The sequence below is a fragment of the Somniosus microcephalus genome, chromosome 5 (genome assembly GCF_052327205.1).
Source record: "Somniosus microcephalus isolate GS21.2 chromosome 5, FLI_Smic_1.0, whole genome shotgun sequence".
NCBI classification, from domain to species: Eukaryota; Metazoa; Chordata; class Chondrichthyes; order Squaliformes; family Somniosidae; genus Somniosus; species Somniosus microcephalus.
In genome coordinates, this window is record NC_140991.1 from 222,134,206 (window position 1) to 222,278,384 (window position 144,179).

Below are 144,179 nucleotides of genomic sequence, written 5' to 3' on the forward strand. Positions count from 1 at the left end.
ACACAGCTTATATCGTCAGAGAATAATGTCAGATGTTTACAGGTAATCTTGCCAACTGCCATTTATCACACCTCGGCAGAGAGATAATCACAGCAATCAAAGGTGTGAATGGTGTCCAAACAGGTCAGTCAAGAAAACATTACATCAAAGAACAATGAGGTGGGGTCACAAGGGGTCAAATATTGCAGATGCTGGGGCCTGTATGAAAAACAAAAAAACAGACAAAAAACTTTTTTTTTGCTGGAAATCACAGCAGGTCCGGCCGCATCTGTGTAGAGAGAACAAGCCAATGTTGACTCGAGTCTGGATGACCTTGCATCAGGTGGGGTTACATGTAGCGTGACATGAACCCAAGATCTCGGTTGAGGCCGTCCTCATGGGTGCGGAACTTGGCTATCAGTTTCTGCTCGACAATTTTGCGTTGTCGTGTGTCTCGAAGGCCGCCTTGGAGAATGCTTACCCGAAGATCGGAGGCTGAATGTCCTTGACTGCTGAAGTGTTCCCTGACTGGGAGGGAACACTCCTGCCTGGTGATTGTTGCGCGGTGTCCGTTCATCCATTGTCGCAGTGTCTGCATGGTCTCGCCGATGTACCATGCTCCGGGGCATCCTTTCCTGCAACGTATGAGGTAGACAACGTTGGCCGAGTCACATGAGTATGTACCATGTACCTGGTGGGTGGTGTCCTCACGTGTGATGATGGTATCTGTGTTGATGATCTGGCATGTCTTGCAGAGGTTGCTGTGGCAGGGTTGTGTGGTGTCGTGGTCGCTGTTCTCCTGAAAGCTGGGTAATTTGCTGCAAACGATGGTCTGTTTGAGGTTAGGCGGCTGTTTGAAAGCGAGTAGTGGAGGCGTGGGGATGGCCTTAGCGAGGTGTTCGTCGTCATCGATGACATGTTGAAGGCTGCGAAGAACATGGCGTAGTTTCTCCGCTCCGGGGAAGTACTGGATGACGAAGGGTACTCTGTTGGTTGTGTCCCGTGTTTGTCTTCTGAGGAGGTCGGTGTGATTTTTCGCTGTGGCCCGTCGGAACTGTCGATCGACGAGTCGAGCGTCATATCCCGTTCTTACAAGGGCGTCTTTCAGTGTCTGTAGGTGTCCATCGTGTTCCTCCTCGTCTGAGCAGATCCTGTGTATTCGCAGGGCATGTCCATAGGGGATGGCTTCTTTAACGTGGTTAGGGTGGAAGCTGGAGAAGTGAAGCATCGTGAGGTTGTCCGTGGGCTTGCGGTAGAGTGAAGTGCTGAGGTGTCCGTCTTTGATGGAGATTCGTGTGTCCAAGAATGAAACTGATTCTGAGGAGAAGTCCATGGTGAGTTTGATGGTGGGATGGAACTCGTTGATGTTATCGTGTAGTCTTTTCAGTGATTCTTCGCCGTGGGTCCATAGGAAGAAAATGTCGTCGATGTATCTGGTGTATAGCGTTGGTTGGAGATCCTGTGCAGCGAAGAAGTCTTGCTCGAACTTGTGCATGAAGATGTTTGCGTATTGGGGTGCGAATTTGGTCCCCATGGCTGTTCCGTGTGTTTGGGTAAAGAACTGGTTGTCGAAGGTGAAGACATTGTGGTCAAGGATGAAGCGGATGAGTTGTGGGATGGCGTCTGGAGATTGGCTGTTGTTGGTGTTGAGTACTGTACCAGTATCCCCCACAATGACGGCATCGCTGCGACAGCCTCAGTACTCAACACCAACAACAGCCAATCTCCAGACGCCATCGTACAACTCATCTGCTTCATCCTTGACCATAATGTCTTCACCTTCGACAATCAGTTCTTTACCCAAACACACGGAACAGCCATGGGGACCAAATTCGCACCCCAATATGCAAACATCTTCATGCACAAGTTCGAGCAAGACTTCTTCGCTGCACAGGATCTCCAACCAACGCTATACACCAGATACATAGATACATAGATACATAGAAGATAGGAGCAGGAGTAGGCCATTCGGCCCTTCGTGCCTGCTCCGCCATTTAATGAGATCATGGCTGATCCTTTAATTCAGTATCCCGTCCCCGCCTTCTCTCCGTAACCCTTAACCCCTTTTGCCCGTAGAAATATATCTAATTCCCTCTTAAATATATTTAATGAGCTGGCGTACACTGCCCTCTGTGGCAATGAGTTCCACAGGTTCACCACTCTCTGAGTGAAGAAATTCCCCCTCATCTCTGCCCTAAATGGTTTAGCCCTTATCCTTAAATTATGTCCTCTAGTTCTGTTTTCACCCGCCAAGGGAAACATTCCTTCTGCATCCAGTCTGTCTAGACCTGTCAGAATTTTATACACTTCTATGAGGTCCCCTCTCAATCTTCTAAACTCCAGTGTGTACATCCCTAAACTACATAGTCTCTCCTCATAGGTCATTCCCGCCATTCCTGGTATCAGCCTGGTGAATCGCCGCTGCACCCCCTCCATGGCAAGAACATCCTTCCTCAGATGAGGCGACCAAAACTGTACACAGTACTCGAGGTGTGGTCTCACCAGTGCCCTGTACAGCTGCAGCAAGGTATCCCTGTTCCTGTATTCTAACCCTTTTGCTATGAAGGCCAGCATACCGTTTGCCTTCTTGACCGCCTGTTGCACCTGCATGCTCGCCTTCAGTGACTGGTGTACAAGAACACCCAGGTCTCTCTGTACTTCCCCCTCTCCCAATCTATTGCCATTTAAATAATAATTTGCCCTCCCGTTCCTGCACCCAAGGTGGATAACTTCGCACTTGTCCACATTATAGTGCATCTGCCATTTATCCGCCCAATCGCCCAGTCTGTCCAAATCGCTCTGGAGCTTCCTGGTCTCTTCCTCTGAGCCCACCCCACCTCCTAGTTTAGTGTCGTCTGCAAATTTGGAAATGCTGCATCCGACTCCCTGATCCAGGTCATTAATGTAAATTGTGAACAGCTGGGGGCCCAGGACAGATCCCTGTGGTACCCCACTTGTTACTGCCTGCCATTCAGAAAATGAGCCGTTTATTCCAACTCTCTGTTTTCTATCTGACAGCCAGTTCCCTATCCACGCCAAAACTTTCCCCTTTATCCCATGAGCCTCAATTTTCCATGCTAATCTTTTATGTGGGACCTTATCGAAGGCCTTTTGGAAGTCCAGGTACACCACATCTACTGGCTCTCCCCCATCTATTCTACCAGTTACTCCCTCAAAAAATTCCAATAGATTAGTCAAGCACGATTTACCCTTTGTAAATCCATGTTGACTCTGTCCTATCCTGTCCCCATTTGCTAAGTGCTCCGCTATTTCATCCTTAATGATGGACTCCAGCATTTTGCCCACAACTGATGTAAGGCTTACAGGTCTGTAATTACCTGCTTTTTCCCTACCCCCCTTTTTGAATAGTGGGGTAACGTTAGCTACCCTCCAATCCATCGGCACTGTTCCCGAGTCTAATGAATTCTGAAAAATCATCCTTAGTGCATCCGCTATCTCTAGGGCCACCTCCTTCAGTACCCTAGGATGCATGTTATCAGGCCCTGGGGATTTGTCCACCTTCAATCCCTTTAGCTTCCTTAACATACATTGATGACTTTTTCTTCCTATGGACCCACGGCGAAGAATCACTGAAAAGACTACACGATAACATCAACAAGTTCCATCCCACCATCAAACTCACCATGGACTACTCCTCAGAATCGGTTTCATTCTTGGACACATGAATCTCCATCAAAGACGGACACCTCAGCACTTCACTCTACCGCAAGCCCACGGACAACCTCACGATGCTTCACTTCTCCAGCTTCCACACTAACCACGTTAAAGAAGTCATCCCCTATGGACAAGCCCTGCGAATACACAGGATCTGCTCCGACGAGGAGGAACGCGATGGACACCTACAGACACTGAAAGACGCCCTTGTAAGAACGGGATGTGACGCTCGGCTCATCGATCGACAGTTCCGACGGGCCACAGCGAAAAATCACACCGACCTCCTCAGAAGACAAACACGGGACACAACCAACAGAGTACCCTTCGTCATCCAGTACTTCCCCGGAGCGGAGAAACTACGCCATGTTCTTCGCAGCCTTCAACATGTCATCGATGACGACGAACACCTCGCTAAGGCCATCCCCACGCCTCCACTACTCACTTTCAAACAGCCGCCTAACCTCAAACAGACCATCGTTTGCAGCAAATTACCCAGCTTTCAGGAGAACAGCGACCACGACACCACACAACCCTGCCACAGCAACCTCTGCAAGACATGCCAGATCATCAACACAGATACCATCATCACACGTGAGGACACCACCCACCAGGTACATGGTACATACTCATGCGACTCGACCAACATTGTCTACCTCATACGTTGCAGGAAAGGATGCCCCGGAGCATGGTACATCGGCGAGACCATGCAGACACTGCGACAATGGATGAACGGACACCACGCAACAATCACCAGGCAGGAGTGTTCCCTCCCAGTCGGGGAACACTTCAGCAGTCAAGGACATTCAGCCTCCGATCTTCGGGAAGCATTCTCCAAGGCGGCCTTCGAGACACACGACAATGCAAAATCGTCGAGCAGAAACTGATAGCCAAGTTCCGCACCCATGAGGACGGCCTCAACCGAAATCTTGGGTTCATGTCACGCTAGATGTAACCCCACCTGACGCAGGGTCATCCAGACTCGAGTTGACATTGGCTTGTTCTCTCTACACAGATGCGGCCGGACCTGCTGTGATTTCCAGCAAAAAAAAAAATGTTTTTTGTCTGTTTTTTTGTTTTTCATACAATATTTGACCCCTTGTGACCCCACCTCATTGTTCTTTGATGTAATGTTTTCCTGACTGACCTGTTTGGACACCATTCACACCATTGATTGCTGTGATTATCTCTCTGCCGAGGTGTGATAAATGGCAGTTGGCAAGATTACCTGTAAACATCTGACATTATTCTCTGACTATATAAACATGTGTCTTTATGCATTTCTCCACTTCACCTGGCGAAGGAGCAGCGCTCCGAAAGCTTGTGATTTCAAATAAAGCTGTTGGACTAAAACCTGGTGTTGTGTGACTTCTTACATTTGTCCACCCCAGTCCAACTCCGGCATCTCCACACTAAGGATAAGGGGTAAGCCATTTAGGACTGAAATGAGGAGGAATTTCTTCACCCAGAGAGTGATGAACCTGTGGAATTCTCTGCCACAGAGGGCGGTGGAGGCCAGTTCATTAAGTATATTCAAGAAAGAGTTAGATATATTTCTTAAGGCTAAAGTGATCAAGGGATATGGGGAGAAGGCAGGGACAGGGTACTGAGTTTGGATGACCAGCCATGATCTCATTGAATGGCAAAGCAGGCTCGAAGGGCCGAATGGCCTACTCTTGCTCCTATCTTCTATGTTTCTATGTTTCTATGTACACAATCGCTTAACTATTCAACTATGCTGCCCTCACTGTTATGCAATGACAACAACTTACAACACACAGGGAGGGCCCTTAGTATTAGGACCTCACTCCATCTTTGTGTCCTTCTAAGCATCTATGCTATGGATTATCTACACTCACTCCATCATTCTCACTCAAACTCCACTTGTGTCCCTCAATGCAGGAAAAGAGAGCCCACAATAAGAGGAAAAGGGCGAAGCCCGGAGGAGGGCCACCCTCAATAGCCCATCTCACCAATGCTGAGGTGGCGGCCCTAGAGATCCTTGGCACCGAGGAGGATGTGGAAATGGGGGACGGACAGACGGGCACATCAGAGCAAGCTGGTGACAGAATAGTTTTGCATCTCTCTCATTGACATTGCATGAGTGACTGATATGGCTTCAGATGCTCAAAAAGATTGACTTATGGTCATCTGCACTATTCCATATGCACGCTACGTTTATATCACATGTCTAACTCATGCCTTTACTCCCCCACAGGACCATCGACAGCCCCCCTCCCCACTGTCCAGGAGGAAGAGGCTGAGCCAGAAGACTCCTCAGAGGAAACTGCAACCTCTGAGGGCGCAGCGTCAGCAGAAGTAAGCGCACCCAGCACCAGCGCAGACACTCACACCTCGGTGGGACCTTCGCAAGATAGAGCAGTGTTGTCACCTGGTGTATCACAGCTCACAAGTGAGCATCAGCAGATGGTGGAGACAGGGACAGCAGTGGAGAGTCATTGTCAGAGACCGCAGGGCACTCCCAGCTCTGCTCAGCTGCATGTCAACCTTGTGCCTCCGGGTCCATCCAGAAGGAGATGAATCTCCAGGAACAGGTGCAGGAGTCTCTGGCAAGTTTTGTCTCCAGGGTCGCTGCGAGTGTGGAGCAGATGGAGGAGTCCAACGCTAATATGAGCAAAGCCTTTGTGGAGGCATTGGCGCATGAACACATCACCGCGGAAAGGATGGCAACCTCCATGGAAAGGATGGCTACAGTAGAGGAGAGGATGGCTACGGCCATGGAGGAGCTAAGTCGCCAGAGTGTGGAAAACATGGTTGTAATGAAACCTGTTTGTCTTGCCTGTATTCGTTTTGCACTCATGTATATTACCCTCCCCCACACGGTGTATAGTTTCACTTCCTCTTTCCTGACTAACCTGGAAGGTTCCAGGTCTTGGCTCTTGGCTCTGCCCCTGACTTCTCTTACTTAAAGATCCCAGGATCTGTATGACTCATTCCTGCGAGCCAGTCGGTGTGTTGCGATGTTAGCTCTGATCTTAGTGATTAAAAGCCAACTTGTTAAAGTCTATAACTTCTAGTTTTGTGGTTATTGAAGGCACATCAATGGTGAATGTTCAGAATAGACTGACATCTCTGGAGGAGCAATGGGCAGCTATTGATCAGAGAAACCAGACCTTCATGGAAGTCCACTGGAGTAGGACTGCTAGTGCAGAAACAAGTCCTCATGGCCCCCCTGATGTGCAGCAAGGTGTTGTCCAGCCACTTGCTAGCACTGAAGTGGGGCCGACCCATGAGAGAGATGTTGGTGGCAGATAACAAGGAAGTGAGGGCTCCTCTCCAAGCACTCACATTCCCATGCCATGGCAGATCCCTCGGTCAGAGCCGCACCAGAGCCCTCACCCAACTGAGATGGGCATCTCAGCCCCTGCACAGCCGCAGGAGGAGCAGACTGTTGGCGAACCCTCACAGCCTCGCAACCCCAGAGGACGCCCGCCAAAGGTGTCAAGGCAGGAGCAGCATGAGAGTGAGCAAGGGGCCTCCACATCTGCTGAACCAACAGGGGAAGCACCACGTAGGAGCATGCGTAAGAGGAAGATAAAGCACAAGTAGTCACAAGGGTAGTCACTTGGGTGTTCTGTTGTGTTTAATTGTTAAATGCCATCCTTTAGTCAATGTATTAAAATGAAGTGATGGCAAACTGTTGAAGTTCTGGACTCTGTCATTTCGGAAATGGAAGTTCCACATTGAGGGCTCAGGGTGAATTGGATTTGTCATGATGGTGGTCAGAGTGATAGGAAGCCAGAGGTTCTTGTCCATTGTCTATGGTGTGGTAAGAAGGTGCCAGGCACATGTGTTTGAATGGGCAATTTAAGCAAATCTGGCCAAGATGAGTGCATCCCTTGCATCCCAGGCAGCAATGTGCTCGCGTGCTGCTGCAGCTGGTTGATGTGCATCCGCAAGGTCTTCTTTCTTGTTCTCCTCCTCCTCTTCATCCTCCTCCTCATCTAAGGAGGCTATGCGTTGAGTCACTTGTTCCTCAGGCAGCGGCAAGCCATGATGCTATGCGATGTAGTGCAGTGCACAGCAGACCACGGCGATTCTGGAGACCCTGGCTGGTGAGTACTGCAGGGCTCCACCTGATCTGTCAAGGCTTCTGAATCGCATCTTCAGCAAGCTGATGGTTTGCTCGATGATGGATCTGGTTGGAATGTGGCTGGAGTTGTGGCGCTCCCTAGCTTCGTTCGATGGCCTCCTGAATGGTGTCATTAGCCACATCTTCAGGGGATAGCCCTTGTCTCCAAGTAGCCATCCCGAAAGTTGGCTTGGCGGATTGATGAGCAGAGGCACACTAGACTGCCGCAGGATGAACAAGTCATGGCAACTGCCAGGGTACTTGGCGCAAACATACAAAATGTCCTTCCTGTGGTTACACACCAGCTGTACGTTGAGGGAGTGGAAGCCCTTGAGGTTGACAAAAAGAGCTGGGTTGTGATGGGATGTCTTAAGGGCCACGTGTGTGCAGTCTACGACGCCCGGCACCCTTGGCAAGCCTGCCATATTTGCAAAGCCAACCGCATGCGCGGTTACACTTGCTTGATCCGTGGAGAAGTGGATGTAATTGTGCGATTTGCAAAGAGAGCATTGGTTACCTGCGTGATGCAAGTGTGGTGGAACGACTGGGAGATGCTGCGGATGTCTGCTGGCGATCCCTGGAAGGAGCCTGAAGCAAAAAATGTTGAGTGCGGTGGTGACTTTGACAGCCACTGGTAAGGGGTGTCCACCCGCTCCTCTGGGCTCCAGGTATTGGTGCAGCATTGTGCAGATGTCACCGACTACCTCTTGCAAAAGTCTCAGCCTCCTTTGGCACCGCTGCTCACTCATGTTGAGGAAGCTCAACCTGTTTTGGGGGTATCCCCTGCGGCGATGTGCTTCCCTTCACTGGCACCTTCTGCCCTTTGCACCATCAGGTGGGTGAGCAGCAGGTTGGCGCTCCTGTTGTTGCTGTTGCTGTTGTTGTTCCTGGTTCTGCTGCTGCCGCGGCTGCTCTTTGTCCGAATATGAGGTCCAGGATGAAAGGAAATAAATGATTCCCACGCTGCTGGTAGATACCTCTGTTGAGGAAGCGCTCAGTCAATGTGGGGAGAGGGTTTTCCCAGGAGGTCACAGTGGAGATGGATCTCAGCTTCACCACTTCCAAAATCAGTGGACCTGCAAAAAGTTCTCCAAGACCCGACAAAACAAAGTTATGCCACCTGAAACTGATCCTTGTTGAGAACTCCGTTTTTATGGTGGAGCTGCAGCTGTTAGGAAGCCAGCCACTTGTGAACCCAACAGGATTAGCTGGCGTGTTTCAGGAGAGACGTGCAGCACGCTGGAAATGTGGGAAAATGTGAAGGCCTCTCAAAATGGCATTATAGAGCTAGATAAGTGGTAGTTAAGTGCCTGAAGGGCCTATCCCGCCGCCTGGAGGTATGACCGAAACTGACTCTGCAAGCCTGCCTCTGGCAAAGTTGTGCGGAGGTGGGTTGACAGCGGGATTGGAACCCGCCGTCATTTTTTCAAATTTTCTCAACAGTCCCGCCTCCAAACCCACCTCCTCAGGGCTGGTAAAATCCAGCCCTATGTGACTGCTATCAGTAAAATAATATAACAGCAATAAAGTTATGCTTTAAAAATATCAAGACTATTAGAAGGTAAAATAAATTGGAACCACGCTTATAGAACATTGCATCTTGATGTATAAAAGGGGAATCCTAACTCCGGGCGGGAGGCCAGTGTGGGCTGCCACCTTGGGAGTCTCTGTGGGAGGCCCAGCTAATAGTAACTTCCAAGCCTCATTTACATTCTGCTGGCCAGCTGCCTATCTGAAATAGGCATAAAGAGGCAGTTGGCCAGTTGCCGGCTGGCAAAGGATGCCTAGCCCATATGGTGCCCATCAGCGCTCAAGCAAATCACAGGGTGGGGGGGAGTTATGGGATTCAGCGGGGGCTCGCAGGTTAGAAGATGGGGAGCCCCGATCTGCAAAGATTCAGACTTTCCTTGTGGGGCCCGGAGCAGCATTCTTGCTCTTTCTGACCCCAGATAGATAAGTTTAAAACTTATCCTTTAGGGCCTCTGCTTCTTCCCCGATATGTTTTACTGAGTAGAGTATTCATGGCTCAGTATGTCATTAAAATGCAATTGTCATCCTGTGTAGGTCACTGGAGCATGATTAACATATATTAATGCAGCTCCCGCCTGAGACAGACCTCAGCTGCTGCCAAAGCAGGGTTAAACCTGCTGTGGGTTGGGAAAAGATTGACAAATAATACCGTTTGATTTTAACTCCCATTGAATTTGGTTTCTGCAAAGCAGAGGGAATTAAAATTCCCCCTGAAGAATCAAGCTGGTACAATGGGTGGATTTTAATGCAGAAATGCGCTGAGATCGGGGCGTCTGATAGCGCATTGGAAACCCGGAAGTAAGTGCAGCACATCTGTCAGTGGCTTTTTAACTCAGCCACCTCAATACCATTTTACTTCCAGGTTTCCCATTGTGCTGTTGTGGGCTTTAAGGGCCCGGAGGGAGATATGCTTCCCCAGTGACGAGAGGAAGAAGTCTGCAGCTGAGACAAAGAAGGCGTGGTTGGAGGTTGCTGAGGTGGTCAGCAGCAGGACCACGGTGCTATGCCCCTGGATGCAATGCAGAAAGCAATTCAGTGACCTCAGCAGGACAGGAAAGGTGAGAGCAATGGCACATTGACCTACATCATGATGTGCGTATCACACTAACCCCCTCACTCTGCCTTCTCAAGCATACTCCAGCACATCACTCCTCACACCAACTTACCTTGCAGGTACACCCATCCCTCTCTGTCTATGCATTTGCTTACATCCCCATCTATCCATCCACTACTGATACTCTCACTCATCCTTATGCTATGTCATGCCTCTCCCTCACAGTCATCCTCAACAAACGCTCTCCATCCATCGGTTGAACACATCCCATTACTCTCACTCAGGTCCCTTCTTTCCGTCCTTGCAGGATAAGAGAGCACAGAACAGCTGGGAGAGGTAAAGAACCGGAAGTGGTCCTCCAGCCATCTCTCAATTAACAATAAAATAAAATGCTGGAAATACTCAGCAGGTCAGGCAGCATCTGTGGAGAGAGAAAAACAGGGTTAACAGCCAGAATCTTTACCTGAGCATCGGGGCGGGTGCGTGTGGGCCGTGTAGCGGGTTGCCATCCCGAACGTTTTAACAGCGCATTTAACTCAATTACATCAATTGGAACAGTCATGTGGGTTTCCTGGCCCAATTAAATGGAGCGAGTCTGATGATGTCATCGATGACTCGTTTTCAACCGGGTTATTTAAAGGAGCCATGGCCACATTGCATTTGAAGGTTCATCTAGGAGTGTGCAGTCACTGCACTGGAGGCTTTGATTGCTCCAAACACTTGGAGACATGACTCTCTTAGGCAATCCCTCGGAACCGAGGATGACTTGCTTCCACATTAAACATGAGTTCGCAGGTGACTGATTAGTCCAATGCGGGACCTACAGTCTCTGTCACAGGTGGGGCAGACGGTGGTTGAAGGGGCGGGTGGGTGGGGTGCTTGGGTTGACGTGCGCTCCTTGCGCTGCCTGCGCTTGGCTTCCGCTTGCTCCCGGCGAAGAGACTCGAGGTGTTCGGCGCCTTCCTGGATGCTTCTCCTTCACTTTGTGTGGTCTTGGTCCAGGGATTCCCAGGTGTCGGTGGGGATGTTACACTTTTTCAAGGAGGCTTTGAGGGTGTCCTTGAAGCGTTTCCTCTGCCCACCTGGGGCTCTCTTGCCATGCCGGAGCTCCGAGTAGAGCGCTTGTTTTGGGAGTCTCGTATCGGGCATGTGGACAATGTGACCCATCCATCGGAGCTGATTGAGCGTGGTCAGAGCTTCGATGCTGGGGATGTTAGCCTGAGCAAGAACACTGACGTTGGTGCACCTATCCTGCCAATGGATTTGCAGGATCTTGCGGAGGCAGCGTTGGTGGTACCTCTCCAGTGCTTTGAGGTGCCTGCTGTACATGGTCCATGTCTCTGAGGTATACAGCAGCACAGGTGTCACTGCTGCCCTGTACACCATGAGCTTAGTGCAGGGTTTGAGGTCCTGGTCTTCAAACACTCTCTTCCTCAGGCGACCGAAGGCTGCACTGGCACACTGAAGGCGGTGTTGGACTTCGTCGTCGACGTCTGCCCTTGTTGACAGTAGACTCCCAAGGTATGGAAAGTGGTCCACGTTGTCCAAGGCCTTGTCGTGGATTTTGATAATCGGGGGGCAGCACTGTATGGCGGGGGCAGGTTGGTAGAGGACCTTTGTCTTACGGATGTTTAGTGTAAGGCCCATGCTCTCGTATACTTCGGTGAAGGTTTTTTCGATGGTTTGGGGTTCAACCTCCGAGTGAGCGCAGACGCAAGCATCGTCTGCATACTGTAATTCGATGACAGAGAATGGGACGACCTTGGATCTGGGCTGGAGGCGACGGAGGTTGAACAGTTTCCCGTTTGTTCTGTAAATTAGCTCCACTCCAGTGGGGAGCTTACTGAGGGTGAGATGGAGCATTGCAGCAAGGAAGATTGAGAAGAGCGTTGGTGCGATGACACAGCCTTGCTTGACCCCGGTTCGTATGTGAATTGGGTCTGTGGTGGAACCATTGGTCAGGATCACGGCTTGCATGTCGTCGTGAAGCAGGCGGAGGATAGTGACAAACGTTTGAGGGCAGCCGAATTTGAGGAAGACACTCCATAATCCCTCACGGTTGACCATGTCGAAGGCCTTTGTGAGATCAAAGAAGGTCATGTACAGTGGTTGGTGCTGTTCCCTGCATTTCTCTTGTAATTGACGTGCGGTGAAGATCATGTCCATTGTGCCTCTTAGTGGGCGGAATCCGCATTGCGACTCTGGGAGGAGCTCTTCGGTCACTGGGAGAAGACGATTGAGGAGGATTCTTGCAATGACTTTCCCTGTGGCAGATAGCAGGGAAACTCCTCTGTAATTACCGCAATCGGACTTATCACCTTTCTTGAAGATGGTGACAATTACGGCATCTCTGAGATCTCCTGGCATGCTCTCCTCCTTCCAGATAAGAGAAATGAGTTCTTAAATTTGCGCCAGTAGTGCTTCTCCACCATGCTTTAGTGCCTCGGTGGGGATTCCATCCGCTCCTGAGGCCTTGTTGTTCTTCAGTTGTCGGATGGCCTTTTCAACCTCATGCCGGGCTGGGGTTGTGCTGAGATGGTGGTGGGTAGCATGCTGTGGGATGGAGTTGAGGACACTCGTGTCGAAGACAGAGTCGTGGTTAAGGAGATCTTCGAAGTGCTCCTTCCAGCGGGCACTGACTGCTTCCCTGTCCTTGATGAGCACCTCTCCGTTCTTGGCCCGCAGTGGGGAAGGACCTTGAGTACTTGGGCCGTAGATGGTCTTGACTGCGCTAAAGAATCCACGCACGTCATAGTTGTCAGCTAGCTGCTGGATCTCCCGTGCTTTCTCCACCCACCATCTGTTCTTTAGGTCGCGAGTTTTTTGTTGGACCTCGGCCTTCAGGCTTCTGTAGAGCTGCTTTCTTGCTCTCGAGTTCTGTTGCTGTTTCCAGATCAGAAATGCCCTGCGCTTGCGGCTTATTAGCTCCTGGATCTCCTGGTCATTCTTGTCGAACCAGTCTTCGTGTTTCCTGGTTGAGTGACCGAGCACCTCTTCACAGGTGCTGATTATGGAGGCCTTGAGTGCAGACCAGACGCTGTGGGCACTCTGTGTCTCTGCATCACTGGGAGTCGCCAGGTTGTTTGTGAGGCGCAGGCTGAATAGGGATTTCTTAGCGGGGTCTTTGAGTGCTCCAGCATTAATTTTCCTGCGGCATTGTTTCTGTTGCCGCCGCTGTTTTGGGGCTACATTGATGGAGATGACAGAGTGGATTAGGCGGTGGTCTGTCCAGCAGTCATCAGCTCCTGTCATGGCGCGGGTGATGCGGACGTCCTTGCAGTCCCTCACTCGGACGATGACGTAGTCCAGCAGATGCCAGTGCTTGGAGCGAGGGTGCTGCCATGAAGCCTTGCACTTGTCTCTCTGATGGAACAAGGTGTTGGTTGTGACTGCACAGAGGCAAAGGGCTGCACCCAGGTTCTCCGATGACATCCTCTAGCTTGTGGAGGGAGTCAGAGCACGCAGGGAGGTCCTCTTTCCTTTGAATGGGCGGAAGAGCCCTCCCCAGGAGACAAAACGAGCCTGGCCCGAAATTGCAGAGGAGGTGAACAGCAGGGATATCTTCAGGAGGACCTGGGTGCAGTGCCGGAAAAGTTTCAATTATCTCATTAGATCAGGAAAGGTGAGTGCAAAGCCACATTCAACTTCATCCTGCTGTGCCTCTCATCAGATCCCTGTTGAATCCGTGATTCTTAAAGTATGATGTTTTCCAATAACTACACGGAGGCTGTAACTTAACAATCAACAGGTGTTTACTGGAGGAGGGTAGTATAAAGACTGACAGTACAGAGGCATGCTCAAGGCTTATATACAGGTGTGGTCACTGCCGGTACTACAGTGTACAGGAGCTGTAAAAGTAGTTCTCTCTTAAAGGTACATACACTACAATTCCTCCCCTTTTAGATTAGCAGTATCCATAATGTTCAAATAACAATTAACACTTTAATATGCACATTAAACTGAAATAGTCCATTTATACATTCAGTCTTTGGGGCGGCTTCCTGATCCTTTCTGGATAGCGCCTTTCCTGATGTTCTTGTTCTTGGTGCGGAGTAGATTCTGGCCCCTTTTCGTCGGTTATTTCATCAGTTTCCACTGCTACTGTTTCTGAGGTAGATGCTACAGGTATGTCGGGTTCATCCCCAGGGATGCGAGACATGGGGTTGACTCGTTCCTGTGACGCTAAGATCTGGTCGACGTTGCGTCTCACAATGTTCTCCCCGACATCCACTGTGTACATTAAGGACCCCTGCTGTGTGCATATCGTTCCGGGTTGCCATTTCTCTGTTCGGTAGTCACGGGCCAAGACTGGTTGTCCTACATTGAAGCTCCTTGTCGGCTTCTCATTGATATGCTGGAATTGTTTATCCTCAACATTTCTTCGCACATTTGGTCTGAGCAAATCCAGACGAGATCTCAACCTTCGGTTAAAGAACATCATGGCCGGGGTCTGGTTGGTAACTGCATGTGTCGCATTTCTGTAGGCTAACAGGAAATTGTCCACCTTATGCTGTAGTGGAATTTCATCATCGCACATGGCCTTTATCGCCTTTTTAAAGGTTTGTACGAACCTCTCAGCTAACCCATTTGTGGCTGGATGATACGGGGCGGATGTGTAATGCCTTACCGCATTCCTTCTCATAAATTTCTGAAACTCTTCGGACAGAAACTGTGGTCCATTATCAGAGCAAATCTGCTCTGGCAAGCCGTTCCTGGCAAATATGGTCCGGAGGACTGCAATCATTTTCTCTGTAGTGGTTGAGGACATTTTTATCACCTCAGGCCATTTCGAGTGAGCATCCACTGCTATTAAGAACATTGAGTCCATGAATGGACCAGCAAAATCAATATGCACCCGTTGCCATGGAGAGGAGGGCCACTCCCATGGGTGTAGAGGGGCATGTGGTGGTGCATTTTGGACCTTCTGGCATCCTGAGCAGCTCTTGGTTAGGTCCTCGATTTGTTGATCGATCCCCGGCCACCACACATAAGCCCTAGCAAGGCTTTTCATTTTTACCCCTCCCAGATGACCTTCATGAAGCTCATTGAGCACTCTCTCCCTTAACTTGGGTGGAATTACCACTCGGGATCCACACATCACTGTCCCCTGGCATACTGACAGCTGTTCTCTTCTGGATGAGAATGCTGGCAACAGTGAGTCGCCATGTGTTGGCCATCCCCTCACCGTCAAATCATATACCCGAGACAGTGTCGGACCATTGCGGGTCTCCTTCTCTATATCCGCGTTAGTTACTGGCAATCGTTCAATTATTGATGAATAAAATATCTCGATAGGGTCCACTGCTGGTGCTTCCTCCACAGTAGGCAGTGGCAGGCGTGATAGCCCATCAGCGCTTCCATGCTGTTTTGTGCCTTTATATTCTATTTCATATTGGTTCGCCCTTGAAAAAGGGACTATCTTTGTAACCGTTGTGCAGTCATCACCGGAACGCCCTTCTTTGGATTGAAGATGGAGACAAGTGGTTGGTGGTCAGTCAGCAAGGTGAACTTCTGCCCATGCAGATAGTGGTTGAATTTTTTTACTCCCCATACTAGGCTGAGGGCCTCCCTGTCAATCTGGGCTTGGTTGCGCTCGGCTGAGGTTAGTGGCCGAGACGCAAAGGCTACTGGCCTCTCCAACCCGGCTGGGAATTTGTGCGACAGCACCGCTCCAATACCATAGGGTGATGTATCACATGCCAACCGAATTGGTAGTGCTGGGTTGAAATGGGCCAACACCTCTTTTGATGTGATCAATTCTTTGCACTTCTGGAAAGCTCGTTTACATTCGTCATTCCGCTTCCATGGTACCCCCGTTTGCAGTAGGGTGTTCAGTGGGTGTAATACTGTAGACAAATTTGGTAAGAACTTATGGTAGTAGTTTACCAGCCCGAGGAACGACCTCAGTTGTGACACATTTTCCGGTGCTGGAGCCTTGACTACTGCCTCAATCTTTTCAGGGCACTTATGTAACCCCTCTTCATCAATAACGTGGCCACAATACGAGACCTGCTTCTGGAAAAACTCGCACTTGTGGCGATTAGCTCGTAGCCCATATTCCTTTAATCTCGTGAGCACCTTCTCCAGGTTGGCGAGGTGATCACTGTCATTTTCGCCCATGACCAGGATGTCGTCCAAATAACACTGGGTCCCTGGAATCCCTTGCAGGACTTGATCCATTGCCCTTTGCCAAATAGCCGGAGCCGATGCTACCCCGAACACCAGCCGGTTGTATTGGTAGAGACCTTTATGAATGTTGATCGTGAGGTATTGTTTCGAAGCTTCTTCTACCTCCATTTGCAAGTACGCCTGGGCCAGATCAATTTTGGTGAAGTGTTTACCTCCAGATAGCGAGGTGAAAATATCCTCAATCTGCGGAAGCGGATATTGTACCGTGTGAAGGACTGGGTTCACTGTCACCTTAAAATCCCCACAGATGCGGACCTTCTTTGGTTCCCCAGGCGTATTACTCAACGACCTCTTCATTACAGGAATGATGGGTGTAGCCCACTCGCTCCAGTCTACTTTGGACAGTACTCCTGAATGTTCCAACCCTTCCAGCTCTGCTTCGACGGCTGGTCGGATCGCATAAGGCACCGGTCTGGACTTAAAAAACTTTGGGCTTGCATTTTCCTCTATTTTAATCGTTGCTGTTATGCCTTTTAGTGTTCCGAGTCCCTCCTGGAACACTTCTTGTGTGTCAGTAAGCATTTTTGACAGTCGTCCAGGTGTGATGTCGTCATCCTTTTTGGTCTCAACCTTCAGTGCCTGTATGGAATGCCAATCTAATTGTATCTTCCGGATCCATTCATGTCCTAGTAGTGGTGGTCCTCCATCTGGCAATACATATAGGTCCATTTTAGGTATTTCCTGGCCTTTGTATATCACTTTCACCCTTATTTTTCCTTTGGGGTAGACTTTTTGCCTGGTGTACGTCTTCAAGACAATCTCGATAGCTTTCAAGGGTATATGTGAAAATAGCCGCTTGTAGTCCCTTTGATTTATGACTGTTAGGGCTGATCCTGTGTCCAATTCCATTTTCACTTGGACTCCATCTATCTTGAGTATGACCCAGATAGTCTGGTGATCCTCCATTTTGGTTACCTTATGTAGTTTCAGACAACCCAGCTCCTTGCTTCCAGAGTCTGTATCACTTTTCTGTTCATCTGAACTACTGTCCATCACCTTATGTAGGTTTTTGTACTTCTCCTGTGGAGATTTCTTGCTGCTGGTTTTCTTCCCTGACCTGCAGACTCTTGCTATGTGTCCTGCTTTTCCACACTGTCTGCACACTTGGTCCTTGAACCAACAATCCTTCTGGTCATGTGTTGTTCTGCCGCAGCGATAACACTTCCCTGCTCCATATGACATTTCATTGGTGCCATATTCTTGCGGTCTCCGTTGTATCTCTGCAGCGCCCCGTGCGGCTGCTTCGTGTGATACTGCCATGCTGAAAGCCTTGTCCAGCGTAAGATCCTTTTCTGATAGAAGCCGTTTCTGGGTTCCTTCACTTTGAAGCCCACACACAAACTTGTCCCTTAACGTATCTGCTAGTCCCACTCCAAACTGGCAGTGTTTCGATAGCTTGCGCAGTTCCGTTAAGTGCTCAGCATTACTTTCGTCTTTATGCTGGTTCCTTTTGTGGAACTTAAATCTTTCTGCTATCAGCAGCGGTGTGGGGTTTAAGTGGTCCTGTAGGATTTCCACTATGTTTTCGAAATCCTTATCCACTGGCTTCTCTGAGGTTATTAGGTTTCGCAGTAAGCCATAAGTTTTTGCACCCATGGAATTTAACAAAACCAGTGCTTTCTTAGCATCTGGCACTTCATTCGCCCTGCAGTACACCTCAATGCGTTCCACATATGTCACCCAATCTTCGACTTCATTGTCGAACGCAGTGATACTGCCACTCTTCGGCATCCCTGAGTGTGATTTAACTGTCTAAAATGGCATCTCCCGCGCTCTCCCTTCTTCTCTGCTGGCACAACATGGCGTCTCCCGCGCTTTCCTTTCTTCCCGCGCTCGCCGTTCTTCTCCGCTGCGGCTTCTAAAATGGCGTCTCCCGCGCTCTCCCTTCTTCTCCGTGGCTCAATGGCATCTCCCGCGCTCTCCCTTCTTCTCCCCGCGGACGCGGTTCAGCCCTTGAGCCCTGGCTGTGCTCTGCCCGTTCTCCTGTGCGCCTTTCCCGTTGCCGTCGCTCGGTCCTTAACCCGGCTGCTGCTTTACCCTCTCTCTCTCTCTGTTTGTTTTTCCTCGACGCCGCTCGGTTTTCAACCCCCGGCCGCACCCTGTGCGCTTCACCCTCTCTCTTACCCCATCGATGCTGCTCGGCTTTTTCTATGCCGTCGGTCGGCTCCAGCCGCCGCTGTCCGGGAAGGGTCTGCGCTGTACCTGTTGCCAGTCTGTTGCTGGATCATCGTGGCTAGGGAATCAAGCCCGGCTCTCAACAGCTTCCCCTGCGATGTTCACTCTCTGCCGGATGACTGGGCGGTTGCTCGTGGTCGACGCCCGTGCTTCTGGCCTCGACTTTCTTCCACCGCCCTCCCAGAGCGAACCCTTGAAGGGAAATGCAGAGTTGCAGGTAGATTCGAATCGACCTCGTCGCCACTGTTGAATCCGTGATTCTTAAAGTATGATGTTTTCCAATAACTACACGGAGGCTGTAACTTAACAATCAACAGGTGTTTACTGGAGGAGGGTAGTATAAAGACTGACAGTACAGAGGCATGCTCAAGGCTTATATACAGGTGTGGTCACTGCCGGTACTACAGTATACAGGAGCTGTAAAAGTAGTTCTCTCTTAAAGGTACATACACTACAATCCCCATCACTCTGCCTTCTCAAACTTACTCATCCTTACACACACCAACATACCTTGCACGTCCACCCATCCCTCTCTATCTACATTATGACATCCCCATTTTACTAGCCTTCATCCTAATGCAATCATATCAACTAACAACACACAAGCAGGCCACTTGGCATTGCCTCCCCAATCCATCATAGTCTCCCTCTAAAGATATAACCCATCCATTCTTTACACTCATTCCATCATTCTCACTCAACCATCTCTTCTTTCTCTCCTTGCAGAAGAGAGCGAACAATAAGAGGGAGAGGGAGAGAACTGGAGGTGGGCCTCCATCATTTGCCACCCTCACAACAGCAGAGGAGGCTGCATTGGAAGTCTCGAGAGTGGCTGTGCAGCTGGAGGTGGGAGACGGAGAGAGGGGGACTTCTCAGCAACCTGGTGATAGAATTACATCTCATACAGCCACATGGCATGCATCAGTCACTCATATGGGAACTGATATGATCAGCCACTGACTGGTCATCATGTGCATAATGGTATCTGTATCCATTCTTCATATGACATATCTAACTCACCTCTTTACTCTCCCACAGGTCCATCAAGCCCCCCCCCCTCCCCCTCCCCCCCCCACTGTCTAGGCAGAAGAGGAAACAACACCTCAGAGGAACCTCCAGCTTCTGAGGTCGCAACATCACCAGACATGAACGCATCCAGCACCAGCGCAGAGATACACACCTCATTGGGTCCCACGTCCCAGTGTTGTCACCTGGTCTGTCACAAGTCACAAATGAGCAAGAGCAGATATTGGAGACAGGGACAGCAGTGGAAACGCCTCGCCAGTGGGTGCAGGACACTCCCAGCTCTGCTCAGCTGCATGCAGACGCTGAGCCTCGGGGGCCATCCAGAAAGAGGATGACCCTGGAGGGGCAGCAAGAAGTGCAGGAGGCTCTGACAGGTTTTGAGCCCACGATGTCTGCAAATGTTCAGAGAATGGAGGACTCCATCTCCAACATGAACACCACTGTGTTGCAGGCAATGGTGACTGTAGGCTCTTCCATGGATAGGATAGCCACCTGCATGGAGCAGCTAATGCACCACTCACAGGAGCACATGGTCTCTATGGAGAATAGAAGGCTATCTATGGAGAATAGATGGCAGAGGCTCATAGACCTCTTGTCTAGGAGGGATGTCAGCATAGACGTGGGCCCTCATGGCCCCACTGCTGTGCAGCAAAGTGCTCTCCAGCTCCTTGCTAGCAGGAAAGTGCGGGTGGTCCATGAGAGGGATGACGGTGAGAGGGGAAATGGAAGTGTGGGTTCCTCTTAAAGCACTTACACTTCTCCTCCATTGCCACCCCCTCAGTCAGAGCCCCAGATGGCTCCTCGGATTGCGATGGCCAAGTCTGCCCCTGCACAGTCACAGGAGGAGCAGACTTTGGCGGGGCCTTCACAGGCTCCAAAACCCAGAGGACTTCCGCCAAGAGTGTCTAAGCAGTGGCAGCAGGGAAGTAAGCAGGCTGCCTCTACCTCAGCTGAAGCCATAGGGGTAGCACCTCGTAGAAGTACGTGGAAGAGAGAGATGACCCACAAGTAGATTCACAAGGGCAGCCACTTGGGGGTTTTATTCAATGTTAATGTCAAGTTTCCATTAACTTGATGTCAGTCATAAAAAAAAATATTTTCACCACTTTCCGGACAAATTTGTGTGCACCTTTGGAAGTAGTTTAGTGAGTTGCAGCGAATGGTGAGACATAATGGTACCTCCCAGGCAGTAATGTGCTCGGGTGCTGGTGGTCAGTGTGAAAGGAATGGCTTGGTCATTGTAGGGATCCTTTATGGTGTTGCTGTGAGGTGGTGCCAACCTGGCGCAGCATGTGGCAGCCATATGGGTGTATTGTGTAAAGTTAAGTAAATATGGCCATAATGAGGCCATCCCTGGCCTCCCAGGCAGCAATGTGCTCGGGTGCTGGTGGGAGCTGGCCCGCAGCTTCCTCCTCCTCCTGCTCCTCCTCGTCTTCCAGCTGATGCTCCTCCTCCTGCTCCTCTGAAGAGGCTGTGTGCTCAGAGCCTTGCTCCTCATGCAGTGCTAATCCTCGTGGCTGCGCTATGTTGTGCAGGGCACAGCAGACCATTATGATTCTGGAAACCCTGGCTGGTGCATACTGAAGGGCTCCTCCAATCTGTCAAGGCATCTGAAGCCCATGGACCCATGTCAATATTACTCTAATTGAGCAATTAATACATTGAAATTGACAACCCGCCTCTCCGGAGGGGTTTGCATGCACGCAGTCTAATGTGCTGCAGTGAAATGCGGAAGTCGGTGGGATGGAGCCAGCTTCCCGGGTGCTCACATTTTTGCCGGATTTAATGTCCCACCCACACCAAACACCATGTGCTCTTCCAGGTTAAAGTTCCCCATATGGAGTGGAAAAAACAAATGATGTGAGACTTACTGAATTCTGTCTAAAGCAATTCAGTATTTCTCATATAATTTGTTTTTTCATTATTCAGCAACAAGATGTTGCATTTACAGAGCAACATTAACATAGCAACATGCCTAAAGGTGCTTTCCAAAACAGAGATACCAGATATTGAGCAGGGATTTGGGAAGAGGGATAAGGGGACCTGACCAAAGGTGCTGCCAAAGAGATAGATTTTGAGGAAGATTTTGAAAGTGGGGTGAGATGGGGAAGACATTAAGAAGGGATTCCAAAGTGCTAGGATGTGGGATAATGCCAGAGGAGAAAGAGCAGTTTATAATGTCAGAGACCATTGTGCCCTGGAGATTTAGTTAAGCGATCAGGAACTGAAGTGGGATGGAGTCAAGGAAACAAGTGATAGATCTCACAGAGGACATAACTCTGATGAAGACTAAGGGGGAAATCCAGAAACGCTACAAAATTTTGTGGGATGATCCTAGTACATAGGGCAGGGGGGGGGTTAGAGGTAATGGGGTAAGAGGCTGAAAAGACTGAGCAGATGGTCTCAATCTTAGACATGAAATCTGTGAGCTCAACACAGTTGGTGTTGGTGGTGAGGATGGAAGGTTGGAAATAAAGGAAAAATTCTGTGGTTGACAATGGGAGTTTGGGTTGTTTTTGTGACAAAAATTAAGCAATTAAGTATCATGGTTTTGGCTTCTTTCTTTTTGAGATGGTACTTATGGGGTTAAAAACCAGGCTCCCTCACAGGAAATAACCCAGCTTGTTCTGATACAATGGCCCAGAAATTCGGGTCTCCACGGGTGAGTACGCGTGGGGTACTCACGCGTGGGCCCGATAGAAGTGCCGGTTCCTTGCATGCACTGCGCATGCGCGGGAAACCGGCACTTCCGTTCCTCTGAACGAAGGGGATCAGAGGTCGAACGCGTGCGCGCGGGAGTCTGTGCGTGCGCTTTGAACTTACATTTTTTTTACAGGTTTTTCCGTGAGGTCTTTAGGTTTTAGAAATGTAAAAACCAGGCGTAAGGTCTGCATTTTAAAAGGTAAGTGGTCAATTAATTAAAATTAAAACATTTTTTCCACAGGTTTATTATTTTTAAATACTTTAAAGCAAGGTAAGTTTATTTTTAGCCCTGTTAGAATATAAAATTATTTTTTCCAAAAATTTAAATTATTGTTTAAAATAGTTATTTAATGTAATTTATAGTTTATTTAAAAAGTGTGATGATTTTTTAAAATTTATTTGAAGGTTTACTACTATTTTGGGGCCGTAGTATTTATAAGTTTTGACAGGTCTTCCTGTCACTACTTATGAATGGGCTTTTCCCTGCACCGATTGGCTGCCCATGGCCCACGTGATCCCAGGGGACGCAGCGCACTAACTACGCCCCTGGGGCACGCAAGCACTGCGCGCCGGCAGCTGAGCCAGGCCCCAGATCGGAATTCCACGGGGCCCTACAGCTCAACTTCCGGCGCGCAAGGTAAGTGCAGGTTGGGGGCTTGCACCCGCGGGAAGCCCCCGACCCGAATTTCTGGGCCAATAGCTCCAGAATAAAGATGGTTTTTTAAGCTAAGTGCCCGAGGGAGAAATCAAGCAATTCAATGCAAGAATTTTATGGGTTTTATTGATGCATATGTTTGACTGGCTCATCTTTTTGAGTTTAAGAGATAAATATCTAAATTAATTGTTTTTGCAAAGCATTTTCAAATTAAGTATTCTGTCTGAAGACATTAGGAAAACTTGGCCAGAAAGACTCCATGGATGGCGGGCAACAAGCCAACATGCAAAGGTTAAGACTTAGGCTTGTGTTTGGACTAATTTACATTTCAGTGTGGTGGAGTAAATGCAGCTATTAGGCCTGGAATTTGCGGTCAGCGGCAAAGCAAAGACGTTCACTGCTGGCTCCGAAGTAAGCTTCGCACAAAGATCTCGCGATCTCTGTGTTGAGAAGTTCAGCTTTTCCAATGTGTAATTCAAATCAACCGAGTACAGTGGGGATCCCATCGTGCGAGCTGTTGTGGCATCGTCTAAGCAGCCAATCAAAAGGCAGAATTTTCACAGACCGTGAACAAGGAAGTGAGTAAGCTCTTAAAATTCTAACTTTTTTAAAATGTTAGAGAGAGTAAAACAAAGATTGGGGCTCTCACACGGGGAAAAGGCAAACCTGAAATAAAGATGAACAAACTTTATTAAAAAATTTAAACTTTTTTTTGAGAAGTTTCTTAAAATTTTTAATTTTTATTAAAATAGATAAAATTGACACTGCACAAAATTAAAATTAGTTTTTTCAGGGCCATAACCTTTGTTTAGCAATCAATACGCTGATAAAATCCCAGTTACACCTAATCCAACAAGGTCTAACTTTTAGTGGAGAATTTAACAGTGTAATTACTGGAAAAGAACCGAAGTTTTCATCAGTTTCCCTGATTAGAAAGATTTCACTGATTGCCTGCTCTGTGGAGACGGGGAGGGGTTGCACAGCTCAGTCTGTGGGGGAGCAATGAGTGACAGACTGCTGTTGTGTCGGTACCTTTCTACCTAGACACAATTTAGGACTCAGAACTCAGAGATTCAAACATGAAGTGCTTTATTGGAAGGAAAGGAAGTTCTGGCAAGTTCCGAACAAAGAGAGCTAAACTTAACAGAGAACACCCAAACATTTATCTCCTGTGACAGCGCCACCACAGGTGGGAGGAGAACACAAAATACATAACATTTCCTCCCCTCTTAAATGGAAGGTCCACATTATTCCTCAACAGGTAAGTTACTTTCAATGCACTCAACGAACCTAGGGTAGAGGTAGACTGCCTCAACCCCTGACTTTACCCTGGGGTTTATTCTGCCCTAGTCTTGTGGGTAAGTCACTAAGCCTACAGATCCAAGCGTCTTGGAGGCCGCCGCTCTCTGACAGGATACCGGCGGTCATCGCTGGCTTCCACAGCAGTAGGTATTGACACAGGCCTGGATGGCCAAGGTGCCTGTGTCAGTCGAAAGTCAGGAGTTTGCACAGGTGGAACAGTCTCTTTGACTTCCTGTGTTGGAGAAGAGCACTGTGACAAAGGATGCTGATTTGCGGTATCATCTGGAAACAGTTCAGGCCAACCAGCCGTTGGAGCCTCTGTGGCTGTCTCTGCTCCTAGCAACAGTTGATCTGTGTGTCTTCTCCAGACGACGTCCTCAGCAGTCTCAACCGTGTAAGACACAGGGCCCGTCTGTGCAATCACCGTAGCAGGATCCCATTTCGGTCCAGTGTTGTAGTTTCGAGCTAGAATGTGCTCTCCCGGATGAAACCGTCTCTCCTTGGCTCTTTTCTCTCTCTTTTCAACTTAAGCTTGTTGTTGACGACGGACAACCTGCTCTGCCCTTGGAGGTTTGAGTAAGTCAAAACTTGTCCGCAACTGCCTCTTCATCATGAGCGAAGCGGGGGAAATTTTGGTTGTGGCATGCGGCTCGTTCCTGTAGGATAACAGGAAGCTGTTCAGACGTTGGTGGATTGAGCCCTGACCTTGCGATGCCTTCAAGATGTGCTTCAAAGTTTGCACGAACCTTTCTGCCTGGCCGTTAGTAGAGGGATGATAGGGCGCAGACCTGATGTGTTGGACACCATTCACATGCAGGAAGGTTGCAAACTCCTGTGATACAAATTGTGGACCGTTGTCACTTACGAGTTGTTCCGGTGAGCCATAACGGCTGAACATCTCACCAAGTTTCTCAATTGTTTTCTCTGCCGTGGTAGACCTCATCACAGCGACCTCTGGCCACTTGCTACGAGCGTCTACAACCACCATAAACATCTTCTCTTCGAAAGGACTGGCGAAGTCCACATGTACTCGCTGCCACACTTCTGCAGGCCAATCCCAGGGGTGTAGGGTTGCCAGCTGTGGAACATTCCGGACCCTTTGACATGGGGAACATGTTTTGGCTTTCTCCTCAATATTCCCATCGAGACCTGGCCACCAGAAGTAGCTTCTTGCCATTTCCTTCATCCGAACCATCCCACTGTGGCCTGTATGAAGTTGTTGCAGTATAGGTTCCCTCAAAGGTGGCGGAATGATGACACGGCGTCCCCAAAGAAGACAAGCTGCCTGGATGGAGAGCTCATTTCTTTTTGAAACGTAAGGTTTCAAACTAGGAGAATCTCCTATAGCTCTCCCTCGAATGACATCGTCCATTACCTCAGACAGGACTGGATCGTTGAGGGTGTACCTTCGCACCTGAACTGCAGTGACAGGTGCTCCCTCCACTTGTCTAAAGTAGAAGATGTCTATCTGACGAGGCTCTGGGGGAGTAACAGGCAAGGGTAGCCTCGAGAGACCGTCTGCGTTGCCGTGCAAGTCTGATTTGCGACATTTGATGTCGTATGTGTGTCCTGACAACAGTAAAGCCCACCTTTGCATCCTGCTTGCAGCGAGAGACAGAATTCCGGTGTGGGGCCCGAAGATTGAAGTCAATGGACGGTGGTCCGTCAGGAGTGCGAACCTTCTCCCAAACAGGTACTGATGAAATTTTCGAATTCCAAAAACGATTCCCAAGGCCTCGCGCTCGATCTGCGCATAGTTACTCTCGGCCTTGTTCAAGGTGCGTGATGCGAAGGCGATAGGTTTCTCTTCACCCGAAAGCATGATGTGGGATATGACTGCTCCCACACCATATGGTGATACATCACATGCTAGCTGCACTGGTAGCTTTGGGTCGAAGTGTGTCAGGACCTCCGATTTCAGCAATGCTCTCTTTGCTTGGGCGAAAGCTTCGTTGCACAGTTCAGTCCATTTCCATGTTTTGCCTTGACATAGCAACTGATGTAACGGCTTCAGCAATGTTGCTAAGTCTGGAATAAACTTCCCATAGTAGTTAATAGCCCCAGAAATGAACGTAACTGGCTCACATTCTGGGGTGCTGGGGCCTCCACGATCGCCTTGACCTTTGACGGCGCCTTATGCAGGCCAGTAGCGTCAATCACATGCCCCAGGTACTCAACTGAAGACTGAAAGAATTCACATTTGTCTTTACGAACTCTGAGTCCGTACTTTTTCAGTCGTTGTAGTGTCGCATTGAAGTTCAGAAGATGATCCTCCTCATTTGTCCCAGTGACAAGGATGTCGTCCAGGTATCACTGGACTCCTGGCAGTCCACTCAAAATCTGATCCATTGCCCTTTGGAATAGAGCAGGGGCCGACGTAATTCCAAACGGAAGGTGGCAGTACCTGTATAGCCCCTTGTGTGTCACAATTGTCAGCAGCTCCTTTGATTTGTCATCGATAGATTTGAAAATCAGCTCATTAGCATGTGATAATGATCGAAACGCCTGTGCTAATTATCAACCCACCTCTGACGAACAGGTTACTCGCACGCTGCCAAATGTGCCCCGTTAAACCTGAAATTGGGCCCATTGGAGACTGGTTGCGGCCACGCTTGAAATGTTTTTATTTAGACCAGTTTTCAAGTGCCAAATTCGTGCTGGGAATGATCCTTGCACCTGAGATGGAGGCCCGAAGATCACAAGAAGTTGGTCCTCAGCCTTCTCTAAATGATTGCGGTGCACCTCCAGAGGTAGCTCGCACAAGTGAAGTATTGAATTTTGGGCCGCTTGCCTTGGCGGCAACGGCCCTCGGTTAAGTTCCTGGTGGAGGACAGTGGAAGAGAGTCAATTACGGCGTTCAGCAGTTGTCAGGAGTGCTGTGGAGCTATGAGGAGCTCCTCCAGGCTCCACATCAATAAAAAATATATATAATTATACTCACCTTTAACTGCATTCATGTTTAGACTTGACACCTGCTGCCTTCAGGGCAACCCAATTTCATGCAGGGGTTCTAAAACGAGCATTAGACACCATTAGCATATGCAATGCGGGAGACCAAACGCAGATTGGGTGACCACTTTGCGGAACACCTCCATTCAGTCCGTAAGGATCACCCCGAGCTTCCGGTCGCCTGTCATTTTAATTCACCGCCCCATTCCCACTCAGGCCTCACTGTACTCGGGCTCTTGCATTGTTCCACAGAAGCTCAGCGTAAGCTCGAGGAACAGCAGCTCATCTTCCGATTAGGCACTTTACAGCCTTCTGGACTCAATATCGAGTACAACAACTTCAGATCATAACCTCGGCCCCCATTACATTTTTACTTATTTATTATCCACACCTTTGTTTTGGCCCTTTCCCCCCCCCTTTTTTTCTCTCCCACATGGCAGCTGTCTCCCATTCTGCCAGCGCATTTCACACCTAATCTAGAGCCGTCTTTTGTTTCCACTAGTCCTATCACCATCTAGTCTTGTTTTGAATGCCTCTTAATGGCTCTTCACTTCTCTTTTGTTCTCTCCCAGCCCGGCCTTTTAATCTATTTCATTTCCTGTGCTTTTCCAGTCTTGACAAAGGGTTTGACCCGAAACGTTGACTCTATTTTCTCTCCACAGATGTTGCCTGGCCTGCTGAGTTTTTCCAGCATTTTCTGTTGTTATTTCGGATTTTCAGCATCTGCAGTATTTTGCTATCGTATATGCGGCTGCACTGGATGTCTGAAAAATAGCCCGACATTTTTCAGGCATCCTTGGGATGCAGGACTTTGGTATCCAAAATTGGGACTCGTTGTACCAGAAAACAAGATCCAATTTCTACCCCATGATGTGTCAGTTTTGGCTCAGTGTTAGCACTCTCGCCTCTAAGTCAGAAGGTCATGGGTTCAAGCCCCACTCCAGAGACGTGCACGCAAAATCAAGGCTGACACTCCAGTGCAGTACTGAAGGAGTGCTGCATTGTCAAAGGTGCCTTTTGGATGAGACATTTCAGGTAGATGTAAAATATACCACAGCATTATTCAAAAAAGAGTAAGGAAGTTCTCCTGTTGTCCTGAAAACACGAATCCCTCAACCAACACCTAAAGCAGATATGGTCATTTATTTAATTGCTGTTTGTGGGACTTTCCTGTATGCAAATTGGCTGCTGCAATTCCTAATTTACAACAGTGACTACACATCAAAATTACTTCATTGGATGTTAATAGCTTTGGGACATCCTGAGGTCATTAAAGGCTCTATATAAATGCAAGTTCTTTGTTCTTGCTTCCTACAATAATTTTAAGCACCTTCATAGACGCTTATGTTGTGTCTGTGTGTTAATAGAGACACTGAAGGCAGGAGTTGGTTTCACAGGTGTTTACTGAACAAAGTCTGGAGGTGAACTAACTGATACAACACAATACACAGGCTTATATAGCCCAAGTGGCCATTACCGGCATTACAGTACACAGGGGGCTCTTAAAGGCACATACACTACAATTCCTCCCCTTTTAGCCAACCAGTACATAATATTTTAAGTAATCATTAATTACATGTTACAAGAACAATAATCTACACATTGCTGCAGTTAATCAATTATAAGTCAGTCTCTCTGGCGGCTTCCTGACTCGGTCCGGATAACGCCTCGGTGGTGTAGTAGTTTCTGGTGGTGTAGTAGGTTCTTTTGGCAAGGCTGATTCGGCTTGAATGCCAGTGTCATGTTCATCGGGTTCCAGTATCACCGGATCGGAGGTAGATACTATGGGTATCTCTACTTCATCATTAGGTGTATAGAGTTGTGGTGCAGGTTGTCCCTTTTTGGATGACTCTATGATTTGGTCAGCATGGTGCCTTATTATGCTTTCCCCAATGTCCACGGTATACATCAGCGGTCCTAGTCGTGTGCAGATAGTTCCAGGCTGCCATTTCTCGGTACGGCAGTCCCGGGCCAAAACTTGTTGACCTATCTGGAAGGTTCTAGTTGGCCTTTCATTCATGCCTTGAAATAGCCGGTTCTCCACGTCCCTTCTGATGTTTGGCTTGACCAAATCCAGCCGGCATCTTAGGCTTCTATTGAAGAACATCATGGCGGGAGTTTGGTTTGTAACCATATGTGTTGCATTCCTGTATGCAAACAAGAAGTTATCCACCTTATGCTGAAGTTTTATGTCTTCATTACCCATGGCTTTTATGGCCTTTTTGAAGGTCTGGACAAACCTTTCAGCCAATCCATTGGTGGCGGGATGGTATGGGGCGGACGTGTAGTGCTTAACCCCATTGTTTTTTAAGAACTTCCTGAATTCTTCGGACACAAATTGCGGTCCATTATCAGAACAGATCTGTTCAGGCAGCCCATTCCTGGCAAATATGGTCCTTAATACTGTGATGGTTTTTTCCGTGGTGGTGGAGGACATCTTTATTACCTCCGGCCACTTGGAGTGTGCATCAACCGCGATTAAGAACATTGAGTCCATAAATGGACAAGCAAAGTCGATGTGTACCCTTTGCCAGGGAGATGAGGGCCACTCCCATGGATGTAGAGGGGCTTGTGGTGGAGTGTTTTGGACCTTCTGGCATCCTAGGCAGCTCTTGGTCATTTCTTCGATGTCTCCATCGATACCTGGCCACCATACAAACGCCCTGGCTAGGTTCTTCATTTTCACTCCGCCCAGATGCCCCTCGTGAAGCTCCTTTAGAACTTTATCCTGGAGTTTGGGTGGAATCACCACTCTGGATCCACACATCAAGGTTCCTCGGCACACTGACAGCTGTTCTCTTCTTTGCGAGAATGCTGGCAACAGTGGTTCGCCATGTGCTGGCCATCCCTTCACTGTTAAATCGTAGACTCATGAGAGAGTCGGGTCATTTCTAGTTTCCCTTTCAATGGCAGAATTTGTTACTGGTAGGCATTCAACTATTGTAGAGTGGAAAATCTCCACTGGGTCTACGGTAGGTGCCTCTTCTACCATTGGCAACGGTAGGCGCGATAAACCGTCAGCATTCCCATGCTGTTTTGATCCTTTGTATTCTATGTTGTATTGGTGTGCCCCTAGAAAAAGGGACCACCTCTGTAGCCTTTGCGCTGTCATAGTGGGAACACCCTTTTTAGGGTTGAATATGGAGATGAGGGGTTGATGGTCAGTCAACAAGGTAAATTTTTGTCCGTGTAGGTAATGGTTGAATTTCTTCACTCCCCATACCAGGCTGAGTGCTTCCCTGTCGATTTGGGTATAGTTACGCTCAGCTGAGTTCAATGAGCGTGACGCAAAAGCTATCGGCCATTCCGAGCCATCAGGGAATCTATGCGATAATACCGCTCCTACGCCGTAAGGGGATGCATCGCACGCCAGTCTGATTGGCAGTGATGGGTTGTATTGAGCCAAAACTTCTTTGGACGTGATTAAGTCTTTGCATTTATGGAAGGCACGTTTACAGTCTTCGCTCCATTTCCAAATTACTCCTGTTTGTAGCAGTTCATTAAGAGGGTGCAGAAGAGTTGATAAGTTCGGTAAAAATTTATGATAGTAATTTATTAATCCCAGGAACGACCTTAATTGTGAAACATTTTCAGGTGCTGGGGCTTTTATGACTGCTTCAATTTTTTCAGGTGACTTATGCAACCCTTCCTTGTTAATTATGTGGCCACAATATGATATTTGATTCTGGAAAAATTTGCACTTGGGGCGATTTGCTCGTAGGCGTCGTTCTTTCAGCCTAGTGAGCACCTGCTCCAAATTGGCAAGGTGCTCGTTGTCGTTTTCTCCTGTTACAAGGATGTCGTCTAGGTAGCATTGAGTCCCCGGAATCCCTTGGAGGACTTGCTCCATAGCTCTTTGCCAGATAGCTGGAGCGGATGCTACTCCGATAACCAGTCAATTATACTGGTACAGGCCTTTGTGTGTATTTATCGTGAGATACCTTTTAGAGGCCTCTTCAACCTCCATCTGTAGATATGCCTGTGCCAAGTCAATTTTGGTGAAACGTTTCCCTCCAAATAGTGAGGTGAAAATATCTTCTATCCTCGGAAGTGGATACTGTACCGTGTGAAGGACCAGGTTTTTAGTCACCTTGAAGTCTCCACAGATGCAAATTTTTCTCTGTTCTTCAGATTTATCATTATTCAACATTTTTTTCATGACCGGGACGATGGGTGTTGCCCACTCACTCCAATCTATTTTGGATAATACGCCTGCCTTTTCCAAATTCTCCAGCTCTGCCTCGACTGCTGGACGAATTGCGTATGGCACCGGTCTTGCCTTAAAAAACTTGGGAATTGCCGCATCCTCCACTTTTATTGAGGCGGTGATGCCTTTCAAGGTTCCTAGTTTCTCTTGAAACACTTCCTTGGCGTTGGCCAAGATGTCTTTTAATCGTTCAGGTATGACGTCATCATCATTTTTTTCCTTACTGGTCACCGTCAGTGCCTGAATGGAGTGCCAGTCTAAACGTATTTTCCTGATCCATTCACGTCCCAACAGCCGTGGACCACCATCATGTAGAACGTATAAATACAACTTCTGTATTTCCTTGCCGTTGTTTACAACAGGCACCCTTATTTTTCCTTTGGGGTATACTTTCTGCCCCGTATATGTTTTCAAGATAATGGATGTGTCTTTTAAAGGTATATGCGGAAATAGCCGTTCGTAATCCCGTCGATTTATGACGGTCAGCGCTGATCCTGTATCTAGCTCCATTTTAACTGGGGACCCTGCTATCGTGAGGGTAACCCAAATGGTCTGGTAATCTTCTTTGGCAATTACATTATGTAATTTGAGACAGCTTAGTCTCTTGTTTCCGGAGTCGCTATCGCTCTTCTGGTCTTCGGAGCTACTGTCCGTTATCATTTGTACCTTTCTGTACTTTTCTTTATTGATTTTTTTTTTCCTGTCCGTGGATTTTTTTTGTCCAGATCGGCATACCCGTGCAATGTGTCCAATCTTTCCGCATTGCCTGCATGCTTTGTCCTTGAACCAGCAGTCCCTCTGGTCATGGGTGGATCTGCCGCAGCGATAACATCTCTCGAAACCCTGTGTCATTTCATGGGTGCCGAAGTACTGTGTCTTTTGTTGTATCTCTGCAGCTCCTCTTGCGGCTGCTTCGTATGATACAGCCATACTGAAAGCCTTGTCCAGTGTCAAATCTTTCTCAGAAAGCAGCCTTTTCTGTGTTCCTTCACTTCGGAGACCACAGACGAATTTGTCTCGAAGATAATCTGCTAGTCCTGCCCCGAAGTGGCAGTGCTTTGATAGCTTTCTTAATTCGGTGAGGTAATCAGCGTTACTTTCATTCTTGTGTTGATTCCTCTTGAAGAATTTGAATCATTCCGCTATCAGCAGCGGTGTTGGGTTTAAGTGCTCCTGTAGGGTATCAACAATTTGCTTAAAATTCTTGTCCTTTGGTTTGGCTGGAGTGATTAAGTTTCGTAACAGCCCGTATGTCTTTGCGCCCATTAGATTTAGAAGTACTGACGCTTTTTTATCATTTTCTATTCCATTTGCGGTGCAATATACCTCCACTCTTTCCACATATGTGGTCCAATCCTCTATATCGTTATCAAAAGCATCAATATTGCCAGCCTTAGGCATCTTGGAAAAAAAATGGTGCTTCCCGCGCTTTTCTTTCTTTTCTGCAGAAAAGATATGGCGCTTCCCGTGCTATCCCGCCGCTGCTGCCAATGACAACGCTGTTTTCCGCGGTTTTTAAAAATTTATTTATTTATTTATTTATTTACAGGTGGAGACTCATTCCCGCCGGACTCTCTCTGCTAGGTCTGAACGCCGACCTGCTTGCAGCGCCGGCCATCTCCCGAGTGCTCCCTCCCCGTCTGTTACTGCTTGCCTCCGCCTTCGCTGTTTGGCCTCGCTGCAGAGCCAGCCGATGGAGCCCCAGCCCGACGCCCAGGAAGGATTATTGCAGTACCTGCCACCAGCTTGGCTAGCTGGTGAAACCACAGCTTTTTCTTTTTCTTGCTTTTCTTCGACTTTGGACGTCTGAGGAATCGATGTCGTTGAGGTGCTGCCGAATTGCAGGTAAGTCCGTTTCCAATTCGTCGCCACTGTTGTGTCTGTGTGTTAATAGAGACACTGAAGGCAGGAGTTGGTTTCACAGGTGTTTACTGAACAAAGTCTGGAGGTGAACTAACTGATACAACACAATATACAGGCTTATATAGCCCGAGTGGCCATTACCGGCATTACAGTACACAGGGGGCTCTTAAAGGCACATACACTACAACTTATATATTGTACTCATTATTACAATGCAAAACTTGCTCCTCGGACTATCATAGCCATGCAGCTATTCAGCAAAAGGTAATTTTTATGACTCCCCTCCAGTATTGTAAGTAATGAAACCCAGAGTAAAACTGCAACTTATTCTGAAGGTTTTACATTATGTAAAGTAACTCAGGGAGATGTCCTGAATAGGGTTCCGGAGAAGTCGTGGGAAGGGGCAGAGCTGCTGCTTTAGGCTGAAGGAGAATTATTCAATTTGCTTACTGAGTGGGGGTGGGGGGGGTGGGGATGGGGTGTGGGGCAATTCCCTGCCAAAGCTGGCTAAGCCTTTACCAATCTATGCAACATTACAGGGAATAGTAAAACTGAAATAATGCAATTTACAGAACGCTACTCTAAAATTAATATATATGACTGCACAGCCCACGTTTTATAGCGTAACATTTTAAAATACAAGATTTACTAAAAGTTTTGATTTTTGAGTATTACACTACCAACTGAAAATGATTGCAACATTGAATTGAAGCAGGAAAATAAACTTTAGTAGATGTTAAAGTCCACACTCTGAAACAAGTTCCTTCATTAAAGGTACCAAGGCCCAATGTTACGAATAGTCTGGGTAAATCTAGACTTGTCTCTGTTTGCTGCGCTTTCTTAAGCCTGCAGTTCAGGAATTTGAATTGCTGAGTTCAACCATTGTAGATTTTGGCACATTCCTACATCTTTGGTCGTTAAGAGTCCAGAAAAAACAATCATGTGCCAAACTGACACTACTTCAGTGCAATCACAAAGGATTGACTTTAATTTGCAATCTCCGTCATTACTTTCGGGAAGAGGGATCAGATGAATCATCATTATGTGAAGTTATGTTATTGAATTATGATGCACAATGGAATCCCAACATCTGGATAAAGGGAGAAAATGATCCATTAGGAAGGACCAAAATTTAAGAAAGGAAATAATAACAGTTGGAGATGATCATAGAACGTGGCGGGAGGAGGATGTGAACCAAAATTTAATGTGATTTTGTGGTGGAGCCACTAAAGGACTCAGATCATTTGTATATAATTCCCTTTAACAACATGTTAGCCACAGCCTGAGTCTGTATCTTTATCTATACTGTTTACTTGTACAGAGCGTGATTACTTTAACAGCGCGGGTAAACGCGATGACGTCACGCCGTACATCACGTGATCCCCCACTGGCGGGAAGAACGTGATGGCATCATGACGTCAACCACGGGACCGCCCGAGCAGTCCTCGTGGAGCCTCCAAACTGAACAGACCTACACTCGATGTTCTCCTGCAGTTACTTGTTTAAACCTGTTAGTTTCCATTAAACTTCATTTTGTTTGAGCGCCTGAGTGGACCTCAGTCTTTGGATAGGTACTAGACATTCCTACATTGGTGACCCCAACTTTTGCGAATGGTTTTCGCAGAAGATAATCAACATGGAAACGAACGCCGTTACCTTGAAGCTACCGCAGTTCTGGGAGCAACAACCAGCCGCGTGGTTCATCCAGGCTGAAGCCCAGTTCACCATCAGGGACGTCGTTGCGGATCAGACCCGTTATTATTACGTGGTCTCCGCCCTCGACAGCGCCACAGCCTTGCGGATCGTCAGCCTATTCAGTTGTCCGCCTACTGATTGCAAGTATGACACGTTAAAGGCACGGTTGCTGCAGGTCTTCGGGCTCACGAAGTCGGAGCGCGCCCGTCGGCTGCTCGCTATGCCCAGCCTCGAGGACTCCAAGCCGTCCGAGCTCATGAGCCAGATGCTCATGCTCCTCGGTTCCGAGCCGGAATGCTTCCTCTTCAGGGAGCTATTCCTCAGCCTACTGAGCTATTCCTCAGTTCAGGCTGCCCTAGCCAGGTCCGAAGTCACAGACTGCGTGGAGCTTGCTGCCGAAGCGGACAAGATTTTCGTGGTGACACAGCAGCACTGTGCTGCCACGAGGTGCCCATCCCCCACAGACGCTGCTCCAGCTCCTCAATCAGCGGGGTTGTGCTTCTACCACGCCCGTTTTGGCATGAAAGCAAGATGCTGCCGCCCTCCCTGCAGTTTTTCGCTCAAAAAAAACATCTCCAGCCACCCTGGCGAAAGAGGACCGGGTCTAACGAGCGCCCCGCGGCTGCGATGGCCATCAGAAATTCAGGGAAGCTTCTCTTCATCACCAACTCCCTACCTGGTCGACATTTCCTTTGCGACACCGGGGCGCAGTGTAGCATCCTACCTGCGTCAAATCTTGATATACTAGCTGGGGGCCACGGCCCCTCCCTTGCGGCGGTTAATGGCGTGGCCGTTCGGACCTTCGGAAGGCGACGGGTCCAGGTGTGTTTCGGCGGCCAGCGCTTCCACTGGGAATTCATCACGGCCAAAGTCACGCAGGCCATCCTTGGGGTGGATTTTTTGTGCGCCAACGGCCTCCTGGTCGATGTCAGGCACCGCCGGTTGATCAATGCAGCCACGTTCCACTCCATCCCGTGCCACCGCGGTGACGTCGTGCCGCGCACTGTCTTCTGTGCGTTCCCACCTCCAGACGACTTCACTCGGCTCCTCGGAGAGTTCCCAGATCTGACCAGGCCCACTTTCTGCTCCTCGGCCACTAAACATGGTGTTGAACATCACATCACCACCACCGGCCCCCCGGTTTACGCACGGGCCCGACGACTCGAACCCAGCAAGCTTGCGGCTGCAAAAGCGGAGTTCGACACGATGGAGCGGCTGGGGATTATTCGCCGGTCGAATAGTCCCTGGTCTTCGCCTCTCCACATTGTTCTGAAACCCGGCAGCGGATGGCGGCCATGCGGCGACTACCGACGCCTGAATGACGCCACTACTCCTGATCGGTACCCGATCCCGCATATCCAGGATTTCTCAGCCCATTTGGCGGGAAATACCTTTTTTTCAAAAGTCGACCTCGTCCGTGGTTACCACCAGATCCCCGTACACCCGCAAGACATCCCGAAAACCGCAGTCATCACCCCATTCAGCCTGTTTGAATTTCTGCGGATGCTATTTATTTGGCTGGAAGAATGCTGCACAGGCTTTCCAGCGCTTGATGGACTCCGTACTTCGGGACCTAAAATTCCTCTTCGTCTACCTCGACGACATCCTCATCACAAGCCCTAGCAAAGAGGAGAACTTCTGCCATTTGCGCACCCTTTTCTCACACCTCAGTCAACACGGTTTGATTATCAACCCGGCCAAGTGCCAGTTCGGCCTGCAGCAGATTGATTTCTTGGGCCACCGCATCACATCAGACGGCGCAATTCCCTTACAGACGAAGGTAGAGGTGGTTACATCTTTCCCGCGCCCGCAGGCCGTCAAGGCCCTACAAGAGTTCCTCGGGATGGTCAATTTTTATCACCAGTTCGTCCCTAAGGCGGCTCTGCTTATGCAGCCCTTGTACGAGGCCCTCAAGGCCAAGTCCGGTAAGGATCCGATCAGCTGGACGGCCGAGATGGACCGGGCATTCATCGACACCAAAGGCGCCTTGGCCAACGCAACAATGCTGGCGCACCCACTTCCAGGTGCCACCATTGCCCTTACTGCCGACGTGTCGGACTACGCAATCAGCGCAGTGCAGGAACAGTGGGTGAATGGGACATGGCAACCGCTGGCGTTTTTCAGCCATCAACTACGGCGAAACGAAAGAAAGTACAGCACTTTCGACTGGGAGTTGCTGGCCCTTTTTCTAGCCATCCGCCATTTCCGGTTCTTACTAGAGGGACGTCCGTTCACGGCTTTTGTGGACCACAAGCCACTAACGTACGCTATGGCCAAGATCGCCGAACCATGGTCAGCTTGGCAACAACGTCACCTGACGTTCATTTCAGAATTCACCACGGACATTCAGCATTTGTCCAGTAAAGACAACCTGGTGGTGGATTGCCTCTCCCGCGCGATTGTGCGCACAGTCCAACTCGGAATCGACTATGCCCTCATGGCTGCGGATCAAGCCTCGGACCCAGAGGTCCAAGCATACAGGACCAGCCCCTCTAGCTTCCAAGCAGCCAACGTCAAATTCCATGCCGCAGGCACCACGCTACTTTGCGACGTCTCCATGGGAGCTCCCTGCCCTATCGTACCAGTCGCCTGGTGCCGAAAAGTGTTCGACGCCATACACGGGTTGTCACACCCTGGCATGAAGGCCTCGCAAAGGCTGATGTTGTCAAAATTCATCTGGAGGGGTATGCACATGGATGTCTGCGACTGGCCCAACACCTGCATGGTCTGCCAAAAGGCCAAGGTGCAGCGTCATGTAAAAGCTCCATTGGCCACTTTCGCTGTTCCGGAGCGTCGATTCGACCACGTGAATGTGGACCTCGTGGGGCCGCTTCCACCTTCTCAAGGTTTTACACACATCCTCACAATAGTAGACCGCACCACTAGATGGCCAGAGGCAGTTCCTTTGGTTTCCACCACTTCGGCAGACGTGGCCAGAGCTTTCATCTCCTCTTGGGTTGCTCGTTTCGGGATACCGGCGGACATCTCTTTCGATCGTGGACCACAGTTTTCCTCTGAGCTCTGGAACGCTGTGGCTCAGGGGCTCGGCGCCAAACTACATCGCACCACCGCCTATCATCCACAGGCGAATGGCTTGTGCGAGCGATTCCACAGGTCGCTCAAAGCCGCTCTGCGGGCCAGTCTTCAAGGCACGGGATGGGTGGACAGACTTCCCTGGGTCATTTTGGGTCTTCATACGGTGCCCAAAGAAGATTTGCAATCGTCCTCGGCGGAATTCGTATATGGCCAGCCAGTACGAGTTCCAGGGGATTTCCTCCCGTCTCCAACAGAGCCATGGTCCGCATCCCAGCAACTCGTCAGCCACCAGGAAGCGGCCAGATGTTTCGCTCCAGTGCCTACGTCACATCACGGTTTACAGAGCTCCCACATCCCAACTGAGCTGAAAAGCGCCGAGTACGTGTTTATCCGCCACGACGCTCACCGGGATCCGCTCAAGCCTCCTTACACTGGTCCCTTCCGCGTCATAGAGCTGGGAGACAAAACCTTTTCGGCCGATATCGGAGGTAAACCGGACCACATTTCGGTTGGCCGGTTGAAGCCGGCGCACTTAGACCTGGACCGCCCAGTTGAAATCGCTCAACCGCCAAAAAGGGGCCGACCGCCCACAGTCGCCGTGCCAGATCCACCACAACCGCCCGCCAGCTCGACCACCGTCCATCAGCTTCCACTTCAGGGTTACAGAAGTCGCTTGGACAGGCTTGTCAGGCCTCCTCGCCGTCTCACTTTTGCTGTTAAAGACAATTCTGGGGGGGCGCATGTGGCGGAGCCACTAAAGGACTCAGATCATTTGTATATAATTCCCTTTAACAACATGTTAGCCACAGCCTGAGTCTGTATCTTTATTTATACTGTTTACTTGTACAGAGCGTGATTACTTTAACAGCGCGGGTAAACGCGATGACGTCACGCCGTACATCACGTGATCCCCCACTGGCAGGAAGAACGTGATGGCGTCATGACGTCAACCACGGGACCGCCCGAGCAGTCCTCGTGGAGCCTCCAAACTGAACAGACCTACACTCGATGTTCTCCTGCAGTTACTTGTTTAAACCTGTTAGTTTCCATTAAACTTCATTTTGTTTGAGCGCCTGAGTGGACCTCAGTCTTTGGATAGGTACTAGACATTCCTACAATTTAACTTTAAAGTTGAATCATGAATGCCCAGAAAACTCTTTCGATGGAAACAATGGGGGTAACTTTAGCTTTTCTCGTGGGGCGGCGGAGGTGAAGGGAAGGTGTGATAATGAATTGGCAACTTGTTTTACACTTTGACTGATTTTTCTCTTCTATTAAAGTAAATTCACTGATTCACTATCAGCCATTTTTGACCCGGTGATTAAAGTTCAAATTACTCCTTGACAATATTACTTCATATGGTACTTCTGGGTCTCGGGGCTTATTTTTGGGGTGTCGCTATGAGAGCCTCAATAGGTACTAGCTATGAATGCCTTTTTGTAGGATATGTTGAGCATTCTTTGTTTCAGTCCTACTCAAGTCCACACCCTCACCTCATCTTCCGATATATAAATGTTGGTTCTGTTTCCTGTTCTCACCCTGAGCTGCAGAATTTCACTAATTTTGCTTCTAACTTCATCCTTCCCTTACCTTTATGTGGTCTATCTCTGACTCTTCCCTTCCCTCCCTCAACTTCTCTATCTCCAGCTTGGGACAGATTGTTCACTGATATCTACTACAAGTCCACTGACTCCCACAGCTAGCTTGATTACACTCCTTCCCACTTTGCTTCCTGTAAGGACTTCATTCCCTTCTCTCTGTTTCTTCGGCTTTGTGGCATTTGCACCGACAATGCCACCTTCTGCACCACAACTTCCGAAATATCCTTCTTTGTCCTTAGCCGAGGATTCTCCTCCACTGTGGTAAACAAGGCCCTCAACCATGTCTGTCCCATTTCTCGCACTTCCACCCTTACCCTTTCTCCTCCCTCCCAGGACCATGGTAGGGACCCCTTGTCCTCAGATTCCACCCCACCAGACTTCGGATTCGATGGATCATTTTTCACCACCTCCAATGCGATCCCACCACCAAACACATTTTCTCCTACCCTCCCCTTCCAGAATTCCGAGGGATCGTTCCTTCCATGACACCCTGAACCACTCCTCCGTCCCCACCAACACCTGCTCTCCTGACCCCCCAATCTCCATGGCACCTTCCTATAGAAGTATAGGAGATACAATACCTACCCTTTCAACTCACTTACCACTGTGTAGGGCCTCAAGCACAGTATGTGTCCTCTATATCAGGGAGACCAAATGCAGTTTGGGTGGTCACTTTGTCGTCTGTCCACAAGTGTGACTCTGTGTTTCCAGTCACTTGCCACTTTAATTCTCCGTTCCACCCTCTTTCTGACCTCTCTGTCCTTGGTCTCCTAGACTGTTCAAATGAAGCTCAACACAACCTGGAAGAACAGTATCTCATCTTCCTACTAGGCACTTTATAGCCCTCTGGCCATAACACTGATTTTAACAACTTCAGACCTTATCCACAGCTGCCATTTCCTCTCAGATAGTAGGCGCTGGTAATGTGTGATGGGTGTACCAGTGTTTACATGAATGGGGATGGTTGTGAGTTGGTGCTTGGGATGAGGATCTGCTATTGGTACATGGTCGACAGTGTGGTCTGCACTCTGATGTCCACCTGCCTTTCTCTTCCACCATATTACATGTCCGCCATGGCTCAATGGGTAGCACTCTAAGGGCTTGATTTTGCCAGGCCTGAGGAGGCGGGATTGGAGGCGTGTGAGGTGGTAAAATCGCAAAAAATGGCGGGCGGGCCCGATCCCGCCTCCACCCCGCCTCCAAGCAATATTTCAAATGCGTGTTTTCTGACCCCATTTTCATCCCGCCTCTTGCCCTTGCGGCCCTTAACAACCGGTTAAGTGCCTCTATAATCCCATTTTGAGAGGCCTTTCTGATTTTACCACTTTTCCCACATCCTGCACATCTCCTCTGGAACACGCCAGTGAATCCTGGTGGCCTCACAAGTGGACTGCTTACTAACAGCTGCAGCTCCACCATTAAAAAGGAGTTTTCAGCAATCATTATTTGCAGGTGGCAGAACTTTGTTGTTTCAGGTCTGGGGGAACTTTTAGCAGGCATACCCATTGTTGTGGAAGTTTGGGGCCTGACACCCATCTCCAGTGTGACCTCCTGGGAATCCCCTCTCGCCACCTTGACTGAGCGCTTCCTCAACTGAGGCATATACCAGAAGCATGGGAACCATGTATTTCCTTTCCTCCTGGACATCAGATTCAGACGAAGACCAGCCGTGGCAGCAGCAGAACCATGAACAACAGCACCACCAACAGCAGCAGCAACAACAGGAGCGCCAAGCTGCTGCTCACCCACCTGAAACTGCACAGGCCAGAAGGCGCCAGCGCGCGACCATATTGCTGCCTGGGATGCAAGGGACGCACTCATCTTAGCCAGATTTGCTTAGCCTGCACAATCAAACACTGTTGCCTCGCACCTTCTTATCAGACCATCGACAATGGCCAAAAACCTCTGGAGTCCTATCACTCTGACCACCATACTAACAATTGCAAGTCGCCCTAAGCCCTCAATGTGGAAGTCCCATTTGTTGTGTCTGTGTGTTGATAGAGACACTGAAGACAGGAGTTGGTTTGATAGGTGTTTACTAAACAAAGTCTGGAGGGGAACTAACGGATACAACACAATACTCAGGCTTATATAGCCCGAGTGGCCATTACCGGCATTACAGTACACATGGGGCTCTTAAAGGTACATACACTACAATTCCTCCCCTTTTAGCTAACCAGTACATAATATTTTAAGTAATTATTAATTACATGTTACAAGAAAAATAATCTATACATTGCTGCAGTTAATGAATTATAAGTCAGTCTCTCTGGAGGCTTCCTGACTCGGTCCGGATAACGCCTCGGTGGTGTAGTAGTTTCTGGTGGTGTAGTAGGTTCTTTTGGCAAGGCTGATTCGGCTTGAATGCCAGTGTCGGGTTCATCGGGTTCCAGTATCACCGGATCGGAGGTAGATATAGGTATCTCTACTTCATCGTTATGCGTATAGAGTTGTGGTGTAGGTTGTCCCTTTTCGGATGACTCTATGACTTGGTCAGCATGGCGCCTTATTATGCTTTCTCCGATGTCCACGGTATACATCAGCGGTCCTAGTCATGTGCAGATAGTTCCAGGCTGCCATTTCTCGGTACGGTAGTCCCGGGCCAAAACTTGTTGACCTATCTGGAAGGTTCTAGTTGACCTTTCATTCATGCCTTGAAATTGCCGGTTCTCCACGTCCCTTCTGATGTTGGGCTTGATCAAATCCAGCCGGCATGTTAGGCTTCTATTGAAGAACATCATGTCGGGAGTTTGGTTTGTAACCATATGTGTTGCATTCCTGTATGCGAACAAGAAGTTATCCACCTTGTGCTGAAGTTTTATGTCTTCATTACCCATGGCCTTTATGGCCTTCTTGAAGGCCTGGACAAACCTTTCAGCCAATCCATTGGTGGCGGGATGGTATGGGGCGGACGTGTAGTGCTTAACCCCATTGTTTTTTAAGAACTTCCTGAATTCTTCGGACACAAATTGCGGTCCATTATCAGAACAGATCTGTTCCGGCAGCCCTTTCCTGGCAAATATGGGGCCAGAAATTCAGTGGGCTTTGCGCCCAGTTACCGCCCAAAGAGGGCTTCTGCGCAAGTGTAAGAGGGTGCGCTGATATTCAGCGCTGCGGTAATGGCGGCGGTAGCCGGTAACGCTGTGCCGACACCGATGATGTCATCGGTGTGCGCAGTGCCCCGGTTCCGCCCCGCTTCCGGCCCAAACCCCATATTTAGTTGCGGCCACCTCTTCTGCAGCGGCCGCAAACAGCGATTGAAAAACGGGGCCGTACTGCTGCGCTACTGGGGCGCTTTAAGGTGGAGGTGCGGCCGGCCGCTTTTTCGGCAGCCGCCTGCCCGCACCTCCTTCCCCGGCCTCCTCCACCGCCCCCCCCCCCGCGGCATTGCCGGATGCTTTCCGTGAGCCCGGCACTTCTGCTTGGTGCCGGGCTCATTTGCCGGCACAATCCAGCGGCGATCTCGCTGTTGCAGGCACCTCCACCTTAAGAGAAGGAGGAGGCCTGCAGTACCGCAGCCTGCCGCACCGCATCGGGTGGCGCAGCGGCACTTAGAGCGCTGAAATTCAGTTTCAGCGCCCCAAGCGGGGGCGGGCACACCCTGGAATAGCGGCCGGTTCCGACTTGGGGCGCAAAAGCCGAATATCTGCCGGGCGCACCTGGCTCCGCGCGCAGCGCTAACTTTTGGGCGTTAGCCTGCTGGCGGGCCTTAACTGAATTTCTAGGCCACGGTCCTTAATACTGTGATGGTTTTTTCCGTGGTGGTGGAGGACATCTTGATTACCTCCGGCCACTTGGAGTGTGCATCAACCGCGATTAAGAACATTGAGTCCATAAATGGACCAGCAAAGTCGATGTGTACCCTTTTGCCAGGGAGATGAGGGCCACTCCCATGGATGTAGAGGGGCTTGGGGTGGAGCGTTTTGGACCTTCTGGCATACTAGGCAGCTCTTGGTCATTTCTTCGATGTCTCCATCGATACCTGGCCACCATACAAAAGCTCTGGCTAGGTTCTTCATTTTCACTCCACCCAGATGCCCCTCGTGAAGCTCCTTTAGAACTTTATCCTGGAGTTTGGGTGGAATCACCACTCTGGATCCACACATCAAGGTTCCTCAGCACACTGACAGCTGTTCTCTTCTTTGCGAGAATGCTGGCAACAGTGGTTCACCATGTGCTGGCCATCCCTTCACTGTTAAGTCGTAGACTCGTGAGAGAGTCGGGTCATTTCTCGTTTCCTTTTCAATGGCAGAATTTGTTACTGGTAGACATTCCACTATGGTTGAGTGGAACATCTCCACTGGGTCTACGGTCGGTGCCTCTTCTACCGTTGGCAACGGTAGGCGCGATAAACCGTCAGCATTCCCATGCTGTTTTGATCCTTTGTATTCTATGTTGTATTGGTGTGCCCCTAGAAAAAGGGACCACCTCTGTAGCCTTTGCGCTGTCATAATGGGAACACCCTTTTTAGGGTTGAATATGGAGATAAATGGACCTCCATTTGATGGTCAGTCAACAAGGCAAATTTTTGTCCGTGTAGGTAATGGTTGAATTTCTTCACTCCCCATACCAGGCTGAGTGCTTCCCTGTCGATTTGGGCATAGTTACGCTCAGCTGAGTTCAATGAGCGTGACGCAAAAGCTATCGGCCGTTCCGAGCCATCAGGGAATTTATGCGATAATACTGCTCCTATGCCGTAAGGGGATGCATTGCATGCCAGTCAGATTGGCAGTGATGGGTTGTAATGAGCCAAAACTTCTTTGGACGTGATTAAGTCTTTGCATTTATGGAAGGCACGTTTACAGTCTTCGCTCCATTTCCAAATTACTCCTGTTTGTAGCAGTTCATTAAGAGGGTGTAGAAGAGTTGATAAGTTCGGTAAAAATTTATGATAGTAATTTATTAATCCCAGGAACGACCTTAATTGTGAAACATTTTCAGGTGCTGGGCCTTTTATGACCGCTTCAATTTTTTCAGGTGACTTATGCAACCCTTCCTTATTAATTATGTGGCCACAATATGATATTTGATTTTGGAAAAATTCGCACTTGTGGCGATTTGCTCGTAGGCCCCGTTCTCTCAGCCTAGTGAGCACCTGCTCCAAATTGGCAAGGTGCTCGTTGTCGTTTTCTCCTGTTACAAGGATGTCGTCTAGGTAGCATTGAGTCCCCGGAATCCCTTTGAGGACTTGCTCCATAGCTCTTTGCCAGATAGCTGGAGCGGATGCTACTCCGAAAACCAGTCGATTGTACTGGTACAGACCTTTGTGTGTATTTATCGTGAGATATTTTTTAGAGGCCTCTTCAACCTCCATCTGTAGATATGCCTGTGCCAAGTCAATTTTGGTGAAACGTTTCCCTCCGGATAGTGAGGCGAAAATATCTTCTATCCTCGGAAGAGGATACTGTACCGTGTGAAGGACCGGGTTTACAGTCACCTTGAAGTCTCCACAGATGCGAATTTTTCTCTGTTCTTCAGATTTATCATTATTCAATGCTTTCTTCATGACTGGGACGATGGGTGTTGCCCACTCGCTCCAATCATTTTTAGATAATACGCCTGCCTTTTCCAAATTCTCCAGCTTTGCCTCGACTGCTGGACGAATTGCGTATGGCACCGGTCTTACCTTAAAAAACTTGGGAATTGCTGCATTTTCCACTTTTATTGAGGCGGTGATGCCTTTCAAGTTTCCTAGTTTCTCTTGAAACATTTCCTTGGCGTTGGCCAAGATGTCTTTTAATCGTTCATGTATGACGTCATCATCATTTTTTTCCTTACTGGTCACCGTCAGTGCCTGAATGGAGTGCCAGTCTAAACGTATTTTCCTGATCCATTCACGTCCCAACAGCGGTGGACCACCATCTTGTAGAACGTATAAATACAACTTCTGTATTTCCTTGCCGTTGTATACAACAGGCACCCTTATTTTTCCTTTGGGGTATACTTTCTGCCCCGTATATGTTTTCAAGATAATGGATGTGTCTTTTAAAGGTATATGCGGAAATAGCCACTCGTAATCCCGTCGATTTATGACGGTCAGAGCTGATCCTGTATCTAGCTCCATTTTAACTGGGGACCCTGCTATTGTGAGGGTAACCCAAATGGTCTGGTAATCTTCTTTGGCAATTACATTATGTAATTTGAGAGAGCTTAGTCTCTTGTTCCCGGAGTCGATATCGCTCTTCTGGTCTTCGGAGCTACTGTCCGTCATCATTTGTACCTTTCTGTGCTTTTCCTTATTGATTTGTTTCCTGTTAGTGGATTTTTTGTTTCCAGATCGGCATACACGTGTAATGTGTCCCATCTTTCCGCATTGCCTGCATGCTTTGTCCTTGAACCAGCAGTCCCTCTGGTCATGGGTGGATCTGCCGCAGCGATAACATCTCTCGAAACCCCATGTCATTTCATGGGTGCCAAAGTCCTGTGGCTTTTGCTGTATCTCTGCAGCTCCTCTTGCACTGAAAGCCTTGTCCAGTGTTAAATCTTTCTCAGAAAACAGCCTTTTTTGTGTTCCTACACTTAGGAGACCACAGACGAATTTGTCTCGTAGAGAACCTGCCAGTCCTGCCTCGAATTGGCAGTGTAAGGTATCAACAATCTCCTTAAAATTCTTGTCCATCGGTTCGGCTGGAGTGATTACGTTTCGTAACAGCTTGTATGTCTTTGCGCCCATTAGATTTCGAAGCACTGAAGCTTTTTTTTCATCTTCTATTCCATTTGCGGTGCAATATACCTCCACTCTTTCCACATATGTGGTACAATCCTCTATCTCGTTATCAAAAGCATCAATATTGCCAGAATTAGGCATCTTAGAAAAGATATGGCGCTTCCCGCGCTTTTCTTTCTTTTCTGCAGAAAAGATATGGCGCTTCCCGTGCTTTCCCGCCACTGCTGCTGATGACAACGCTGTTTTCTGCGGTTTCCGTTCTTTTTTATTTATTTATTTATTTACAGTTGGAGACTCATTCCCGCTGGACTCTCTCTCTAAGTCTGAACGCTGACCTGCTTGCAGCGCCGGCCGTCTCCCGAGTGCTCCCTCCCCGTCTGTTACTGCTTGCCTCCGCTTTCGCTGCTTGGCCCAGCTGTAGAGCCAGCTGCTGGAGCCCCAGCCTGATGCCCAGGAAGGATTATCGCAGTACCTGCCACCAGCTTGGCCAGCTGGTGAAACAACAGCTTCTTTCACTTCTTGATTCTTCTGGACGCCAGAGGAATCGATGTCCTTGAGGTGCTGCCGAATTGTAGGTAAGTCCGTTTCCACTTCGTCGCCACTGTTGTGTCTGTGTGTTGATAGAGACACTGAAGACAGGAGTTGGTTTGATAGGTGTTTACTAAACAAAGTCTGGAGGGGAACTAACGGATACAACACAATACTCAGGCTTATATAGCCCGAGTGGCCATTACCGGCATTACAGTACACATGGGGCTCTTAAAGGCACATACACTGCACCATTAGCAAAATGACACACGCCACAACTGCAACAGTTTGCTATCAGAATTTTTTAGGACAATAAGCAACTGATGACTTTTCAAAATTAAACACAACATTACACCCAAGTGATTACCCTTGTGACTACTTGTGCATTATCTTCCTCTTACGTGTGCTCCTACGTGGTGCTTCCCCTGTGGCTTCAGCAGATGTGGAGGCCCCTTGCTCACTTTCTTGCTGCTCCTGTCTCGACACCTTTGGCGTGCGTCCTCTGGGGTTGCAAACATGTGAGGGCTCGGCAACAGTCTGCTGCTCCTGCGGCTGTGCAGGGGTTGAGACGCCGATCTCAGTTGGGTGGGGACTCTGGTGGGGCTCTGAAAGGGCTCTACAGTGGAATGGTCATGTGAGCGCTTGGAGAGGAGCCCCCACTTCCTTGTTGTATGCCACCAACATCCTTCTCATGGGTCAGCCCCACTTCAGAGCTAGCAAGTGGCTGGACAGCACCTTGCTGCACTGCAGGGGGGCCATGGGGACCCGTTTCTGCACTGGAAGTCCTACTCCAGAGGACTTGCATGAAGGTCTGGTTTGTTTGCGCAATAGCTGACCATCGCTCCTCAAGAGATGTCAGTCTATTCTGAACAATTCCCATGTTTTCAATACCCTGGCGACTAAGCTCCTCCATGGATGTAGCCACCCTCTCCTCTACCGTAGCCATCCTCTCCTCTACAGTAGCCAGCCTTACCATGGAGGTAGCCATCCTTTTCAAGGAGGTTGCCATCCTTTCCGTGGTGATGCGTTCATGCGCCAACACCTCCACAAAGGCTCTGCTCATGTTAGCGATGGACTCCTCCATTCGCTCCACACTCGCAGCGACCCTGGAGTCAAAACTGTTAGATCCGTGATTCTGAGAGTATGATGTTTTTCAATAACCACACGGATGCTGTAACTTAACAATCAACAGGTATTTACTGGAGTAGGGTAGTCTCAAGACTGGGGGTACAGAGGCATGCTCAAGGCTTATATACAGGTGTGGTCACTGCCGGTACTACAGTATACAGGAGCTGTAAAAGTAGTTCTCTCTTAAAGGTACATACACTACAAAAACCTGCCAGAGATTCCTGCACCTGTTCCTGGAGTTCCAGCACCGCTCTCCTTCTGGATAGACCCAGAGGCACAGGGTCGACATGCAGTGAAGCCGAGCTGGGAGCGTCCTCTCCACTGCGACAAGGACTCTCCACTGCAGTCCCTGTCTCCACCATCTACTGATGCTCACTTATGAGCTGTGATACACCAGGTGACAACTCTACTCTATGTCCCGAAGGTCCCACCGAAGTGTGAGTGTCTGCGCTGGTGCAAGGTGCGCTTAAAGAATTAAAGGTTCTTTAATGGTTGCAGCATCCTCTGAGGAGTCTTGAGGCTCAGGCTCTTCCTCCTGGACAGTGGGGACGGGAGCTCTCAATGGTCCTGTGGGGGAGTAATGGCAAGAGTTAGAGATGTGACGTAAAGGTTGCATGCACATTGAATTTTGCAGATGATCATAAGTCAATCTGTTAGAGCATCAGAATCATTATCAGTCACTCGTGCAATGTCAATGAGAGAGATGCCAAACTATTCTGTCACCAGCTTGCTGTGATGCGCCCGCCTGTCCGTCCCCCACTTGGGAACCCTCTTCGATCCCATCAATTTCCAGGGCTGCCTCCTCCGAGGTGGTGAGCTGGGCTACTGAGGGTGGTCCTCCTCCTGTCCTCGCTCTTTCCCTCTTATTGTGGGCTTTCTTTTCCTGCAATGAGGGACACAAGTGGAGTTTGATTGAGAATGAAGGAGTGAGTGTAGAGAATCCATAGCATAGATGCTTAGAAGGAGACAAAGGGCCCTCCCTGTGTGTTGTAAGTTGTTGTCATTTCGTCACAGTGATAGGGATTGTGAGGGCTGCATGGTCGAATAGTTAAGTTAATGTGACCATAGAGAGAGAGGGAATGGGTGCAGGGATGTCAGTGTCAAGTGGGATGTGGAGGAAGAGGTTGGCAAAGCTGAGTGCTGGTGCGGAGAGGTGATGGGGATCAGATTGAGGGTGGTGGGAAAGTCATACTCACTTTTCCTGTGCGGAGAAGGTCATGAAACCTCTTCCTGCACTGCCACCAGGCTCTGTGGCACATAGAGATGGCATTGACCTCCTGGGCCACTTGCAGCCACACAGCTTTAGTCTGTTGTGGTGGCTTTTTTCTCCCTGAGGAAGGGAAGAGCACCTTCTTATTAGCTCTTGCTCCCTGCACCAGCGAGGTGCACACTTTTGTTTGCTGGTGGACATGGTCGGTAAATGAAGTCCTTCATACAATATCCAAAGCGTTTCCAGTGTCCAGAAGAATCAATTCTGCTTGCAGGCCTTAAATCCAGCAGCATTGATGATGTCATCGGAGGCGACTTTCTGTATGAAAAGACTCATTGGGCCAGTGGTTCCCACACGCAGGAAATCAATTGCCCAATTAGGGAAAAATCACACTTTTTCAGCACATCACTTAGGAGTCAGGGTCCTGACACGATTTCCACCTGACACACCCCAGCCCGCTCACACTGACAAAATCCAGCCCTAAGTCTCTGAGTCAGAATATTGTGCGTTCAAGTCCCACTCCAGAGACTTGAGCACAAAAATCTAGGCTGACAGTTTAGTGCAGTGCTGAGGGAATGCTGCACAGTTGGAAGTGCCGTCTTTCAGATTAGACATTAAACTGAGGCCTCATCTGCTCTCTCAGGTGGACATGAAAGATTTCATGGCACTATTTCGATGAAGGACAGGAAAGTTATCCCCGGTGTCTTGGCCAATATTTATCCCTTAATCAGCATAACAAAAACCGATTATCTGGTCATTATCATATTGCTGTTTGTGGGAGCTTGCTGTGCACAATTGGCTGCCACATTAGGAACATAGGAACAGGAGTAGGCCATTCAGCCCCTTGAGCCTGTTCTGCCATGCAGTCTGATCATGGCTGATCTGCGACCTAACTCCATATACCCGCCCATGGCCCATATCCTTTAATACCTTTGGTTAACAAAAAGCTATCAACCTTAGATTTAAAATTAACAATTGATCCAGCATCAATTGCCATTTGCGGAAGAGAGTTCCAAACTTCTACCACCCTTTGTGTGTAGAAGTGTTTCCTAATTTCACTCCTGAAAGGTCTGGCTCTAATTTTTAGACTATGCCCCTTAGTCTTAGAATCCCCAACCAGTGGAAATAGTTTCTCTCTATCTACCCTATCTGTTCCCTTTAATATCTTGAAAACTTCAATCAGCTCACCCCTTAACCTTCTAAATTCTAGGGAATACAACCCTAATTTGTATAATCTCTCCTCGTAATTTACCCCTTAGAGTCCGGGTATCATTTTGGTAAACCTACGCTGCACTCCCTCCAAGGCCAATATATCGTTCCTAAGGTGTGGTGCCCAAAACTGCTCCCAGTACTCCAGGTGTGGTCTAACCAGGGTTTTGTATAGCTGCAGCATAGCATTGCAACAGTGTCTACACTTCCAAAGTACTTCATTGGCTGTAAAGCGCTTTGGACATCCTGAGGTCGTGAAAGGTGCGATATAAATGCAAGTCTTTTACTTTTCATATCCCACAGGCCACTGGTGCTTTCTCCACTTTGTTAGATTTTCCATGCTTCCCTCTGCTATTCTGCTGCAACTATTTACATATCCTTCGGGCCTTGGATATATTTTTATTTCTCTAATTTCTCTCATTATTACCTCCTTTTGTCTTACACCATTATCACTTCTGTCATTTAATCATCCCTTGTCCTCCACCTAATCACAGACCATTCTTTTTAGTTCTCTCCCTTTTCCCTGGCTCTGTTCCTTCTTATAAGCAGTTCATCTGTAACATCTCTCGGTTCTGATGAAAGGTCATTGGCCTTTCTCCACAGGTGCTGCTGAGTGTTTTCAGAATTCTAGCAACTTCAGTTTTTAAGGTATTTGGCAAAAGAACCAGAGGGGAGATGAGGAGAATTTTTTTTTACGCAGCAAGTTATTATAATCTGGATTACACTGCCTGAAAGAGTGGTGAAAGCAGATTCAACAGTAACTTTCAAAAGGAAATTTGATAAATTTTTGAAAAGGAAACAGTTGAGGAAAGAGCATTGGATAGCTTTTTCAAAGACTGGCCCGACGAGCCGAATGGCGTCCTTTTGTGCTGTATGATTCGATGATTGTATAGTATCTTGTTTTTCACCCATAAGAGGCTGTTTTCAGTTAAAAATGGCATCAATCTCCTTTTCTCTGCTGTCGCTTCTCTCTTTGCAAACTGCTGAAAATATCCCAACAAATCTCAGGAGTTCAGTCTCACACAGAGCAACTCGCTAAATAATAGTAAAAACCAAAGTAAGGGCATTTACAGACATACTAAGAGCAATACATCAGGGGGCAGAGCATGGATTGTCTAACCTTCAGTCACTCAATAGCTTTTGAAGTAACATGGTACTCAGTAAATTTAAGGCCTATAAACAATGACATACTATTACAGTGAAGGTCTCCTGTATTTAAGGACTACAGGGTAACCATTGGCAGCAGGAGACAGATTACCCATGCACAGTAACTGGAAATTAATATCTGGTAAAAGCACATTTTCACAATAACTGCAGGAGATAAACAAGTGTTACACAAATTATTTGCCATGTCATCTCAGGGATACCTCAGTGCTTCCAGTAATAGAAACATGCAGCCTGTGCTATTTGGGTAATTGAAGATCTTTTTAATCTAAAATGTGAAAAACTCCTTTTTTTATTCCTGGTCCAATCCATCTACTGATGTTAATAATGAAAATCCCATCATGTTTTATGATGGAATTGGGGGGCGGGGGGGGCGGGGTGGGGGGAATCCAGAAGATTAAAATACTCATCTGCTCCTCATGCTTTAATTGACTTTCAGTCTCTTGTTCCAACATAAAACATGCTAGAGGAATCTTCATTGTTACCACAGTAACATCAGTCCATGGGAGTGTCATTAACTCACGGGTAACCACAGCTCCCAACTACGAGGGGAGTACAATGTGGTAACAGACAATATTTAAGTGTGTTTTATTCTGGAATAGAAGGCTGAAAGCTGATTAAAACATGAGGTGCAGTCCTTCCCATTGTCGCATTAAATATGTTGGAATGTTTACTACTGTAATACGTGATAATAGATGTCAGAGGTGCCAGCTTTCCATTGCAATGTTAACTGAGCTCCCACCTGCCCTCTCAGGTGGGCGTAAAAGATCCCTCAGCACTATTTTGAAGAAGAGCAGGGGAGTTATCCCTGGTGTCCTGGCTAATATTTATCCCTCAAACACACATAAATAAAACAGATTATCCAGTTGTTTATCTCATTGCTGTTTGTGCACAAATTGGCTGTATTGTTTCCTACATTACGACAGTGGCTGCGTTTCAAAAGTACTTCACTAACTGTAAAGCACTTTAGGACGTCTTTCTTTTTATACTAATAGTGGATACATTTCGGCCTCGCAATGTTTTGTTAAAGTCAGTTGGGGCTGAAGGGCTGCGGGCCTGAGATCCCAACTTCAGTGGAAAGGAAGATCGTCGGGGTATGTAATGGGCGGTATATAATGGACCCAGAATCTACGGCCTTTTGGGGGAAGAGAGTTCCCGATTTCCACTATCCTTTGTATGAAAAAATACTTCCTGATTTCGCTCCTAAAGGACCCAGCTCTAATTTTAAAATTGTGCCCCCTTGTTCTGGATTCTCCCATCAGAAGAAATAGCTTCTTGTATCTACCCTATTGAATCCTTTTATCACTTTAAACACCTGGATTAGATCACCCCTCAACCATCTAAACTCAATGGAATACAAATTAAGTTTATGTAACCGGCCCTCGTGATTTAACCCTTTAAGCCCCGGTATCATTCTGGTGAATCCTCACTGCACTCCCTCCAAGGCCACTATATCCTTCCTGAGGTTGTGGTGCTCAAAACTGAATGCAGTCCGCCAGGTGGGGTCTGGCCATAACTGTACAACTGAAGCATAACTTCCTTCCCTTTGTATTCCAGCTCCCTTTGAGATAAATTTTATTAGCATTTTTTATTTCTTTTTGTATGAGTCTACTAGCTTTTAATTTGTGTACTTGGAGTCCCAAATCTCTTTTTTGTCCTCTGCAGTCCCTAGTCTCTCACCATTTTGCCTCCTTCCAATGCCTTGGCCGCTTCTTCACGTGCCTTTGTAGAAGAACTTCTTCAAAAGTGCCACCAATTCTCACATGAGCCGTCTTTTACAATAACCTTTCAGTCGACTCTGTCTTACACAGGGTTCACGGCTTACCTACTGCATCCCTAGTCTTCCGCTGCAGTCTTCAGCCATTTCTTGTTACTTAAGTGCTGCACCAATAGCTTCCACCCCCACTCCTTTCAGCTACAGAAATGCCTGAGGGTATTAAATGAGCTGACCCACTGTGCCACAGCAGGTTCAACACTGGGCGATTAGTGGGTGGAGGTTCTGCCTCCCGGTGAAAATGGCCCCATGCATTTTGGAGCTGTTAGTTTTCGCTATGCACTCCACCTAGAGTGAAAAAGGCAAATAATAGCCACGAACAGTGGAAAAAGCACCTTTATTTTGTATGTAAATAGGCTGAGAGTAATCCAAATTTAAAGATATTTAAAACCATATTCTACCCTTCAGTTGAAAGTTGCTCACCTGAAGGGTATACATAGGTTTTAAGGGGGAAAAATTCGGTTGCTTAGCGCCTCCCGTTAGCGCCTCCGGGGGGCCGCTAACGGTACGCTAGGAAGTTAGTGCCTGAGCACGGAGATGTTTGCGCCGCTTGCGAAATTGACCCAACATTTTGCGGCGGCATTAAAAGACTACCGCCGCAATCTCCTGCGCCCGCAGGTCGTGATGTCAGTCGAGCATGCAACGCCCCAGTAGCGCCCCGGACTGGATATTGAGTCGTGCCCCCTTTCCACCTGCCACTAGCACTGACAGGTAGAGGGGAACGTTTTGCAGTCAGGAAGAGGCTGGGGGAGCGCTATTTAAAGGCAGCTGCTTCCTGCCATTTTTTGGCGGCGACATTTTTGCACCACGCATTCTGAGAGAGAGAGAGAGAGAGAGACTTCTGGAGAGATTCAACGCTGTGAAGGAGTTTTGGGTGCTGAGCAGCACTTTGCAGGTTCATTTTGATTTGACCTTCATTCCAGCGAATTAGAAGATACTATGGGGGCTGCACTGAATCGGGGCGTTGTCCTGCACCTGCAGAATTGGAGGCAGCAGAGATGCAGAGAGAGAGTGGCAAACATGGCCAGAGGGAGGAGGGCTAACAGGCCTCTGCACAGTAGACTGTAGTGTATGTACCCGTCTATCTTTAAGGGAACTATTGAATGTAACCGTTCACCTTTAAGGGAACTACTTTAGGTGTGGCACTATTTGTTTGGCTTCTGTATACTGTAATACCGATAGTGACCACACCAGTATATAAGTGTTGTAGCAGGATTGCTGGGGCAGATTCGCCCGGACCTTCGAATAGTAAAGACCTGTTTTGTTTGTTACTTCTGAAGTCTGTGTATTTATTAACTGCACAACCCACAGACTTTACAGTGGCGACGAGTCCGATCGTACCCTGCGGCAAGATTACCAAAGCAAGAAGAGCGTCGAAGAGAGGCAACCGCCCTCGTCGTGCTGCTGGAAGAAAACACGAGGCTGCAGCAGGAGAAAGGTGGAAGACTTTAGCAACAAAAGCTTCCGTCTGCAACAGGCACTGACTACCCTTCTACCACGGTGCGGAGTGAGCCGATCAGCAGGGAACAAGGCGGCCGAAGAGACTGTGAGTAGGGGAAGGTGTAGAGAATATCCGGAGGATAAGGGCAGAGCACTCGACCTCGGTCGAGGGGGAGCTGTGCCGGCCAAAAGTCGGGTCCAACGGCGTCGGGTGACAGCCGGACCGTGATCGGCGGGAAAAATCCGGGCAGCGACCGCAGTCACGAAGCGCTGAGCCTGCGAGTAGGCACGGGAGGAGAAACCCAGCCGCAGCCGGGGAGGGAAACACCGGTCTGCGAGAGGGCTGGGGAGGCGAACGGGAACCGTGCGGGTGAGAGCCGGGTGCGGAGAGAGAGACTGCGAGGAGCCAGTCCAGTGGCTGAGCTGTTCTCCACCAACGGGGTACTCAGAGCCGGCAAAACCGAACGTGCGGGAGTGGGTGAGAGACACAGCCGAAAACGGGGTGAGAGACTGCGCGAGAGCCAGTCCAGCGGCTGAACTGTTCTCCACCAACGGGGTACCCAGGGCCGGTAGCACCGAACGTGCGGGTGAGAGAGCGACAGAGCCGGGTACGGAGAGAGAGACTGCGCGAGAGCCAGTCCACCGGCTGAACTGTCCTCCGTTAACGGGGTGTACCCAGCGCCGGTAGAGCCGTGCGGGCGGGAGGAAAAGACATAGCCGAGTAAGGGGAGCTGTGCAGAAGCCAGCCAGCGGCTGAACCTGTCCGCTGTGGGGGAAGCGTACCCCTTCCACCGGGAAGAAACGCGGGAAGCCGCCATTAGGCAGAGAAGACGCCAGAAGCGGGAAACCGCCATTGAAGTGGGCGGGGCGAGAAAGGAAGAGCGGGAAACCGCCATTTTCGCGGGAAAACCACCATCTTGATTGACATACCGCCATTGAAGTGGGCGGGGAGAGAAGGAAAGAGCGGGAAACCGCCGATTTCGCGGGAAAACCGCCATCTTAGAAACAAACAAATAAATAAGAATACTTAAAGAAATACTGGTGCTGCCCTCAAGGGAAGAAAAATGCCTAAGCGAGGGAATATTAACGACTTTAATTCTGAAATAGAAAACTGGGCCACGTACGTGGAACGCATAGAGATCTATTGCGAAGCCAACAAAATAGAGGAAGACAACAAGGCGATAACATTGCTAAACTCGATGGGGGCAAAAACATACGGGCTCTTGAAGCATCTAATAGCACCAAATAAACCAGCGGATCAGACCTTCGAAGAGATTGTGGCTGTGCTGAAGGACCACTTGAACCCCACACCGCTGATGCTGGCTGAACGATTCAAATTCTACGCAAGAACGCAGAAGAAAGACGAAAGCAATGCAGAATACTTGGTCGAACTGCGTAGGCTAGCGAAATACTGCCAGTTCGGAGGGAATCTGACAGAAGCGCTGCGGGACAAGTTCGTATGCGGATTGTCCAAAGAAGGGACGCAGAAGCGACTACTGGAAGAGAACGACCTCACACTGGACAGGGCTGTCCTTATAGCTGCATCGCACGAAGCCGCAGCGAAAGGAACGGCGGAAATGCAACTAAAGGCGGCGGCACTCGGGGTGGACCAAATTACTTCAAGCACAACAAAATGCTACCGTTGTGGGAAGACAACGCATGACCAGAATCAATGCTGGTTTAAGAACCAAGAGTGTAGGAAATGTGGCAAACTGGGTCACATCGCGAAGGTATGCCGGTCCGGGAAAAAGACCAATAATCAAAGGAAGCCACCACAAGAAAAGTACAACAAGGTACACACGGTGGCTGAGAAGAGTTCAGACGAACAGAATTCAGACACAGACCCAAACAACCAGGAGCTGGGTAGGCTGAGAATCCACAATGTGGGTAAAGAAACGGATCTACAGGCCATCTGGGTCATACTAAAAATAGCTGGAGTCCAAGTAAGAATGGAGCTGGACACTGGATCAGCTCTATCAGTCATCAACCGAAGGGACTACCACCGGCTATTCTCTCACATACCTTTAAGAAATACCAAGTTCGTATTACAGACATACACGGGGCATAACGTATACCCCGTGGGGAAAATAAGAGTCAAGGTGAGAGATAGGGGTAAAGAACACCCAAGAATAAACTTGTACGTATTACCTGAGGGAGGACCACCACTTCTAGGACGGGAGTGGATTAAGAAAATAGACATGGAATGGCATTACCTAAAAGCCATAATGAGGGAGGACTCGGTGCAAGCTATTAGCTCAGATTCTGAAATGGATGATGATAAGACCAAGTCGAATATGGAAGACAAGGCTAAAAGGGACTTGCCGACGATGGGAAAGAAAACGAAGACATGCAGAAGGACTTATGGTACCAAGAAGAATAAAGCTGCAGAGCAGAACTCCAGGTTGACAGAGAATTCTGAGCCTGTTCAAGCAAAGGATTCATCCATGACGGAAGAACACCGAGCTCGGACGCAAACTTATGTCAAAGTACGACAACAATTAGAACAGTTGAGTGACCGTCTCGTACAAGAGATGAAAAATATGGAAAGGTTCTGGGACACCGAATGGGAGAACCTGGAAAGACTACAGAGACAGCTAGCTCAAGCAGAGAGCGACCATAGAGCCATCGTGGTCAAATACCAATCACATTCCCCTGATGCTGTTCAGGAACTAGAATATTTACAGAATGAACCAAAGGAAGAGGAATCTTCAGGGAGCCAGGATTTTATTCCAGTTCTTCTCTACGACTCCTTACAAGCAGAGTGTGAGAAGTTGAAAGAACAGTATGAACAGGCCTAGGCTACAATTCTGGAGGGGGTTAACTCGGCAGCCTCCGAAAAGCTAGTTTCAGTAGAAGCATATGAACAACTAAAGGTTGAACATGAGCAAGAAGTCCAAAGGCTGCAGGAAATTCTTGATGAGCTCAAGGCCAAGACAGACTCATCAGTAGGAGCTCCATCCATAGATGAGAAATTAGAGGTGAAATTCATGGCAGAGCATGAAAGACAGGATGTCCAAGAACTTATAAAAACATTGAAGGACACCCAAGACAAATATGAGGCGGCAATGACTGAGGTTCAACAACTTGAAGAACAGATTCAACTGGGAATCCTTTCAGTGGAAGAACAGGACACTGTAAGAATGGTCCCTGAACATGAACTAGAGAGCATCAGGGCGCAACTTTTCCGAGCGCTGAAAGCCAAAGTTCAAGAGGAACGTAAGGTGGAAGTATTGGAGAAAGAGGTGGAGGAAATGGAGAAGACTCTGATCCACCGTGTTCCCAGGGAAGAGTTAACGGTCAGCCAACTCCTTCATATGCTGAAGGACAAGACTCTGCAAGGGGAACAATCTGAACACGAGCTTCAATCTTCAGAGGGAACGAGTTCGGAGCTCTCAAAGGTCACGGAGATAGCTGAGGTGGCAACACAAATTTTACAAGGATGCCAAAAGTACGTTGAATCACGTCAAGGTGAACAGAAGAATGTGGAAACCGTTACTTCAGTAGAAGGGTTAAATAGCCTGATAACGCAATTACCGATGGAAAGGAAGGTATTGAACTCACAAATGAGGTCCGTCGTGAAGGAATGGCAGATAACCCAGGAAGAGCGGGATGAATATGAATGCATGAAGAAGACTTTTCAAGAAAGATGTTTAGGGAAGGAACCACCGTCAGCTAACATCCAGACGGGTGAGGAGGAAGAAGAAGTCTCTCTCGCTGGCCTAACTCAGGACGAACCCGAATATTACCATGACCTGTTGAGTGACACTGAATATTACGAGGATGTGGTCTGCCCAGCTTGTGATGAAAACTCTCAAAGTGCTGAAATCCGGAGGAAGCACTTAAGGTCTAAGGAACATAGAGAGTTGGTGGCGCTACAGCTGGCAGCCGAGAAAGGAGCTCCGAGAGTTTCAAAAAGGCAGAAAAGAAAAAGAAGAAGCAGAAGATAATAACTGTCTAAAATATTAGCACTTCTACCATTCCAGGCGGGACATTACGAAAGGAGCTAAATTAGTTGAAAAACTGGAAAATGTCAAGACAGCCAGTTGGTTGTAAAAGTCCGCACTGCTGGTTCAACAGGACGAAGGTTCAAGCTGTTACGTCAAGAAAAAGGCTATGGAGGAGTCACGCTAGCCAGGTAATCCGGCTACACCAAAGAAATGTTGTTCGGAACGAGTCAAGATCAGAGACTGAATCTATGAACTGTTTCCGCAGAGACTGAACCTGTGAACTGTTTCCACCGAGGTTATATTTGTAAATTGTTTTATATGACATTGACTCCACCGAGATTATATCTGTAATTTGTTTTATAGGAAGTTGAAGATATGTATGTTTAATGGGGACTCTGTAAGTAATAAGCTAAAAAGGGAGGATTGTAGTGTATGTACCCGTCTATCTTTAAGGGAACTATTGAATGTAACCGTTCACCTTTAAGGGAACTACTTTAGGTGTGGCACTATTTGTTTGGCTTCTGTATACTGTAATACCGATAGTGACCACACCAGTATATAAGTGTTGTAGCAGGATTGCTGGGGCAGATTCGCCCGGACCTTCGAATAGTAAAGACCTGTTTTGTTTGTTACTTCTGAAGTCTGTGTATTTATTAACTGCACAACCCACAGACTTTACATAGACCTTGCCCTCCCAGGGTATTCCGGGAGCAATTCTCCTACATTCATTTGTCTGAGGAACAGTGTTTGCGCAGGTGGCGCTTCAGTAGGTGGTCACTGAGCTCTGCCACCTGCTGCAGCCAGATCTGCAGCCTTAACTGAGGACCAGGATGTCTCTGTCGGTGGCAGTGAAGGTGACAGTGGTTCTGAATTTTTATGCCAGCGGCTCCTTTCAAGCTTCTACTGGGGACATCGCGAATATCTCCCAGTTCGCTGTCCATTGTTGTATCTGGGAGGTGACAAATGCCCTGTATAAAAGGAGATGCCAGTACATCTCTTTCCTCATGATCCGAGGCAAACAGCATGAATGCGCATTGGGCTTTGCTAAGATAGCGGGCTTCCCCATGGTGTAGGGCGCCATTGACTGCATGCATGTGGCATTGCGGGCACCACATGAAAATGCAGAGGTATTCCGAAACCGCAAGGGCTACCACTCCTTAAATGTGCAGTTGGTCTGTGACCACACACAACTCATACTCGCTGTCAATGCCCGCTATCCTGGCAGCAGCCACGATGCTTTCATCCTGTGCCAGGCTGGTGTGCCAGACCTTTTCCAGGCACCACATCACCCAAGTGGATGGCTCCTCAGGGGCAAGGGTTATCCACTCTGCACCTGGCTGATGACACCGCTCTGTAACCCCAACACCTCTGCTGAGCTGCGGTATAATGAGAGCCATATCGCCACCAGAAACATAATTGAGCAGACGATCGGCATGCTCAAGCAACGGTTCCGCTGTCTGGACCACTCAGGAGGAGCCCTGCAGTACTCTCCTGAGTGAGTCTCCCTGTTCATAGTTGTGTGCTGCATGCTTCACAACCTGGCAATCCTGAGGACCCAGCCAATGGCACCAGGGATTGGTGCACTACCAGAGGAGGAGGAGGAGGAAGAGGAGGAGGAGGATGAGGAGGAGGATCAGCAGCAGCACCAACGTGGGAGGGAGGTGCAGAATGTTGCCATTGCAAGGGCCGTCCGTGAATGGCTGATAAGAAGCAGCTTCTTGGCCCCTACTCTGAAGATGGCTTCTGGCATGGAGAACAACATCATGGAAAGCAACCCACACCTGCTATTGCCAGCCAAAGCTGGAATGATTGCAAAGGCCAAAAATGTAAATTTTAATTACAACAACTTTTTTCTTTAACAAACTCTGTGTGTGTCCTTTATTCAGGACAAACAATTACAAAACAAACACAACAAATCATGAACTAACAGAACTGGTTCTCACAAGATGGAGATAAACGGCAAAACAGTAAACAAATGTAATTACACGAACCTCAATCTTTACTACAAACATTCCCATCATTTATTTAGATCTCCTACTGTTTGCCCTTCGAGGGTGATCTCCATCCCCTGCGCACTTCCCCCCTTCCCACCCTACTGCTCCTCCGTAATGGGGCCCCAGTGGCTGCAGCAAGGCTGGTGGAAGGCTGCTGAATGTCAGATGCTGAGACTACAGATGCCCTTGAAGGATGGCCTCGACCAGCTCTGGGCCTGGAGGCCCCGGCTGCAAACTGCACCAACTCTGCATGGACGGCAGCAGTCTGGGCTGGCTGTGTTGCAGGCTGTGGCAAGTGCAATGGGGAAGTGACAGGGGTGGGAGCAGAAATGCTGTTACCTTGAGAGAGGACAGCACCTTCCTGCTCGACCGACACACTCGCACGCCCACGGGGCAGTACCTCAGCATCCGGAGCAATCTGCTCGAGCACAGATTGCTGGCCTGCTGTGGCACTGTGAGAGCCCCCGGGGCAATGTGGCCGACCCAGCGAGGATGGCAGCAGTCAGTGCTTGCGTTACATCAATCTGAGACTGCATGACAGCAGTCTGAGACTGGCCAGCCAATGACTGAATTGCAGCACTAAGCCGTTGCGTTGTGTCGGCCTGTGCTACCGCAGACTTCTCCACATTCCTAGCCAGTCCATTCACGCTTTTGGGCACCCTTACCATTGCACCCATGAGCTCAGTGTGCATTCTCAAGGCTTGGCTATTCATGGCTGCTATGACGCGCTCCTCCTCTGGGTCCAGTGCAGCAGGATTCGCTTGCCTACTCTCCCTCCGGGGAGATGGCCCCCGAGCTTCTCTACCCCCATGGCATTGCTGCAGCCCGCTAGGTCCCGGAGCTTCACCCTCATCAGACCCTACCACCCTGCTCCCTTCCAGGGAAGTGTGGGCATGGGCTCCATCGGGAGACGCAGGCAGTGAGGCTCCAGCTTCCTCTTCCTGCTCGCCTGGGGCGTCGCTGCCACTGGTAGGTTGAGGGACAGGCTGCTCAGCTGGTGGTTCACTATCTGAAAGCAGGGAGATACAAGAGTGGCTTTAGCGTGAGGACTGGGGGGCAGTAAGGGAGGAAGGACTGGAGACATTTAGTAAGTTGGATTGAAAGTGTAAAAGGCTGGTGTTGTGAGGGGCAAGTGGAATGAGAGAGTAGAGAAAGCTGATGAACATACCATTGCTGTCCCCAAGGGGGTCGACCTCTCCAGCGGCCATGGCACCTATGACCTGGCTGGAAACGATCCTGTGCACATGCGCCTCCAAATCGCTGAGGGTGTGTAGGTCAGCCGGTCCTCCTCCCGTGCATTGCTGCTGCCGCCTGTTATGAGAGAGCTTGGCCTGCAAGAAAAAGGACAGCATCTGAGTGAACGTGCAACCATGTGCTTGCCTGATGTGCCTCCCATAGTTGAATAGCCCTTAATGTATACAAGGTGTGGAATGTGCGTGTATGTTTCATGAGATGGCCATAGGTCTTGGATGAGTGTTGGGCATTTGGGGTTTTTAAACCCTTTAGGCACAGAGTGAAGTTGAGATGGAGGGATGTAGAGGTATTGAAAAGCAGCCACTCACCCTGACCACCCGAGTGAGGTCGTTGAACTTCTTCTGACATTGGATGTGGGTCCTCGGCACCAGGCTCCTGGAGGAGACGTGCTGAGCCAACTCCCTCCAGACTCTTCTGTATTTGCGTGGCAATGGCCTCCTGCCACTCTGTAGGTAGAGCACTGCCCTTCGCCGCTCCACAGCGCCAACCAGAGCCACCAAGGCCCGGTCGCTGAAGCACTGAGTTATTTCCCTGGGCCTATCCATTGGTGGTTCCAGCACAATTGATGTACAGGTCTCTCCAGGCCGAGATTCAAGGCTGCAATGAGCAGGGTGTGGCTGGACAGCAACGTCGACTTTCCCCTTTAAGAACTGACCGGCGCCAGTGTGTCTGTGTTCCATTGCTAGCTGACATCACCTGAGCTTCACCAGTGCTCTGAGATAGCGCCTCGCTCCTCGGCGTTAGTGCCTTAAGACAGGTGTGTAGCCTGATTTAGCGCTCAAATCACCTCCAGTGGCAATAGAGGCCAAGTTTGCAGTCGGAGGCGATAAGCCCGGCCGATAATAGCGCCCCAAACGGGGTGATACCGAATTTGTCCCCCTAAATATCTTCAATTTGTGTGTAACTTTAGACAATTGATAGAATAATAAATGACTTAAGACCTCTTCAGATTAACCTTCTAATCTTAACAATGTGGCGTACCGATCACAGAAAGGACACAATCCGCTTTTCGGTCCGTAGACTATAAATCAGGCATCATGCCTTTAAGAAGGATCACACCTTTAAGAAACTCGATCTGCAACATAGTTAAGCCCAGAGCAGGGGAGGAGGAGTCGAAGCTGTGGACTGATGAAAGGCAGTCGGACTTGGTGTAGTCTCTGACGCCATTTCTGTGTTCAACATGCAGTCTCAACAATTAAACCTTTTCTGTTGAACCTCTCCGAGTTCAGTATGTTTTGCTAGGAGTATGTAGACTCCTACATTGGTGACCCCGACGCTCAGGACGACTCCTAAGCGTAACCATGGCTGACACAAACGCAGTTTCTGTGAAGCTGCCGGAGTTCTGGGAGAACCTAGCCACCGCCTGATTCCTTCAAGCCGAATCGCAATTCCGACTCCGCGGCATCACCGCCGACGCAATGATGTACGACTACTCCTCGCCTCCCTGGGCAGCTCCACAATCACGAAAGTCTGGACAACACTACAAAATCCTTCGGAGGAAGGCAAGTACGCACATCTCAAGGCCGCGCTCCTTAAAAAATTCACAGCCTCCCAATTCTTGCGCAACTGCCACCTCCTCGACCTCCCGGGCCTCGGTGACTCCACGCCGTCAGACTTGCTCTCACACATGCTTGCTCTGACCGACGAGAAACCGCCCGGCACCCTCTTCTGCACGCTCTTTATCCGCCAACTACCTCCCAGCATCCGCCCGGCGATCGTGGCGTCCAGCCTCACGGACCTCGAGGCCCTGGCCGACGAAGCCGATAAGCTTCTGTCCGCCGGCTCCAACCACGCCGTCACCCCCGACCTGGCCTCCGCAGCGTCGGCGCGCGCTCCACCTTCTATCACGCGGCCACACAGCTCGGCCACGAGCCCCCCAGGCCCCCACGTCCCCCAAGCCCTCCGACCCAGGGCTACTGCTACTTCCATACCCAGTTCGGTGCACGGGCACACTGCTGCAGCCATCCCTGCATGTTTCCAACCGCCCCCACACTGGCCTACACGATGGCCATGGGGCAAGCAGGCGCGCTGCTGTACGTTACGGACAGCGCCTCCAGACGCCGTTTCCTATGCGACACGGGCGCGCATGCAGCATCATCCCCATGTCCGCCCTCGAGATCCAGCGAGGTGGCCACGGCCCTGCGCTGGCTGCCGCCAACGGCACCGACATCCAGACGTACGGCACCCGCACCGTCACCATCGACCTCGCAGGCCGCCGCTACCACTGGGAGTTTATCACCGCCAAGGTGCTCTCTCCGCTCCTCGGTGCGGAATTCCTGTGCGCCCACAGCCTGTTGGTCGACAAGCCTCGGCGCCGCCTCGTGGTCATGAACACCATGTCACCTATCCCGGGCGCCATGGTCCACCCCCCAACCCGCCAAAATGGCGTGGCAGTGCCGCGCCCGCTCAACGGACGACTACTCAGCACTCCTAGCTGAGTTCCCAGCCCTCACCAACCTGACCTTCGCCGCGAAAGTTGCTAAGCACGGGGTAGAACACTTCATCCCCACCACAGGCCCACCGGTGTATGCCCACGCCCGTAGGCTGGACCCTGCCAAGCTGGAGATCGCGCGGGCCGAGCTCGCCACAATGGAACAGCTCGGCATCATCCGCCGCTCCAACAGCCCCTGGGCCTCCCCACTCCACATCGTCACCAAACCCGACGGGGGATGGCACCCCTGCGGGGACTACCGGCGCCTAAACGACGCCACCACGCCGGATCGGTACCCCATACCGCACATTCAAGACTTCTTGGCTAGACTGGCCGGCCGCTCAGTCTTCTCCAAAGTCGACCTGGTGCGCGGTTACCATTAGGTGCCAGTCCACCCCACAGACGTTCCCAAGACGGCCATAATCACCCCTTTTGGGCTATTCGAGTTCCTCCGAATGCCCTTCAGCCTCAAAAACGCGGCCAGGCCTTCCAGCGGCTCATGGACTCGGTCCTCCAGGACCTGAAGTTCCTCTTTGTCTACCTGGATGACACCCTGGTAGCTAGTTCCTCCAAGCAGGAACACATCGAGCACCTCCGCACCCTGTTCCAGCGGCTCAGTGAGCACGGGCTCATCATCAGCCCAGCCAAGTGTCAATTCGGCCTCAGCAGGATCGAATTCCTTGGCGCAACCACAGCGCCTTTGACTGCGAGCTCCTCGCACTGTACCTGGCAGTCCGCCATTTTAGGTTTCTTCTGGAGGGCCGCCCCTTCACCGCGTTTGTCGACCACAAACCCCTGACATTCGCGATGGCGAAATCTGTGGACCCGTGGTCAGCCAGGCAACAACGCCAGCTCGCTGCGGTGTCCGAATTCACCACGGACATCCGGCACGTCTCCGGTCGAGACAACGTGGTGGCCGACTGCCTATCCCACCCCGCCGTCCACGGCGCCCACCTGGCAGTGGACTATGCTCAACTGGCAGCGGAGCAATGCACCGACCCCGATCTGCTCTCCGCGCCCAAAACCCTCCCAGGGCTGCGACTGACCGACGTCGCCTGCGGCCCGTCCGCCATCACAGTCAAATGCAACACGTCCTTGGTGCAACCCCGCCCCGTAGTCCCGGCGTCCTGGCGAAAATGGGTGTTCGACATCGTCCACGGCCTCTCACACCCCGGCACCCGCGCGTCAATTAGACTGGTGGCCAACCAATTTGTCTGGCGCGGCCTGCGCAAAGGTGTGCGCGTCTGGTCCAGATCCTGCATAGCTTGCCAGCGTGCCAAAATCCACCAACACATCAAAGCCCCACTCGAGGAGTTCACCGTGCCAGAAAGAAGGTTTGACCACATCCACGTCGACCTCGTCGGCCCCCTGCCGCTATCACAAGGTCACACACACCTGCTGACAATCATGGGCTGTACCACCCGCTGGCCCGAGGCCATTCCACTGACGTCCACCACCACCGCCGACATCGCGAGGGCGTTCATCGGTACCTGGGTCGCTCAGTTCGGCATCCCCTCCGACATGACGTCGGATAGAGGCCCGCAGTTCACCTCTGATCTGTGGGCTGCCATCGCCTGAAACCTCGGGGTGGCTGTTCACCGCACCACGGCTTACCACCCCCAAGCCAACGGACTGTGCGAGCGATTCCACAGGTCCATGAAGGCGTCCCTCCGCGCCAGCCTCGAGGACGAGGCTTGGATCGACCACTTCCCGTGGGTGCTACTTGGCCTACGCTCCGTGGTCAAGGAAGACCTGCAAGCCTCGGCGGCGGAACTCGTGTACGGCCAGCCGCTGCGCGTACCCGGAGAGTTCCTGCCCACCGCCACGACCCCCTGGTCGGCTGACCAGCAACGCCGCGCTTTCGCCAACCGAGCACAACAGTTCGCTTCGGTACCCACCAGCCGGCACGGCGAACCAGCAACCCGCGTACCACCTAGCCTGCACATGGCCAAATTTGTTTTCGTGCGCCATAACGCCCACCGAGGACCTCTACGGCCCCCATACAACGGACCCTACAAGGTACTCCAGACGGGGAACAAGTTCTTCCTCCTCGAAGTGGGCGGCAGAACTGACAAGGTGTCGGTCGACCGGCTCAAGCTGGTGCACCTAGAGCCCGACGAACCTGTTCAAGTGGGCCAACCCCCACCGCGGGGCAGACCGCCTAAGAGCCCGACGCGTCCGACCGCCCCGCTCCCGACACCAACCGCCAAGAGCCGTTCCAGCTGTGCCATCAAGCCGCCACGCCGGTTCGTACACTCCCTACTAGTGGATTCTGGGGGGAGCTGTGTGGCGTACCGATCACAGAAAGGACACAATCCGCTTTTCGGTCCGTAGACTATCAATCAGGCGTCATGCCTTTAAGAAGGATCACACCTTTAAGAAACTCAATCTGCAACATAGTTAAGCCCAGAGCGGGGGAGGAGGAGTCGAAGCTGTGGACTGATGAAAGGCAGTCGGACTTGGTGTAGTCTCTGACGCCATTTTTGTGTTCAACATGCAGTCTCAACAATTAAACCTTTTCTGTTGAACCTCTCCGAGTTCAGTATTTTTTGCTAGGAGTACGTAGACTCCTACAACAACACCAATTATTTTGCTGGATTGTAGCAAATAGTATTGAATTGATTCTCCCAGAAAAAAGATATAATGGAGATAAAGCAAACATTTTACAGTTATCTCTTCAATAACTCTATGACTGGGGATGAACAGAAAGCCCTTGGCCTCTATTGGCCCAGAAATTCGTGTCTCCACAGGTGAGTACGCACGGGGTACTCACCCATAGGCCCAGTGGAAGTGCCGGTTTCGTGCATGCACTGCGCATGCGTGGGAAACCGGAACTTCCGTTCCCTTAAAGGAAAGGGTTCAGAGGTCGAACGCGTACGCCGGAGAGGCAGCGCGTGTGCATGGAACTTACATTTTTTTTGCAGGTTTCTCCGGGAGGGTAAGTCTTCAGGAGTTACACGTATAAAAATCAGGCACAAGGCCTGCTTTTAACAAGGTAAGTGGTGAATTAATTAAAATTAAAACATTTTTCCACAGGTTTATTATTTTTATATACTTTAAAGCCAAGTTTATTTTTAGCCCCATTAGAAAATGTAATTAAATTTTTCAAAAATTTAAATTATTGTTTAAAATAGTTATTTTATGTAATTTATAGTTATTTAAAAATTGTGATTTTTAAAAATTTATTTGAAGTTTTAGTGATGCTTTGGGGCTTATCGTATTTATAGTTTTGAGAGCTCTTCCGGTCAATTTTATGAATGGGCATTTCCCTGCTACCATTGGCTCTCCATGGCCCACGTGATCCCAAGGGACACATCGAACTAACTGCGCCCCTGGGATATGCAAGCACTGTGCGCCGGCAGTTGGAGGAGGCCCAGGATCAGAATCCCATGCGGGCCCACAACTCAACAGCTGGCACGTTAGGTAAGTGCAGGTCGGAGGCTTGCACCCGTGGGAAGCCTCCGACCTGAATTTCTGAGCCATTATATATTAAAAATGGTGGGTTGTCATAAAATACCAAAGGTATTCCACCTGTAGATGTGAGTATTACATTATGAGAAACAACATTATGTGATTGGCTACATAGAAACATAGAAACATAGAAGATAGGAGCAGGAGTAGGCCATTCGGCCCCTCAAGCCTGCTCTGCCATTCAATGCGATCATGGCTGATTATCCAAATTCAGTACCCTGTCCCTGCTTTCTTCCCATACCTCTTGATCCTTTTAGCCTTAAGAAATATATCCAACTCCTTCTTGAATATATTTAATGAATTGGCCTCTACTGCCTTCTGTGGTAGAGAATTCCACAGGTTCACCACTGAGTGCAAGGTCAGCAGAGAGTGCTGTGAGTTTGGGTAAGTGTGAGAGTTCTTTAATTGTTATTTCTCTTTAAATCATTCTTGATAAGAATACTTAAGCAGTTTAAGTAAAGGGGAATAGTTAAGTATTTGGGATTCTGTTGGCTTAAGAAGAGTAAAACAAGGTTACACTGCAGTAGGAGTAAATTGGCACAGCGGGCAGTGAAAACCAGTTTTCTAACCAATCAGCAGGGGTGACTCATTTGGCTGTAAACAAACAAACAGTATAAAAAGACCATTGCTAGTGCGAGCAAGCACTGAGAGCGAGTCAGCAGAGAGTGCTGTGAGTTTGGTAAGTGTGAGTTAGGGTAAGTGGGGTGTTAGGTGCTCTTTTCAAACTTTAACTCTGTAGGTTGCAGTTAAAAAGGCCTTTCTGGTGCAGAGTGACTGTTGGTGAACCATTTAACTGGTGTAATTAGAGGGATTGATTTAATTTAAATCCAATAAATTAAAGGGGATACTAGCATCTATAATCGGGCAGAGGGTGTCCATAACGAACAATAAAAAATTTAATTAATTACATAGAATGGAGCAGGTGATGTGTTACTGTTGCGAGATGTGGGAGCCAGTGAACCCCATTGAGGCTCACGGTGATTACGTCTGTGACAAGTGTCTGCTGCTACAGGAACTCCAGCTCCGTGTTGATGAGCTGGAGTCTGAGCTTCAGGCACTGCGACACATCAGGGAGGGGGAGAAGTTCCTGGACTCTGTCTTTCAGGAGATGGTCACACCTATGAAGTTAATTAATTCAGATGTAGCCCATGGTCAGGGACAGGATGGTGTGACTACGAGTGAGGCAGGTACGGGGATCCAGGAGGTAGTGTTGGAGGAGCCACAGCCCTTGCTCTTGTCCAACAGGTTCGAGGTTTTTACTCCCTGTGGGGACAGGAGCAGGGACTGCAGGGAGGATGAGCAACCTGGCCACAGCACCGTGGAACAGGGGGCCATTCAAGAGGGGGGAGTGGTAGGGGACAGTATTATTAGGGGGATAGATAGAGTTCTCTACAGCCGAGAGCGAGAGTCCCGTAGGCCGTGTTGCCTACCCAGTGCCAGGGTTAAGGACATCTCCTCTGGGCTGGAAAGAAACTTGGAGTGGGAGGGGGTGGATCCAGTTGTCGTGGTCCATGTTGGTACAAACGACATAGATAGGACTAGGAAGCCGGTTCTGTTAAAGGAGTATGAGCAGCTAGGGGTCAAATTAAAAGACAGAACCTCAAGGGTAATAATCTCTGGATTATTACCTGAGCCACGAGCAAATTTGGCTAGGACAAATAAAATTAGAGAGTTAAATGCATGGCTCAAAGACCGGTGTGGGAGAAATGGGTTTTGCTTCCTGGGACACTGGCACCAGTACTGGGGCAGGAGGGAGTAGTTCCGTTGGGACAGGCTTCACTTGGCCAGTGCTGGGGCTAGAGTCCTGGCGGATCATATAACTAGGGCTGTAGAGAGGGCTTTAAACTAACTAGTGGGGGGGAGGTTCCTAGAGAGCAAATAATAAAAATAACAACAGAGAAGGTCATAGACTTAGGTAGCAGTGGGGAAATTAAAAACCAGAGCGTGTCAGGAAGGGGCAGAAGGTATGGAGTAAAAGGTAAAGTAATAAAAGGGCAAAAGTAGGAACTAAGTGTCACAAAACATCTTTGAAAGTTCTCTATCTGAATGCACGTAACATTCGTAACAAAATAGACGAGTTAATGGCACAAATAACTACATATGGGTATGATCTTGCGGCCATTACAGAAACATGGCTGCAGGGTGACAATGCCTGGGAATTAAACATACCAGGTTATTTAACGATCAGGAAGGACAGGCAGGAAGGAAGGGGAGGTGGGGTGGCTATGTTAATAAAGGAAGGAATCACTGTAATACAGAGAAATTATATTGTGTCAAAAGATCAGGATAATGAAACAGTTTGGGTGGAGATAAGGAATAATAAGGGGGAAAAAACACTAGTGGGCATAGTCTATAGGCCTCCGAACAGTTGCAACTCTTTTGAACGGAGTATCAATCAGGAAATAGTTGAGGCTTGTAATAAGGGAACATCTATAATTATGGGGGATTTTAACTATCATATTAATTGGACAAATCAAATTGGGCAGGGCTGCCTTGAGGATGAGTTCATTGAGTGTATTAGGGATGGGTTTCTTGAGCAGTATGCAACTGCACCGACCAGGGGGCAAGCAACCTTAGATCTGGTCCTGTGTAATGAGACAGGATTAATTAAAAATGTCCTAGTAAAGGATCCCCTTGGGATGAGTGACCATAACATGGTTGAATTCCATATTCAATTAGAGGGTGAGAAGGTTGGATCTCAAACAAGCATGCTAAGCTTGAATAAAGGAGACTATGAAGGTATGAGAGCGGAATTGAGTAGATCGGATTGGGAAAATAGATTAAAGGGTAAGACGATACATGATCAGTGGTGTACATTTAAGGAGTTATTTTACAACTTCCAAAAAATATATATTCCACTGAGAAGAAAAGGGTGTAAAAGAAAAGACAGCCATCCGTGGCTAAGTAAAGAAATTAAGGATAGTATTCGACTAAAAACAAGGGCATATAAGGTAGCCAAATCTAGTGGGAGGATAGAGGATTGGGAAAACTTTAAAAGACAGCAAAAAATAACAAAAAGATTAATTAAGAAAGGGAAGATAGATTATGAAAGTAAATTAGCAAAAGTATAAAAACAGATAGTAAGAGTTTTTATAGTTATATAAAAAGAAAAAGGGTGGCTAAATAAATGTTGGTTCCTTAGAGGATGAGATTTTGTATCAGTCTTTACAGTAGAGGACACTAAGAATATCCCAACACTGGACAAACAGGGGGCTATAGGGGGGGAGGAGCTAAACATGATCAAAATCACTAAGGAAGTGGTACTCGGTAAAATAATGGGACTCAAGGCGGATAAATCACCTGGACCAGATGGCTTACATCCTAGGGTCTTGAGGGAAGTGGCGGTAGGGATTGTGGATGCATTGGTAATAATTTTCCAAAACTCCCTGGACTCGGCAAAGGTCCTGGCAGACTGGAAAACTGCTAATGTAACACCCTTATTTAAAAAGGGCAGTAGACAGAAGGCTGGAAACTATAGACCGGTTAGAATAACATCTGTGGTAGGTAAAATAATGGAGTCCATTATTAAGGAGACAGTAACAGGACATTTGGATAATCATAATTTAATAGGACAAAGTCAGCATGGTTTTATGAAGGGGAAGTCATGTTTGACAAATTTGCTGGAGTTCTTTGAGGAAGTAACATATAGGGTGGATAAAGGGGAACCAGTGGACGTAGTGTATTTAGACTTCCAAAAGGCATTTGACAAGGTGCCACACAAAAGATTATTGTTTAAGATAAAAAATCATGGGATTGGGGGTAATATTCTGGCATGGATAGAGGATTGGCTATCTAACAGAAGGCAGAGAGTTGGGATAAATGGTTCATTCTCAGACTGGCAATCAGTAACTAGTGGTGTTCCGCAGGGGTCAGTGCTGGGTCCCCAACTCTTTACAATCTATATTAACGATTTGGAGGAGGGGACCGAGTGTAACATATCAAAGTTTGCAGATGATACTAAGATGGGGGGGAAAGTAGTGAGTGAGGAGGACATAAAAAACCTGCAAGGGGACATAGACAGGCTAAGTAAGTGGGCAGAGATTTGGCAGATGGAATACAATACTGGAAAGTGTGAGGTTATGCACTTTGGCAGGAAAAATCGTAGAGCAAGTTATTATCTTAATGGCAAGAAACTGGAAAGTACTGAAGTACAAAGGGATCGGGGGTCCTGGTGCACGAAACTCAAAAGGTTAGTATGCAGGTGCAGCAAGTGATTAAGAAGGCCAATGGAATGTTGGCTTTCATTGCTAGGGGGACAGAATATAAAAATAGGGAGGTATTGCTTCAGTTGTACAAGGTATTGGTGAGACCGCACCTGGAATACTGCATACAGTTTTGGTGTCCATACTTAAGGAAGGACATACTTGCTCTCGAGTCAGTACAAAGAAGGTTCACTCGGTTAATCCCGGGGATGAGGGGATGGACATATGAGGAGAGGTTGAGTAGATTGGGACTCTACTCATTGGAGTTCAGAAGAATGAGAGGCGATCTTATTGAAACATATAAGATTGTGAAGGGTGGATGCGGGGAGGATGTTCCCGATGATGGGTGAAACTAGAACTAGGGGGCATAGTCTTAGAATAAGGGGCTGCTCTTTCAAAACTGAGATGAGGAGGAACTACTTCACTCAGAGGGTGGTAGGTCCATGGAATATGCTGCCCCAAAAAGCTGTAGAAGCTACATCATTACATAAATTTAAAACAGATGTAGACAGTTTCCTAGAAGTAAAGGGAATTAAGGGTTATGGGGAGCGGGCAGGAATTTGGACATGAGACTAGGTTCGGATCGGTCATGGCCCTGTGGGTAGCGGAGCAGGCCCAGGGGCCGTGTAGCCCGATCCTGCTCCTATTTCATGTGTCTAATTCTGTTAGATTCAGGAGATGGTTCTGTGATAGTAGATTGGCGGTTAGGATCAGATCAGCCATGATCTTATTGAATGGCGGAGCAGGCTCGAGGGGCTGATTGGCCTACTCCTGCTCCTATTTCTTATGTTCTTATGTTCTTATGTTCTCTGGGTGAAGAAATTCCTCCTCATTTCTGTCCTAAATAGCTTACCCCTTATCCTTAGACTGTGACCCCTGGTTCTGGACTCCCCGACGATCAGGAACATCCTTCCTGCATCTAGTCTGTCCAGTCCTGTCAGAATTTTATAAGTTTCAATGAGATCCCCTCTCATTCTTCTAAACTCCAGCGAGTATAAGCCCAATCGACCCAATCTTTCCTCATACGTCATTCCTGCCATCCCAGGTATCAGCCTGGTGTATCTTCGCTGAACTCCTTCCATGGCAAGAACATCCTTCCTCAGATAAGGCGACCAAAACTGCACACAATACTCAAGATGTGGTCTCACCAAGGCCCTGTACAACTGCAGCAAGACACTCTTGTTCCTGTACTCAAACCCTCTCGCTACGAAGGCCAATATAACATTTGCCTTCTTAACTGCTTGCTGCACCTGCATGCTTGCCTTCAGCGACTGGTGCAAAGGACACCCAGGTCTTGTTGCACTTCCCCTTCTCCCAATCTATTGCCAGTCAGATAATAATCTGCCTTACTGTTTATGCCACCAAAGTGGATAACCTCGCATTTATCCATGTTATATTGCATCTGCCATGCTTCTGCCCAATCACCCAACCTGTCCAAATCATCCTGGAGTTTCTCGGCATCCTCCTCACAGCACACATGCCCATCCAGCTTTGTGTCATCTGCAAACTTGGAGATATTACATCCAGTTCCCTTGTCTAAATCATTAATATATATTGTGAATAGCTGGTGTCCAAGGACCGATCCCTGCGGTACCCCGCTAGTCACTGCCTGCCACTCGGAAAAAGACCCATTTATTTCAACTCTTTGCTTCCTGTCTGCCAACCAGTTCTCTATCCAAGTCAATACCTTGCCCCCAATCCCATGCGCCTTAACTTTACACGTTAATCTCTTATATGGGACCTTATCGAAAGCCTTCTGAAAGTCCAAATACACCACATCCGCTGGTTCTCCCTTATCTATTTTACCAGTTACATCCTCAAAAAATTCCAGTAGATTAGTCAAGCACGATTTACCTTTTGTAAATCCATGTTGACTTTGTCCGATCCTGTCACTGTTTTCCAAGTGCTCTGTTATTACATCTTTTATAATGGACTCTAACATTTTCCCCACTACCGATGTCAGGCTTACCGGTCTGTAATTCCCCGTTTTCTCTCTACCACCTTTTTTGAATAGTGAGGTAGCATTAGCTACCCTCCAATCCATGGGTACTGTTCCAGATTCCATTGAATGTTGGAAGATGATCAGCAATGCATCTACTATTTCTAGGGCCACTTCCTTAAGTACCCTAGGATGTAGATTATCAGGCCCTGGGGATTTATCGGCTTTCAATCCTGTCAATTTCCCTAACACCATTTCCCTACAAATACTGATTTCTTTCAGTTCCTCCCTTTCATCAGACCCTATGTTCCCCGACATCTCTGGGAGGTTATTTGTGTCCTCCTTTGTGAAGACAGAACCAAAGTATGTATTTAATTGGTCTGCCATTTCTTTGTTCCCCATTATAAATTCCCCTGATCCTGACTGCAAGGGACCTACGCTTGACTTCACCAATCTTTTTCTCTTCACATATCTATAAAAGCTTTTACAGTCAGTTTTTATGTTCCCTGCAAGCTTACTCTCATATTCTATTTCCCCCTTCTTAATTAATCCCTTTGTCCTCCTTTGTTGAATCTTAAACTGCTCCCAATCCTCAGGTTTACTGCTTTTTCTGGCCAATTTATATGTCCTCTCCTTGGATCTTATGCTATCCCTAATTTCCCTTGTTAGCCACGGTTGAGTCACCTTTTTTGTTTTATTTTTATACCAAACCAGGATGAACAAATTCTGTAGTTCATCCATGCGGTCTTTGAATGTTTGCCATTGCCTATCCACCGTCAACCCTTTGAGTGACATTCCCCAATTAATCCTACCCAACTGGCGCCTCAAAGCATCGTAGTTTACTTTATTTAAATTCAGGACCCTAGTCTCTGAGTCAACTATTTCATTCTCCATCTTAATGAAGAATTCTATCATATTATGATCGCTCCAACCCAAGGGGCCTCGTACAACAAGATTGCTAATTAATCCTTTCTCATTACATAATACCCAGTCTAAGATGGCCTGATCTCTGGTTGGTTCCTCAACATATTGGTCCAGGAAACCATCCCGTAAACACTCCAGGAATTCCTCCTCCACAGTATTGTTACTAATTTGGTTAGCCCAATCTATATGTAGATTAAAGTCACACATGATGACTGCTGTGCCCTTATTGCACGCTTCTCTAATTTCCCTTTTTATGCCATCCCCAACCTCCGCATTATTGTTTGGTGGTCTATATACCACTCCCACTGATGTTTTCTGCCCCTTGGTATTTCTCAGTTCTACCCATACAGATTCCACATCATCAGAGCTAATATCCTTCCTTACAATTGTGTTAATCCCTTCTTTAACCAGCAATGCTACCCCACCTCCCTTTCCTTTTTGCCTATCTTTCCTGAATATTGAATACCCCTGAATGTTGAGTTCCCAGCCTTGGCCACCCTGGAGCCATGTTTCCGTAATCCCAATCAAATCTACCTAAAGCAAAAGTGAATAATCCACCATTGAAATCTTGCAATGAAAACAAAAAATGCTGGAAATACTCAGCAGGTCAGACAGCACCTGCGGAGAGAGGAACAGAGTTAACTTTTCTAGTTCTGACAAAAGCTCATCAACCTGAAACGTTAACTCTGTTCCTCTCTCCACAGATGCTGCCTGACCTGCTGAGTATTTCCAGCATTTTGTTTTTATTTCAGATTTCCAGCATCCGCAGTACTTTGCTGTTGTATTGAAATCTTGCATGAAGGAGAAATAAAAATTAAGGATGCAACCTAAAAAAAATCAATAAGATGCTTGACATCAAAAATGTTAGTTAGCAATGTCAATCACAGCCAGCCGCGGCCTCCAAAAAGATGGCTCAATGAACTCCTCAGCTACCGATGGAAGTACCAATTGGGACTGCTGAAATAACCTCCGTGGAAGCAGATTCTCCTTTGTAGCCTGCACCCTGAAATTGGTTGAATCGTGAGGCCACAGCTGGTAAATGAAAAAACGCACACCTGTGCAACGAAGGCAACAGGCAACCACACACTGATTAAGACCACCTTCCCCATTGGCAACCCACCCCCAAATTAAAAATCTCCTGCATGTCCCCTCACAGACTGACCAAACCCTGCAGAAATTGCCCCCATCCCTTCCAACCCATGTGCCAAATAAAAAAAACACACAACTCCCCCAACTAACTAGAAAAATCACCATTGGTACCTACCCCCACTCCCATGTCCAAGGCAACAGTAATGCTCTGGAAACCCCCTCCCCCACTGAGGCAATATTCACCCACTCCTATCCACATACCCCCACCCCCCATCCTTTTGAAGAAAAATCACCAACCAGTTATTGCCCTTCATTGAATGAAGAAGCCTCCACTATCATGTCCCCTCACTTATTAAAAAGAAATATACTGGCAGCCACCCTTCCTTTACTGTTCCCTCTCCCTTCACTCTTCCCCCACCCTCCACTCCTTTTCCTCTCCTATCCCACTCCCCTCCCTCTCCTCCTTCGCTCCTCTTCCCATACCCTGCTCTCCTCTCCCCCACCCTCTCCCCTCTCTTCCCTTCCTCTCCTCCCTGTCCCCCTTACCTCTTCCCCTTCTCTTCCTCTCTCTGCATTCATCCTATCCTTGCCCTTGTCCCATCTTCTCCTCTACCCCCTCCTCTCCTCTCTCCCTTCACCCCTCCTCTACTCCCTCTTCCTCTACCCTCTTCTCTTCTTCGCTCCTTAATTATATTCCTGCCCTCTAAGCCTGCCTGACCTTAAAAGTGCTCTTGGTCTTGCCCCCGTGTGCAACATCATGGAAGGACAACTAGTTGTATTAAATGTGTTATGACCAGCACACATTTTATTTGCAATTATATAAGTACCTGTAGTATCTGTTACTCCTGTAGTGTAATTATGTTAGGCCTTTTCACTGTTAATTGTGTCATGTTGTGTGACGCACAATAGCTGCTATTTTATAGTGCGAATATATTGCCCTGTGATTGTGTATTTTGGCTACTGGTTTCCCACATATTGCTCAAAATGCTTTCTGAAAATGTATTTCACTGTCACGTTTTTCCTCAGTAATTAAAATTTCTAATGTCTGAAATAAGGGTTTAATCATAATTTTAAAAAATCATGTTTCACAATGACATGATCACATTTATCTACTGATTTTTTTGGTATCTTTTGATGCCTTCATTAAAGATTTGCTTGAAGGCCTCAGCCTCTTCCTAAAACCTAGACTTGATCTTCTTATTTTTGTCCAGAGCTATGCCTGTGTAAGCTGAATTTGAATTGTTCAACTGAGCATGTGCAGTGTACCTAATTTCCTAGGATCAGTACTGTTCAGTCAACTGTACTGATGGAATATTTTTCTTTAGATTCTGAAACCTTCTACTAAGTCACATTGGTTTAAATGATTTTGAAAAACAAGAGGACAAATTTCAAAAGCTTTGATTTAAAATTTATACTGGCTGCTTTTTTAAAAACAGAAAGGAAGTGTGTGTGAAAGAGATGGATAACTGTTCTGATTGCACACATGTTGTAGCTTTTGTTTTGGGTTCTATTTAGAAAGTGTATTAATCTGAGAGGGTGAAAGAGGGAGACAGGCTGACAGAGAGAATTTATGTTAGTTCAATTAATAAAAATACCAGCTTATTTTTGAAGCTAAATCATTAGTACATCTTGTTGAGAGTTAAAAAGCTAATTGCTAATGATTGTTTACACTGTGTGTGAGAGACAGACAGACAGACAGACAGACTGGGGTCAGAGAGATTGAGAGAGTGAGGGTAAGAGAATGAACATGTCTTTCTTCATTTTAAATAGAACTTAATTTCTTAATTAAAAAATAAAAGAAGTTTGCAAGTTCCCATATTTACAATTCTATACTCTCTCATTTCTTCCTCTCTCGCCTAATCTTATTTCACCCCTTTCCATGTTATTCTACCCTTCAGCATTATTCTTTCTCACATATTCTGTCCCTCTTTCACAATACCTTTATCTCATTATTTGTCATTTCCTCTCTTTCATAATCCATTTTCCCAGTTTCTAACTTATTGCCTTGTCCCTCTCTGCTGCTCTCTTTCTCCCTTTCCTCATTCTGTCTTTCTACCATGCTTTTTGTGCTTCTTGTGGTGTATGTAACCTGTTCCACCTTAAGAGAACTTAAGCCTGTTCCACCTTAAGAGATGTACTACTTTCTCTGGCTGCTGTATACGTAATACCGGTGGTGACCACACCGGTATATAAGCACTGTGTAGTAATATTGTATTCAGTATAGTCCCTACCTCCAACCAGTAAAGACCTGTTGAATTTACTCTTGTAGCCTGTGTAGTAATTATCACTATAACACACAGACTTAACAGTGGCGACGAGTCCGATTCTTACCCTGCGGCAGTTATTTCCACGGCGGCTTCGTCCACAGACAGGACGTCGAAGAGAGGTTTCCACCCTCATCACCCTACTGGAAGACACGTAGAGCGGCAGGCATCGAGAAACCGGAGTGCAGAAGACATCCTGACCTTGAAGCCTCCATCAGTGACTGTCAGCTTCTTCTTTCTACCTCGGTGGTGGGTAAGCCGGGCAGCGACGCGACAGAAAGTCAACCGCGTTGGCTGTACAGACGGGGCTGGGAAGACGGAGGAATAAGGGTGGTGAGATCGATCGCGACCGGAGATAAGGGCCGGGCCGCTTTCGAGCGAGAGGCGCAGCGCGGGGACATCGATCGCGACCGGAGATAAGGGCCGCATTCGGGCTAAAAGGCGCAGCGTCTGGGGAAACTGAAGGCGTGAGAGCCGCGGTGAAGCGGAGACAGCGTCGGGGGACGGTTGAAGACCACCAAGCGCGGGAAAACCGCCATTTTGTGGGCGGAGGACGACGACAAGAGCGGGAAGCCGCCATCTTGGATAACATAAAAATACAATAAATTGCAACGATGCCTAAACATGGGAACATTAATACCTTTGATAGTGACATCGAAGATTGGGCCATGTATGTAGAACGCATACAAAGTTATTGTAAGGCAAATGAAATTCCTGATGCAGATAAAGCACTAACATTATTAAATTTAATGGGTGCGAAGACATACGGGCAATTGAAACACCTTGTATCACCAGATGAACCGGCGGATAAGACGTTCGAGGAGATTGTTACTGTCCTGAAAAATCATCTAAACCCCACGCCGCTGATGCTAGCGGAACAATTTAAATTTTACGAAAGAAGGCAGCTGCAGAATGAAAGCAATGCTGAATATTTGATGGAATGACGTAAGCTAGCAAAATATTGTCCGTTTGGAACGGGACTGACAGAGGCACTACGAGATAAATTTGTGTGTGGTTTATTTAAACAGGATACACAAAAGCGACTGCTCGAGGAGAATGAGCTGACGCTTGAGAAGGCGGTCACTATGGCAGCAGCACACGAAGCCGCAGCGAGAGGCACGGCAGTAATGCAGCTACGGTCACCGGAACTCGGTACAAACAAATTGGGTTTGAGTTCTGTCAAATGTTATCGTTGTGGAAAGACAACGCACGATCAGAACCAGTGTTGGTTTAAAAACCAAGAATGCAGAACGTGTGGCAGGCTTGGCCACATAGCTAAAGTATGCCGGTCAGGAAAGAAGACCAGCAACAAAAAGTCACCGCAAGGAAAATACGCAAAGGTACACAAGGTGACAAAGAACAGTTTGACCGAACAGAAGTCAGATTCAGACGCTAGCAGTAATGAACTGGATAGCTTAAGAGTACACAACGTTGGTAAGGATGCAGATCTCCAGACAATTTGGGTCACTCTTCAGATAGCAGGAGTCCAAGTAAAAATGGAATTGGACACTGGATCGGCATTGACGGTCATGAATAAGAAAGATTACAGAAGGTTATTCCAACATATTCCCCTACAGGATACGGAGATTATATTGAAAACATACACGGGGCAAAGAGTGTATCCCATCGGAAAAATAGAGGTAGAAGTGGTCCACAAGGGCGAAGAAAGCCAAGTAATGGACATATATGTGCTACCTGAAGGAGGTGCACCACTACTAGGACGGGAGTGGATTAGGAAAATGAATATGGACTGGCACTCCTTGAAGGCACTAACGGTAGATTCCGGGGAAACAGATGTCAAACCTAAACGATTTTCCAGAATATTGGATGATGCTAAAGAGGTGTTCCAGCAGGGACTGGGAACACTGAGAGGAATTACGGCAAACATCAAGATTGATGAACATGCACAACCAAAATTTTTTAAAGCCAGACCGGTACCCTATGCAATACGACCTACTGTTGAAGTGGAACTGGAAGCACTAGAACGTTCAGGTGTACTGTCTAAGGTAGATTGGAGTGAGTGGGCTACGCCCATTGTTCCCGTTATGAAACGTCCTGCGAGCAACAAGCCAGGAGATCCAGGGAAGGTTCGCATCTGTGGAGATTTCAAAATCACCGTTAATCCGGTGCTTCACACGGTGCAGTATCCGCTTCCACGGATTGAGGATATTTTCGCTTCATTATCTGGCGGGAAACACTTCACCAAGATAGACCTGGCGCAGGCATACTTGCAGATGGAGGTTGAGGAAGAGTCACGCCAATACCTCACGATCAACACGCATCGAGGGTTGTACCGGTACAATAGGCTGGTTTTTGGAGTGGCATCGGCTCCAGCAATTTGGCAGAGGGCCATGGAGCAGGTATTACAGGGAATTCCAGGCACACAATGTTACCTGGACGATATTCTGATCACAGGTGATGGTGATGAACAACATCTCGCAAACTTGGAACTGGTGCTCAACAAACTGAAAGAGTATGGACTTAGAGTAAATCGGCAGAAATGTGAGTTCTTCCAGAAGCGGATCTCGTACTGTGGCCATGTCATTGACCGGGAGGGGCTTCATAAGTCTCCTGACAAGATTGAGGAAGTTGTAAAGGCTCCCGCTCCGGAGAATGTCTCTCAGTTGAGGTCGTTTCTAGGATTAATTAACTATTACCATAAATTTCTGCCAAATCTATCCACAGTACTGCACCCATTAAACACTCTTTTACAGAAAGGGGTACCATGGGAATGGGGCGAAAACTGTAAGAAGGCATTTCGCAAAAGCAAAGAATTGATCACCTCAGAGGAAGTGTTGGCTCACTTCAACCCGACACTGCCTATTCGGTTGGCTTGTGATGCTTCTCCATATGGTATTGGGGCAGTACTCTCACACAAGTTGCCAAATGGCACGGAAAGGCCAGTCGCGTTTGCATCCAGATCATTGACCTCCGCTGAGCGCAACTATGCGCAGATCGATAGGGAGGCTCTTAGCCTTGTATGGGGAGTGAAGAAGTTTAATCATTACCTGCAGGGCCAAAAATTCACACTTCTGACAGACCATCAACCGTTGGTATCCATTTTTAACCCTAAGAAGGGTGTTTCGGTGATGACAGTGCAGCGTCTCCAGAGATGGTCTCTTTTCCTAGGGGCACATCAATATCAAATAGAATTCAAAGGTACGAAGCAGCATGGCAATGCTGATGGGCTGTCGTGCCTGCCACTACCTGAAGAAGAAGACACGATGAAAGTTGACCCTGTTGAGTTATTTCATTCGACCATCATCGAGTGTTTACCAGTCACCAATGCAAGTATTGAAAGAGAAACCAGGAACGACCCGACACTGTCCAGAGTCTACGAGGTGACAGTGAAAGGATGGCCAACACGGGGTGATCCTCTGTTACCGGCATTTTCGGCAAGGCGAGACCAGCTGTCCGTCTGCCATGGTACCTTGATGTACGGGACAAGAGTGATTATTCCTCCCAAGTTAAGGGAAAGAGTTTTAAACGAACTGCATGAAGGTCATCTGGGGGGAGTTAAAATGAAAAGTCTTGCTAGGGCTTATGTATGGTGGCCGGGTATTGACCAACAGATTGAGGAGTTAACGAAAAGCTGCACTGGGTGCCAAAAAGTGCAAAATGCACCTCCGATAGCACAGCTACACCCATGGGAATGGCCTTCAGCCCCATGGCAACGTGTACACATTGACTTTGCTGGTCCATTCATGGACTCCATGTTCCTAATCGCGGTGGACGCACATTCCAAATGGCCAGAAGTCATCAAGATGAATACCACTACTTCAGAAAAGACAATTGCGGTGTTAAGAACAATATTCGCAAGGAACGGATTGCCAGAACAGATCTGTTTGGACAACGGACCACAGTTTGTATCGGAAGAATTCCGACAATTCTTAAAGAAGAATGGAGTAAAACATTATACCTCTGCCCCATATCACCCGGCGACAAACGGGTTGGCTGAAAGATTTGTCCAGACATTCAAAAAGGCAATTAAGGCCACGAACGATGATCAGATTCCGCTGCAACACAAGGTCGACAAGTTCCTGATGTCATATCGAAACGCCGATCATGCAGTGACTAACCAAAGTCCTGCCATTATGTTTTATAACAGGAGGTTGCGGTCCAAGTTGGACTTGTTAAAACCAAATGTGCGGAGGGAAGTGGAAAACAAACAGTTTCGGCATATTAACAACAAGACCACTCGAACTTTCGACGTAGGACAACCAGTGTTGGCAAGGGGCTATGGAAACGAAAAATGGCAGTCCGGAACAATTCGGGCCAGACAAGGACCTCTGATGTACACAGTAGATATTGGTCATAATGTGATAAGGCGTTATGCGGATCAACTGGTAGAGTCGAGAGCAAGGGTTGAACCCATGGTTGTGACAGAGACAACTGTGGAAGACGTTAATGAACCTGAAGCATCTACCTCGGCAGGGAATGTACTTGATGATGATGACACCCAATACATTGGAAACCAAATAGAGGAGGCACCTCAACAACAAGAATCAGAGACTACTGAGAGGCGTTATCCAAGCCGCATCAGAAAGCCTCCTGAGAGACTGAACCTTTGAACTGTTATACCTGAAGTTATATATGTATATATGTTATTATGTTATGTTAAATGGGGATATGACTGTTAAGCTAAAAAAGGGGGATTGTGGTGTATGTAACCTGTTCCACCTTAAGAGAACTTAAGCCTGTTCCACCTTAAGAGATGTACTACTTTCTCTGGCTGCTGTATACGTAATACCGGTGGTGACCACACCGGTATATAAGCACAGTGTAGTAATATTGTATTCAGTATAGTCCCTACCTCCAACCAGTAAAGACCTGTTGAATTTACTCTTGTAGTCTGTGTAGTAATTATCACTATAACACACAGACCAAAGTCTGTCCCTCTTCCTCCTTTTTTGCAATCCCTTCTTATTTATCATTCGTATTACCTCTTTCTTGTTCTGTCACTTTCTTTACCTCCCTCTTTCTCTCATTCCCTCTCTTTTCTTTCATCCAACTTCTTCCCCTATCATTGCCTCTCTCCTTCTCTCTGTCTCTCAATCTTTCTTCCAGATCCCACCCATTATTTCCCTCTTACACAATTATCATCTGGAACTTCAGTCCAGCTGCCGTCTTTTTTGCTTCAGAAGCTGCTCCACACTGAAAGCTTGTACTTGTGGTGGTAGCTTTGGTGTTGCTCCCAGTTTGCATCTTTGCAGGACTAGACCGTTAAATATTTAAGTATGGGCTGAGCATGGTAAATCCCATTTGAATGCAGTGGCTCATTCAGGCTAAAATGGATTATATTATATTAGAATTAATTCAAAATATATAGGTTAGCTGTGTCAAAATGGAAGGAACATTGCCTGTTCTGTTGTGGATTCTGCGCCTCTTACATCAGGATCGAGTGCGTGGACAGCCAGTAAAGAAAGCATTCAAAGGGCTGGGCTTCAGCTACAGCATGTCCACATACAGCTTCTAAGACACCAGTTGGGCATCCCTGCTGGAGGTGATATTGAAGTAGAGAATGTTATGTTACCAACATGTGGAGCAGGGTTGCACTTGTTGCAGCTGTCCATCCATTCAGGTTGTAGTTTGAGCTCGGTCTTCTTATCTTGTGACTGTAATATGTAATTAACTGGTGTAATTTTCTGACAGTTATGGTTTTATTGTATTACTCAAAATTATGTCAACTAAATAAATGTCTGTATAATTTATATTGAAATGTGTGCATTGCAGTTAAACATGAGTCTTGTGACACAGCTCTCAGTTGTACAGCAACAAAGATTTCTGGTTCTGGGACATTGCTCAGTGTTCAATTTATTATTTTTTGTCATAATATTAATATTTTGGATAAATTGGATAAATACTTGAAAAGGAAAAATTTGCAGGGTTTTGGGAAAAAGCAGAGGAGTGGGACTAATTGGGTAACTCTTTCAAAGAGCTGACACAGGCACAAGATGCCAAATGGCCTCCTTCTATGCTGTATGGTTCTATGATTCTATTTTCTAAAGTTTTCTTTTAATTATCTCTCCTTTTCCCCTCTCTCTCCTAATGTTAGTGACTCATGCTGGGATATAGCACCACAGCCACTGGCAACCCTCTAGTACTACACTCAAGTAGCCATTCTTCTTTTGTCAGTCTAGGTCTAAGTAGCAGGAACTCTGCTGGGGATAATCACAGCACAGCCAGATTATGTTCTCACTCGAAATCTATGCATGCACACATTTGGCCAGTGATCAGGAGCAGTAATCCTGCCTGACTTCTCTGCTTCATCATCCAGAGTACTGAGTCCAGTTGTAGTAACATCTTCGCTGTGCCAGCTGAGATAAGCTAACTCAGCAGACCAGGAATCAAACCTGGAACCGTCTTGGCCTGTGCAGCTTAGTTCTACATCAAGCAGTGCGTTTACTTTCAGTTGTTCAGGCACTTCTCTCATAATGTGAATTTTTAATAAAATTCCTTCATTTCTTTTTCCCCTCACTTTTATATTCTACCATATCTCCCCTCTTTTCTCCATTCCTGTGTTTTTAGAGTTTAATACTTATTTTCCTTTTAATATATCTCACCTAATTTTACATTCATTAGATGTTTCCTTTACTGTAAGGAGTCTCCCCTTATTTACACCCAACTGCTGACTCCCTCTTTGTTAGTGACATTTTTGGCCGTAAGTCTTGATTTTATTTGAACGACAGTAACAGTTGAAAGGGCAGCAGCCAGCGCGGAGTCACAACAGGATATTGTGTGGATTACTCTGTGTAGTGTATGTGCTTTAAGTCAGAACTACTTTTCACAGCTCCTGTATACTGTAGTACCGGCAGTAACCACACCGGTATATAAGCTGTGCGCATGCCTTTGTACCCCAGTCTAGAGATGACCCTCCTCCAGTAAAGACCTGTTGTTTGTTTATGTACAGCATCGGTGTGATTATTTATCCACTGAACCATGGATCTAACAGTGGCGACGAGTGTTGATGCGAATCTACCTGCAAAATAAAATAAAAAAAATAGTCGAGTCCAGGAACACGGGCGTTGACCGCGAGCAACCGCCCAGTAGTCAGGCAGAGATCCAATTTCACTGGGGAGGCTGTGGAGAGCTGGGCTTGGTTCCCCAGCCACAACGAGCAGTAAGAGACCGACGACAGGTCCAGAGCAGACCCTTCCTGAGCAGCGGCGGCTGGAGCCGACCGACGGCAGAGAGAGAGAGCCGGGCAGCATCGACGGGGTAAGAAAGAGGGTGAAGAGAGCAGGGCACAGCCGGGGATTGATCACCGAGCGGCGTCGAGGAAAAAAATACTACAAATCAGAGAGAGAGAGGGTAAGAAACAGCCGGGTTCTAGACCGAGCGGCGTCGACAAATATCAAGAGAAGAACGTGCAGAGCACAGCCAGGGATCACGGGCTGATCAGGGTCCGTGGGGCGAAGCAAGGGGAGACGCCATTGATCCGCAGAGAAGCAGGGAGAGCGCGGGAGGCGCCATTGAGCCGCGGAGAAGAAGGAAGAGCGCGGGAGACGCCATTTTGTGAAACCGCAGCGGAGAAGATGGGCAAGCGCGGGAAGGAAGGAAGGAGACACCATTTTGTGCCAGCGGAGAAGAAGGGGAAGCGCGGGAGGCGCCATTGGTGATAGTTAACGCACAACCAAGGATGCCGAAGAGTGGCGGTATCTCTACGTTCGACAATGAAGTCGAAGATTGGGCGACATACGTGAAACATATTGAGGTGTACTGCAGGGCGAATGAAGTGCCAGATGCTAATAAAGCACTGGTTCTGTTAAATTCCATGGGTGCAAAAACTTATGGGTTACTGCGAAATCTAATAACCCCAGAGAAGCCGGTAAACAAGGATTTTGGAAGCATAGTAGAAATCCTACAGGACCACTTAAGCCCCACACCACTGCTGATAGCAGAACGATTTAAGTTCCATAAAAGGAACCAACACAAAGACGAAAGCAATGCTGAGTACCTAACGGAACTGCGCAAGCTATCGAAACACTGCCAGTTTGGAGCGGGACTAGCAGACACATTAAGGGACAAGTTTGTGTGTGGGCTACAAAGTGAAGGAACCCAGAAATGGCTTATATCATAAAAGGACCTTACGCTGGACAAAGCTTTCAATATGGCAGTATCACACGAAGCAGCCGCAAGGGGCGCTGCGGAGATACAACGGAGACTGCAAGAATACGGCACCAACAAAATGACCTATGGAACAGGGAAGTGCTATCGCTGCGGCAGAACAACACATGACCAGAAAGATTGTTGGTTCAAGGACCAAGTGTGCAGACAGTGTGGGAAAGCAGGACACATAGCAAGAGTCTGCAGGTCTGGGAAGAAAACCAACAGTAAGGAATTTCCACAGGAGAAGTACCAAAAAGTACACCAGGTGATGGACAGTGGTTCAGACGAACAGAAAAGTGACACAGACTCCGGAAGCAAGGGGCTGGTTTGTCTGAAACCACATAATGTAACCGAAATAGAGGATCACCAGACTATCTGGGTTACACTCAAGGTAGACGGAGTCCAAGTGGAAATGGAATTGGACACAGGGTCAGCTCTAACAGTCATAAATCAAAGACACTACAAGCGGCTATTTTCACACATACCCTTGAAAGCTACAGAGATTGTCTTGAAGACGTATACGTGGCAAAAAGTCTACCCCAAAGGAAAAATAAGGGTGAAGTGACATATAAAGGTCAGGAAATACCTAAAATGGATATATATGTATTGCCAAATGGAGGACCACCACTGCTAGGATGTGAGTGGATCCGGAAGATACAATTAGATTGGCATTCCATACAGGCACTGAAGGTGGAGGCCAAAAAGGATGACGACGTCACACCTGGTCGACTGTCAAAAATGCTAACTGACGCAAAAGAAGTGTTCCAGGAGGGACTAGGAACACTAAAAGGAATAACAGCAACAATTAAAATAGAGGATAATGCAAGCCCAAAGTTTCTGAAGGCCAGACCAGTGCCTTATGCGATCAGACCAGCGGTTGAAGCAGAGCTGGAAGGGTTGGATCGTTCAGGAGTACTGTCCAAAGTGGACTGGAGCGAGTGGGCTACACCCATCGTCCCTGTAATGAAGAGGTCGTTGAGTAATACGCCTGGGGAACCAAAGAAGGTCCGCATCTGTGGGGATTTTAAGGTGACAGTGAACCCAGTCCTTCACACGGTGCAATATCCGCTTCCACGAATTGAGGATATTTTCGCCTCGCTATCTGGTGGTAAACGCTTCACCAAAATTGATCTAGCCCAGGCGTACTTGCAAATGGAGGTAGAAGAAGCTTCGAAACATTACCTTACGATCAACACCCAAAAAAGTCTCTATCACTACAACCGGCTGGTGTTTGGAGTAGCCTCAGCTCCGGCTATCTGGCAAAGGGCGATGGATCAGGGCCTGCAAGGGATTCCAGGGACCCAGTGTTATTTGGACGACCTCTTGGTCACGGGCAAAAATGACGGGGGTCACCTCGGTAACTTGGAGAAGGTGCTCGCCAGATTAAAGGAATATGGGCTACGAGCTAATCGCCACAAGTGCGAGTTTTTCCAGAAACAGATCTCGTATTGCGGCCACGTCATCGATGAAGAGGGGTTACATAAGTCCCCTGTCAAGATTGAGGCAGTAGTCAAGGCTCCAGCACCGGAAAATGTGTCACAACTGAGGTCGTTCCTCGGGCTGGTAAACTATTACCACAAGTTCTTACCAAATTTGTCTACAGTACTACACCCGCTGAACACCCTACTGCAAACAGGGGTACTGTGGAAGTGGGATGACGAACGTAGACGAGCTTTCCAGAAGTGTAAAGAATTGATCACATCAAAAGAGGTGTTGGCCCATTTCAACCCAGCACTACCAATTCGGTTGGCATGTGATGCATCACCCTACGGCATTGGAGAGGCCAGTGGCCTTTGCGTCTCGGTCACTAACCTCAGCCGAGCGCAACTACGCCCAGATTGACAGGGAGGCCCTCAGCCTAGTATGGGGAGTAAAAAAATTCAACCATTATCTGCATGGGCAGAAGTTCACCGTGCTGACTGACCACCAACCACTTGTCTCCATCTTTAATCCTAAGAAGGGCGTGCCAGTAATGACTGCACAGCGGTTACAAAGATGGTCCCTGTTTCTAAGGGCGAATCAATATGAAATAGAATATAAAGGCACGAAACAGCATGGGAACGCTGATGGGCTATCGCGCCTGCCACTGCCTACAGTGGAGGAAGCACCAGCAGTGGACCCTATCGAGATATTTTATTCGTCGATAATTGAACGATTGCCAGTAACAAACGCGGATATAGAGAAGGAGACCCGCAATGATCCGACGCTGTCACGGGTATATGAATTGACGGTGAGGGGATGGCCAACACATGGCGACTCACTGTTGCCAGCATTCTCACCCAGAAGAGAACAACTTTCAGTATGCCAGGGGACAGTGATGTGTGGATCCAGAGTGGTGATTCCACCCAAGTTAAGGGAGAGAGTGCTCAAGGAGCTACATTAAGGTCATCTGGGGGGAGTGAAAATGAAAAGCCTTGCTAGGGCTTATGTGTGGTGGCCGGGAATCGATCAACAAATCAAAGACCTAACTAAGAGCTGCTTAGGATGCCAGAAGGTCCAAAATGCACCACCACATGCCCCTCTACACCCATGGGAGTGGCCCTCCTCTCCATGGCAATGGGTGCACATTGATTTTGCTGGTCCATTCATGGTCTCAATGTTCTTAATAGCAGTGGATGCTCATTCAAAGTGGCCTGATGTGATAAAGATGTCTTCAACCACTGCAGAGAAAACGATTGCAATCCTACGGACCATATTTTCCAGAAACGGTTTGCCAGAGCAGATCTGCTCTGATAATGGGTCACAGTTTGTGTCCGACGAGTTCCAAAAATTCATGAAAAGGAATGGGGTAAGGCATTACACATCCGCCCCGTATCATCCAGCCACCAATGGATTGGCTGAGAGGTTCGTACAAATCTTTAAAAAGGCGATAAAGGCCATGTGCGATGAGGAAATTCCACTACAGCATAAGATGGACAATTTCTTATTAGCCTACCGAAACGCGACACATGCCGTTACCAACCAGACCCCGGCCATGATGTTCTTTAACCGAAGGTTGAGATCTCGTCTGGACTTGCTCAGACCAAATGTGCGAAGAAATGTTGAGGACAGACAATTCCAGCACATCAACGAAAAGCCGACAAGGAGCTTCAATGTAGGGCAACCAGCCTTGGCCCGTGACTATCGAACAGAGAAGTGGTAACCCAGAACGATATGTACAAGGCAGGGGCCATTAATGTACACAGTGGATGTCGGGGAGAACATTGTGAGACACCACGTCGATCAGATCTTAGCGTCACAGGAAGGCGTCAACCCCATGTCTCGAGTACCTGGGGATGAACCCGACATACCGATAGCATCTACTTCAGACCCAGTAGCAGTGGCACCCGATGAACTACCCGATGAAAAGGGGTCAGAATCGCCTCTGCACCAAGAACAAGAACCTCCGGAAAGGCGCTATCTCGAAAGGATCAGGAAGCCGCCCCAAAGACTGAATCTATAAATGGACTTTTGTTATTAAATGTACATGTAAAAATGTAATTGTTATTTGAATATTAAGTGGGTATTATTAATCTAAAAAGGGAGGAATTGTACTGTATGTGCTTTAAGTCAGAACTACTTTTTACAGCTCCTGTATAATGTAGTACCGGCAGTAACCACACCGGTATATAAGCTGTGCGCATGCCTCTGTACTCCAGTCTAGAGATTGCCCTCCTCCAGTAAAGACCTGTTGTTTGTTTATGTACAGCATCCGTGTAATTATTTATCCACTGAACCACGGATCTAACACTCTGGAGAACATGTGGCTGTCACTCACAGCTAAAGTTGGACAGTGCCAGTTGTGGTCAGTATTAAACATTCCTGGAAGAAGGCATAGGGCTGGGTTTGCTGGAAGTGAAAGAGGAAAGTGTAAGCTGTATTCACATGGAAAGGATGAAAGAGAAACTCGTCCTGATTTTAAAAGAGCTTACATTTTAATAGTTTATCACCGAGGTCATTTTCAGCCTTTGTGCCTCTATCCGGGAGCCTCAGCCATCAGCAGTGCCATTTGGAAATTTGGACTTACATCAGTTTCCAACCATTTAGATGAAAAGTCAGACATTTTTTAAAAATTCGTTCATGGGATCTGGACGTTGCTGGCAAGGCCAGCATTTATTGCCTATCCCTAATTGCCCTTGAGAAGGTGGTGGTGAACCGCTGCAGTCCGTGTGGTGAAGGTACTCCCACAGTGCTGTTAAGGAGGGAGTTCCAGGATTTTGACCCAGCGACAATGAAGGATCGGCGATATACTTCCAAGTCAGGGTGGTGTGTGACTTGGAGGGGAACTTGGAGGTGGTGGTGTTCCCATGCGCCTGCTGTCCTTGTCCTTCTAGGTGGTAGAGGTCGCAGGTTTGGGAGGTGCTGCTGAAGGAGCCTTGGCGAGTTGCTGCAGTGCATCTTGTAGATGGTACACACTGCAGCCACGGTACGTCGGTGGTAGAGGGAGTGAATGTTTAAGGTGGTGGATGGAGTGCCAATCAAGTGGGCTGCTTTGTCCTGGACAGTTTCAAGCTTCTTGAGTGTTGTTGGAGCTGTACTCATCCAGGCAATTGGAGAGTATTCCATCACACTCCTTAGATGGTGAAAAGGCTTTGGGGAGTCAGGAGGTGAGACACTTGCCGCAGAATACCCAGCCTCTGACCTGTCCTTGTTGCCACAGTATTTATGTGCAATAATTGTGTGCAGTATGTGCGAATTTTCAATCTGCGCTCCCGGTGGGCAAAGCTCCATACTGGAAGCGCAAAGCTGGAAAATCACCCCTACAGACTCTTCTGGCTAGTGCTTTGAACTGTGCATAAAATCGTGTTCGTGACACTGGGTATTTTCACCAGATGGGTAATGACATTTTGACTTCTCTCATGTTATGCATGGTCTTCATTGTTGATAGCTTCCAAGTAAAAGAGGTCCCAGGTGGGTTACATTCTCAGGAGTACTGGTTTCCAAAGCAGTACTGCAAACAAGTGGTTCACAAAACATGCCACACCTGTGATTATTTTTAATGGACAGCCAGGTCACAATTATGTCATCAGCTAAGGAAAACTAAGACCAAACATTGTTGCCCAGCATGTGATAAGGTGCTTTGATAATGCAAGGTTTTAATTTCTCTCTAAAAAGGAGGCAGAAAGACACTTTTAAAAACCAAAGAAAAAATTGACATATTAGAAGATGTTAACAGGCACACTGCTGTTGGGAATGTCTCCTGAACAGTAGCACTTACTCAAACTGTAACTCATTGCCAGTAAATTCCACAAATTGCCTGGGTACAATTAAACTTATTTTGCTTGTATTTATATAAGAATTAAAGTAACATCTTCTGTGTGCTTCAGATTCTAAAGACCAGTTGGACTGAGATTTAAATTTGAACCAATTACATAAACTGGTTGTAAGAGACAACTCCATTGTTACACATTGAGCTCCATTACATCTATAGTCTGCCAGAATTGCAACCTGTGGACAAGATTTGTTTCTTTCCACGGTTCCATCAAAGCTTGTGGAAATCTACAAGCAAATTTAAAATTGGAAGAGCTCATAAGTGTTATTACAGCTGAACATGTTTGTTTTGCCTGGAAGGATTTAATCTTCAATTACAAATCCTATTTGATTGTTCGCTATCTAGTGAAACGTGTTGAACTGCAACAATTTGTCACAATCCACCAAGAGTTGCTAGCCTGCCACACAAAACTGAATTTTCTCAGAAAATACTCATCACTGAAGCAGGGCAGGATTAAAGATTGTGGTTTGTGGTTTGTGGGATCCCGGCTGTTTGATATGTGACTTGGAGAATGATTGTACACATACAACAGTATGGCATACTACTGTAACTATGTCAAGCAACTACTGTAATACAAGGCTACATTATGGAAATCTTCCTTTATAACAAATATCAGTAAGCATCCAGTGGCAATCATCTCATTCCAACCAGCTAACACAAGAGTTAGGACAGCTCCAAATTTCCCCAGAGGGGATGTTAATGGATTCATTATTAAGTGCCTATGGAGCCAGCTTCTGGAACATGAGGAAAAGTGACAACTTCCCAGACATGTCTTTTTGTTTTGGATGGCTTCACTTTTATGAGCTTAAGTTGGTGGAAGTTTTTTTAAAAATTCATTTATGGGATGTGGGCGTCGCTGGCAAGGCCACCTTTATTGCCCATCCCTAATTGCCCTTGAGAAGGTTGTGGTGAGCCACCTTCTTGAATCACTGCAGTCCATGTGGTGAAGGTACTCCCACAGTGCTGTTAGGGAGGGAGTTCCAGGATTTTGACCCAGCAATGATGAAAGAACGGCGATATGTTTCCAAGTCAGGATTGTAGGGGGTGGTGTGGGGTTGGCGCGTGCGCCCAGTCAGTTATGCCCCTGACTGTTTGTGAGCGGTTCGAATCGCTCCCACGCCCCTGGGTTCTAGACACCAGACTTAGGTACAGGCGGCGATACAGAAAAGACTCGGGTAGACAGGTGGTTTGGATGTAAGAAAACCATGATTTTATTAAAATAGAAATTAACACAGTCTTACAAGAATTCACTAGTATAAAATTACAGGCAAATACAAATAACTATACTTATACAGGGAATGGGGAACACACGGCACATCGAGGGAAAACAAACTATCTTAACAATCCCCTTATCCTTATCCCACCCCTTATACCTAACTAGATTAAGCTATGAGGGGCCAGAGTTCATGCTCACCAATCCAAAGATAAAAGCCAACTGTTAACGAGTGCGAGTTTTGAAGTCTGGTTTCTGGTCCTTCTAGGTACCCCGTCGCCACATGGTCTTCAGGGGTGCAGTACTGGGTCGGCTACTGCGACACACCTTCTCCCCTTCGCTGCCGTCATCGTCTCGTCGCAATGGGTTCTCCTCTTCTTCTCCCTCGGGCGGTCGTCGGCGGCACTGTTGTGCCTACAGAGCAGTTGGCAGTTTTAACTGCCTAGATTTTCCTACCCAAGCTTAAGAACGCCAGTCTATTCGTCATGGCATGGCCACCTGCGTTTTCGCAGTGTTCAACGAGATACTTGTCTTCCCAAGCGCCAGCTTATAACTAGGTGCTTGGTTTACTTATCGCTACGTTTTTCGCTGCCCTGCTCTGCCCTTATCGCGTTATTATCATCTTCTTCGTCTCCACTCGTCTCGTCTCGTCGGACTACTATACAAGTCCTGGGCTACCTGCTCGACTTCGTCTCGCCCCTTTCTGCGGCCTGGGCATCCTGGATGGTTATGGACTTGGGCCTCGTTCCCCTTCCTTGCAGTTGGTATGGTGTAAATGGCTACTGAAAATCTGCTCCAGGGAGAGAACCCGCCATGAGGCCAGGGCACGAGTACGAGCGGCAGCCCACGAGGCCGGAGCCACAAGAGCAGAGAGCAGAGTCAAGAGCAAGAGAGAGTGATTGCTACCCGAGGGCTTCAGTTATACTCCTTACAAAAACCCTTATCTGCGCGCAAATCAGGTTAGTTCATTGTTCCAATCTTGGCGGGCTAGTTTAAATAATTGTAGCAATCTAAACTAACTGTTTTTAGATGGCCGGTGATCGCACCTACTGGCCTGATTATCGAGTTGTTTTGTTATTAATGCATCTTAATCGGCCTGCCCAGCTTCAATGGCTTCCTTAAGCTGTTTCCGATTATTTATGCAAACAACTTGATGGCCTCAAGTATAGGCCTAACTAGTTTTGGTCTGTCTACGATTTGGCTTAATGCATAATTCAGAGTCCTGCTGTCTGCTTTTCAAAATACAAAAGTCCTTCTTCACAGAAACTGCAGCTTAGGTTTTGATTTCCCCAAAAGCTGCTTGTGCCACAGAGTCCAAGCTTTAAAATCTTGCATGGTTTGGCCACGAGGTGCAGATGCCATCTTTGGGTACCCTTTTTAAAATGTCCATGCAGGGTCCCTTTTATTAATAATAACCTTGGGGAAATGTGGAAATTTTGCAAATCTTACACTCCCCCCTGTGATACTAAAACTTGTTTGAAGTATCATTCTTACAAGGTGAGCAAAATTTTTCTGACCCTCCATAGTCAACCTTCCCCTGTAATTACTTATCTAATACACCCATGACACATGCACTTCTCATTCCGCGAAAATGTAGTGTACATCAGCATACAGAGAGTAAATTACAGACTTTACACACATCCAAGCATGGAGGGGGTCCAACACCCCTGCACCACTTGGTACACATACATCTTTATTAACCGCGTCGCAAAAAAAAACAACAGAAAAACTTTTATTAGAAATAACAAACACAAAAAAACAATCTTGAATCAGAATACAAGGAAAAAGACTTAAACAGGCGTATCTCCCTCCACCTTTACATAATGTTCCTTCCAGACCTTCTGGTTTCGGAATTCTAACAACTGTCCTTTTCCCTTACATTGAATGCAAACTAGATACAACACTATCCCTAGCTGGCAAAGCACGAGAATGTGGGAAGCTAGTCTGGTCCACGAAGGGACCTCTATGTTATTGAAAATGTCCCACCAGGGTGGAATCACAATATTCAATATCTTAGTCCCTATCTCTACTATTTTCTGCTCAAGAGTGTAAAAATGTTTCTGCGAAACTATAACGGTTTGGAGTATTTTAGTAAGGTGTTCAGGGAGAGGGGGAATTTCGTAGCCAAAGTGCGCTACGTACTTTTGCAAATTGGTAAAATTCTCCTTCACAGTGAGGTGAACAGTGGAGGGTTCAGGAATGGGGACAATTCACTCCTGGGCCACTTGAACTTCTGCCTCGGGTTTAAAACAGAAACTGCTGTCACTGACCGGACACCAGCTATGCTGTCCATGCTGGTAGTGGGACGTGCCGGTGGTGACACAATATGTCCCACCTCCTATATATGCTGCCTGCGGGGGAACATGGCCTTGTGCCATTGCCTCCATGGTACAATTTATAGGTTTCGCGCCAGCAACTCTGAACCCACACTGCGGTTTTGAATAGGCATTCAAGTGCTGGGGACACAGGATTATGTGTGCTCCCTGGCTCTGGCACCCTGAGACATCAATATCTGTCATAGCGTGCTCCCACTTTATGACGTAAGGCGGGACCGCTGTGAAACGAATGTGTGCACCCCCTTGAATGGCTCCAATGTTCTCAACCCTGTATACCGGTGCGGGTCGGGCTGTCCTACCCATGACCGGCATCCTAATTACTACTCCCATGATTGTGTGGTTGGACCACCCACAATCCACGGGGACTGGGTAGGCCTCAGAAGCTAGCCGGAGTTGGCACGGGCTTAATGCATTCTCAAACGGGTGGAGGGCTGCGAGGTGTTTATTGCTAATCCAGGAGGGGACTAAACCCTGTTTTAAATCCTCCAGATTACTGCGGCCCTCACCCAGTAACCACGCCCCATATAGCACGCACACCTCATTCTGCGCAGCCTGGTCAGAAGCATTTCTGTCCTCCCTTATGAGAGCATTTACCATCTTTGCGTGCTTTTCCAACTCGGCTATGATTTCCTTTAAATGGACCATCATGGCCTGGTCCCCATGCAACTCCGAGCCCGCTACCTTGTTCTCATCCAGTAATATCTTCTTTAACTGTGTTTTTAAACCATTTATCTGGGTCTGCAGCACTATGTCATCTAAACTGTTGATGACAGAGGACCCAGTATTAAACGCAGTAAAAATATCTTTCCAAACACCCCTTCTTTGCCTCCCTGCATTACACAAAACTCTCGGTGTGTGGTGTACAGTTCGGTTTTGTCCACGTGGGCGAAATCGAACTCATAAAACTTCTTGAACATGTCCTTTAACAGGGCCTGGTATAGCTGCTCTGTTTCTTTGGGACACCACTCCGGCAAATGTACCTCGGTGAGATTTAAAATCACGGAGGTTACCGCGTAGTGTACCCTCTGGTGCAGCACCTGATCGGTAGGGACTAGTACCAACCCATTCCCTGGTCCCTTGGTGGTGGTGGGGCAACCTTCCCTGTATAACCTCACTGCCTGCGCTGTGGGCGGGGCACAAGCTCAGTGGCATTGACTGGGATCGGGGAGAATGGGACTGCGCACATCTTCTGGCTGGCATCCCACCTCATCCCCTTCCCGGTGTCGTGCCACTGCCGGTGGAAAACGATGGATATGCCTGCGGGGCAGACCTCCTCTGACCCCCACATACAGATATAAATCCCTTGGTCCGGTTCCCACCACTTGTCCCAACACACACTTAATCCACCATGAGTCCCTGTAATCGTTCGGTGGGTATTGTTCCCCAACCGTTCCCACTCGACTTCGGGGTTTCTCATATCTTTGCTCAGCTTTCTGAGCCACCACCACCTATCCACAGGAATGCGTCCTTTACACGTTAAACATATACGCTTTCCAACGGTGACGCTGACCCTCGTGGTAATGACCCGTACCCTGGGGCACAGGAGGGAGGTCTCCCCGTACGTGAATCCGGTTTGGCTGGAGTACTGAGACGAATTGGACCCCAGCCATCCTGGCCACCTTCCCTCGTGGACGTAGATGGTGGTTTCCTCCGCATCCCATTCACCGCTTCCATCGGTCGCTATAGGCGCCTTGTCTCCCGAGCATCCGTAGATGTGGGAATCTTCTACGTCGCCTCACCTCCCGACGCCCATCCCAATCAGGGCAAGTAGGATCACGATCCCCTCCATCTTGAAAGTCTTTCTGCAAAAAGATACAAAACATGCAGCCAGGTCCCCAAGAGATTCTCTGGCTTGGTGAAGCATGGTCGGGTCCCGCGACCTCGACCCAAATATACACACTCTTAGCAGATTACTTACTTAAAACTACCCATCACCTTATTTAACTTAAACTAAAACACCCAAACTTAAGCTAAATAATTAAACTGCTAAATACCTAACTAAACAATAACCAAAACTTAAACTACCTAAACTATATACATCCGCCGCCCATCTTCGGGCGGCCAGGCTAATCCCTGGTTGGACTGCGGCTCACCGCTACCCCCGGTGTGACCGCATCGTCCTTCACTCTTGGTCCCTCGCAGCCCGTGGCTGCTGGCTGAGGACCTCTGTCCTTGAACCTCTCCCTGACTCGAGGGGCGGCCCCTTGTAACTGGAGGGCTGGTGACCATGGCTTTCTCGGCTGGGGTGTCCGTGGGGACCTTCTAGGGACTTTGGCAGGTGGGGCTTTCTTGGCCGCTGGGCCTTTAACCTGAACCGCTGCTCCCTCAGGCTTGACCTCTCCCGAACCTGGGCTAGGGGCAGGTAACTCTTCACAGCCTGCTGCTGCGAGCTGAGAGTCTCCGCCCCCAGGTCCCATGGCTGGGTCCGGGGCGGGGTTTTCGACCTCAGGTCCCTCCCTCTCTACACCTGGATTAGGGGTGGGGTTTTCACCCTCAGGTCCCTCCCCCTCGTCTGGATCCCAGAAGAGCGGGGGAGTGTCCCAATCGATGGGCGGGATGGGCCCTCACGTCATGCAAGCCACAGCGCCTGCCTGTGCAGTCTGTGAACTCGCTCCTGCTGCAGGCTGAGGATCTTTATCCTCAGACCTTTCCCCAACTGGCTGTTTTCCCCTTTCAGGGGTAAACAGCTTACACTGGTTGATATGAAACCATTTTGTACGCCGGGGCATCTTCACAGCGTATACCATGGGGCTGGCTTTATCTACAAAGCTGTAGGGCCCCATGTACAATGGCTCCAAACTTCCTACCCGGCCATGGTTTCTTACCATGACCTGATCTCCTACCTCCCACTCGTAGTGCTTTCTTGGTTCGAGCTGCAATCGGTTACTCCGATGCTGCCTTCCCATGTTCCCAGCCGCCTGCTCGTGGACCTGCTTCAGGTGTTCAAAGAGGTTTTGGGCGAGCCTGTCCCAGTTTACCTCCCTGAGCTGACCCGCCATGAGCACCGGGGCTAGCATATGGGTGGGGGTCTGCATGACCCTGCCAGTCATTAGCTCGTACGGGGAGTACCCCGTGCTTTTAGACTGGTTGGCCCGGATCCCCATCAGAACCAACGGTAGGACCTCGGCCCATTTACGGGGTGATTCCACCGTTTCCTTCCTCAACCGTTCCTTCAGGGTCCTGTTCATACGTTCCACAATCCCTGATGACTGCGGGTTGTGGGCCACGTGCCATTTCCCCTCGATGCCTAACAGCATAAGGGTGTTCTGCATCACCTGTCCGGTGAAGTGACTCCCTTGGTCGGACTCCACATACTGTGGTAGTCCCCACCTCGAGAACACTTCCTGGACCAGGATCCTGGCAGTACCCAGAGCTGTGGCTGTTCTGCAGGGAAAGGCCTCTACCCATTTGGTAAACACGTCCACCAGGACTAGGCAGTACTTATAGCCTCCCTGGGCGGTGGGCTGGGGCCCAATGTAGTCGACCTGTATCGACTGCCATGGTCCCTCTACCCTCCTGATGTGTCCCATAGGTACCTTCCTTTTGTGGGGGTCGGGGTTATTTGCAGCGCACACAAGACAGCCTGCACAGAAGTCGCGGACATCGTCCCTGAGTCCCAGCCAGCATCCCGTCTGATCCACCCGCTGCCAGGTGGTCTCAGGCCCGGGGTGTCCCGCTCCTGGACCCTCATGGACCACTTGAAGGAATTCCCCCTGGTGCTGCTGCAGCACAACCCACTGTTCCCCCCGGAACAGCATGCCCTCTTTAATGGAGTGGGTCGCTGTGCCGTACGGAACTTCTACTCCCTTTCCCTCAACTACAGCGCTGAGGACTGCTTTGAAGACGGGGTCTTGGGCTTGGACCGTCTTAAGATCCGGGGGTAACGCTACCCCTACACTCCCTTGGGTCCCATCCCTACCTCTGACCGCCGCCATGGTTCTGGACCCAAATGGGTCCCAGAAAGTGCCTGTGTGGGCACCCTCCTTGGCGAGCAAGTCAGCCTGCTGGTTGCCTTGGCCGCGGGGTTCTGTGGAGGAATGGGTTTTCACCTTGTGGATGAAAACCTCCCCTTGCTCCCCCACTGCTGCCAGGATCTTTTCCAGCAGGGGATTTACTGTGAGAGGTCTCCCATCGGTGGAGATGTATCCGTGGCGGGACCAGATAGCCAGGTACTCCGTACACGAATTGCACGTGAACATGCTGTCCGAGCAAATCATGTAGGGGGTGGGGAAGATTTCGGGGTGTGTAACAACGTACACCACCACGGGCAGTTCAGCCTGCTGGGCGCTCATGGTGCTGGGGAGCTTAATCGCCAGGGCAATGTTTGCCGCTGGGTCGTAAACTCCACACCCCGTGAGACGCTCGCCAGCAGATACCGTGCTGGAACCGTCTACATAGATCTCGCGGCCTGTGGGATGTATCCCGGCCCTTAAACCTATGTTTACTTCCCAATCCCCTTCGATGGAACACCGGTGGGCTGTTCCAGGATATACCAGGTTGGCTGCGAGCTTTGGCTCACAGAGACCCTTCACCATCAGATCCATCTGTGAGAGGAGCAAGGTCCAGCGGGCAATGCGGGCACTGCTCACTGTTCCATCCTTGATCCTCCTGTCCAGAAGCATCTGGGTGGGTGTGTGATGGGTGAGGAGGGTGATGGGAGAGGTGCCTGAGAAGTTCAATTATCTTTTCACAGCCCAATGTGTGGCCAAAAGGTGCCGCTCACAGTTGGAATAGCTCCTTTCCACATCAGTGAGTATCCTGGAGGAGTAGACCACCGGCCGCAGCCGGCCGTGCCACTCTTGGAGCAGCACAGCACTCAGGCTGTCCCCGCTGGCTGCTACTGCCAGGAAAAACCCTTTCCCCCCATCTACAGCCCCTAGAGCTGGTGCGGTCTGCAAGTCTTTCTTGAGCCTGACAAATGCTGCCTGGCAACCCTCATCCCAAAGCCACTCCACTCCCTTGTGTAGGAGTCGGAGCAGAGGGGCTGCGGTGGCTGCATAGTCCTCAATAAAGTCTCTGCAGTACCCGGTTAGCCCTAGAAACGACCACACACCCGTTAATGTGTTAGGGACCGGTAGTTCTTCTACCGCCTCCCTCCTAGCCTTACCTATGGCCCTTTCTCTAGCGTGCACGGTCAGGCCGAGGAATTTCACCTCCTGCTGGCCGATCTGCGTTTTCTTGGGGTTTACCTTGAAACCCTTCTGCCCCAGCATCTCCAGCAGTTCGGCCAATAGCGGGCCATGCTCCTCTTTCGAATCAGTGAACAGGAGCAGGTCATCCACATATTGGACCAACTGTCTGGGCTGGCTAAAATCCTTCAAACTGTTGGCCATGCACTGATGGAAAATGCTGGGGCTGTTGCGGAAGCCCTGCGGCAAACAGTTCCACATGTACTGTTGCCATTTAAACGTAAAGGCAAACTTGTACTGATCCTCCCTCCTTACAGGGATGGACCAAAACCCATTGGAAATATCCAGCACCGTGAAAGTGGTTGCGGATGCTGGAATATTCCCTATGAGGTCGGCAACTGCTGCTACTGTGGGTGCACAGGCTGAGATGTTACTATTGAGCACTCGGTAGTCCACCGTGGCCCTCCAAGAATTGTCTGGCTTTCTGACCGGCCACAATGGAGAATTCACGTGGGAAGCTATCTGTAGTGTATGTGCATTTAAGTCAGAACTACTTTTTACAGCTCCTGTACACTGTAGTACCGGCAGTGACCACACCGGTATGTAAGCTGTGCGCATGCCTCTGTACCCCAGTCTAGAGATTAACCTCCTCCAGTAAAGACCTGTTATTTGTTACTGTACAGCATCCGTGTGATTATTTATCCACTGAACCACGGATCTAACAGTGGCGACGAGTGTCGATTCGAATCTACCTGCAGCATAAAAAAAAATAAAAAAATAGTCGAGTCCAGGAACACGGGCGTCGACCGCGAGCAACTGCCCAGCAGTCAGGCAGAGATCCAACTTCGCTGGGGAGGCTGTGGAGAGCCGGGCTTGGTTCCCCAGCCACAACGAGCAGTAAGAGACCGACGAAAGGTCCAGAGCAGACCCTTCCCGAGCAACGGTGGCTGTAGCCGACCGACGGCAGAGAGAGAGCCGAGCAGCGTCGACGGGGTAAGAAAGAGGGTGAAGAGAGCAGGGCACAGCCGGGGGTTGATCACCGAGCGGTGTCGAGGAAAAATACTGCAAACCGGAGAGAGAGAGGGTAAGAAACAGCCGGGTTCCAGACTGAGCGGCGTCGACAAAAATCAAGAGAAGAACGCGCAGAGCACAGCCAGGGATCACGGGCTGATCAGGGTCCGCGGGGCGAAGCAAGGGGAGACGCCATTGAGCCGCTGAGAAGCAGGGAGAGCGGGGGAGACGCCATTGAGCCGTGGAGAAGCAGGGAGAGCACGGGAGGTGCCATTGAGCCGCGGAGAAGAAGGAAGAGCACGGGAGACGCCATTTTGCGAAGCCGCAGCGGAGAAGACGGGCGAGCGCGGGAAGGAAGGAAAGCACGGGAGACGCCATTTTGTGCCAGCGGAGAAGAAGGGGAAGCACGGGAGGCGCCATTAGTGATAGTTAACGCACAACCAAGGATGCCGAAGAGTGGCAGTATCTCTACGTTCGACAATGAAGTCGAAGATTGGGTGACATATTTGGAACGTATTGAGGTGTACTGCCGGGCGAATGAAGTGCCACATGCTAATAAAGCACTGGTTCTGTTAAATTCCATGGGTGCAAAAACTTATGGGTTACTGCAAAATTTAATAACCCCAGAGAAGCCAGTAAACAAGAATTTTGAAAGCATAGTAGAAATCCTACAGGACCACTTAAACCCCACACCGCTGCTGATAGCAGAACGATTTAAGTTCCATAAAAGGAACCAACACAAAGACGAAAGCAATGCTGAGTACCTAACGGAACTGCGCAAGCTATCGAAATACTGCCAGTTTGGAGCGGGACTAGCAGACACGTTAAGGGACAAGTTTGTGTGTGGGCTACAAAGTGAAGGAACCCAGAAATGGCTTCTATCAGAAAAGGACCTTACGCTGGACAAAGCTTTCAGTATGGCAGTATCACATGAAGCAGCCGCAAGGGGCGCTGCAGAGATACAACGGAGACCGCAAGAATATGGCACTAACGAAATGACCTATGGAACAGGGAAGTGCTATCACTGCGGCAGAACAACACATGACCAGAAAGATTGTTGGTTCAAGGACCAAGTGTGCAGACAGTGTGGGAAAGCAGGACACATAGCAAGAGTCTGCAGGTCTGGGAAGAAAACCAACAGTAAGAAATCTCCACAGGAGAAGTACCAAAAGGTACACCAGGTGATGGACAGTGGTTCAGACGAACAAAAAAGTGACACAGACTCCGGAAGTAAGGAGCTGGGTTGTCTGAAACTACATAATGTAACCGAAATGAAGGATCACCAGACTATCTGGGTTACACTCAAGATAGACGGAGTCCAAGTGGAAATGGAATTGGACACAGGGTCAGCTCTAACAGTCATAAATCAAAGAGACTACAAGCGGCTATTTTCACACAAACTCTTGAAAGCTACAGAAATTGTCTTGAAGACATATACGGGGCAAAAAGTCTACCCCAAAGTGAAAATAAGGGTGAAAGTGACATATAAAGGTCAGGAAATACCTAAAATGGATAAATATGTATTGCCAAATGGAGGACCACCACTGCTAGGACGTGAATGGATCCGGAAGATACAATTAGATTGGCATTCCATACAGGCACTGAAGGTTGAGGCCAAAAGGGTTGACGACATCACACCTGGACGACCATCAAAAATGCTAACTGCCGCAAAAGAAGTGTTCCAGGAGGGACTAGGAACACTAAAAGGAATAACAGCAACAATAAAAATAGAGGAAAATGCAAGCCCGAAGTTTCTGAAGGCCAGACCAGTGCCTTATACGATCAGACAAGCGGTTGAAGCAGAGCTGGAAGGGTTGGAACGTTCAGGAGTACTGTCCAAAGAGGACTGGAGCGAATGGATTACACCCATCGTTCCTGTAATGAAGAGGTCATTGAGTAATACGCCTGGGGAACCAAAGAAGGTCCGCATCTGTGGGGATTTTAAGGTGACAGTGAACCCAGTCCTTCACACGGTGCAATATCCGCTTCCACGAATTGAGGATATTTTCGCCTCACTATCTGGTGGTAAACACATCACCAAAATTGATCTAGCCCAGGCGTACTTGCAAATGGAGGTAGAAGAAGCTTTGAAACATTACCTTACGATCAACACCCATAAAGGTCGCTATCAATACAACCGGCTGGTGTTTGGAGTAGCCTCGGCTCCGGCTATCTGGCCACGGGCGATGGATCAGGTCCTGCAAGGGATTCCAGGGACCCAGTGTTATTTGGACGACATCTTGGTCACAGGCCAAAATGACGGTGATCACCTCGGTAACTTGGAGAAGGTGCTCGCCAGATTAAAGGAATATGGGGTACGAGCTAATCGCCACAAGTGCGAGTTTTTCCAGAAACAGATCTCGTATTGCGGCCACGTCATCAATGAAGAGGGGTTACATAAGTCCCCTGACAAGGTTGAGGCAGTAGTCAAGGCTCCAGCACCGGAAAATGTGTCACAACTGAGGTCGTTCCTCGGGCTGGTAAACTATTACCACAAGTTCTTACCAAATTTGTCTACGGTATTACACCCGCTGAACACCCTACTGCAAACAGGGGTACCATGGAAGTGGGATGACGAACGTAGACAAGCTTTCCAGAAGTGTAAAGAATTGATCACATCAAAAGAGGGGTTGGCCCATTTCAACCCAGCACTACCAATTCGGTTGGCATGTGATGCATCACCCTACGGCATTGGAGCAGTGCTGTCGCACAAATTCCCAGACGGGTTGGAGAGGCCAGTAGCCTTTGCGTCTCGATCACTAACCTCAGCCGAGCGCAACTACGCCCAGATTGACAGGGAGGCCCTCAGCCTAGTATGGGGAGTAAAAAAATTCAACCACTATCTGCATGGGCAGAAGTTCACCTTGCTGACTGACCACCAATCACTTGTCTCCATCTTTAATCCTAAGAAGGGCGTACCAGTAATGACTGCACAGTGGTTACAAAGATGGTCCCTGTTTCTAGGGTCGAATCAATATGAAATAGAATATAAAGGCACGAAACAGCATGGGAACGCTGATGGGCTATCGCGCCTGCCACTGCCTACGGTGGAGGAAGCACCAGCAGTGGACCCTATCGAGATATTTTATTCGTCGATAATTGAACGATTGCCAGTAACAAACGCGGATATAGAGAAGGAGGCCCGCAATGATCCGACGCTATCACGGGTATATGAAATGACGGTGAGGGGATGGCCAACACATGGCGACTCACTGTTGCCAGCATTCTCATCCAGAAGAGAACAGCTGTCAGTATGCCAGGGGACAGTGATGTGTGGATCCAGAGTAGTGATTCCACCCAAGTTAAGGGAGAGAGTGTTGAATGAGCTACATGAAGGTCATCTGGGGGGAGTGAAAATGAAAACCCTTACTAGGGCTTATGTGTGGTGGCCGGGAATCGATCAACAAATCGAAGACCTAACGAAGAGCTGCTTAGGATGCCAGAAGGTCCAAAATGCATCACCACATGCCCCTCTGCACCCATGGGAGTGGCCCTCCTCTCCATGGCAACGGGTGCACATTGATTTCGCTGGTCCATCCATGTACTCAATGTTCTTAATAGCAGTGGATGCTCATTCAAAGTGGCCTGAGGTGATAAAGATGTCTTCAACCACTACAGAGAAAACGATTGCAGTCCTACGGACCATATTTGCCAGAAACAGGTTGCGAGAGCAGATCTGCTCTGATATTGGACCACAGTTTGTGTCCGACGAGTTCCAAAAATTCATGAAAATGAATGGGGTAAAGCATTACACATCCGCCCCGTATCATCCAGCCACCAATGGATTGGCTGAGAGGTTCGTACAAACCTTTAAGAAGGCGATAAAGGCCATGTGCGACGAGGAAATTCCACTACAGCATAAGCTGGACAATTTCTTATTAGCCTACCGAAACGCGACACATGCAGTTACCAACCAGACCCCGGCCATGATGTTCTTTAACCGAAGGTTGAGATCTCGTCTGGACTTGCTCAGACCAAATGTGCGAAGAAATGTTGAGGACAAACAATTCCAGCACATCAACGAGAAGCCGACAAGGAGCTTCAATGTAGGGCAACCAGTCTTGGCCCGGGACTATCGAACAGAGAAGTGGTAACCCGGAACGATATGTACAAGGCAAGGGCCATTAATGTACACAGTGGATGTTGGGGAGAACATTGTGAGATGCCATGTCGATCAGATCTTAGCACCACAGGAATGCGTCAACCCCATGTCTCGAGTACCTGGGGATGAACCCGACATACCGGTAGCATTTACTTCAGACCCAGTAGCAGTGGCACCCGATGAACTACCCGATAAAAAGGGGTCAGAATCGCCTCTGCACCAAGCACAAGAACCTCCGGAAAGGCGCTATCCCGAAAGGGTCAGGAAGCCGCCCCAAAGACTGAATCTATAAATGGACTTTTGTTATTGAATGTACATGTTAAAATGTAATTGTTATTTGAATATTAAGGGGGTATTATTAATCTAAAAAGGGAGGAATTGTAGTGTATGTGCCTTTAAGTCAGAACTACTTTTTACAGCTCCTGTATACTGTAGTACCGGCAGTGACCACATCGGTATATAAGCTGCGCACATGCCTCTGTACCCCAGTCTAGAGATTACCCTCCTCCAGTAAAGATCTGTTATTTGTTAATGTACAGCATCCGTGTGATTATTTATCCACTGAACCACGGATCTAACACTATCAGTCTCAGAACTCCCTGCTGTACTAAAGAGGACATGGCTGCTTCCATGTCCGGCTCTGCTTCCCTGGGGAAGTTATACTGTTTCTGTGGTCGGACCATGGTGTCCCCGTCTACGCTGACCTCAAACCCTGTGACCCTCCCGCAGTCGTGTTTGTGAGTGGCAAATGTGGCCAGGTGGGCCTGCACAAATGCCTGGAACTCTGGTGGGGTGTTGCTGACCATGAGCCCGAGGCTATAATCCTCTTTGGGCTTCATGGTGCAGAGGGTCCCCTTCCCTTCCTTTCCCGGGATTACTACTACCTCACCGTTCTTTACTTTACCTGCCCCCCAAAGGCAGTGATTCCTTAAATCCACTAGGATCCCGTGGCCCACAATAAAGTCGGCCCCCGGGACCCCTCTTCCACCCTCCACTTCCCATTTCATCAGGACACAGGTCCACTTGGAGCGGAGCGGTCCTAACCGAATGGCGAGCGGGATGGAAAACGAGCCAGCCTGTTCCCTACCCGTGAACCCCGATAGGCTGTATGGGACCCCATTAGAGAGAGGCGAGGTGGTGGGGTTAGCTGAGTAGACCACGGTGCATGATGCCCCCGTGTCTAACAGATAGGTCCCCATCACCTTTTCTACCTCCATCTCCAAAAGGGGCCTTTTCCAGTCATCATACCGGAGAGAACACAGGTAAACAGGCTGCGCTGGCTCTAGTCATGGCTGTGGGTTGGATGGGGCTGATGGGGTCAGAGCACCGGTGGCGGCTGCTACTCTCCCCTGGCCAGTCAATAAGGACCTCATGGTGTCCAAATGTGACTCAACCTCTGCGGAAGGGATCCCTTGTTATCCTTCCAAGGGTTTATGCACTCCTTCCGCCAGTGACCATCCTTCCCACACCCGTAACAATTGGTCTTTGTGTTGGGGGGGTTACTCCCTTCCTGGTGCCACTCTTTCCTACCCGGTCCGGGTTTTACCTCATGCACCTTTCCCTTGGGTGGGTGTGCATCGGTTCCCCTACCGTTTTTGTAGGCCAGAGTTGGCCGCCTAATTACCGTAAGTTAGGTGGTCTGAGGATTTTTGGGGTCGAGCCAGGCTTCTGCCTTGGCCCAGACCTGTGGCAAGCTGTTCGCCACCAGACAACGGAGCCAATGGTCCAGGAGGTCCCCGTTCAGGAACACTCGGTCCAGCATCCCCGGACAGGCCCTCCGGTACACCGGCCACAGCCGGTCCGCAAAAGCCTGCGGGGTTTCCCCTGGGAGCTGGATCGTCTTCTCCACACAGGAGAAAGGACTTCCTTCATTCATCCCCATGGCCTCCAGAACTGCATCTCTAAGCTCCTCGTACCCGCTCTGCCCCCCGTTAGACTTGTCAGAGAGGGATTGGAGGAGACTACTCTCCAGGGAGAATAGCAGCATCTTGGCCTTCTCAGTGTCATCGCAGTCGTTGACGCTGGCTGCCTGCTCTACTTCCCTGAAGTGGATCGAGGGGTCTCTCTTTTTGGAGAGCCTCGGGATATGGTTGACCATAGCCCTAAGCTGTTGGGTGTTAAAGGGTAATAAGAACTGGTTTTGGAGGGGTCCCTCATTGTCGCCATTGGCGGGTGGGCCGAAACTCCGATGCTGTGCTGGGCACATCGGTCCCGGCTCCGACCTCTCTGGCGGGGGCTGCTCCACCTCCGCCTCCACCTCTGGCTCCACCCCCACTTGTTGCCAAAACTTGCCGTGGGGTCTCCTCTCTCTCAACCGGGTCATCCCTAGGGACTACTGGTGACGTTGGAACTGTCCTCCCCTCGTTTCCCATAAAATCTGCCTGGCCTGCCTTTGGGCTTATGAGGCATACCATGCCTTTTGCCTTCCGGAGGGCCCGGCTCAGATTTTCTATCCTCTCTTTACAGGGGCCGTGGTCTGCCTCCTCAAACCCCTGCTCGCTCGTTAGCTTATACGCTGCTTTTATCTCCTGTACTTTCTCTTCCTGTTCCCTCATCTGCCTTGCCAAGCGGGCGTTCTTCTCCCGCAACCTTAACTCATTTCACTTGGCCTCGGTGATTTGGCACCGTAGGTATTCCAACTGGCCCTTGAGTTCTCCCATTAAATGCACTCTCTCCTGATTCAGGGCCTGCAAAGCCACTAATAACTTCTCCCCTGCAAGAGCCTTATCCTGGATCTCCAGGTCTGACTCCCTTAACTCGGCTGCCTGTGCTGCAACGAGCCTGTCCAAAAGCTGGACCTGCTTTTTAAAACACATCAGCCAAACTGCCTTCTCTAAGGATTTCTTGTGTTCCTTTCCCTCTGTACACTTAGCTGCTGCATCTACCGGACGCCCAGCTTTTAACAGAGTGGTGATCCGCTTCTTAGTGATATTCACCTTGCTAAACACATAATCAGAAATCCTTTCCTCCATCATGGTTTGCTCATCCGAACCATTGTCTACTGTATCGCAACCCTGTTGCCGGTGTCCTACCGTGGTCGCCATTTCCTGTAGGGGGTGGTGTGGGGTTGGCGCGTGCGCCCAGTCAGTTATGTCCCTGACTGTTGGTGAGCGGTTCGAATCGCTCCCACGCCCCTGGGTTCTAGACACCGGACTTAGGTACAGGCGGCGATACAGAAAAGACTCGGGTAGACAGGTGGTTTGGATGTAAGAAAACCAAGATTTTATTAAAATAGAAATTAACACAGTCTTACAAGAATTCACTAGTATAAAATTACAGGCAAATACAAATAACTATATACTTATACAGGGAATGGGGAACACACGGCACATCGAGGGAAAACAAACTATCTTAACAATCCCCTTATCCTTATCCCACCCCTTATACCTAACTAGATCAAGCTATGAGGGGCCAAAATTCATGCTCACCAATCCAAAGATAAAAGCCAACTGTTAACGAGTGCGAGTTTTGAAGTCTGGTTTCTGGTCCATCTAGATACCCCGTCACCACGTGGTCTTCAGGGGCACGGTGCTGGGTCTGCTACTGCGACACACCTTCTTCCCTCCGCTGCCGTCGTCGTCTCGTCGCGATGGGTTCTCCTCTTCTTCTCCCTCGGGCGGCCGTCGGTGGCACTGTTGTGCCTACAGAGCAGTTGGCCCTTTTAACTGCCTAGATTTTCCGACCCAAGCTTAAGAACGCCAGTCTATTCATCGTGGCGTGGCCACCTGCGTTTTCGCAGTGTTCAACGAGATACTTGTCTTTATTATGTCCGTGTATGATTGAGACACGGACAGCAGGAGTTGAACAAAACAAGTCTTTACTGAAAGGAGTCAATCGGGAAACTGAAACTACAGAGGCTTACTAGCGCCTTTTATACAGGGGTGGTCACTGCCGGTACTGCAGTCTGAGACCAGTTATTCTCTTAAAGGTACATACACAACAATTCCTCCCCTTTTAGATAAACAGTACATAACATTCATTTAACAACTAAATGATAACTAATTACAATTACAATTACGGTTGCTAGATACATTGGTTAAGTTTAAGCAATTATAAGTTCAGTCTTTGAGGAGGCTTCTTGATTCTGTCTGGATAACGCCTCTTTGGGGTATCAGGTTCCTCTGGCAAGGTTGAGTCTGGATCAATGTCGTTGTTTGGTTCATCTGCTTCCAATATCACCGATTCTGCGGTAGCTGCAATTGGTACGTCGATTTCATTACCAGGTGTATCAGATCGTGGTGTGGAGTTGACGTTTTCCAGTGACTCTAGAATCTGGTCAGCATGGCATCTTACAATGCTCTCTCCAACGTCCATGGTATACATGAGAGGTCCTTGCCGTGTACAAATCGTTCCTGGCTGCCATTTCTCAGTGCGGTAGTCCCGGGCCAAAACTGGTTGACCTATCTTAAAACTCCTGGTCGGCCTTTCATTCATATTCTGAAACTGTCTGTTCTCCACATCTCTTCGGACGTTTGGCTTAACCAAATCCAAGCGGCATTGTAGTCTTCGATTGAAGAACATCATGGCTGGAGTTTGGTTGGTAACCGCATGTGTCGCATTCCGTTAGGCAAACAAGAAGTTGTCCACCTTGTGTTGTAGAGGTATATCTTCATTACACATTGCCTTGATAGCCTTCTTGAATGTTTGAACAAACCTCTCGGCCAATCCATTAGTGGCTGGATGATATGGGGCGGATGTGTAATGCTTAACACCATTGTTCTTTAAGAACCTCCGGAACTCTTCAGACACAAACTGTGGTCCATTGTCAGAGCAAATCTGTTCAGGCAGCACATTCCTGGCGAATATGGTTCGTAAAACTGTGATCGTTTTTTCCGTGGTGGTTGAGGACATTTTTATTACCTCTGGCCACTTTGAATGTGCATCCACTGCAATTAAAAACATCGAGTCCATGAAGGGACCAGCAAAATCAATGTGCACCCTTTGCCATGGAGATGAGGGCCACTCCCATGGATGTAGAGGAGCTTGTGGTGGGGCGTTTTGGACCTTCTGGCATCCTGCACAGTTCTTGGTCATCTCTTCGATTTCTCTATCGATTCCCAGCCACCACACAAACGCTCTGGCTAAGTTCTTCATTTTTACCCTACCCAGATGACCCTCATGAGCATTCTATCCGTCAACTTAGGTGGAATTACTACTCTGGATCCACACATCAAGGTTCCTCTGCACACTGGCAGCTGTTCTCTTCTCGGCGAGAATGCTGGCAGCAGTGGTTCGCCATGTGCTGGCCATCCCTTCACCGTTAAATCATAGACCCGTGATAGTGTCGGGTCATTCCGTGTTTCCTTTTCTATGTTTGTATTCGTCACAGGGAGACATTCGACTATGGTCGAGTGGAATAACTCCATTGGATCCACTGCAAGGTCTTCTTCTTCCACCGTCGGCAACGGTAGGCGTGACAATCCATCAGCATTCCCATGCTGTTTAGTTCCTTTGTACTCAATGTCATATTGGTGTGCCCCTAGGAAAAGGGACCGCTTCTGCAGCCGTTGCGCTGTCATTATCGGTACGCCCTTCTGAGGGTTGAAAATGGAGACAAGAGGTTGATGATCGGTTAGTAGAGTAAATTTTTGACCGTGCAGGTAGTGATTGAACTTCTTCACCCCCCACACTAGGCTGAGGGCGTCTCTGTCAATCTGGGCGTAGTTACGCTCGGCAGAAGTTAACGAGCGTGACGCAAAAGCTATCGGCCTCTCTAAACCATCAAGGAATTTATGTGACAGTACTGCCCCAATGCCGTATGGAGACGCATCACACGCCAGCCTGATCAGCATGTGCTGGGTTGTAGTGAGCCAATACTTCTCTTGAAGTGATTAAGTCCTTACTCTTCTGAAAGGCCCGCTTACAGTCATTGCTCCATTTCCATGCTACTCCCATTCATAGCAGGGCATTCAGTGGGTGCAGGATTGTCGACAAATTCGGCAAAAACGTATGGTAGTAATTCACCAATCCGAGGAATGACCTCAGTTGCGACACATTTTCAGGTGCTGGGGCCTTAACAACCGCTTCAATTTTGTCAGGGGACTTATGTAACCCCTCTTCATCAATCACGTGGCCACAATACGATATCTGTTTCTTAAAAAACTCGCACTTGGGGCGGTTGGCTCATAGCCCATGTTCCCGTAGTCTAGTGAGCACCTGCTCTAGGTTGTCAAGGTGTTCACTGTCATCTTCACCTGTCACAAGGATGTCGTCCAAGTAACACTGAGTCCTCGGAATCCCTTGCAGGACTTGTTCCATCGCTCTTTGCCATATCGCCGGAGCCGATGCTACTCCGAATACCAATCGATGATACTGGTAAAGACCTTTGTGAGTGTTTATCATGAGATACTTCAGAGAGGATTCTTCAACCTCCATCTGCAAATATGCTTGTGCTAGGTCAATTTTTGTAAAACGCTTCCCTCCAGACAGTGAGGCAAAGATGTCTTCTATCCTTGGAAGAGGATATTGTACTGTGTGAAGGATTGGGTTCACCGTCACCTTGAAATCCCCACAGATGCGAACCTTCCTTGGCTCCTCAGACTTATTGCTTAACGTTTTCTTCATGACAGGAACGATGGGTGTCGCCCACTCGCTCCAGTCGACCTTAGACAACACGCCTGCCTTCTCCAGATTCTCCAGCTCTGCCTCGACGGCTGGGCGAATTACATATGGTACCGGTCTTGCTTTGAAAAACTTGGGAATTGCATTCTCCTCTATTTTTATCGAGGCGGTTACGCCTTTAAGAGTGCCCAGTTCTTGTTGAAATACCTCTTTGGCATTAGCTAAGATTGTTGACAATCGTCCAGGAGTGACGTCTTCATCTTTTTTACCGTCCACCATCATTGCATGAATGGAGTGCCAATCTAAGCTTATCTTCCTGATTCATTCACGTCCCAATAACAGTGGTCCACCATTTTGCAGTATGTAGAGATACAATTTCCGTATTTTCTTGCCGTTGTATTCGACAGGCACCCTTATTTTTCCTCTGGGGTATACTTTTTGCCCCGTATACGTCGTCAAGACGATGGATGTCTCTCTCAAGGGTATGTGTGAGAATAGCCGCTCGTAGTCTCGTCGATTCATGACGGTTGCGCTGATCCTGTATCCAATTCCATTTTAACTTGGGACCCTGCTATCGTGAGGGTGACCCAAATGGTTCGGTGATCCTCTTTTGCGATTACATTGTGAAGTTTGAGACAGCTTAGTCTCCTGTTCCCGGATTCGCTATCGCTCATCTGGTCTTCGGAACTACTGTCCGTCATCTATTGTACTTTCTTGTACGGTTCCTTAGAAGCCTTTTTGTTGTCGCTGGTCTTCTTCCCAGACCTGCAAACTCGTGCAATGTGTCCCATCTTTCCGCATTGCCTGCATATTTTGTCCTTGGACCAGCAGTCCTTCTGGTCATGGTTAGTTCTGCCGCAGCGATAACATTTTGCAAATCCCCGTGTCATTTCGTGGGTGCCGTATTCCTGTGGCTTTTGTTGAATTTCCGCAGCTCCCCTGGCTGCTGCTTCGTACGATACTGCCACGCTGAAAGCCTTATCTAGCGTCAGCTCTTTCTCTGAGAGTAACTTCTTCTGTGTTCCTTCACTCAGGAGTCCACAGGCAAATTTGTCCCGTAGTGTATCTGCCAGTCCTGCTCCAAACTGGCAGTGCTTTGATAGCTTGCGTAGTTCCATAAGGCACTCAGCATTGCTCTCATCTTTATGCTGAGTTCTCCTGTGGAATTTAAATCTTTCGGCTATCAACAGCGGTGCAGGGTTTAGGTGTTCCTGTAGGACAGCAACAATTTCGTTAAAACTCTTCGCCTTCGGTTTGGCTGGAGTAATCAGGTCCCGCAATAGGCCGTACGTTCTAGCGCCCATTAAGTTTAGCAATACCGATGCCTTTTTCTCATCGGCTATTTCGTTTGCCTCGCAATATACCTCGACTCTTTCCACATACGTGGTCCAGTCCTCTATTGTATTATCAAAGGCATTGATACAGCCAGTCTTCGGCATCTTGATAATCTAAAATGGTGCCTCCCGCGCTTTGCCTTCTTCCCCGCTGTTGCTGGCGCTGCTTTCCACGGTTTCTGTTGCAACCTGCAGCTCCTCGCGTTTTCCTGCGCATTTAATATTTCTTTTTTTTATTATTTTCCCATCGTGGAACAACCCTGTGGGACTCTTGCCTCCCTCTTCTTGGGTCTATACGCAGCCCGGCTTCGTAGCACCGGCCACGCCCTGTGTGCTCCACCCTCTCTCTCTCCTCTTCCCGACAACGCTGCTCGGCCCCGTTGCAAGCCACCCACTCGAGTTCGCGATCGCCGCAGCCCAGGAAGGATCAGTGTACTACCTGCCACCAGCCCGATTAGCTGACGCACCGTCGACAGGAACCAGGCCCCGCTTTCGACAGCTTCTCCAGCAATCTTCAACTCCGCTAACACAGGGGCGGATGCCCACGGTCGACGCCCGTTTCTACTGCTTCTTTCTTCCTTCTGGCTTCGACCTCTGCTCACTTCGCTGCAGGAATGGATCCCAGGAGGTGGTGCAGACTGTAGGTAAATTCGTATCTGCTCGTCGCCAGTATTATGTCCGCGTATGATTGAGACACGGACAGCAGGAGTTGAACAAAACAAGTCTTTACTGAAAGGAGTCAATCGGGAAACTGAAACTACAGAGGCTTACTAGCGCCTTTTATACAGGGGTGGTCACTGCTGGTACTGCAGTCTGAGACCAGTTATTCTCTTAAAGGTACATACACAACAGTCTTCCCAAGCGCCAGCTTATAACTAGGTGCTTGGTTTACTTATTGATACGTTTTTCGCTGTCCTGCTCTGCCGTTATCGAGTTATTATCGTCTTCTTCATCTCCACTCGTCTCGCCCCTGTCTGCGGCCTGGGCGTCCTGGATGGCTATGGGCTTGGGCCTCGTTCCCCTTCCTTGCAGTTGGTATGGTGTAAATGCCTACTGAAAACCTGCTCCGGGGAGAGAACCCGCCACGAGGCCAGGGCACGTGTACGAGCGGCAGCCCACGAGGCCGGAGCCACGAGAGCAGAGAGCAGATTCAAGAGCAAGAGAGAGAGATTGCTACCCAAGGGCTTCAGTTATACTCCTTACAATAACCCTTATCTGCGCGCCAAATCAGGTTAGTTCATTGTTCCAATCTTGGCGGGCTAATTTAAATAATTGTAGCAATCTAAACTAACTGTTTTTAGATGGCCGATGATCGCACCTACTGGCCTGATTATCGAGTTGTTTTGTTATTAATGCATCTTAATCGGCCTGCCCAGCTTCGATGGCTTCCTTAAGCTGTTTCCGATTATTTATGCAAACAACTTGATGGCCTCAAGTATAGGCCTAACTAGTTTTGGTCTGTCTACGATTTGGCTTAATGCATAATTCAGAGTCCTGCTGTCTGCTTTTCAAAATACAAAAGTCCTTCTTCACAGAAACTGCAGCTTAGGTTTCGATTTCCCCAAAAGCTGCTTGTGCCACAGAGTCCAAGCTTTTAAAATCTTGCAGGCTTTTGGCCACGAGGTGCGGACGCCATCTTTGGGTACCCTTTTTAAAATGTCCATGCAGGGTCCCTTTTATTAATAATAACCTTTGGGGAAATGTGGAAATTTTGTGAATCTTACAGGATGGTGCGTGACTTGGAGGGGTACTTGGAGGCAGCGGTGTTCTCATGTGCCTGCTGCCTTCTAGGTGGTACAGGACATGGTTTTGGGAGGTGCTGTCGAAGAAGTCTTGGCGAGTTGCTGCAGTACATCTTGTAGATGGTGCACACGCAGCCACGGTGCGCCAGTGGTGGAGGGGGTGAATGTTTAAGGTGGTGGATGGGGTGCCAATCAAGCGAGCAGCTTTGTTCTGGTTGGTGTTGAGCTTCTTAAGAACATAAGAACATAAAAATTAGGAGCAGAAGTAGGCCATACGGCCCTTTGAGCCTGCATCTCCATTCAATCAGATCATGGCTGATCTTCGACCTCAACTCCACTTTCCCACCCGATCCCCATATCCTTTGATTCCCCATGAGTCCAAAAATCTATCTATCTCAGGCTTGAATATGCTCAACAACTCGTCATCCACAGCCCTTTAGAGTAGAGAATTCCAAAGATTCACAACCTGCTGAGTGAAGAAATTCCTCCTCATCTCAGTCTTAAAATGCCGACTCCTTATCCTGAGACTGTGCCCCCTAGTTCTAGACACTCCAGCCAGGGGAAACAACCTCTCAGCCTCTGCCCTGTCAATTCCCTTCAGAATCTTATATGTTTCACTGAGGTCACCTCTCATTCTTCTAAACTCCAGACAATATAGGCCTATTCTACTCAATCTCTCCTCATAGGACAACCCTCTCATCCCAGGGATCAATCTAGTGAGCCTTCGTTGCACTGCCTCTAAGGAAAGTATACCCTTCCTCAGATAAGGAGACCAAAACTGTGCACAGTACTCCAGGTGTGGTCTCACCAAAGCCCTATACAATTGTAGTAAGACTTCCTTACGCTTATACACCAACCCCCTTGCAATAAAAGCCTACATGCCATTTGCCTTCCTAATTGCTTGCTGTACCTGCATGATAACTCTCTGTGTTTCCTGTACAAGGACACCGAAATCTCTCTCAACGCCAACATTTAATAGTTTCTCACCATTTAAAAAATAATCTGTTTTTCTATTCTTCCTACCAAAGTGAATAACCTCTCATTTCCCCACATTATACTCCATCTGCCACCTTATTGTCCACTCACTTAACCTGTCTATATCCCTTTGCAGGTTCTTGAGTGTTGTTGGAGCTGCACTCATCCAGGCAAGTGGAGAGTATTCCATCACACTCCTGACTTGTGCCATGTAGATGGTGGAAAGGCTTTGGGGAGTCAGGAGGTGAGACACTTGCCGCAGAATACCTAGCCTCTGACCTGCTCTTGGAGCCACAGTATTTATGTGGCTGGTCCAGTTAAGTTTCTGGTCAATGGTGACACCCAGGATGTTGATGATGGGGGATTCGGCGATGGTAATGCTGTTGAATGTTAAGGGGAGGAGGTTAGTATTATGTCCGTGTATAATTGAGGCACGGACTGCAGGAGTTGATTATAACAAGTCTTTACTGAATGGAGACAACCTGGAAACTGAAACTACAGAAGCCTGCTAGGGCCTTTTATACAGGGGTGGTCACTGCCAGTACTGCAGTCTGAGACCAGTTATTCCCTTAAAGGTACATACACAACAATTCCTCCCCTTTTAGATAAACAGTACATAACATTCATTTAACAACTAAATAATAACTAATTACAATTACAATTACGGTTGCTAGATACATTGGTTGAAGTTAAGCAATTATAAGTTCAGTCTTTGAAGAGGCTTCCTGATTCTGTCTGGATAACGCCTCTTTGGGATATCAGGTTTTTCTGGCAAGGTTGAGTCGGGATCAATGTTGTTGTTTGGTTCGTCTGCTTCCAATATCACCGATTCTGCGGTAGATGCAATTGGTACTTCGGTTTCATCGTCAGGTGTATCAGATCGTGGTGTGGAGTTGACGTTTTCCAGTGACTCTAGAATCTGGTCAGCATGGCGTCTTATAATGCTCTCCCCAACGTCCATGGTATACATTAGAGGTCCTTGCCGTGTACAGATCGTTCCTGGCTGCCATTTCTCTGTGCGGTAGTCCCGGGCCAAAACTGGTTGACCTATCTTAAAACTCCTGGTCGGCCTTTCATTCATATTCTGAAACTGCCTGTTCTCCACATCTCTTCTGACGTTTGGCTTAACCAAATCCAAGCGGCATCGTAGTCTTCGATTGAAGAACATCATGGCTGGAGTTTGGTTGCTAACCGCATGTGTCGCATTCCGGAAGGCAAACAAGAAGTTGTCCACCTTGTGTTGTAGGGGTATATCTTCATTACACATTGCCTTGATAGCCTTCTTGAATGTTTGAACAAACCTCTCGGCCAATCCATTAGTGGCTGGATGATATGGGGCGGATGTGTAATGCTTAACACCATTGTTCTTTAAGAACCTCCGGAACTCTTCAGACACAAACTGTGGTCCATTGTCAGAGCAAATCTGTTCAGGCAGCCCATTCCTGGCGAATATGGTTCGTAAGACTGTGATAGTTTTTTCTGTGGTGGTTGAGGACATTTTTATTACCTCTGGCCACTTTGAATGTGCATCCACCACAATTAAAAACATCGAGTCCATAAAGGGACCAGCAAAATCAATGTGCACCCTTTGCCATGGAGATGAGGGCCACTCCCATGGATGTAGAAGGGCTTGTGGTGGGGCGTTTTGGACCTTCTGGCATCCTGTACAACTCTTGGTCATCTCTTTGATTTCTCTATCGATTCCCGGCCACCACACAAACGCTCTGGCTAAGCTCTTCATTTTTATCCCTCCCAGATGACTCTCATGAAGCTCATTGAGCACTCTATCCTTCAATTTGGGTGGAATTACTACTCTGGATCCACACATCAAGGTTCCTCTGCACACTGACAGCTGTTCTCTTCTCGGCAAGAATGCTGGCAGCAGTGGTTCGCCATGTGCTGGCCATCCCTTCACCATTAAATCATAGACCCAGGAGAGTGTCGGGTCATTTCGTGTTTCCTTTTCTATGTTTGCATTCGTCACAGGGAGACATTCGACTATAGTCGAGTGGAATAACTCCACTGGATCCACTGCCAGTTCTTCTTCCACCGTCGGCAACGGTAGGTGCGACAATCCATCAGCATTCCCATGCTGTTTAGTTCCTTTGTACTCGATGTCATATTGGTGAGCCCCTAGGAAAAGGGACCACCTCTGTAGCCGTTGTGCCGTCATTATTGGTACGCCCTTCTGAGGGTTGAAAATGGAGACGAGAGGTTGATGATCAGTTAGTGGAGTAAATTTCTGACCGTGCAGGTAGTGATTGAACTTCTTCACCCCCCACACCAGGCTGAGGGCCTCTCTGTCAATCTGGGCGTAGTTACGCTTGGCTGAAGTTAACGAGCGTGACGCAAAAGCTATCGGCCTCTCTGAACCATCAAGGAATTTATGTGACAGTACCGCCCCAATGCCGTAGGGAGACGCATCACACGCCAGTCTTATCGGTAGTGATGGGTTGTAGTGAGCCAATACTTCTCTTGAAGTGATTAGGTCCTTAATCTTCTGAAAGGCCTGCTTGCATTCATCGCTCCATTTCCATGCTACTCCCGTTCGTAGTAGGGCATTCAGCGGATGCAGAATTGTGGACAAATTCGGCAAAAACTTATGGTAGTAATTCACCAATCCGAGGAATGGCCTCAGTTGCGACACATTTTCAGGCGCTGGAGCCTTAACTACCGCTTCAATTTTGTCAGGGGACTTATGCAACCCCTCTTCATCAATCATGTGGCCACAATATGATATCTGTTTCTTAAAAAACTCGCACTTGGGGCGATTGGCTCGTAGCCCATGTTCACGTAGTCTAGTGAGCACCTGCTCTAGGTTGGCAAGGTGTTCACTGTCATCTTCACCTGTCACTAGGGTGTCGTCCAAGTAACACTGAGTCCCCGGAATCCCTTGCAGGACTTGTTCCATTGCTCTTTGCCATATCGCCGGAGCTGATGCTACTCCGAATAGCAGTCGATTATACTGGTAAAGACCTTTGTGAGTGTTTATCGTGAGATACTTCCTAGAGGATTCTTCAACCTCCATCTGCAAATATGCTTGTGCTTGGTCAATTTTTGTAAAACGCTTCCCTCCAGATAGTGAGGCGAAGATATCTTCTATCCTTGGAAGAGGATATTGTACTGTGTGAAGGACTGGGGTCACCGTCACCTTGAAGTCCCCACAGATGCGAACCTTCCTTGGCTCCTCAGACTTATTGTTTAACGTTTTCTTCATGACAGGAACGATGGGTGTCGCCCACTCGCTCCAGTCTACCTTAGATAACACGCCTGCATTCTCCAGATTCTCCAGCTCTGCCTCGACGGCTGGGCGAATTGCATATGGTACCGGTCTTGCTTTGAAAAACTTGGGAATTGCATTCTCCTCTATTTTTATCGAGGCGGTTACGCCTTTAAGAGTGCCCAGTTCTTGTTGAAATACCTCTTTGGCGTCAGCTAAGATTGTTGACAATCGTCCAGGAGTGATGTCATCATCCTTTTTACCAGCCACCGTCAGTGCCTGAATGGAGTGCCAGTCTAAACTTATCTTTCTGATCCATTCACGTCCCAATAATGGTGGTCCACCATCTTGCAGAATGTAGAGATACAATTTCCGTATTTTCTTGCCGTTGTATTCGACAGGCACCCTTATTTTTCCTCTGGGGTATACTTTTTGCCCCGTATACGTCCTCAAGACAATGGATGTCTCTCTCAAGGGTATGTGTGAGAATAGCCGCTCGTAGTCTCGTCGATTCATGATGGTTAGAGCTGATCCTGTATCCAATTCCATTTTGACTTGGGACCCTGCGGGTGACCCAAATGATTCGGTGACCCTCTTTTGCGATTACATTGTGAAGTTTGAGACAGCTTCGTCTCTTGTTCCCGGATTCACTATCGCTCATCTGGTCTTCGGAACTACTGTCCGTCATCTTTTGTACTTTCCTGTATGGTTCCTTAGTAGCCTTTTTGTTGTCGTTGGTCTTCTTCCCAGACCTGCAAACTCGTGCAATGTGTCCCATCTTTCCGCATTGCCTGCATATTTTGTCCTTGGACCAGCAGTCCTTCTGGTCATGGTTAGTTCTGCCGCAGCGATAACATTTTGCAAATCCCCGTGTCATTTCGTGGGTGCCGTATTCCTGTGGCTTTTGTTGTATTTCCGCAGCTCCCCTTGCTGCTGCTTCGTATGATACTGCCACGCTGAAAGCCTTATCTAGCGTCAGCTCTTTCTCTGAGAGTAACCTCTTCTGGGTTCCTTCACTCAGGAGTCCACAGACAAATTTGTCCCGTAAGGTATCTGCCAGTCCTGCTCCGAACTGGCAGTGCTTTGATAGCTTGCGTAGTTCCGTAAGGTATTCCGCATTGCTCTCATTTTTATGCTGATTTCTCCTGTGGAATTTAAATCTTTCTGCTATCAGCAGCGGTGTAGGATTTATGTGTTCCTCTAGGATAGCAACAATTTTGTTAAAACTCTTCACCTTTGGTTTGGCTGGAGTAATCAGGTCCCGCAATAGGTCGTACGTTCTTGCGTCCAATAAATTTAGCAATACCGATGCCTTTTTCTCATTGGCTATTTCGTTTGCCACGCAATATACCTCGACTCTTTCCACATACGTGGTCCAGTCTTCTATTGCATTATCGAAGGCAGTGATATCGCCAGTCTTTGGCATCTAGAAAATCTAAGATGGCGCCTCCCGCGCTTTTCCTTCTTCCCCGCCGAGTTAAGATGGTGCCTCCCGCGCTTTCCCGCCGCTGCCACTGCTGCCATCGCTGTTGCTGGCGATTATATTTAATTTAATATCCTGTAATGGCGACGCCCTATGGTCTTCACGCCTCCCCGATCGCTGCTGCCAACGCCGCTCTCCGCGGTATTTTTATTTTTCTATCATGCTTCAATATTTGCTCCGTTAATTGGAGAACCATTCCTGTCGTGGAGCGGACCCTCTGGGACACTTCCCTCCCTCTTCTTAGGTCCGAACGCTGCCCGGCTTCGAAGCACCGGCCGCGCCCTGAGTTCTCCACCCTCTCTCTCTCTCTTTGCTTCCTGACTCGCTGCCCGGCCCCGTTGCAGAGCCACCCGATCGAGCTCTAGCCCGCCGCAGCCCAGGAAGGATCAGTGCACTACCTGCCACCAGCCCGATTAGGTGGGAAACCACAGACTGGAGAACCAAGCCTGGCTCTCGACAGTCTCTCCTGCAATTTTTCAATTCGATGTTTTGGAGGGCGGTTGCCCATGGTCGACGCCCGTTTCTTGAGTTTCTTTGGATTATTTTTTTTTTTTTTCTTTCTTCTGGCTCCAACCTTCAATAACGTCGTCTGAGGTGCTGCCGAGTTGCAGGTAAGTTCGTTTCTTACTCATCGCCAGTATTATGTCCGTGTATAATTGAGACACGGACTGCAGGAGTTGATTATAACAAGTCTTTACTGAATGGAGACAACCTGAAAACTGAAACGACAGAAGCCTGCTAGGGCCTTTTATACAGGGGTGGTCACTGCCAGTACTGCAGTCTGAGACCAGTTATTCCCTTAAAGGTACATACACAACAGTTAGACTCATCCTTTTTGGAGCTGGTCATTGCCTGGCACTTGTATGAAAGAAAGAAAAAGAAAGAAAGAAAGAGTGTGGCACGAATGCTACTTGTCACTTATCAGTCCAAGTCTGAATGTTGTTCAGGTCTTGCTGCATGCGGGCACGGACTGCTTCATTACCTGAGGAGTTGCAAACACTGGAACTGAAGTTTAATTCAACATGTTGGGGGTGAATTTCTATGGGGTTTCTTCCACTCGTCCACCATAACTTCAATAGAAGAGCCATGGAAACCATGGCCTAAATGGCGTTAACATGTTTTTCAGGAAATTCTCCAGCTCTTCTGTCAAAGTTATGATAGATGAGCTAGAGAAACCCCCAGAAAATTAACCTATGTCTCCCACAGCCCAAATGCACACACAAGCATTTGCTCCCTCTATGTATTTTATCATAGTTCTTTTGTTTCAATATCTTCCTCAGACAACCTTGTGTTAGGTAGACACCTTAACCTCCTCCAAGTTCACAAAAATATGCTCTTCTTCATGTCCTGCAGATGAAGATGTGGGTTACTAACTGTGAAGAGGAAAACAACGTCGTGTTTAATTTATGCATAGTTAAAAATAGATTGAAGGACTATATGACAGTTTAATTGAATCATAGCGCACAGAAGGAGGTGTAAGATTCGCAAAATTCCCACATTCCCCCAAGGTTATTAATAAAAGGGACCCTGCATGGACATTTTAAAAAAGGTACCCAAAAGATGGCGTCCGCACCTCGTGACTGAAAGCCTGCAAGATTTTTAAAAGCTTGGACTCTGTAGCAGCACAAGCAGCTTTTGGGAAATTGAAACCTAAAATGCAGTTTCTGTGAAAAAGGACTTTGTGTTTTGGAAGCCAGACAAACATTGAATATGCATTACGCCAGATCGTAGACCGATCAAAACCAGTTAGGCCTATACTTGAGGCCATTGAGTTGTCCGCATAAATAATCGGAAACAGCTTATGGGAGCTGTCAAGGCTGGACAGCCCAATTAGGATGCATTAATGATAATACAGCCCGGACATCAGGCCATTAGGTGCAGTAAACGGCCATCTAAATCCAGTTAGCTTAGATTGCTATAATCATTTAAAACAGCCCGCCAAAATTGGAACAATGAACTAACCTGATTTGGTGCGCAGACAAGGGCCATTCGAAAGGAGTATAACTGTAGGCCCTCAGTAGCAATCGCCCTCTTGACTCTTGCGCTCTTGACTCTGACCTCTCGTCTGGTCTTGGGCTGCCGCCGCTCGTACTCGTGCCCTGGCCTCGTGGCGGGTTCTCTCCTCGCTCCCCGTAGCAGAGTTTCAGCAACTAAGGACACCATACCAATTGCAGGGGAGGGGAACAAGACCCGAGTCCATAGTCATCCAGGACGTCCAGTCCGCAAAAAGGGGCGAGACTAAAGTGAGTAGGCAGTCCAGGACTTGTATAGTAACCGAACGAGATGAGACAAAAGGAGATGAAGAAGAAGGTGACAACTCGATAAGAGCAGAGCAGGGCAGCAAAAAATGTATTGATGAGACCAAGCATCTAGTTATAAGCTGGCGCGTGGTGAGACGAACATTCTGTTGAGCACTGTGAAAACACAGGTGTCCACGCCACAACGAATATACTGGCGTTTTAACGCTTGGTTAGGAAAATCTAGGCAGTAAAAACTGCCAACTGCCCTATAGGCACAACGTTACCGCCCACGACCACCCGAGGGAGAAGAAGAAGAGAACACATCGCGACGAGACGATGACGGTAGTGGAGGAGAAGAAGGTGTGTCGCAGCAGCAGCTCCAGCACCGCGCCCCTGAAGACCACGTGGCGACAGGGTACCTAAGAGGACAGAAGACCAAACCTCAAAAATGTGCATCCGCTGAACAGTTGGCTTTGCTTTGGATTGGTGAGCAAGAAATCTGGCCCCTCATAGCTTAATCTAGTTAGGTATAGGGGGTGGGATAAGGATAAGGTGATTGTTAATGTAGTATGTTTTCCCTCGATGTGCTCTGTGTTCCCCATTCCCTGTATAAGTATAGTTATTTTGTATTTGCCTGTATTTTATACTAGTGACTTCTCATAAGACTGTTTTATTTTCTGTTTTAATAAAATCTTGGTTTTCTTACATCCAAACCACTTGTCTACTCGAGTTTTCTGTATCGCCGTCTGTACCTAAGTCCGGTGTCTAGAACCCAGGGGCGTGGGAGCGAATCGAACCGCTCACCAACAGTCAGGGGCATAACTGACTGGGCGCACGCGCCACACCTGCCACCCCTACAGAAAATGGCGACCGCGGCAGGACACCGGCAACAGGGTTGCTATACAGTAGACAATGGTTCGGATGAGCAAACCATGATGGAGGAAAGGATTTCTGATTATGTGTTTAGCAAGGTGAATATCACAAAGAAGTGGATCACCACTCTGTTAAGAGCTGGGCGTCCGGTAGATGCAGCAGCTAAGTGGACAGAGGGAAAGAAACACAAGAGGTCCTTAGAGAAGGCAGTTTGGCTGATGTGTTTCATAAAGCAGGTCCAGCTTTTGGACACGCTCGTTGCAACACAGGTAGTCGAACTGAGCGAGTCAGCCCTGGAGGTCCAGGATAAGGCTCTAGCAGGGGAAAAGTTATTAGTAGCTTTGCAGGCCTTGAATCAGGAGAGAGTGCATTTAATGGGAGAACACAAGGCCCAGTTGGAATAGCTACGGTGCCAAGTCACCGAGGCCAAGGGAAATGAGTTAAGGTTGTGGGAGAAGAACGCCCGCTTGGCAAGGCAGATTAGGGAACAGGAAGAGAAAGTACAGGAGGTAAAGGCAGCTTACAAGCTGACGAGCGAACAGGGGTTTGAGGAGGCAGACCACGGTCCCTGTAAAGAGCGGATAGAAAATCTGAGCCGGCCCTCCAGAAGGCAAACGGCATGGTATGCCTCATAAGCCCAAAGGCAGGTCAGGCGGATTTTATGGGGAATGAGGGGAGGACAGTTCCAACATCACCGGTAGTGCCAAGGGACGACCCGGTTGAGAGAGAGGAGATCTCATGACCACCACCCATATCGCCAAGTTTCAGCGAGGTTTGGCAGCAAGGGGGGTTGGAGCCAGGGGTGGAACCAAAGGTGGAGGCGGAGGTGGAGCAACCCCCGCCAGTGAAGTCGGAGCCGGGACCGATGTGCCCAGCACAGCATCGGAGGCTCGGCCCACCCGTCGATGGCGACGATGAGGGACCCCTCCAAAACCAGTATGTATTACCCTTTAACACCCAATAGCTTAGGGCTATGGTCAACCATATCCCGAAGCTCTCCGAAAAGGGAGACCCCTCGATCCACTTCAGGGACATAGAGCAGGCAGCCAGCGTCAATGACTGCGATGGCGCTGAGCAGGCCAAGATGCTGCTATTCTCCCTGGAGAGTAGTCTCCTCCAATCCCTCTCTGATGAGTGTAAAAGGGGGCAGAGCGGGTACGAGGAGCTTAGAGATGCGGTTCTGGAGGCCATGGGGATGAATGAGGGAAGTCTAGTTCGACCCCAAAACCCCCCAGACCACCGAACTTACAGTGATTAGGCAGCTAACTCTAGCCTATAAAAACGGTAGGGGAGACGATGCACACCCACCTAAGGGAAAGGTGCATGAGGTAAAACCCGGACCGGGTAGGAAAGAGTGGCACTAGGAAGGGAACAACCCCCCCAACACAAAGGCGAATTGTTACGGGTGTGGGAAGGATGGTTACTGGCGGAAGGAGTGCAAAATCCCTTAGAAAGATAACAAGGGAAAGAATTCCACAGTCCCAGCCCAAAAGGCGGGGACAGAAATCCCTCCCGCAGAGGTCGAGTCACTTTTGGACACCATGAGGTCCTTATTGACTGGCATGGGGAAAGTAGCAGCCGCCACCGGTGCTCTGACCCCATCAGCCCCATCCAACCCACAGCCCTGACTAGAGCCAGCGCAGCCTGTTTACCTGTGTTCCCTCCGATACGATGAGTGGAAGAGACCCCTCTTGGAGATGGAGGTAGAAAAGGTGACGGGGACCTATCTGTTAGACACGGGAGCATCATGCACCATGGTCTACTCAGCTAACTCCACCACCTCGCCTCTATCTAACGGGGTCCCATATAGTCTGTCGGGGTTCACAGGCAAAGAACAGGCTGGCTCGTTTTCCATCCCACTCGCCATTCGGTTAGGACCGCTCCGCTCTAAGTGGACCTGTGTCCTGATGATTTGAGGAATCATTGCTTATGGGGGGCAGGTAAAGTAAAGAACGGTGAGATCGTAGTGATCCCAGGAAAAGAAGGGAAGGGAACCCTGTGCACCATGAAGCCCAAAGAGGATTATAACCTCGAGCTTATGGTCAGTAACACCCCACAAGAGTTCCAGGCATTTGTGCAGGCCCACCTGGCCACATTTGCCACCAACAAACATGACTGCGGGAGGGTCAACGGGTTTGAGGTCAGAGTAGGCGGTGACCCCATGGCCCGACCACAGAAACAGTATAACTTCCCCAGGGAAGCAGAGCCAGACATGGAAGCAGCCATGTCGTCGTTAGTGCAGCAAGGAGTTCTGAGACCGATAGTTACCCACGTGAATTCTCCAATATGGCCAGTCAGAAAACCAGACAATTCATGGAGTGCTCAATAGTAACATCCCAGCCTGTGCACCCACAGTAGCAGCAGTTGCCGACCTGATAGGAAGTATTCCAGCATCCGCGACCACTTTCATAGTGCTGGATATTTCCAACAGGTTTTGGTCCATCCCTTTAAGCAGGGGGGATCAGTACAAATTTGCCTTTACGTTTAAAGGGCAACAGTACACGTGGAACTGCTTGCCTCAGGGCTTCCACAGCAGCCCCAGCATTTTCCATCAGTGCATGGCAAACAGTTTAAAGGATTTTAGCCAGCCCAGACAGTTGGTCCAATATGTGGATGACCTGCTCCTGTTCACTGATTCGAAAGAGGAGCATGGCCCACTATTGGCCGAACTGCTGGAGCTGCTAGGGCAGAAGGGTTTCAAGGTAAACCCCAAGAAAGCACAGATCGGCCAGCAGGAGGTGAAGTTCCTCGGCCTGACCGTGCGCGCTGGAGAGAGGGCCATAGAGAAGGCTAGGAGAGAAGCGTTACAAGAGTTACCGGTCCCTAACACAGTAATGGTGTGAGGTCGTTTCTAGGGCTAACCAGGTACTGCAGAGACTTTATTGAGGACTATGCAGCCACCGCAGCCCCTCTACTCCGACTCCTACACAAGGGAGTGGAGTGGCATTGGGATAAGGGTTGCCAGGCAGCATTTGTCAGGCTCAAGAAAGACTTGCAGACCGCACCAGCTCTAGGGGCTATAGATGGGGGGAAAGAGTTTTTCCTGGAGGTAGCAGCCAGTGGGGACAGCCTGAGTGCTGTGCTGCTCCAAGCGCGGCACGGCTGGATGCGGCCGGTGGTCTACTCCTCCAGGATACTCACAGATGTGTAAAGGAGCTATTCCCACTGTGAGCTGCTCCTCTTGGCCACACATTGGGCTGTGAAAAGATCACTGATCTTCACAGGCACCTCTCCCATCACCCTCCTCACCCATCACACACCCACCCAGATGCTTCTGGCTTGGAGGATCAAGGATGAGACAGTAAGCAGTGCCCGCATTGCCCGCTGGACCTTGCTCCTCTCACAGATGGATCTTAGAGAGAAGGGTCTCTGCGAGCCAAAGCTCGCAGCCAACCTGGTATATCCTGGAACAGCCCACCGGTGTTCCATTGAAGGGGTTTGGGAAGAAAACATAGCTTTACGGGCCGGGATACATCCCACAGGCCGCGAGATCTATGTAGATGGTTCCAGCACGGTATCTGCTGGCGAGCGTCTCATGGGGTGTGGAGTTTATGACCCAGTGGCAAACATTGCCCTGGCGATTAAGCTCCCCAGCACCATGAGCACCCAGCAGGCTGAACTGTCCGCGGTGGTGTATGTTGTTACACACCCCGAAATCTTCCCCACCCCCTACACGATTTGCTCGGACAACATGTTCACGTGCAATTCGTGTAGGGAGTACCTGGCCATCTGGTCCTGCCGCTGATACACCTCCACCGACGGGAGACCCCTCACAGTAAAACCCCTGCTGGAAAAGATCCTGGCAGCAGTGGGGGAGGAAGGGGAGGTTTTCATCCATAAGCTGAAAGCCCATTCCTCCACAGAACCCCGCGGCCAAGGCAACCAGCAGGCTGACTTGCTCGCCAAGGAGGATGCCCGCAGAGGCACTTTCTGGGACCCATTTGGGTCCAGACCCATGGTGGCGGTCAGAGGTAGGGACGGGACCCAAGGGAGAGCAGGGGTAGCGTTAGCCCCGGACCTTAAGACGGTCCAAGCCCAAGACCCCATCCTCAAAGCAGTCCTCAGCGCAGTAACTGAGGGAAAAGGGGTAGAGGGTCCATACGGCACAGCAACCCTCTCCGTCAAAGAGAGCATGCTGTTCCAGGGGGAACAGTGGGTTGTGCCGCAGCAGCACCGGAGGGAATTCCTTCAACTGGCCCATGAGGGTCCAGGAGCGGGACACCCCGGGCCTGAGACCACCTGGCAGCGGGTGGAACAGGCGGGATGGTGGCTGGGACTCAGGGACAATGTCCGCGAGTTCTGCGCAGGCTGTCTTGTGTGCGCTGCAAATAACCCCAACCCCCACAAAAGGAAGGTACCTATGGGACATATCAGGAGGGTAGAGGGACCATGGCAGTCGATACAAGTCGACTACATCGGGCCCCTGCCCCACCGCCCAGGGAGGCTATAAGTACTGCCTAGTCCTGGTGGACGTGTTCACCAAATGGGTAGAGGCCTTCCCCTGCAGAACAGCCACAGCTCTGGGTACTGCCAGGATCCTGGTCCGGGAAGTGTTCTCACGGTGGGGACTACCACAGTAAGTGGAGTCCGACCAAGGGAGTCACTTCACCGGAGAGGTGATGCAGAACACCCTTATGCTGTTAGGCATTGAGGGGAAATGGCACGTGGCCCACAGCCCCCAGTCATCAGGGATTGTGGAACGCATGAATAGGACCCTCAAGGAAAGGTTGAGGAAGGAGACGGGGAACTCGCCCCGTAAATGGGCCGAGGTCCTACCATTGGTTTTGATGGGGATCCGGGCCAGCCAGTCTAAAAGCATGGGGTACTCCCCGTACGAGCTAATGACTGGCAGGGTTATGCAGACCCCCACCCATGTACTAGCCCCGGTGCTCATGGAGGGTCAGCTCAGAGAGGTAAACTGGGACAGGTTTGCCCAAAACCTTTTTGAGCACCTGAAGGAGGTCCACGAGCGGGCGGCTGGGAACATGGGAAGGCAGCATCGGAATAACCGATTGCTGCTCGAACCGAGAAAGCACCATGAGTGGGAGGTAGGAAATCAGGTCATGGTAAGAAACTATGGCTGAGTAGGAAGTTTGGAGCCATTGTACATGGGGCCCTACAGCATTGTAGATAAAGCCAGCCCCATGGTATACGCCGTTAAGATGCCCCGGTGTACCAAATGGTTTCATATTAACTAGTGGAAGCTGTTTAAGCCTGAAAGGGGAAAACAGCCAGTTGGGGTAAGGTCTGAGGATAAAGATCCTCAGCCTGCAGCAGGAGCTAGTTCACAGATTGCACAGGCAGGCGCTGTGGCTTGCTTAAAGGGAGGGGCCATCCCGCCCATCGATTGGGACACTCCCCCGCTTTTCTGGGATCCAGACGAGGGGGAGGGACCTGAGGGCGAAAACCCCGCCCCTAACCCAGGTGTAGAAGGGGAGGGACCTGAAGTTGAAAACCCCACCCCGGACCCAGCCATGGGACCTGGGGGCGGAGACTCTCAGCTCGCAGCAGCAGGCTGCGAAGAGTTACCTGCCCCTAGCCCAGGTTCGGGAGAGGTCAAGCCTGAGGGAGCAGCGGTTCGGGTTAAAGGCGCATCGACCAAGAAATCCCCACCCGCCAAGGCCCCCAGAAGGTCTCCACGGATGCTCCAGCTGAGTAAGCCATGGTTACCAGCTCTCCAGTTACCAAGGGCCGCCCCTCGAGTTAGGGGGAGGTCCAAGGACAGAGGTCCTCAGCCAGCAGCCACGGGCTGTGAGGGACCAACAGGGAAGGATGGTGCAGTCACGCCGGAGGTAGCGGTGAGCCGCAGTCCAACCAGGAATTAGCCTGGCCGCCCGGAGACGGGCAGCGGATGTACATAGTTTAGGTAGTTTAAGTTTTGGTTATTGTTAAGCTTAAGTATTTAGCTTATGTTTGGGTGTTTTAGCTTAAGTTAAAGAAGGTGATGGGTAGTTTTAATTAAGCAAGTAATCTGCTAAGAGTGTGTGTATTTGAGTCGAGGCCGCAAGGCCCAACTATGCTTCACCCAAGCCAGAGAATCTCTTGGGGACCTGGCTGCATGTTTTTGTATCTGTTGCAGAAAAACTTTCAGGATGAAGGGGATTGTAATCCTACTCACCCTGATGGGACTTAGCCTGGAAAAGCGGAGCGATGTAGAAGACTCCCACATCTACGGGTGCTCGGGAGATAGAGCACCCATAGCGACCGACGGAAGCGGTGAACGGGAGATGGAGGAGACCGCCGTCTACGTCCACGAGGGAAGGTGGCCAGGATGGCTGGGGTCCAATTCGTCTCAGTACTCCAGTCAGACCGGGTTCACATACTGTGCCCCAAGGTAAGGGTCATTACCACAAGGGTCAGCATCACCGTAGGGAAGCGTATATGTTTAATGTGCAAGGGACACATTCCTCTGGACAAGTGGTGGTGGCTCAGAAAGCTGAGCAAAGATATGAGGAACCCCGCAGTCGAGTGGGAAGGGTTGGGGAACAATACCCACCGGACGATTACAGGGACTCACGGGGGATTAAGTGTGTGTTGGGACAAGTGGTGGGAACCAGATCAAGGGATTTACATCTGTATGTGTGGGTCAGAGAGTCTGCCCCACAGGCATATCCATTGTTTTCCACCGGCAGTGGCACGACACCGGGGAGGGGATGAAGTGGGATACCAGCCGGAAGGTGTGCGCAGTCCCATTCTCCCCAATCCCAGTCAATGCCATTGAGCTTGTAACCCACCCCCGTAAGGCCCGCCCACTGTGCAGGCAGCGAGGATACACAGGGAAGGGTGCCCCACCACCACCAAGGGACCAGGGAATGGGTTGGTACTAGCACCTACCGATCAGGTGCTGTACTAGGGGGTACACTACGTGGTAGCCTCTGTGATTTTAAATCTCACCGAGGTACATTTACCGGAGTGGTGCCCCAAAGAAACAGAGCAGCTATACCAGGCCCTATTGAAGGACATGTCCAGGAAGTTTTATGAGTTCGATTTCGCCAATGTCGACAAAACCGAACTGTACACCACACACCGCGAGTTTTTGGGTAATGCAGGGAGGCAAAGAAGGGGAGTATGGAATGATGTTTTTACTGCATTTAATACTGGGTCCTCTGTCATCAACAGTCTGGATGACGTAGAGCTGCAGACCCAGATAAACGGTTTAAAAACACAGTTGAAGAAGATATTAATGGATGAGAACAAGGTAGTGGGCTCGTTGCACAAGTACCAGGCCATGACAGTCCATTGAAAGGAGATTATAGCGGAGTTGGAGAAGCATGCAAAGATGGTAAATGTCCTCATAAGAGAGGACAGAAATGCTTCTGACCAGGCTGCGCAGAATGAGGTGTGCATGCTGTATGGGGCGTGGTTGCTGGGCGAAGGCCGCAGTAATCTGGAGGATTTAAAACAGGGTTTAGTCCCCTCCTGGATCAGCAACAAGCACCTCGCAGCCCTCCACCTGTTTGAGAATGCATTAAGCCCGTGCCAACTCCGGCTAGCTTCTGAAGCCTACCCAGTCCCAGTGGACTGTGGACGGTCCAACCACATGATCATGGGAGTAGTAGTTAGGATGCTGGTCATGGCTAGGACAGCCCGACCCGCACCGGTATATAGGGTTGAGAACATTGGAGTCATTCAAGGGGGTGCACACATTCGTTTCACAGCGGTTCCACCTTACGTCATAAAGTGGGAGCACGCTATGACAGGTACTGACCTCTAAGGGTGCCGGAGCCGGGGAGCACACATAATCCTGTGTCCCCAGCACTTGAATGCCTATTCAAAACCGCAGTGTGGGTTCAGAGATGCTGGCGTGAAACCTATAAATTGTACCATGGAGGCAATGGCACAAGGCCATGTTCCCCCACAGGTAGCATATATAGGAGGTGGGACATATTGTGTCACCACCGGCACATCCCACTACCAGCATGGACAGCATAGCTGGTGTCCGGTTAGTGACAGCCATTTCTGTTTCAAACCCGAGGCAGAAGTTCAAGTGGCCCAGGAGCGAATTGTCCCCATTCCTGAACCCTCCACTGTTCACCTCACTGTGAAGTAGAATTTTACCAATTTGCAAAAGTACGTAGCGCACTTTGCCTACGAAACCCCCCCTCTCCCTGAACACCTTACCAAAATACTCAAAGCCGTTATAGTTTCGCAGAAACATTTTTACACCCTAGAGCAGAAAACAGTAGAGATAGGGGCTAAGATATTGGAGATTGTGATTTCACCCTGGTGGGACATTTTCAATAATATAGAGGTCCCTTTGTGGATCAGACTGGCTTCCCACATTCTCGTGGTTTGCCAGTTAGGGATAGTGTTGTATCTAGTTTGCATTCAATGTAAGCGAAAAGGTCAGTTGTTAGAATTCCGAAACCAGAAGATCTGGAAGGAACATTATGTGAAGGTGGAGGGAGATATGACTGTTTGAGTCTTTTCCTTGTATTTTGATTAAAGATGATGGTTTTTTTTGTGTTTGTTGTTGTTAATAAAGTTTTATTTGTTTTTTTGCGACGCGGTTAATAAAGATGTATGTGTACCAAGTGGTGCAGGGGTATCGGACCCCCTCCATGCTTGGATGTGTGTAAAAGTCTATAGTTTATCCTATGTATGCTTGTGTACACTACATTTTCGCGGAATGGGAAGTGTATGTGTCGTGGGTGTATTAGATAGGTAAATATAGGGGAAGGTTGACTATGGAAGGTCAGAAAATTTTGCTCCCCTTGTAAGGATGATACTTCAAGCAAGTTTTAGTATCACAGTGGTGAGTGTAAGATTCACAAAATTCCCACATTCCCCCAAGGTTATTAATAAAAGGGACCCTGCATGGACATTTTAAAAAAGGTACCCAAAAGATGGCATCCACACCTCGTGACCGAAAGCCTGCAAGATATTTAAAAGCTTGGACTCTGTAGCAGCACAAGCAGCTTTTGGGAAATCGAAACCTAAAATGCAGTTTCTGTGAAAAAGGACTTTGTGTTTTGGAAGCCAGACAGCAAACATTGAATATGCATTACGCCAGATCATAGACCAATCAAAACCAGTTAGGCCTATACTTGAGGCCATTGAGTTGTCCACATAAATAATCGGAAACAGCTTATGGGAGCCGTCAAGGCTGGACAGGCCAATTAGGATGCATTAATAACAATACAGCTCGGACATCAGGCCATTAGGTGCGGTAAACGGCCATCTAAATCCAGTTAGCTTAGATTGCTATAATCATTTAAAACAGCCCGCCAAAATTGGAACAATGAACTAACCTGATTTGGCGCACAGATAAGGGCCATTCGAAAGGAGTATAACTGTAGGCCCTCAGTAGCAATCGCCCTCTTGACCCTTGCGCTCTTGACTCTGACCTCACGTCTGGTCTTGGGCTGCCGCCGCTCGTACTCGTGCCCTGGCCTCGTGGCGGGTTCTCTCCTCGCTCCCCGTAGCAGAGTTTCAACAACTAAGGACACATACCAATTGCAGGGGAGGGGAACGAGACCCAAGTCCATAGTCACCCAGGACGCCCAGGCCGCAAAAAGGGGCGAGACGAAAGTGAGTAGGCAGTCCAGGACTTGTATAGTAACCGAACGAGACGAGACGAAAGGAGATGAAGAAGAAGGTAACAACTCGATTAGAGCAGAGCAGGGCAGCGAAAAACGTATTGATGAGGCCAAGCGTCTAGTTAAACGCTGGCGCTTGGTGAGACGAACTTTCTGTTGAGCACTGCAAAAACGCAGGTGTCCACGCCACAACAAATATAATGGTGTTTTAACGCTTGGTTAGGAAAATCTAGGCAGTAAAAACTGCCAACTGCCCTATAGGCACAACGTTACCACCGACGACCGCCCGAGGGAGGAGAAGAAGAGAACCCATCGCGACGTGACGACGACGGTAGCGGAGGAGAAGAAGGTGTGTCGCAGCAGCAGCTCCAGCACGCGCCCCTGAAGACCACGTGGTGACGGGGTACCTAAGAGGACAGAAGACCAAACCTCAAAAATGTGCATCCGTTGAACTGTTGGCTTTGCTTTGGATTGGTGAGCATGAATTCTGGCCCCTCATAGCTTAATCTAGTTAGGTATAGGGGGTGGGATAAGGATAAGAGGATTGTTAATGTAGTATGTTTTCCCTCGATGTGCCGTGCGTTCCCCATTCCCTGGAAAAGTATTGTTATTTTGTATTTGCCTGTATTTTATACTAGTGACTTCTCATAAGACTGTTTTATTTTCTGTTTTGATAAAATCTTGGTTTTCTTACATCCAAACCACTTGTCTACTCGAGTTTTCTGTATCGCCGCCTGTACCTAAGTCCGGTGTCTAGAACCCAGGGGCGTGGGAGCGATTCGAACCGCTCACCAACAGTCAGGGACATAACTGACTGGGCGCACGCGCCACACCCGCCACCCCCGCCACCCCCTACAGAGGCCATTCAGCTTATCGTGGCGGCTCTTTAAAAGAGCTATCCAATTAGTTCCACTCCCCTGCTCTTTCCCCTGCAAATATTTCCTTTTCAAGTATATATCCAATTCCTTTTTGAAAGTTACTATTGAATCTGCAACTACCACCTTTTCAGGCAGTGCATTCCAGATCATAACAATTCTCAAATTTATAAATAATTTTAAAGTCAAAGAGGACTGGCTTGAATTTATGAAAGATGCAATTGATCATGAACTAAAAATACTTACATATATTTTAATCATGCGCTATGTCATAGCAATAATGACTGTAATGCCAAAATGAAGTCTTTCAAAAGGGAATTGACATATACATGGAAAGAAAATATTTGTAGGGCTGTGGGGAAAGAGCAGGGGACTTACTGGATAGCTCTTTCAAAGAGCCAACACAGGCATAATGGGCCAAATGGCCTCCTTCTGTGCTGTATGATTCTATGAAGTCAAGTCCTTATTCCACAAAGTCAAAGGTATGTTTTCCAACTTGGCCAAATATATATTTTTTGTAGTCAAGATTATTCATTGAACCGAATCTTGTGTCCAGCCAATCACTGTAAATGATTGTACTTCCAGCCGTTTTCTGATATTCTTGTAACTTTAGACAATTTCCTGATCTTTGGTCACAACGGGCTAAAAATTGAGTCGCGTCCCCTTTGGGGCACTAACTTCGCTGGGGCGCTACTTTTAGCGTCCCGGAAAAATTACCACCCCCGCGACGGAAATTGAGTGGTAGCACCCCAAGAGGGAAGCAGGGTGCTGCGACGGAATATCACAGCACAACGTGTCGCGGTATTGCAGATCTTCCTCCACTTCTTAAAGGGGATGGGCCTTGTGCAGCGAGACCCGGGGCCCAGCTGCGCTCCCGGGGATCGGGAGTGCCGGCAAAAGAGCCCGGCACTCAAGAGAAGTGCCGGGCTCTTGGAGCACACTCCACGGGGGGGCAGGTAAGGAGGCCAGGGACATAGCGTCCGGCAGTAAGTCAGGGGGTGTTATGCACGGTGATGACGTCATTGTCGGCGGCGCAGCTCCGCTGGGCACCACCAGTTACCGCCACCACTAACCTCCCGCTGAATTTCGCGGGAGGTGTTGGTGGCACCGCGCCAGGTGCTAGTTGCTTTGCGCCCCGTTAGCGCCCTCTTAGGGCACGAACGAGGCGCAAAGCAACTGAATTTTCCCCCCAATGTCTCAACCTTTCACCATCTCCTTTTACCTCGCACAAGCAACCCTTTTGTCTTGAAATCTCTCCTGCCTTCCACCCTATCCCAGACCTTCCCTTTTGTTCTTTTCTCCATTTGCCCCCTTTCCCTTGCTTAAATTTTCAGTTCTGATGAAAGGTCATCAACCTTTCTTTTTTATTCATTCATGGGATGTGGGCATCGCTGGCAAGGCCAGCATTTATTGCCCATCCCTAATTGCCCTTGAGAAGATGGTGGTGAGCCGCCTTCTTGAACTGCTGCTGGCCGTGTGGTGAAGGTACTCCCACAGTGCTGTTAGGGAGGGAATTCCAGGATTTTGATTCAGCGACGATGAAGGAACAGCGATATACTTCCAAGTCAGGATGGTGTGTGACTTGGAGGGGAACTTGGAGGTGGTGGTGTTGCCATGCGCCTGCTGCCCTTGTTCTTCTAGGTGGTAGAGGTCGCGGGTTTGTGAGGTGCTGCAATGCATCTTATAGAAGGAGCACACTGCAGCTACGGTGCGCCAGTGGTGGAGGGAGCTGCACTCATCCAGGCAAGTGGAGAGTATTCATCACACTCCTTACTTGTGCCTTGTAGATGGTGGAAAGGCTTTGGGGAGTCAGGAGGTGAGACACCCGCCATAGAATATCTAGCCTCTGACCTGCTCTTGTTGCCACAGTATTTATATGGCTGGTCCAGTTTAGTTTCTGGTCAATGGTGCCTCCCAGGATATTGATGGTAGAGGTTTTGACGATGGTAATGCAGTTGAATATCATGGGGCGGTAGTTAGACGCTCGCTTTTTGGAGATAGCGATTGCCTGGCACTTGTGTGGTGCGTATGTTACCTGCCACTTATCAGCCCAAACCTGAATGTTGTCCAGGTCTTGTTGCATGTGGGCATGGACTGCTTCATTTTTTAAGGAGTTGCAAATGGCACTGAACACTGTGCAGTCATCAGCGAACATCCCCACTTCTGACCTTATGATGGAGGGAAGGTCATTGATGAAACAGCTGAAGATGGTTGGGTCTAGGACAGTGCCCTGAGGAACTCCTGCAGTGATGTCCTGGGGCTGTGATGATTGCTCTCCAACCATCACAACCATCTTCCTTTGAGCTAGGTATGACTCCAGCCAGTGGCGAGTTTCCCCCCCGATTACCATGAACTTCAGTTTTACTAGGGCTCTTTGATGCCACACTTGGTCAAATGCTGCCTTGATGTCAAGGGCAGTCACTCTCACCTCACCTCTGGAATTCAGCTCTTTTGTCCATGTTTGGACCTAGGCTGTAATGCGGTCTGGAGCCGAGTGGTCCTGGCGGAACCCAAATTAGGCATCAGTGAGCAGGTTATTGGTGAGTAAGTGCTGCTTGACAACACTGTCGACGACACCTTGCATCACTTTGCTGATGATTGAGAGTAGACTGATGGGGCAGTAATTAGCTGGATTGGATTTGTCCTGCTTTTTGTGGACAGAACATACCTGGGCAGTTTTCCACATTGTCAGATAGATGCTAGTTTTATAGCTGTACTGGAACAGCTTGGCTAGAGGCTTGGCTAGAGGCGCGGCTAGTTCTGGAGCACAAGCCTTCAGTATGACAGCCGGACTGTTGTCGGGGGCCCAGAGCCTTTGCTGTATCTAGTGCGCTCAGCCGTTTCTTGATATCATGTGGAGTGAATCGAATTGGCTGAAGACTGGCTTCTGTGGTGGTGGGGACCTCGGGAGGAGACCAATATGGATCATCCACTCGGCACTTCTGGCTGAAGATGGTGGCAAATGCTTCAGCTTCGTCCTTTGCACTCACGTGCTGTGCTCCACCATCATTGAGGATGGGGATATTCATGGAGCCTCCTCCTCCCATTAGTTGTTTAATGGTTCACCACCATTCACAACTGGATGTGGCAGGACTGCAAAGCTTTGATCTGATCCGTTGGTTGTGGGATCGCTTAGCTCTCTCTATAGTATGCTGCTTCCACTTTTTAGTATGCATGTAGTCCTGCGTTGCAGCTTCCCCAGGTTGGCACCGCATTTTCAGGTACGCCTGATGCTGCTCCTGGCATGCTCTTCTACACTCCTCATTGAACCAGGGTTGGTCCCCCGGCTTGATGGTAATGGTAGAGTGAGGGATATGCCGGGCCATGAGGTTACAGATTAAACATTAACTCTGAAACATTAACTCTGTTTCTCTCTTCCCAGATGTTGTCTGACCTCCTGAGTATTTCCAGCATTTTCTATTTTTTCTTAGCCTTTTGATAGCTTTCATTCCTAGATATGTAGATTTCAAAAATCATTTGATTTTGATAAAGGAGTAATTTGTATTTCATGTGTTGTCTTGCAACCTTAAGTTTCTTATTGTGTATCTTCACTCAACACCATGACATAATTTTCCACTCTTTATCACTTGTTGGAGTGAAATGCAAGACTTGGGAAAGATCAAGTGGCTCACTTCCAATTCAATTCAATTTTATTTGCCATATGTAACCAGTACCAGTACTAGTACAATGGAATGCTTACTCCCCGTAGGGACACGTCAGCTATTTTTACAGCGCCGTGTTCAGAAAGTCAATTCTTTGGCATCCAGTGGCAGTGGGAGCACGATGTCCCTCAGCCGCTCCGTCCTCCTCGTCACCGCGGCCTCCTCTTCACTTTTGCCGGCTCAGCTCCATGTGTGGTGGCCTGCTTCTCCCGCTCACCCTCTGGCCACCATTCCCGGCTCCCCTCCTCCCAGTCGGACTGCGAGTCGGCGTGGCTGCTGCTGCGTCCCGATGCGCTGTGCTGCCTCCATTATTGGTGAATTCTGATCAGATCTCTCTTATTTTTCCAGTAATACTGCTGGTGGAATCTTCTTGTGCTGGATACTACACCTGATGAGAGATTAAAAAAAAAAATTGGTCCAAAGCCTTCTCACAGTATCTTTCCAGCCACAATCGTTACCCCGAAGGATAAGTTTCCAACAAAGTATGCTGAACGAGTGGAAATGGAGCAGAATGGGATTTGTGCCTGTTAGAGCAGATGATGCCTAACTAATCTAAATCTTCACTGGTCAGGCCTATTTAAATACTTGTAGTTCACCGTTGTCCATTGCGCTTAACATTGAGGTTGCTAAGTTGGGGGGGTGGGTAGGTGGAAAGGATATAATAAATTGCATCGCCAGCTGCTGCTAAAATGTAGAGGAATTCAGCTACAAAGATAAGGAGGTAAAATTTCCACGGGTCTTTTCCCGATCTCCCTCTGTAACTTCAGCAGAAGATCAGAAAAAATCCTGGAGAAATAATGTCCATTTTGTATATTCTTCTATGAAATGCTTTGGGATTTTTTCTATGTAAAGGCACTATATAAATGGATGTTGTTGTTGCTGTTGTTAAAAGAAACAGCAGTAAGAAGGTACTAGAAAAAGAACGAAAAATCATTAAAAATGATTCTGTTCCTTTAAGCACCCCCTTCGGCATGGAGCTTCACTTTTCACCCACTGCATGGGCTGAATGCAAAGCAGGATCCCATCATAAATGATAAGAAATCGTAACCACTCACATTGACATTTTTTAACTATTGAAATGTTTACATTAAGCTCTTGCTCAAAACATCAGCCAGAAAATTTCCTCCAAAGTCTTTTACTAATTATTTTATTGAAACAATTTATAAATGATGAATATCTTTTTACTTAAGGTGCTTAGAGGCAGGAGCAAAGGGCTGCTAATATGCAATATTAAGAATTCAGAAGTCCTTTGCTATGACAACCAACCCACTTTAGTAAGATTAGGTTGGCAAGGTAACACCTTCCTCTTTAAATGAATAGTGTCCCTTTAGTTGGAAAGCTTTAATAACACAGCTCAAACATTTCCTTCTACAACTAATATTTGTATAGTACTACTTACATTACAGAAACAGAGCACTTCAATATAAATCATAATTGTAGCAGGGGTTTCACATGTAACACATTCTTGTGAATACTGTTTGGGTTTCTATATCTTTTGTTTAAATAATAAAAATGTTACAAACCTTTAGATTCAAATAAAAACAAAACATCCTGAAAATACACAATGGGTCCATTAGAATACGTAAAGAAAAAGATAGATTTTAGTGTTTTGGGTGTAAATCTTTGTCTTAATGTTCTGTTGATGGGTCTTCATCTGAAGTGTTATCCCATCTTTTTTTTCTTTACAATTGCTGATGGATCATCTGTGTATTTCCAGAATGTTTTGCTTTTTATTTCAGATTCAACATTGTAATTATATAATTCAAGCAAAAAAAACAAATTGCAAGAAAGCATTTTGTTGCTTGGATTTGATATCATTGTGGTGAAATAACAAATAGCTCTTCTGTCTATGCTTCCTCTGTAAAATAGCAATAATCTCCCTTTAAAGGAAATAAATAAGAATAAAAAGAAAGAAAGACTTGCCTTTCACAATCACCAGATGTCTCAAAGCACTTTACAGCCAATGAAGTACTTTTGGAGTGTAGTCACTGTTGTAATGTGGGAAACACGGCAGCCAATTTGCACACAGCAATCTCCCACAAAGAGCAATGTGATAATGACCAGATAATCTTTTTTTTTGTTATGTTGATTGAGGGATAAATAACTCCCCTACTCTCCCCTACAAGACAGTAACTCCCCTACTCTTCTTCGAAATAGTGCCATGGGATCGTTTACGTCCACCTGAGAGAGCAGACAGGGCCTCATCCGAAAGATGGCACCGCTGACAGGCAGCACGCCCTCAGCACTGCACTGGAGTGTCAGCCTAGATTTATGTGCTCAAGTCTCTGGAGTGGGACTTGAACCCACAACCTTCTGACTCAGAGGCAAGAGTGCTACCCACTGAGCCACAGCTTAAGAATTATTTTAATACATGCTCGAGGACTATTTTGGGATCCAATAAACAAAGAGCTTTTAGGTGTCTGGATATTCTAGCCCTGGAGACTATTCAGTTTAATTTCTATTTTAGATACTTTACATGTAAAGTCTGTTCAATTTTAATAATAAATCAGCCAGACTTATTTTCAATTTAACTGCTGCTTGTAAATTATTTAAATTATTACGCCAATTTTTTTTCTAATTTTATCAAAAATGTTAATGAATGACAAGGCTTGGTATGGAGGAAAAAGAGGAGGAGGATTCATTAAATCAGTATTAGCATATCAAGGAGAGACTAAGGGAAGATGGACTAACATAATTATGTGTGCAGCAATAATGATCACTAACTAATGGGCTAATGTAGAAAAATGAAATTCATTTGGACTCTAAATACAGTAACATTCCATCAGGAACAAATACATCATTCATAGCAAGAAGGTATAATATTTGAAAATGGAAGCGCAATATCTCGTTATTTTAGTCATCAAGCTTTGTAATAGATCAGGGCCTAGAAATCCGAAAAGGCCCAAAACGGGCAGTGTCACCTCTGGGCAAGGTTTGCTCGCGCCTGTAAAAAGATCGCAGGCAGCACCATTATTTTGGCACAGTCTGCTGATTTGAATGATTGGAGCACACAGCCTCGCAAGGAACGTGTTACTTCAGGCTGTGCACTCAGCAGGAGGCCCAATGTAGCGTGGCAGCAGCTTCCCTGGAGCCTTTTCTTAAAGCACCACTGTCATTTTAGAAAGCAGTCTTGAGCCCTTAAAGGGGAACTGCCTTCTAAAAAAAATCATTTAAAAATAGGTAGTCTCTAATCCTTAGAGCACAACTGCCTTCTGAAAAAAACCCATTAAAAATCATTCCAAAATGGCAGTCTGCACGTAAAAAATGGTAAAAGTGATTCAGCACTAATGCAAATGGCTCAACAGGCCAGGGAAGGGGCACCCAGGGTCTCGCACACAGCACTCCAGCTTTGTGCAGGGGTCAACACTGCAAGAGAGGTCCTCTACCCACAGGGGGCAGGAAGCCTTCCAGAAAGAAGGATTTGGGAGCAGATCACCGAGGCCATCACTGCCAGCAGTGTCACCCCCAGGACCTGTCTCCAGTACCCAAAGAAGCTTCATGACCTCAGACCAGTGGTCAAGGTCAGTGAATGCATCTTCAAAAGCCATCTCCTACCAACTGCACCACTAGCCTCACACACTGCTCAATGCACGACTCACTCCCCCCCCAACCCCATCACTTACATACCAGCAATCTCTACCAAACATGAGCCACACCTCACATTCCCAGCTTCACCCCACCCCCTTGGAGGAGATGGTGCTGGCCATTTCTGGTAGGGGCATGGCTGAGCCCTTGGTCAGTGGTGGGGCTAAAAGAATACAAGATGTTGGTGTCCTCATACGTTATTCTCCTTCTCTCATCCCACTTCCCCCTCATTCCACAATATCTTCTGATGTACAAGTTGCGCATGGTGTGAACATGCAGCTCCTGCTGTCCTGCCCTCCCCTCACCACAACCTTACCCTTGCACCTTCCTCTTTTCAGTCATCCATGAAATGCAGCCTGCCCAGCCAGTGGTTGACCAAGAAGAGGGAGAGGAGAGTGAAGAAGAAGAAGGAGAAGAAACACCGTCACTCGATTTGACACTCCCAGCCACCAGCTCCTGAAGGTCATCCTCCAAGGCCATCACTGAAAGTCAGCAGCCTTCCACCAGCTATGCTGCAGCCACTGGGGTAGCACTGCATGGCATCAGTAGGATAGGCAAAGGCACACACAAGACTGTCACTAAGGGAATGCACAACAGCGATTAGTTGATTTTTTAATGTCATATTGGATGCATATATGGACCAAGTTCTCTCTTAATTTTTGGGGTCACGGCCCCTTTAAGTGGCTTTATTTCATTGTGGCCAAGAGGACACTCTGATGGTCAGTAACAGAGGGAAGGTAAGATGTGGGACTAATGCTGAAAGGGGAATTGGGGTTGTGTGGTTATTGGTACCACAGGCGGATGATTCTATCCCGGATATCCCGGCCAGAAAGGGGCTGTCTGGAATGCATCCGACCTTCCGCTTCCTCTTCTGTGTCTCCCTCTTCCCTCTGTGAGCAGCTTGTCCCCTTTGCTGCCTCTGCTTCATCTCCATGTGCCCCCCAGGACTGTGAGCAAATGGTCTTCTCAGAGGCAAAATACTGCGGATGCTGGAAATCTGAAATAAAAAAAGAAAATGCTGGAAATGCTCAGCAGGTCAGGCAGCATCTCGCCCTGTAACGGTAACTCTGTTTCTCTCTCCACCGATGCTACCTGACCTACTGAGTATTTCCAGCATTTTCTGTCTTCTCAGAGGCCTCTTTTACTATTCAAAGCCTTGCAAGCATCCAGTAGCACTCCCTGCATACTTTAACAACTTTTTACATGTATTGCACCAAGCCACTACTCATATAAAATATTTTTTTAAATCCGAAAAGCTGAAATCCAAACTTACCTGAAACATATGTGAGTCCCTTTAAGAAGCGCTGACAGCATCCCTGCAGTGCTGCTACACGTACGTTCTTCCCTGCAAGGTTTGGGAAGAGCGTTATGGTGTACGGTGACGTCGAAAATAGCAGTTGTGTGTCAAATCATGCGTTTCACACCACTTGATGTCACGAACTGCTCATTTGAATTTGAGAGGCCAGCGCTGGCAACGGTAACGCTATGGACTTCACCAAAATGGCGGCCGCCATGTCCCACGCCGGAAGCGAGGCAGGTGTCAATTTGTGCAGAAATATGGCGCTAACGGTCGGTGGTAAGGTAGGGAATTTCTAGGCCTAAGTGTTTTAACATTGAGATTGCATATGGATTGTGCGGCTGGTAATTCTTACCAAGGACTTGAGCACATAAAGCTAGGCTGACACTCCAGTGCAGTGCTGAGGGAGTGCTGCACTGTCGGAGGTGCCGTCTTTTGGATGAGATGTTAAACCGAGGCCCCATCTGCTCCCTCAGGTGGACGTAAAAGATCCCATGGCACTATTTCAAAGCAGAGCAGGGGAGTTATCCCCGGTGTCCTGGCCAATATTTATCCCTCAACCAACATGACAAAAACAGATTATCTGGTCATTATCACATTGCTATTTGTGGGAGCTTGCTGTGCGCAAATTGGCTGCCGCATGTCCCACATTACAACAGTGACTACACTCCAAAAGTACTTAATCGTCTGTAAAGTGCTTTGAGACATCCGGTGGTCGTGAAAGGCGCTATATAAATGCAATTCTTTCTTTTATGACATTAATCTATGGTGCAGCATGGATAAGTTCTGAGCCTAACCAGTCAAAATATCTGATACAAAACAGCCACAGTTGTCCTGTTTCCTGGCTGTACACTGAATAGTTTAATTAAGTATCACTTCTAGCTTATGCTTAACCCTCGCTACTCCGGAAAGCTGTCTCAACTGGGACTGCAGCAGATCAATAACGGCTCCCTTTGTTCTGCATATAGTTCATAAAAGATATTCCACCAATGATAGACTGGTGCATGAGTTATTCTCAAACGTAGATGCCCGTAATTTGAGAGTCCCACACACGTCTGTGTGTTAGAATGGTCTTTCCTAGTACCAAACAATCCCTTGAAACGTATGAGCAACAGTACAATATTCTATTTATTCTGTAATAGTCCAGAAAGCTGCAGAACTTGTATGATAAAAGACATCAAAAGATCTAGCAATATGTTCTTTATATATATAAACCCCTATACATAGACATATAATATATAATGGTTACAGGTGGTAAATTATTTACCAGGAAGCAAT